The 111,828-nt window shown below is 39.5% G+C and overlaps 2 protein-coding genes and 1 long non-coding RNA gene across 5 annotated transcripts; 1 reads left to right on the forward strand and 2 right to left on the reverse strand.

The window, feature by feature from the left end:
• Positions 1–1,873: 1,873 nt before the first annotated feature.
• Positions 1,874–71,557, forward strand: SLC12A7 (solute carrier family 12 member 7). Of its 2 annotated transcripts, XM_075052355.1 has the most exons (25): positions 1,874–2,087; positions 19,971–20,065; positions 22,319–22,441; positions 24,964–25,110; positions 25,846–25,900; positions 27,962–28,092; positions 31,669–31,910; positions 34,384–34,595; positions 38,051–38,218; positions 39,341–39,439; positions 40,155–40,212; positions 42,689–42,863; positions 46,162–46,280; positions 47,465–47,563; positions 49,800–49,919; positions 52,054–52,158; positions 54,439–54,607; positions 57,494–57,689; positions 58,020–58,189; positions 58,336–58,467; positions 60,192–60,299; positions 63,268–63,384; positions 65,672–65,853; positions 69,967–70,100; positions 70,583–71,557. In XM_075052355.1, exons 1-25 carry the CDS (start codon positions 1,961–1,963, stop codon positions 70,672–70,674), a joined length of 3,375 nt encoding a protein of 1,124 aa, XP_074908456.1. In that variant the 5' UTR covers positions 1,874–1,960; the 3' UTR covers positions 70,675–71,557. The 2 variants fall into 2 exon arrangements, with proteins under 2 accessions (XP_074908456.1, XP_074908455.1); XM_075052354.1 differs by lacking the exon at positions 63,268–63,384.
• A 12,607-nt stretch (positions 71,558–84,164) lies between these two features.
• LRRC14B (leucine rich repeat containing 14B) lies at positions 84,165–88,896 on the reverse strand. The gene is made up of 2 exons (XM_075052356.1): positions 87,961–88,896; positions 84,165–86,458 (listed from the first exon to the last, which is right to left on the reverse strand). The coding sequence occupies exons 1-2, from the start codon at positions 88,863–88,865 to the stop codon at positions 85,813–85,815; spliced, it is 1,551 nt and encodes a 516-aa protein (XP_074908457.1). The 5' UTR covers positions 88,866–88,896; the 3' UTR covers positions 84,165–85,812.
• Positions 88,897–91,115: 2,219 nt separating this feature from the next.
• On the reverse strand, positions 91,116–103,983 carry LOC142042417 (uncharacterized). Of its 2 annotated transcripts, XR_012653761.1 has the most exons (5): positions 95,253–95,268; positions 95,122–95,165; positions 93,535–93,965; positions 92,888–92,963; positions 91,116–91,974 (listed from the first exon to the last, which is right to left on the reverse strand). It is a non-coding gene; the product is annotated as an uncharacterized LOC142042417 (long non-coding RNA). The 2 variants fall into 2 exon arrangements; XR_012653762.1 differs by lacking the exons at positions 95,122–95,165; positions 95,253–95,268 and adding an exon at positions 103,832–103,983.
• Positions 103,984–111,828: the final 7,845 nt, after the last annotated feature.

The raw sequence follows: 111,828 nt of genomic DNA on the forward strand, positions 1-111,828 counted from the left end.
ACAAAAAAATTTGCACCAGGTTGAAGTAAAATTGAAGGCTGCAATCCTAATTTCTCCCCACTCAACCTTTTGCGCATGTAGTATGATACTGTATGATACAGTTTTCGTCTTTATCATACATGAGTCTCTTTCAATAGACTTCTCCAGGCACCAGATGGATGGTACTTAAAGAATGATCAGCTATTTAAAATTTTCTTCTCATGCTCATATGTGATCCCACGCCTTATACATTGCATGCTGTTCAGTCCTTGTTTTGAAGAGGCAACTGTTATTTTTTGCGTGTTTTAAAACTACATTTACTCTTCTAATTTATCATTGTATCTAGTTCCTTAGTGGCACTAATTTTGATAATAGTCTGTACCATGACAAAATGAGCTTTAACATTAAAAGTGCCCCAAAATACCCTTGCCTCTGCAGGTAACATCATTACCATATTGGAAATCTGCTATTGCTAGCCAAGACACCATTCCAGTCGCTTTCTTAAGCTTGGAAAAAGGCAGGGGGAAGATGTTGAGACACATCCCCAACACAGAAACTGCTTTTTCGTGCAGCCACCGTTCTCGTTACTGTAGTTACACCCTGGTTTGAATGGGGGTGGCAGTGGAAGCCGATACCAGATATCAAAATGCTACCACGCTTCTCTCCCTCTCCTTTGCTTGCTGCCCTACCACCTCCACATCTGCCACTCTGCTGCCACCTTTGATGGCCAGAATCACTTCCTCCACCCCCTTCTTTGAAGGCCTCTACACTGCAAGACAGACTGAAGTGTTAGGTAGAGGTCTTCCATCCCACCGAGGTATGGGACCCCCACAAACCCACCAGAGTCCCCTTCCAAAAGGCATTGATACAGACTGACGCGAACAGAGTCTTTCTGCCCTGTTCCAGCACTTTGCTGGGAAGGTACAATAGCAGGAGACAAGAAAAAGGCCCATGGCTTCCAAGTCTGTTTTCTTTACTTTTGGAGTGGAGATGCTGCAGCCTCCTCTGGGAAGGAAGTTTAAGGTAACCACTAGTGCTCCATCATCAATATTCCATCTGATACACTGCCCATCCACTGACTCATGGAATCAGCTTACAGGCTGACTCCAGCCTGAATCACCGGGCCTTCAGCTGTCCCCTGCGACCCCGGGGCTGCTGCGCAGGAGAGCAGATTTCTGGGAACCGTCCTCATCTCCCGGTAGTCCCAAAGCACACAGTGGACCTTCTCCTCCGCTCGTCCAAAAGGTGACCTGGAAAACTCCTGCTTGGCCCTTCTGGATGCTGCCATCCCTTTAGAGACCTGGGGGCTCAGGGCCCTACCCTGTCCGCCTCTGGTTTCCTTCGGAAGCCAGTTTCTGTCAGCCGCGACCTGAGGAGCAGCGGCCTGGTGGTCCTGCTGCTGCAAGGCAAGGCCCCAGAACGAGAGGAAGCGGGTTTATTTGTTTTGGGTTGTTTTTTTTTGTGCCCAACAGCCACAGCTGAAACCCAGCAGGAGAACGCGGGGCAGCTCTCTCTCACACACACACACACGCTCGGACATTCGCACACGGGAGCTCCTTCCCCCGCGGCACCACCTCAACTTCAACGGCGGACGCTTCTCCCCGCCAACGCCCCGCCGCTCCTCATCCCCCCCCGGGCGGGAAGGCAAAAAAAACCTCCCACCGACCTTGCCTCCGTTCCGAGCCGGGGAGTTACGCGTGTGTAGACCAGAGCCAGCCACGCCGTGCCACCCCCTTCCTCTCTTTCTTTCTTTCTCCTTTTCTTTCTTCCTCCTCGCCCCCCGGGCCCCTTCCTCTCAGGGCCGCGGCCGCCTCCAGTCAGGCGGTTGAGGGGGCGGGAACCGGCACCGAGCCGCCGCCGCCGCCCGCCCCGCTGTGTGAGGAAATGGCTCTCACGTGAGGGAGGCGGCAGCGCCCGGCTTTACCCTGCCCGCTGCCCGGGGAGGAGGAGGCGCCAGCGGGTCCCGGGGCTCGTCGGCGCCATGCCGACCAGCTTCACGGTGGTACCGGTGGAAGCGCAGGGCGAGGAGCGGGAGCCGGCGGAGCGCGATGGGCAGCGGCAGGAGGAGGAGGGAGAGGAGGAAGACGACGAGAGGGAACGGGGCTCCGGTGAGAGCTGAGGCGGCGGGAGGAGGAGGAGGAGGAGGAGGAGGAGGAGGAGGAGGGGGGGGGGAGAGCCGGCGCTTTGTGCGCGGAGGAGCGGGGGCCGCCGCGCGGGGCCGGCCCCCCGTGGTGGGCTGCGGCGGGGCCGCCTCGCCTGTGGGCAGCCGGCGGTGCCGGGGGCTACCTGGCCAGGTGGAGCGGCGCGCCTCGGGGAGAGGGCGAAAGTCCGGCGCCTGGGGTGGCCGAGAGCCGGTTTCTCTCTCCTTCCCGAAGCCGCCGTCGCCGCCGGCCGGGAGGAGGAAGCGCTGCCGGCGGAGGCTGCGGCCGGGGGGGCGGGCGCGGCGCCGTGGGTCCGGCTGCCGCTTGTGAGGAGGAGGAGGAGGAGGAGCGGGAGTCGCCGGTGCCGCCGGCAGCCCCGCGGGCGGGCGTGAGAGTCACAGAACCGTAGCTCGGGTTGGGAAAGCCCTTTGGGGTCACCGAGCCCGACCGTTAGGCTGGGTGTCGAAGCCGAGTCCTGCAGGAGCTCCCGAGGGAGAGCGGTGGGAGGGAGCGGAGGGAAGGTCCGTGGCCGCGGAGAGGAGCGGAGCCTGGCTCGCTCCGGCCGTGCGCTTGAGCCTTGGGTCCAGTGGGTGTTTGCTACCGGAGGGCGAGGTGTCGGAGCCTTGCCCCCCTGCTAGGCCTCGTCCCCGGACCCCCCCGACCCCCGGGGGGAGCAGGATGAAGCCCGAGGTGGAGCGCGGGCGGCCGGAGCTCGGGTCTGCCTGGTCCGGGCAGCCCCTCCGCGGCGGGGTGGGCGGCTGTGGGCACGGGGCGGCGGGGAAAGGAGCGGCTTTGTCGGCGGGACGGTGAGGCAGCGCTGGGGAAGCGGTAACTCCTTCGTAACTCCTTAGTAACTCCTTCGTAACTCCTTCTGCCTTCGGCTCAGAACCCCTCAAGGCTTCCTCTTTGCGAAGCGCGTCGCAGCGGCACGCTGCTAGCGCTACCCGAGCTAGTTGGGTCTTGCACGTTGTTTTGGAGGCCGTGCTAACAGTCGGTACTCATTCTTAATGTTGTTTTGGGGTGGGTGGGTTTGGTTTTTTTTTTTTTAGATGTAGATGATCATAGGTGAATAGATGGGTTTTTGTAAAAGGCGATTCCTCGTAATGGCGGCTTCTCCTTTTTGTGGTTTCGGTCACGGGTAAATAAGGGTAATACCGTTGGATGTGTATGTAAAGAGATGACAACAGATATTTGACAAGCTTAATGTAGTTACGTTAATTTCTCTTTGCATAAAGGTTCTTTAGGAAGATGATCCAGTAAAATGCCAAGCTGACAAAGCTGGGTGGTTTCCTCCCAGAGCTTTCTCCCCTCAAGCCCCTACCTACCCGTAAAAAATACGTAAAACACGTAGTTTCATTTTCTTTGGTACAGTCAAGCGATGAGCAAGTGCTCTAATAACTGCCAATTTTTTTTTTCCCAAACTAAATGGAATAGAAAAACCAAAATAGTATAAGCTGTGGCAACAGTTGTTTTCCTGTACTGGGTGGATGACAGCAGTACAGCATTAATCTGTCTGGGCAGTGTTCCTTATGGTAGAAGAGCTAGTCAGAAAGGCAGGGAGTGTGGTGTTTGGTCAGATGGCATCTCAAAATACTGAACATATACATACAGGCATAGTTAGACAGGAATTGTTAGACCACACATATATATGAAGCATCTGGAAGGCTTGGAACACTTGGAAATCTTGGGCGGGTGAGGGGAAGAGTGGAACTGGCACTCTTGTAGTGGCTTATTTCTAACCTTTAGGGTTGTGATGAAGAAAAAAAATAAATAATTCTTCACGCAATTAAGTAGAATTTGTGTGGACTAGCAGTTACATTTGCAAAATATGTTTACTGTATATCTAATATATCTACTGTTTTGGATCTGTGTCACTTGAGTGGATGAATTTATGTATGACTTTTCCTGTTAATGTGCCTGTAAAATAAGGAGTAGAAAGAAAAACACTAAAAAGGGAAGGCACTGACTTGTAAACAAGATATAGTCAGAGAGCTCCGATTTCATTAAGAGATTAAACGCTATACTTGGGTACAGAGGTTTGGGAAATGAACGACATACTTAATGTTGCCTCAGGTATTATATGGATGCTTGTGGTATGTAAAACTGTAATGCTTAAAATTAAGTTAATGCTGTGTAATAATTATCTTTGACTCATTCTTCTGAAAACTTTAAAGAATTCTGAAATACTAGTACAGCTAAAAACTGTTCTAGATAAGCCCATCTAAAAGCCTGCTGCTCAGAGAAGCTTGCCTTTCTCCCTGCTCTAGCCTTGAGAAAAAGACTAGGGAGTAAAACATTTCCTTCCCAGCCCTCTTCCACATCCCTGGGTTCCCTTCCTTTTTCCTGCGCTTGACCTTGGTGCTCATCAGAGGCTTCACTGGGCTGGTTCAACGTGCTAAACTGGCAGAAAACACAACTCCTCCAGAGGGAAAAACATGCTTCCCCTGTTTTGGAGTTGAGGTGAATGAGTGCTGCAAAAAGTCTGAGAATGGCTAGAGTTGTGTCAAGGCGGGAGTGGGGTAAAGCTGAGGGTGGAGATAGAAGAAAAAAAAGAGGGAGAAGGGGAACTTCCCCTTTGGCTCACCCTTAGCCTATATAGCTCAGCATATAATTTTGTTCCAATTTTTAAGGAATCTAGAATTTTGTCAATTTTGATTGAATTGTCCAGCTTAGAAACCAAGTAGTTGTTCTGGAACTTCCTTGACTGCACTAGTACCTTGTTTAAAAAAAACAAAACAAAACCAAACAAACAACAAAACAAACCACCACACCCCAAACAAAAAAAAAAACAACTGACAAACTGAAAGAGCACGAAGCATCCCCCACTGCCACCCTCAAACCCACAACACTGTTTTTTGGAGGAAAGGAGACTGTATGCTGTTAAGCTATTAGATCGCCAGTAAAGTAGTTCTGGTATGTTAGTAGCAAGGCACTTGTCAAAGGGGATAAATGCAAAGAATAGTTGATATTATTCTTATCTGACACTCATCTATGTGATAATGGGGTAAGCTGGGTTGTTCTTACTTCATGCTCTTCACTCCTTCATAAGCATCTGAAATTCTGTAGCCTTGTATTTTCTGGTGATGTGACACCCTCACATGTGTGAAGGAAGGAAAGACCTGGGTGGGTGGCTGTTTGGCTGGATTATAGCACTGGCCAAAGTAGAACTTGGGAAGAGTAGGGAGGCAGAGTGGAAATGAATGCTTGGATTGAACAATATAGTTGAGGGTTGGAGCCTGCTGACTCAAATATGCACAAAGTGGCAGAAAGCATGTGTGCCTGTGTCTTTTTTTAAATGTGTTTATAATACAGTACAAGGGAAGGGTAGTCAGGAAATAGTAACTGGTTGCAGAAGAGAAGGAAACGGGAGTCTGTTGTAGGCAGTAATGGATGAAGTTTTATGAGAAATTCTGGCTTTGATTTGTATTGGCTTTTTTGTTTTCTTCACATGTGTTAGTAGTGACTGTCTATTAGATAGACCTGTCAAAACTTTGTGAAGTTGATCAAATCTCTATTTCATTACAGCTCTCCATGTCAGGTGTTTCAAAGCATAACTAGTATTTTTAGCATCCCATAGTATTATTTACCTAGCCACAGCAGTGTCTTATTTAGAAACCAATATGAGGACTAACTCCTACAAAATCTTTTTAAATTGAAGACCCTCAAATACAAGGAATATCAATGGCAAACCTGGTCATCTACCAAGAAGTCATCACATAACTAATGAAGCACAAATACTGTGAATTTCTGTAAAATGTTAATTCCTGGAAAACCAGGAAACAGTTGAGGCAAGTATCTATATATGCAGTGGAGGGAAGACAGGCTAATCTGAGATGTCTGGTGTATTTTCAGTCAGCTTCTGCTCAAACACAGAACCAGTCTGTAGTTCAGAATTTACTCTACAGATAAATACAGTATTACATGTTCCCCTTCATCCTGTTGCAGTTTGTCCAGTTTTCTGTACCCTGACAGAATGCAAACTGATGTCTTCGCTTTTTTTTTTTTAATCTCTACAGGTTAGTTATCCCTCTCTGCCCTATTCATGTGCTTAGCCAGTAGTGTGCACAGCGTTTCCAGTACAGGCTAAAGGCTCAGGTCTAGAGATATGCATGGGAGCATGGGTTGGCAGATACGATACTGTTTTCCACATGCTCTTCCAGGCTCCAATAACTTCTGGGTCAGAAAAAGATGAGCCTTCTATGAAACTGGATTTATTTCTCAATTTTCGGTGAGTTTAGATTTTTAGATTAAGTTCTAAATTTGTTTGTATTCTAAATACACTCAGCGAATTTCTCTTCCATTATGTTTTTGGCACCTCACAAACTGTGGCAGCAAGATCTGCTGCTCAAAGGCAAATTACCTCTTGTTTGTTTGTTTTCCGATCCAGTCATCAGATTAAAGGCATCAAATCATGCTAATACTTGTCAGGTCCCTTTCCACATTACTCAAGATTTTTATAAACGTTGTCCCATCTTAACCCCATCACCTTTTTTCCAAACTGAAAACTCTTTATTTAGTCATTCTTTACAAGGAAGCTATTTGTTACTTATTGTTCTACTTTCTGTCTTTCTCTGAACTTTTTCCACTTCTGTTCATTTTGAAATGGGGGAAGTTCTACAATTGCACATGATAATCAAGTTGTGAACAAACAGTGATTTCCCCCCCCCACCTTGTCTAACATGGACTTCTTTCCCTTTTTGTTCCTGATGTTCAGGCTGTGGTGTGAAAAGTAATTATTGAGCTGGCGTTTTTATGAAACAATTCATAACCAAAGTATCTCATTCATGAGAGGTAATGAGCAGTTGGAGCCCAACTGATGTAGGATTGTTTTCCTTCATGTATGTACACATCTACTCTTAAATTTCTACATCGAATTTTGCCTGTTGGTTTAACATTCATTTAGTCTTGGAGACCTGCAGCTCTCCACTGTTGGCCTGTGCCTTGACTGTCCTAAATAACTTGAAATAGTTTCAAACTGTCACATCTCTGGTCACTTCATGTTTTTTATTTTTGTTGCTGTTTTTTACTACTGTGCAGAACAGCATGTGTCCCAGGAGAATTTCAATGACCACCTCCATCTCTGAGAATAGACCGTATTTTTTTTCTATTTTCTTACTCAGTTATTTACCTATGGTTTATCTACTATCTTCTCTTTTATTCTATGGCTGCTTTATTTCCTTAAGTATGTTCAGAGGACTTCATCAGAAGTCTTTTGGAGATCTTGGCGGACTGTATGAATTAGGTTTCTGTTATCCATGTGCTTGTTGATCCTTTCAAAGAACTCTTTCAGGCATGTGGGACAGAATATCCCTTTACAGAAGTCACATTTGTTTTCCTCCTGCATCACCCCGATGTCATATTGTATAATACAATGTTCAGCTGGAAAATATTATTCCTGTTGCAGATAAATGCGTATCTGATGTTTGATCACAGGCACTGGAGTTAGACACAGGGATTTTCTTTGCTCTGAGAGGTATTGGCTGTCCTGATGTATGTCCGGCTCTGACAGGGTGCTCTAATTGATCCTTTCACTGTTTAATATAGCTACATGTATCATTGTGAATATAAGTGTTTCTGTTAGCTATTGATAGCTCTAAGGGACATGGGGGCAAATAAAGGAGGCAGAGTTAAGGATAATAAACTAAATAACTGTGGAGTAAGTGATCACTTAGAATTTTGTAACTGTTTAAACATTCCTTTTAGACTGTTGCAGTTTTGACCTTTTTTGGTAAGGAGAGAACCTTCATGCTTGAAATGGGCAGCAAATTATCATTTATACTCTGTTGTGTTAATTTCATGTGAATGAAATGCTAACATTCTCTTACTGTACTTATTGCCTAAGAGCTAAATGTAAATAACACTAGTCATAAAACAACTTTAAAGTAGAATATTCCCAGAGAAAGTAACATCAAATATAGTGATAACAACCCTCATAATTTTAACTTCTCTGATCCTGTAATGAAAATACTGTTACTGAGATTTTTTTGATCTTGATTGCTGATTTTTCTGTTGGTTATAATACTTTTGCAGCCATCAGAATATGGTGAATAAAGGTTTTCTGGTATAACTGGTTTTTACTGTTTTTCATAACAGAACTTTGCTTGTAATGTTTTGTTATCTTACAAACTTAAGATGACTGTTACTGTGTTAAAAGCTCACAGGTAAGCGTTGTAAAGACTACTTTTGGTAAGGGATATAGTTTGTTACTGCATAGCAGATCTTATTAGCTGCTGCTGGGGGAAAAAAAGTATTTCTATTCTCTCCAGTGCTACTGCTTGTGAACTGTTTTAGGGAGCCAAATCGGCAGGAAACTAGCTATGGCAGAAAAACAGTTGTTTTTAAAAAGTTGTTTTAAGAGGCTTTATTTCCTTGAATCAGCTCATTGCAGAACAACGGTGGTGTTCCACCCCCACCCCAACAGGGAAAACCACCCCTTTTGGCAGCACTGACCTGATTAATTTTTCCTGCATCTTTGAACTATGTTGTTGCTTTACATAAAAATAGATACTAAAGCATGGGGAATGAAACGATTGGCACTTTAGATTGCTCTTTAGATTAATGAACTATAAAATGTTATCACAGGGAACTTATTTTCTAAATCTGAGTAGAAATATTGAGGGTTCCCCCCTTAAAAAAATGTGTTGCTTGGTTTAAATGAGTTCTCCTACCAATTTTATTTTTTTCTACACAATCCTTTTGTGGCTTATGTGGTGGTTTTTACATAATCAGTATTTCTTTTCCTACTTGATTCAGTGTACCAGTTGAACAAGGAGCATTTCTGGTATACACTATAATTTGTATAACTGCAATTCTTTGTATGCCCTGGCTTCGTAAAATGTCCAGACAGTAGCTAGCAGAATTTTAATTCTGCTAATAGTGTAGCTTTTCCTGTCAGGTTTCTATTTACCTTCCCCTACCCCAAGGTAATAAGAGTACTTCAGGTTTGGAGTATGTTTTCCTTGGCTCTTTGCACCTTTGGTGCAGTGGTGACAGTGTCATGATTTAACCCCAGCCGGCAGCTCAGCCCCACGCAGCCGCTTGCTCACTCCCCCCACAGTGGGATGGGGGAAAGAATCGGAAGGATAGAAGTGAGAAAACTCGTGGGCTGAGATAAAGACATTTTAATAGGGAAAGCAAAAGCTGCACACACAAGCAAAGCAAAACAAGGAATTCATTCCCCACTTCCCATGGGCAGGCAGGTGTTCAGCCATCTCCAGGACAGCAGGGCTCCATCACGCCTAACGGTGACTTGGGAAGACAAATGCCATCACACCAAACATTCCCCCTTCCTTCTCCTTCCCCCAGCTTTACATGCTGATCATGACGTCCTATGGTCTGGAACATCCCTTGGGTCCATTGGGGTCAGCTGTCCCGGCTGTGTCCCCTCCCAACTCCTTGTGCCCCCCCAGCCTCCTCGCTGGTGGGGTGGGGGGAGAAGCAGAAAAGCCCTTGGCTCTGGGTGAGCACTGCTCAGCAGTAACCAAAACATCCCTGTGTTATCAACACAGTTTTTAGCACAAATTTAAAATGTAGCCCCATACCAGCTACTGTGAAGAAAATTATCTCTATCCCAGCCAAACCCAGCACAGACAGCAAAGACAAATTCAGTGGCAAAGGTGTCATCACTCTCAGCAGTGGTTGTGAATGTTTTTTCCTTACCTGCTGAAAGAAAAATACATGGTGAAGTGCATTGGGTATATGTGGCAAGGTTTTGGCAGCGATGGGGCTGCAGGGGTGGCTTCTGTCAGAAGATGCCAGAAGATGCCTCCATGGCAGACAAAGCCAGTTCTAGCCAGCTCCAAGACAGACCGGCTACTGAACAAAGCTGACCCCATCGGTGATGTTGGTAAGAAGGGGTAAAAAAAAAAAAAAAAAAAAAAAAAAAAAAGGCTGAGCAGCAGCAGCTAAGAGAGAGGAGTGAGAATATGTGAGAGAGACAACCCTGCAGACCCCCAGGTCAGTGCAGAAGGAGGGGCAGGAGGTGCTCCAGGTGCCGGAGCAGAGATTCCCCTGCAGCCCGTGGGGAAGACCATGGGGTGCAAGTTGTCCTCCTGCAGCCCATGGAGCAGATACCCACCCTGCAGCTCATGAAGGACCCCATGCCGGAGGAGGTGGATGTGCCCTGAAGGAGGCTGTGACCTGTGGAGAGCCCACACTGGAGCAGGCTCCTGGCAGGACCTGTTGCCTGTGGAGAGGAGTTGATGCCGGAGCAGGTTTTCTGGCAGGACCTGTGACGCCATGAGGAGATCTGTGCTGGAGCAGTCTGTTCCTAAAGGACTGCACCCCACAGAAAGGACCAGTGCTGCAGCAATAGTTGGAAAAACTGCAGCCCATAGGAAGGACCCTATATTGGAGAAGGACCCCACGCTGGAGCAGGGGAAGAGTGAGGAGTCGTCCTCCCTCTGAGGAGGAAGGAGCGGCAGAGACAAGGGGTGAGGAACTGATGGTAACCCCCATTCCCTGTTCCCCTGTGCTGCTGGGGGGAGGACGGGGAGAAAACTGGGAGTGGAGTTGAACCTGGGAAGAAGGGAGGGGTGGGTGGAAGGTGTTTCTAGATTTGTTCTTATTTCTCATTATCCTACTCTTTTATTAATTGGCAATAAATTAAATTAATTTCCCCAAGTTGCGTCTGTTTTGCCCATGATGGTAGTTGCTGAGTGATCTTCCCATCCTTTTCTTGACCCGCAAGCTTTTTAATCTTATTTTCTCCCCCTGTCCTGTTGAGGAGGGGGAGGGATAGAGCGGCTTGGTGGACACCTGGTGGCTAGCCAAGGTCAACCCACCATATGAAGTCTATGAAAATCACAGTCTCTGATTTCATATGCAAATTTTCAAGTAGTTGCAAAATTGGACGAAGTTTTGATGCACTAGGTTGTGCAACACTAGGTTCTTGCTATGCTGCCCTGACCCCGCTTTACAAGAGGTATAACTGTTTCTTTGGCAGCTTTTCAACCCTCAAAATTGCAGTCCTTGAGTTTTAGGGCGTCAAAAGTGTTACCTACTTATTTTTAAAGGTCTGACGGTAATCTTCAGAAATGGATCCGTGAGCAGTTAGTAGTATACAAACATAAAAGATGGTCCCTGAGTAACTTTGCTCTTGAATCACAGCTATAAGAAAGCATGGCTTAATAAAGTCTGTGTTAATTGGACAGTATTTAGTATCTGCTTCTTGATTTCAATGGCTAGCATTCTTAATTAGGCACCTTAATTAGCTGTATCCTTTAGCTAACTCATAGCAACCAAAAATAAGCAGCATTCAACCTGTTTAGGAAATCATTCTGGGAGCCTTTGGGAGGTGAGATGTTAATTGGTAACTGCTTTGCAAAAATGAATTTTTTTTCTTAAACTCATGTGTATCTTCTGGAAAAAAAAATCCTCTCTCTTTTTGGAAGAAGAAATGAGAAACTTGTTCTGTTTGTTGCCTTCTGACAAGGGGCACACAAGTTTGAAACTCTTTTTAAAGTTAAAAGCATCTTCCTACAAGTTTACTTTTTGAAGAGGATAGATCCTTTTAGCAGATTAATTCCAGTCTTGAAGAATGGGAAGCTTGTGTATTTTTCATCTAGCTTCAGAAAGGAAAGTTTAGAACATCCTTGAAAATATGTTGGAACTTCACTTTGTTACCTGTAGAACTGTCCTGATAGAAAATTAGCAGGGCATAAACAACCTAATAGCTTGCTGCCATTGATTAGTGACCAGTCCTATCTCTATCCCTCTACTGGCCTTTCTTGCTTTGTGGAATATCTGCTGAGGACTTGCACAAACAGCTTTATTTTGCTAATGAGGAACAAGAAGCAGTACCTGGGGAGGAAAAAAAAAAAAAAGAGAAAAAAAAATAAAATGGGGAGGTACAGGAGGCAGGCTTTTTGCAGCATCAGTGGGTTAAAGCAGCTCTTTTAGGCTCTGATAAGCACCAGAGCTGGTTCTAGGAAGGAAGAACTTTGGGAAATGGACTTGGAAGGAGCCTTCAAAGCTTTCAGCCTTTCCACAGTTGACCATGCTTGTGGCATAGGTATTAGGATTACAGAGAAAAGTAGGTTTTGGATGTGATTCAAAGATTTGACGTCAGGAACTGGTCTGTTCTAAGCAGTAACATCAATTTAATAGAATTGGAACAGTTTGTATGAAGTTGTTTAAGGCTGGTATAGAATGTGTGAAATAGATTAATGCATAAACTAGAAAACAGTGACGTATCTAATTTGAAAGAGAAGTAAAAAATTATGCAGCCAGTCTTAAAGAGGACCCCTTTATAATTTCAAAATACTTCTTTTTAAAAAGAGTGCTTGCAATTACTAGAATTATGTTTTAAGGTGTTTTTTATCTGTTACATCTTAAGTACAATGAACGCAAGCTTTTTCTACATAAAAATCAATGTTTAGCAACTATACTTATGGTTAACTTGCTTAAGATCTGCTAATGCATACTTGATGCATAAAATTGGCTTTTTTAATAGTAGATGGATCTTTGGAATAGGTTAATGCTACTTGTTGCTAATGTGTACTGATCTGCTTAGTGGGAGTATTTTAAAGTGAATTTATTTGATGGAAAGAAAATTTTAAATGTACTTATTATTAGGCCAAGACCTGGGATGTTTTAGTGACTTGACCCTGCCCATTTCACTAAGCATGGTGTTTATTGCTGACGGAAATCCTTCGGCTTAATTCTCTTTAGAGAGTTCTGTGACTGTCATGTAGTTTGGCTGTGTCATGTGCATGCTTCACACTGCATGAAGCCTTAATGACTTGTTTCAGGATTAATCCAATAGTAGTAAGAAACAGGATTTGAGGTCTTACACAAAGCTGAGAGGAAGCAACTGTCAGTTTCCTGTTTCAATTCGTGATACGTGAAGAATCAGTAGAGGGGAATGACTTGATTTTTTTCCTTAATCATGAGTGAACAAGACTATGAAGAAAGCGGGCCAAATCCAAGTGAGTCTCTTCAAAAGACAATACCATTGTTCTAATGACTTTTTTATTGGAATAGCAGGTTCTGTGCTTCCAGCTATATTATAAAGAGCTTTTGCAGTGTGTTTTCATTAGAAGTAGACTGTGCTTGATTATAATAGTAGCCTAAGTAAGGGAAAACTAAAATTTAGTGATGTTGATAACGTGATGGATGTAGTACTAGAGTCCTCCATTATGTAAAGGGGTTTACAAGGAGCTTAAGTACACCTTGTTCTGCTTTTCAACATAACTTACTTAAATTGTGCTAGTCATTGATAAAAATAATGCAAGAAATTCGTGATGTAGTACATATATTTAGACATTTCTTTACCAAAAAGACCAATAACCTGCAGCTTTGAAGTAGATTGCACTGAATTCTTAAACCATCTGATGCAAAATTCAGAGGCAAGATGCGTTCAGGCAAGGTTATGGATGCCTTTTCATAATTTGAATTAAAGCAAGGTAGTGTCTTTTGAAAACTTGAGTTTGTTAGAATTTTAAAGAATACTTCTGTATATTTGGGGGTTAGGAGTGGTAAGAAACTAAATTTTTAAGATTGGGTTCTCTTTAGTTGCCTGTCAATCAAAAATTTGGACATACAGGAAGTAAATATGCACGATAGAAGATAGAATTACAGGTTTTGCCACAGGCAGTTTTCTAGGATGTGAAACTTGCGTGTGTCAGTCTTAGTGACTTCTAAACTTTATTTTACCTTAAAAAGTTTATTTACATTAACAGTAAATGCTTGTTTACCCTTGGGCAAAGATAAGGATCTTATCTTCATATTCTCAGTAGGTAATGGTTTGTTCTTAATGTGACTGAATAATAACTTAATGAAAATGTTACCATAGTTTTTTATTAAAAACTGTTATTTTTCACCTGTATCTGGCTAACGGGAACCTACTTCAAGGTACGTGGGCTGTGATTAAGAGTTGCCCTTTGGAAACTATGAAAGGTTAGGACTTTTCTGTGAAGTATTGTTCTTCAACTGCATTTCACTTTAGACAGCAGCATATAAAGTTAGAAATTTCTAGTGGGAAGCAAAACTTTCTAGTTTTACACATATACTTGTTTAGAGAACAGCTATACCTTATCATAGCCAAGCTATCTTATTTGAGGCCGTGTGGTTCAGAAGTTTTAGATCATTCTTATGTCTTTGAATACCACTTGTATTCTTTTGCCATGTATTTTGCCATTTATTTTTCAGGTAGATGTTAAACTCTTACAGCATGACAGGAGACATAGATGCTTGCTTTTTTGGACAGAATGTGTTTGATCAGAAAAGCAAATAGGAACATTTCCTGAATGTGAACAATATTGACAGACGTAGTGTAGGACAGTGAGGAAGCAGTGAATCTGGAGAGGATTTAGGGGTCAGACTGGAATAGAATAGCATGAGCTTGGTTTAATGCTGTGGTAAAGAGGGCTAGCCTGATCCTTGGAGTAGAGAGGTGATGATTATACTTCTGTAAATAGCATGCTTGAGACTGGTGTTAGAAGGCTGTATTTGATTTTTACAGTTTGAAAAAAAAATTTTTGCATAACTTAAACTGGAGAGAATGTTGCCACAAAAATTATTAACGTTAGGAAAATGTTTTATGAACTTAACTGTTTCAGTTTTTCAAAAGGAAGCTTGAGATGATTTGATAAGTATAGTTACCTTCAGAGACAGAAAATACTAAGTGGAAGTGGTTAAATTTGAAAGGTGTACGAGAATGTTATAGGTAGAAGTTTGAAAAGAGCCAAATATAAATAGGAATAAGGAACAATTTGAGATTTTTACAGTAATTAAAAAACATTTAATCTTTATAAAGTAAATTGATAGGCTTTTTTCTTATTTCCCTTCAAAAAACATCAAGAGATACACTGGTCAAATTTCAGTATGCATTTTCAAAGTCATAGAGCCTAATGCAGAAATGAAATTCGGCAGCCAGTGGAAGGACAGGAAATCAGATTAGATGGTCTAATATTTTTGTCCTTAATCTCTTGAACAGGCATCCTAGTGCAAATTTAGGATCACTTAAATGATCATTTCCTTCTAGTCCAAGCCCTGCTCTGCCACTTTCCCAAAGACAAGACACCTGTAACACATTTTTTTCATACTCTACCTCATTTGATTTGGGGTGGCGGGGCAGGAAAGGGCGAAAACCAACCACTGTAGTTCTATGTTGTAGTACTGTTGGCATCAGTGCTATGGAAGTGGCGTTGCTTACGCTGATTGCTCATTCCTACGCCAATGGTGTCTCTGACAGCACAAGCATTTATGTAGTGAACACACAAACTCATCTGGATTAAAGGTAGCAGGAAGAATAAAACCAAAAGCAAAACAACCCCCTCCCTCGGCATTAAGTGCACACCACTGTTGCATTTATAATAGTTCTGTTTGTGTGAGGAACAGTGTGAGGATACAGACACACAAATGGGTGAGTAGTGTGAGAGGAGAATGAGAGGGCCACCTCTTTGGTGGCAAAGGTGGCCTCTGCCTGTTTAAGCTATACTGTTGGGTTCTGTCTGTCTTGGTGTAAAATGGACCAATCTGGATCAGCTTAGAAATTTTTAACTGGTAACATACCTTAAAGTATTATACCTGTCAGAGTTTGTGAGGATCACTGCTCTGAAACTTCTGAGGAATATGAATTTGAACAAAGTGCTGTCTTTTGCCTGTGTGACCAACACTTTGAATTGTGATATGCAGACATATTTCTGATGTAAGTTTTGTTTGGTGTGTGGAAATGTTAATGAGAAATCATCAGATGACATTGGCGCCTCTAAACTTGAGGCTAGCACAACTCTGGGATGGTTTGTGATAACTTGCGTGGGTTACACTGCATTGGCAGTTGCAGGGCTAGGGCGTGTGGGAGTGCACATTGTGATCATCTGCGTGAACACTCTGAATGTTGCCTCCCGAACTTGTCTCCTACCTTCTCTGCTTGCAGCTGTAGATCTCATGTAGAAAAGATGATGTAATTTGTTGCAGCTAATTTCTGTGTAAATATAGCTACACCCATCACGGGTGCTTGAGTATCTGTAGAAATCAAGATTAGGAATTGTTGCATGATCTGTCAACACAGAAAATACCAGACACGCTTCTAGGAAAGGTACGTTAGTGATGGCTTTAGTTTGTCCACTGGTCCATCAGTAAGCACAAAGTTGTGAACATTCCATAGCAGGTTAAAATAGTAATAATAACAATAATTTTAAAAGTATATATTTGAGGGGGGAAAACAGATTTATTTCTAGAGCTTAGGCTTTGATCACCTTATGTTGGCTGGAATGGAGTGTCACATCAACAGGTGGGGGTTTTTTGTGTGTGTTGCAAGACAGAGGAAACATTAGACCATAATCAAGCCCACAAAAGATTTTTGTTGTTGTTGTTTTATTTTGCCTTTCTTATGGATCTTTTAATACCAGTGGTGGTCCAAGATGAAATACTGGCTCAGATGGACTACTAATCTAGTCCAGATTTAAGATTTTTGCCTGTAAACCCTCATAACTTGAATTACTTTCAGAAATCAAGCAACAGGAAGCATAGATTTTCAGAGTGCTTTGGTTGAGGAGTTTTAATTGGATTCCAGAAGACATGTGCAGCTTAGAGGAATGTCTAGAACTACATTGGAAGTTATAATTTTTATTGTATGTTTAACTCGCCTCCACAACTGAGAAGAGTTTGAATTGTTGCAATTTCAAAGAAGCCTGAGGGAAAGGTGATTTGCTTGTCAAGCACTGGAACAGGCTGCCCAGGGAAGTGGTTGAGTCATCGTCCCTGGAGGTATTTAAAAGACATGTAGGTGTGGTGCTTAGGGACATAGTTTAGTGGTGGACTTGGCAGTGTTAGGTTAATGGTTGGATTCTGATCTTAAGGATCTTTTTCAACCTAAAGGGTTCTATGATGTTATTATCTTTAAGCTTTCTCACAGAATTCAAGAGAATAGGGTTAAAACACAAAGCTGTAAATGACTTGAGACTTAGTAGTGGAACGAAGTACCTATTCCATGTTACCTCAGTGGAAGCAACTGAAATATTTTTTTTCTATTTGCACCAGAGGTGATATTTACAACATTTGTGAAAGGTGTAAACCCTGTCTTTTCTTAGTTCTGGTTTTCCAGTGAATCCCTTCTTTCCAAGAAGGGATGAGCTAAGGATTGGGATAGTAGCTTGTTTCATTAACCTCACCGTAGTTGCTGGCTGTGTGTTGAGGTCCTAAAACTAGTTCTTTCTACTGGAAATGGTGTAATACATCTCAAATTGAGTTACATGTTTGTGAGGCTCACAGTATTTCTAAGCATATTAAATAAGCATGCTCCCAAAGGTGTTGTTTTTTAATTTACAGTCAATATGATTTTGTTGACAGCAATGCTGAAAACTCAAAGGAGCTTGTTCAAAGGTGTTCATAATTGTGGGATTAGTCAACAAACTGCAGATGAGAGAGTACTTGTCAGTACATTTTTGTGGTCATTTTTCCAGCATTGATCCTCTTTCAAATAGAGCTAAAATAGATAATGTTGATCATGTCAAATACTATAAAAAAAGCTGTACCAAACATTCACAAAATGAGACAACTGTATTAAAGAAACGGGAGACTTCTGTAGAGTCTGGTAGTGACAGGCTGTTTTGAAGACTAGCATTAGAAAGCTTTAAAATAGGTAGATTATTTGTTGGAAACACTGAAAAGGGATTTGAAGAACAGGAAACTGAAGCTCTATGTTTTTTCCATTTGAAGTCTGTGAGGTGCATTTGACAAGACTCGTTTGTTAGAGATATTGTGCTCTGAGCTTTTTCCTATTGGAACAAAGCCAAATAACTTTGTTTAGAAATACAAGCATATAAAGGAAGACTTTATTATTCTCCTCCTACAATTTAAAATACTCGATGTACAGTGCTGAGGTGCTGATTTTTACCTCCAGAACTGGTAAGACAAAACTATATTCTTTAACCTCAGAATTGTGAATACCGATTCACATTATTTGTTTGGTTACCCTTTTGATGTTTCGGTTAGTCTACTGGTACACACTGAAGCAGTAACACCAGTGATATTATGCACTGTATGAATGCAGAACAATACTTGAAATTCCCCAGCTCACTTTCTGAAGAGTAATCCTTTCTGAAGGGATTTGAAGTACCCTGAAGAGAATACTAACATTTAGCTAATAAGTACAGCTACCAGCTGTCAATAGGTGAGAAAGTCAATAGAACTGTGGTCTTAGCAAGGCAAATATCAAGCAACCTTAGTTGTATTTTAACTTGGGAATGTGCCTTTTAATGAATGCTTTGTAAAAACTTTAGCAAAAATAACATGGTCATTTTAAGGAATGGAGCTAAAAGAAAAACAGTGTTCCAAAAATCCTGGGAAGAAAGTGCAACGTCTTAACTAAGAAGTTCTAGTGCTTGTACGCTTTAGCAAGATGATGAGAGGAATCAGCATGTATTTGCTTGGGGACAGAGATGCTTTTCGTTGTCTGTGGAAAAGCTAACTGAACGTTTCTCTAAGTACGATGGGGCTGATTGAAGGATAAATGGCAATTTCTCAGACAATCTTGTGCCAAACCAGCATGTTCCATGCACTGTGAAACATCTCAGGGTGCTGGTCCACGAGGGAGATTCTTTTGTGTTCACAGTGCTCTTTCTGCTGGCCTTGCGTTGTGTTGTTGGAGGAGGGGAACCTAGCCAGGCTGTAGGACTTGGAGCAGTGGGGGAACAATTATAAACTGTAGAGAAACAGAAGGGTGAAAGCTGGAGGATATGGATAGAAGGAGATACATTGGATAAGAATAGTAGTTGTGGATGAATTCATTAAAAGTTCTTCTCTGGATCATGGAATTAGTTCTAGACCCCTAAGCTATCTTTTGAGTCTCTTAAGATAGTATGTGACTTCTGTGTCATGATACCAGTAAGTATAGAGATACTATGGAAAGTCTATTGGACAAGGGAGCTATGGAGAGCGGTAGGAAATCTGTCAGGGATGTAGTCACTCATCTGCTTGAGGGACTGAGATCTATTTCTGTCTTTATTACAACCAAGATAATACTTTGTGCTGAGACTGGTGTCCGTGTTTGCAAGAGCTTTGTTCCTGGACTTCATATGGGGAGAAGTGTCCTGGAGGGGGCGGAGTAGAGGACACAGGGAAAAGACTACAACTTGTTTTCCAGCTGTTCCATAATTCTGTAGTGAAGAGGCTGCGTAGGTGCTATTGCCCTAACTTGTGAATGTAAGGGCAAAAGCGCAGATGGGCAACTGGCATAGGCAAGAACTTGAGACTCTTTGGGAACGCCAATGTCGTGACAGTAGCAGCACATAATAGCTTTTGTATTGCGTGGACTGGAAGGCAGTGAAAGCGATGCTCTATTTTTTGAGAGGTGTGCCAGAGTAGGTCAGGGAGCTACAGCTTAATGAGATGGATGTTTCAATAACGAATAGAATAAATATAGCATGTCATGGAAGAGTCCCCATAACCTTTACAAAATAATTCAGTTTACATTGTTTTTTCATAAATTCCTACCTCGACTACTGGAGTTTCTTTGAGGGGGTCAGTAAAGTAATGAAAAGGTAGGTTGGGGTCTTTTTTAATTGTTGTTGCCCAGAAGGTTTATGTGGAGTTCTATTTTCAAGTGATTTTAAGTAAACTAGAAAGATGGGGCAAGGAAAAGGGGGGAGATCAGTATATGTATTAAAGAATAATAACTGATAGTTAAGAGGCAGAACACTATACAAACATCAGACTGTTAAACTTAATTTCCTTAAATGAAGACATTGAGTCCACGCGTCTGGGATAAAGACACAGTGTTTGATAGCCACCTCCAGTGTTATCTGAAACCAGTTCTTAAACCAGCATCTTCTGACTATTCCGTTTATGGTATACCTTGTCTTTTTTTTCCTTTTGTTTCTAATTTTTGCACTTTTTTTTTACCAGGGGATGGGGTTGCCAGGGAAAGTAGTCCATTTATTAACAGTGCAGAGATGGACAGAGGAAACATGTATGAAGGAAAGAATATGGCTCTCTTTGAGGTAAGTTAAATACCCCAAAACCGTATTTCATTCACCTTTGATTGAGGCTCTGGTAATAAGATGAAAACAAGCAAACCCCTGTTTTCTTTCTCTTGTGAAACTTAGTGGGGGAAAAATCAATTTTAATAACTTTTCAGTACTTTGTTTCCTGCTAACATTCCATTTCAGTGGTTTTGAATGATGGAATAAAAAAAAGTGCTAAGATTTTTTTCCTTCTATATTTTAGTTTATCTGTACAGGTAAGAACAGTAAATTTTGGTATGCATTGATGTGAAGATATGAAATAAGCCTTCTTGCGTTTAAAATTTTGGGGCTAGGATCTAGAAATTGTTGTTAGAGAAAGCTGCTGAAAGTTAAATCTAGTGGTTTTAACAAAGCAGTATCCAGTTTTAAAGGGATTAGCAAATATGTTATGTTGAACAGGGAAAATACAGGCTTCTTTTAAAGCAGCAAAACTATAAAATGAACTGTGATAGGCCATGATTTAGTTATAGTGTCCAATTACAGTGTAAAGCATACCATAGCTATTTCTACTTTCTAGTATAAACATCTACTTTATAATGCAAGTTTTAATGCCTGTTTAATTCACTGAATGATTGCAATCATTTACAGAAAAAAGTATATTGTTATGGTACATTTAAGTGCTACTTTTACAGTGAAATAGTACTTTTAGTAAAGTTTAACCTAAGTTGTTCTGCTCTAGCAGCATCAACTGGTCTTGCTTTGGTGCTTGCTATTAACAATAACCAAGGTCCTTCCAACATTGTTTGCTTAACTATCCTGCTGTTGCATTCTACCCACTGTTTTCTTGTCATCTTCTTATGCTCCTCACTTCTTCCTTTCAAATATCTTTGCACAGAGGACATGATCTTTCAGTTCCCTCTTTCTGCATGACCCAAATAATGTATTTTTACTATTTGTCACTAAGTCTTAGAGCAGATTGTGCTAAGGATCAAGGTAATGTCAGTCATTAATTTTCTGTCTTTGTCATGTATGGAATCTGTTACTGTTTTTTGACAGAAACCATAGTAGTGGAGTTTTGTTACTGAATTTCTCTCCTTCAACTTCTATTCCATAAAGCAATGTTCAAAACTCCCTGTTGTTCAGATTAGCTGTTGTATTCCTCAGTGTCAATAAACTGGCGATACCTGCTTTTTGTCCCTAATCTCATTTGAATATATGCTTGCATCAGCTCTTTTGAATAGTGGCTGACATAAAATTCTCCACTGATGGTATAATGATGACTATCTTTTACATATCTTGGATTATAGACCATGCTGTTAGAAGGCCTTGAAAGCCTTCTAGTGAATTCATCACCATTGCTGTTGTAGTGGTGAATCTTTTTTGGTAGTATGTATGTTTCATAGTATGTTTCCCACAATCTTATTCTTCTCATGTTTTCAGCTGACTTGTGTTTAAATTTTTGTATAAACTGTTAGAAAGAAGGCTATTATAGCCTTGATTAGCATGACCTGATGCCTTAGTTCTTGTCTTTATGTGCAATCCTGATCTCTTGTCTTCCGTCCAATATTTGAGTTTACGTACTTGATTGATTTCTCTGGTTCTGCTTCTCCTGGAATCTTTTTATTGTATATGCTTCTCCTGGATTTTATTATTTGTTTTAGCATGTTTTTGTTTTGTAGCAGATATTTGGCTAAAGAAAGATGGGTTAACTTCTGTGTCAAGTAATATTAGACATGTGCAATTACATGTGATATGCATATGTATCTATATTTTCAACAAATGAATACTTTGGAAGTAGCATGTGTGGTTTGAGATAAAATATTGTAAGCCTGCAACAGTAGGCTTGAGAGTGATCCTTAAGTATCTTGGTGCTTGAGGGAATCCTTTAAGGCCGCTCTCTAGACACAAGCAAGATGCTGGAAAAACAGCCTAATGGCTCGACCCTGCCAGTACAGTCCCCTAAAAGCTGTATTGTGGTAGGAATAGATTTTTATAATTAACAATGGCCCTTCTCTAGATTTCCCTTATGTTCCAGCTATACAAGCTGTGTATTGTAAGATAGTGTAAAAAAGTGAAAGAAATACTGCAAGGTAGCCATGTAGTGTTAAACTTCCAGAAAGATTTAGACCTCTTGTTGGTTGAAAGCTGACTGGTATTTTGTCTCACTAATTTTTGGATTTGAGTGAATAAGGGCTGACCTGTTGAGAATGTGTTTGATGTAGTATCATAAAATCATGACTTTTAAAAAAAAACTATTTAATAAATGCATTATTCTTAAAATCCCAACAGGAAGAAATGGATAGTAATCCCATGGTGTCATCTCTTCTTAATAAACTAGCAAACTACACTAACCTAACTCAAGGTGTGGTGGAACATGAAGCAGATGAAGACAGCAAGCGAAAGGAGGTCAAGGTATTTAAACTTCTAATGAGTTATTGAGACAATGCTAGCCACAAAGAGGAGCATTTTTCAGCCTAAAAAGAAAATATGTGGATGCCTAAAAACAGGAGTGAGATTTGTAATACTGTATTTAAAACTGAAGTGTTTGCAGTAGGATTTGTGTTAATTCAGTGTTTTTGTTAGCATGTTTTAGCAAGACCTTGCTGTAAAAGCCCTAGATAAAATGTGCAAAGCTGGGACCTGAAACATGCAGCGCACCCAGTTTCCTCTTCCTTTCTTTTTTTCTTCCTTCTGCCCTTGTATGAGCATCAATATCTTTTGTCTACCTCTAGTGCAATTACAGTATGGCTGGTTTATTAATACATTTTAATTGACTGGGTTTTTACCTAAAGTTAAAATTTGAGGCAAAATTGAGATGAAAAAAGTCACTCTTTTAAATCCATAAACATATTTGCTCCTGTTAACACGGTAGCAGTGAGTAGCTCTCTTGTTTCTCTGTGTCAGAGTAAGTATTTTTAAAACTCAGTGGGCACATTCCAAGAAAACATTTTGTTGCATGCCTCAAAAATACGGTAGTTATCAGGGGGAGGTGGGAAGGAAAGGCAAAGGCTCTGTGTGGCACATCACTGAACACACTTGCTAGAAGACAGCAGCCGAATTCTTCGAGGGCTGTCTACTGGATACCCAAAGTGCCTATCTAGGCCTCTGTAGAAATGGAACATATGGAACAGTCGGAGTCTGCAGTGAGAAGTTGGATTGATCCTTCTGTGAGCAGGGAGCTGCTTCAGAGAAAGAAAGCGTGGATCAAAAACATGTGACCTGACAGAGTACAAAAATTCTCAGGCACCGGAGGGCTGATGAGCTGGAACTGGTTGAGCATGGTGACTGAAACTTAAGAAATTTAAGGAAGATACTGGGAAAAGGAGGGTATTGGGAGTCACTTGTCCTTGTGTAGGAGAAGGGGTGCTGCTACTGAGTTTGTATGCTGAGCTATGGAGGAAGGAGGAGAAGCACATGAGAAGGAATAAAAGGAAACGAGCACACAGCAGAAGAGACAGATAGGAAAAGGTGCTTGAAAGTAAGGTTAGAACTGGTGCTCATTTGACTGGAAGAGAGATTTATGGTGTGGTACCTAAATATTTGCAGTAGATGTTTGCATTAGGACTTGGCTACTATAGGAGGTTGGTACCAGGACAGTGGCCAAGGGCGAGGAATGAAGTCCAGCTGTTCTAGCTTTTTCCTTATCCTGCATTTGTTTGTATGTGGGGTTTCTTTTTGTCTCATTGTGATTGTTCTGTATTTGTTTCTACTCATGTGAAGATGCAGCTTGAGATATGAGAGAACCAACACTGAGTGACTCACACTTGCCTTAGTGTGATCCCTGTCCTCTATCCAGCTGCTGTGCAGAGGTTTTTGTTAACACAGTGCAGCGTTGGTCCCTCTGGAACTGCCTAGCCAAATGAACACCGTGTCCTCTCTTGCACTTCTTCTCGTGTGAGCACCATCTGGTGGCCTGGAAACATGATTTCTGTGCATGTGTCTGTCATCAGTTCCACGTCTGAAATTAAGTGATGGTTAAGTAATAGCCTGGCAGGGTGACATTTTTAATGGCATAACTGAGACAGTAGCATTGATGTTGCACGTGGGTATTGCCCAAGATGCTAAGAAAAAGGTTGTAGTCTAAATGGCATTGCATGGTTCTTTTTAAGTACTTGGAAACTCTAGTGTTTTCTTAATAACTTTGTTAACTTACAAAGCACCAATACTTGCTTATTTATTTAAATTGATTGCCTTTTTTCGCAGCCTGAGTTGTGATTTAAGAAGAGCTTCTGTATCTGGAAACCTACTGTGTAGAACTATTGCTTCTAATTTGAGTACTTCAAGGCCTGATTTCTTCATAAGTGTAGAAGGTTGGAACTTTAATGATGAAGCGTGAATGCTTTTTTGACCCATGATGATCACCAGAAAATAAAAAATACAAAGAAATGTACTGCATTGTGGCAGGTTTTACAACTTTTGCAAAAACAAATTGTAGTGAGCTCTGCATTTTTTCTGGCCTTGTCATAATACTTTGTCTGTCTTTTTTTTTTTTTAAATTGAAAACACTTATTGTTGAATATCATTTTGTGGACTGGCTGCAGGGCAATTGGTGATCAACTTTTTTCAGAATATATTTGGTATTTTGATTATGGCAATAACTTCTCTTCAACAGCAGTGTGTTCACTGGTATTTCAGAAAAAAGTTTGTAAAGCTTTGTAATAAACGGATGAAGGGGCTTCCTACCCCTATCGAGGTTTCATCCTAATTCCTATGGAACAAGAGGGTTTGCTATCACAAATAGTTTTCTGTCTTTTCAGGAATCTTTCTGTATAAATAGCCTATGAATATTTGCGAAGCTGGACGCTCTGAAGCTATCATTCAATTTCACTCGGCATTTGTTCATGGAGCATTTGTGATGAGTCTTTGCGGAACACAATGCTTACGGAATTAAATTGTTTAGTGCAAAGGAATTAGTGTTCTGACTTCATTTCCAGGTTCCACGTATGGGCACTTTTATTGGTGTGTACCTGCCCTGCTTGCAAAACATCTTGGGAGTTATCCTTTTCCTACGTTTAACATGGATTGTGGGAACAGCTGGAGTTCTTGAGTCTTTCATCATTGTGTTCATGTGTTGTGCTTGTGTAAGTTAACCCTTTTCTTTACTTTTGGCCAAATCTTCTGTTACAAGAGTACTGCTGCCTTCTAATATATGAGTAGTAGAGAAAGATTTCTCCAGAGTGATTAAATATCAGTGCAATTAAGAAACATGGTGTGTATATGTATACATATATATGCACTGAGTGTCACATGTCATTCTAGCCTGTATGGAGCTTCTCTTGAGTTGATCACAGTAATCTTTTGTTTGAAGTATTATACGAATTTTATTAAATAAACTTTTAGCAAATACTTAATGGTTTACATTGACATCTGAACTGTTCTGCTTTTCACAATTTCAGAACAAACTGAAATATGAACTACAAATCAATCCACAGCATTAGGTCCATAAATTAATATTTTGGAATGTGAGACCACTAGTAGATGATATTGTTATAACAATGACACTTGATCAGTTTGTCACTATTTAATTGGAATAATGAACATCTCCTTTTGAGTATATTCAGTGGTCTGTGTTCTTCCAGTTCTTTTTAAAGACTGTTTCAAACATCTAAATTAACTGAATCTTCTATTGAAAAATTTAGTACTTAATTTACATTGATATCCCTGACCAAGGAATCATTGTTGGTTGCTGTAACATCTTTATTAAAAAAATGAAACTAAAGGATTATTTATTTATTTATTTATTTGATAACTTTTTTTGAAAGATGGGGCAAGACACTTTCAGTATTTTAAACTTCCTCTATTTCATCTTTCCACAGACTATGCTAACTGCAATTTCAATGAGTGCAATAGCAACAAATGGTGTAGTTCCAGGTAATGAAGAATTTTATCTTAAACCATGAATGGTCAAATTATAGAAGTTTAAAGCTGGGATAAGAAATTAACTGTGGTCTGAGATATCAGAAGTAACTCTCTTGTGTCAAGTGCATATTTCCTTTTAACTGATTTATAAATGACTTTTTAAGGTGAGATGCAATCTTTTAACTGGACCTTCTGGGAGTTACAAACTGTAGCACATTTTTGCCATCAATCATTTGATTCTCTCTGAATGAAAGATAAGATGTTATAATTTGAACTAATGTAGACTTGTCTTCATGCAAAGCAGGTTTCTTTACAAACTGAAAAATAAGGCTGCTTTTTTTTTTTTCCTGAATTTGCCTAGACTCCATTTTTAAACACTGGAGCTAGTTATGTTGTTTTCTGCAAGAATAACAGCCAGTCTGCTGGCAGAAATCTTTTTCTGTACAAGCGCTCTAGGTTATGCTCATCTCCTTAAAATTTCAGGATAAATAGATGAACTTGTTCCTCTTCAATTATGAAGCCATTTTTTTTGATGCAAAATCAGTTAGTCTTTGAAGCTCTTATCCTTTTCAGTTTCTCAACTAATTAATTGATAATACTGGTGTTCAGACATTGCTATGAACTCTGAACAGTTTACCTAATGAAGCCAGAAAAATTCCTCACTTGTAGAGCTTCTCCAGCTTAGTACTGGGTTCCAGAACTGATGCATAAGTTGTTGGGCAAAAGTAAATGCTACAACTTCTGCAGGATATAGAATAATCTCATTTCATGGATACAGTATCATGTATGAAATATAAATACAATAGAAAATTTTGTTTCAAATACTTATATTTTATAATGGAATGTAGTTATTCTTCTGTGTCCAGATAACTAAAATGTTCTGCTCTTTTCCTTCTCATATTTTTAAAGTTCATTGTAAAGGATTTACTTAACATCTGAGTGTCACGGAAATCTTTGAAGGTGGCAGTTCTTACACTAGACAGGTCTTCATTTTCACCTTTTTTTTTTTTGTGTGTGTTCGTGTCAGTTTCTTAGAGAAATGCTTCTTCTGCTGGAATATATGGAGGAGGCAGAAAGCACAGATAGGAACCTAGGATTGAAAGAGACCTTCTGAGCAGCAGGATCTTGTCTCTTGCCATTACATGCAACAGCATTATATTTAGTAAAAGGATTGGTGATGCATCATAAATTTTGTTAGTTTCTCATTTGTTCGTATTGAAAAGCAGTTTGACTTGTGTGCAGACTAATTTTATACAAGGCTGGTGTATATTTATTTTAAATAAAGTGCTTCCTTTCTCTGTCTCTTCTTTCTTCCTCACTTGTCATGAGTGGGACAAACATGAATTTAAGAGAAGATGGGAGAGGGAACCAGAGAGGAGTGTGCCTTGAGGGGGTTGGGGGGAAGTTTAGATAAAGAGCCTGAAACTTGGAGACTTACTGAAAGGGAAACTCTATGGTGGAAATGGGGGAGAAGGGGTAGCTTATGACTTAAAGAAAGATGATGCATGTATATGGGAAACATGAGTGAGAAGAAATGAAAAATTCAGGGGCAAAGTGAATAGTACAAGCGAGTAGACAAGAAAAAGCAATCCCTACCTAACACTTTTAAGTGGTACTGAAAAAAATGCCTGTAGTGAAAGTGGTAATGGTTTCACATACAGCAAAGAAAAACAATGCGTATTAGTGAGACAAATTCTACTTTGTCGCTATCTCATAAAGAAATTATTCTGGAAGTTTGTTTGATTGTAAACAGCTTGAGGTTAGAAACTAAAGGTTGATTCACATCTTTTTATACCTCTATACCCTTTTCTTAATTTTAGATTGTTTAGCTTCTGGATTTTTTTCCTCTTTTTCCTTTGTGTTTACTCTCTGTTCCCCAGAAAATGCACATGGGGATATTCGCTTTGAAACATACTTTCTAACTGCCTCATTGGTATAGACATTGAATACAGTTTTGGTATGAACATTTCAATGGAGATGCATGATTATGTTGATTGCATGATTCAGATTTTTGTTCTCTACTGCTGTCCTTAATCTGAAGGGCTGGAGTCTTTTTTTTGGTTAAATTCACAGCTGGAGGCTCTTACTACATGATTTCAAGATCTTTAGGGCCAGAGTTTGGTGGAGCAGTGGGACTTTGTTTCTACTTGGGTACAACCTTTGCAGGAGCAATGTACATTCTTGGTACCATTGAAATTTTATTGGTAAGTACTAGTTTCTCTTAAGATTAAATGTACTTGGGTTGTTTTGGGAAATTGCTGAGGAAGGCACTTGGCCTAAAATGCATTCTAGTTTGATTTTTAATGTTTTGATACTATATTTCCAATGTGTCAATATTTACTCTTATTCTACTTACGACTATTTGAAAAAGTTAAAAAAATTCTGATCATCAATGTAAAAATAAATTAAAGGCTGTTTGATGTAAGTTTGTTGTACTTAAAGTAGGAACCAAACAGAATTTGGTAACTGACACTTACTAATTTGTACCAGATACAATATATCTGTTGTCACCTTTTTATAACATGTTCTGAATACCAAATGTCCCATAAATTACGCCTGTGCTACTGTACACCTACAGAGTTGCGAGGAAAACTATATTAATTTTAGTAAGACATACCTAAAACTCCAAAACTAAAGGTATAGGACCAAACCGGATATATATGTACTGGATATTAAAAATAAATAGGAAATATTTCAGTAGATCTTGCAGAAAAGAACATCAGATCAACAGGTAGACTTTGGAGACGTGTTAAGATTTAATTCAGTGATTTTTGTACCAGCTTAAAACTGCAACTTTTGTATCAAAAATGACAAAAAAATGCCACAAGAAATAGTGCAGTCCTTAGTGAAATGTCACATTAGATTGCAGATTAAATCATAGTTGACAATGCCTATTTTCAGGGCTTCTGAAATGTCATTGGGATTTAGCGATGCTAAGTCAGTTACTTTAGTTTAAAAAAATAGTTTATTTACAAATCTGAAGGAATTGATTTCTTCTTTAAATGTTAGTCTGCATATGTTCATGGTGCACCACAGCAAACTTACAAAAAGGTTTGATTCCTCTATTATGCTGCTTTTGTGTTGTATGTCCTCCTCTCTTTCCAAACAAAAATGCGCAGATGCACGTAGCGCTTTCTTTAGCTCACCTTAGACTAGGAATTGAAAAACTAAAGATTCCATCTTGAGAGTCAGTTTATCTTTTTTTTTTGCTTTGGAGTCTCCCTTTTCTTCAACTCTGACGGAAGTCTTACTCATTTTTTTTCTTTCATCTAACACAAGAAGAAGTTGGTTCCTTTCCTTGTAACTTTGACAAGTTTTAACAAGGATGTGGATTTCATGGTATTACCCATCCTTTGTCTTTTCAACTTTTTTTTTGGTGGTCTTGCTGTAACTTCTCAATATAGATCTTCTTTCATTTTTCCCAGGCTGTATGCCTTTGAACCCTGAATCCTTTAGTGAGCTCTTCAGGGGAGCTTCCACTTACTCTGTATCTACCAGAATTAATTTTCCATTTTACTGTTCTAGTTTTGAGATCATGACTATAGATTTTTAAATCTGGCAACTACTTTATAGTAAGCAATCAACACAACTAGGTGGCTCTACATTTCTGTAGGAAGAGCTGCTTACTCTAGGTAAGTATGGCATAAGTCCTTTTAAGCTATGTTTTCTTAAGCTCTAGGAGGACTCCTCTCCTTCTTCCAAATGAAAGTCTGTGGGCTTGATGTCAGACAAGCATTCCCAGGATAACTCACAGAAACTTTTCAGCTTCTACAACGCTTGGCACTGCCATGTGCACGGGGGAAAGCTGCTGCCCAATGAAAGGTTATGGAGAACGTGAAGGGCCTATCTCCTATGAGGCAGGACTTGAGAATCTGTCCCGCTTCCTCCTTTTCAGCCTACTGGCTTTGAAATTTCATATTCCTGTACAGATGCTGTGGAAGACTGCCTGTATGGCAGTGGCCCAGCTACTGTGGCTTGGCCTCATCCAGGAGCGACCAGACACTTACTGGTCATCATATGGGGACTGTGCAGATATGCACAGGAGGTATTCAGAATTCCTCCTTGTTACTTACTATGACTCATGTCATAAATTCAAAAAAGCCTGGATTTGAAATTGGAGGTAGTCCTCACTCACTACTGCTAGCTTATGAGATCTGATCTATATTAACAACACTAGCACGTGTCACGTTGTGGATTGGATTTGGTACACCGTTCTGCCTACTCAAGAGTCATGCTGGTTTTATGTATTGCTAGTAAACATGTATGGGGTTCAGCTATGGAAATCAAAGTTAAAAAACTCCAAGGATGTCATATCTGGCAGAAGACCTCAGAACAGACCCCTGTCATAGCCACAAGGCACAAGTATTGATTTTTTTTTTTTTTTTTTTCCCTCCACTGGGACATGGATTATTTGGAGGGGCAGAAATCAGACATCTGCCTTTGGCTTTCCCCAGCAAAGGCGATGAACAGCAGGGCAACAAAGTGCACAAGAAAACCTTCTGGAGTACCTCCATACAGAGCCTGATATTTCTGTGACATCACAATGTAGGATTTCCTAACAATATGTAAATACTCTATCTGTAATCAGTTTTTCTTTTTACTTTTTTTGTTTTCTTCCATGGTGATGTGACAATTTTCATCTCCTCTAGCATTCTAGTATATATTAATTTACTAGATTAAAATTTATTTTAAGATTAATTTAATTAATTTAATCTAAATTAATTACATTTTTTTAAAAAAAAATCTAGTAAAGAATTGCCTATGTCTGTTTTGGGATTCTGGTTTGGAACATATCAAGATAGCCTCCTGCTCAGTTTCTTCCTGCCTTTAGAAGTTAAATTATTTAAGTATAGTCAGTTTAGCAGTTGTTCTAAAGGAGTGGAGGTGCCTCAAGCCCCAATACTCCCCTAATAGCTGAGCAGAGATTTTTTTTTTGTAAAAGTGTTAAAAGAAGATAAAGATATCTTTATCGTGTAGTACACAAATGTCTCAGAACTATAGGTCAGAGTTTGTCTTTTCATTTGCATTTATCAGTATAAGTCCTATAAGCTGTGTTTCCAACTTCTTTTCAGGTAGAATCCAGAACAAAATTGCATGAAATTGATATCTGTAAGAGAATTCTATTTGAAATTACAGTAGTTTAACTTGTCTGTTTTAGCACAGGACTAAACTTTGTGACACTACTTTTAAATTGTGCTATTGCAAGTTCAGATTAAAAATTCAGGTAAACTCACCATAAAAAATGTTCAAGGTACAATCCTTAAGGTATCTCTGAATTTTATGAAATATAGTGCAGGGACTATAGTACTGAAAACACTTTCAGTTTTTTATTATGGTTCTGTTTGACTCTTCATATTTTGATTCAATCAATGGAATTATTAATCAGCAAATACTTCAGCTATATCTGGTTTGAGCTAGTTTTGGGGGTTGGGTTTTTACTTTTAATTTTTGTCAGTAACCTTGCCCCTGCCCCTGCTGCCCTGGGTCCTTAGTAGTTTTTCGTGTCTGGCAGAGATGTGAATTTGAGGAGTGGAAACTCTTGAAGGGGAGAGAAGAAGCTGGATCAAAACCAGTAACTCATTCTCAAAACTTGTTTTTCTTCATCCCCACCTCCCCCTTCCTTTTACCTCTACACTTTCTAAATGCCCATGTCATCTGGTTGAACTGGTTTGTGAAAGAATAAAACCGATACTGTAATAGAAGTTTAGATTTTGAAGTAAATGATTTCTTAATAAAATGTTTGTTATTACATGAATGATAGTTTGCCATATCTCTTGCAGACCTACATTTCTCCAAGCGCTGCTATATTTAAAGCAGAAGAGGTTGGTGAAGAAACAGAGGCTATGCTGAACAACATGAGAGTTTATGGAACATGTATCATCATTCTGATGGCCATAGTAGTGTTTGTGGGAGTAAAGTATGTCAACAAGCTTGCACTAGTCTTCCTTGCCTGTGTGATTCTCTCCATTATTGCCATATATGCTGGAGTTATTAAGACTGCTTTTGACCCACCTGACTTTCCGTAAGTACAATATCTTTAAGTAGTGTGGGACATTTAAAAAAAAAAAAAGTGGGGGGAGGGAATACCTACTGTAACCATTTCACTTTTTAAGCTAAACTTCAAAATACAAGCACGTTGGCTTCAGTGGTAGGTTTTATGTGTTTTAGGCAACTATGTGCTCATTTGTTATTCTGAGTTACCTATCTGAATCTTTCTCTCATTGTTTGTAAGACATGATACTCTGGAAAAATGTTCTTTCGTGCTTAAAGTTACTGGCCATTATTTTATCCACACCTAAAGAACAGGAAGGTAGTTTTTACTGACAGTAAATATAGCTGCTTTAGCTAAAGAATTAAACTAAAAACCTATAGAATAAAGTAAAAACTTCAAGGAAATGTTGTAGCTATGAACGATAGTTATGAAAGAAACATACTTTCAAACTTTCTTTGTCATGAGGAAACTTTTGAAACTTCCATTTCTCCCTACTTAAAAGGGAGACATTGCAGTGTTAAATTCATTTATGTTTGTGAAGGCTTTCTACCTTCTTGTTAATAAAATAAAATCTTATTGTTGTCAGACATGGCATATTGCTTCTCAACACCATTAGCTTGTACCTCTCTTAGCTCACTAAGAATTACTTCTTCTGTCCAGTTACTAGATGCATTTTTGTGCGTCTTTTTTTGTTTGGAGAGAAAACAAAATGATACTGCTCAACACATTAGCAGAATAGCCTGGTAACTTTTGTTATGAAGTGCCATCTGTTATGCAGGACTGAAGTTATCCTTTGCTGTATGATCGTTACATATTCCATAGTACTTTGAAATGTTGATGGTTGCGTTACGAACTGAGCATTAAAGCAGTGTTTGTGGACTGTGCTGTAAAATGATACCAAGTCTTCTATTAGAAAAATAGATGTGTTCAAAACTGACATTTTTCTGAAGAAAACTTGAATTTCTAAGAAACTGTAGCTTCTAGTAGGGAAGTATTTAACTGTTTTAGTCACCTATATAGGTAAAAGAGGGTTTATCTGAATATGTAACTTAGGTAAGTCTTATTACCAAGTTCCTGGAAACCTTATCTATGGCTGCTACTGTGTTGTATTATTGTTTTGGGAAAAAAAGATAATAAAGAAAGGTTATCTTCCAATAAATATAATTGTTCACATTTTGGCCAGTCTGCCTCAAAATGAGAAACTCAAGTGTGGTTTTATATTACAGTAAAGCTGATCTGGTGGTGAGCTGGTCACCAAAAAGACCAACTTCCACTCAGCTGGTTAGTTAGGTTGGCATCACTAACCTCCGTTAGGTTTGGCCATTGTATAGATGGTAAAATAGTTTACCTCATGATTTCCCAGTTGAATCAAACTGGAAGAAGTTTCCATGGGTTGAATCAACTCACCCTGCTGCTATAGGGTCATCAAATCAATAGCAATTAAAAGGAAAAATGAACAAGGCAAGTGGCAAGAAGATCTTTTTAGCAGCAGCTTTCTGTTAAATCCGCTCAATTTCCATGTGATGCCATACCCTGAAGCTGTACTGGTGTCCTGTACTCTTCTCGAGGCGTCTACTCTTAACTGCTGTCAGAAACAGGACATTGTACTAGGTCAATATTTTGCTTGGCTTAGTATACTTGTTCTAATGCCGAGTGGTATGTTTTTACTGTTTTGTTATCAGCTGCTTAACTGAGCTCCTTTAGAAGAATTAGATGTGTACTATGTGTTCTTTGACATATCTGCTTAACATGAATGTTTTATTTGATGTTCCTTCTTTTGTCTTCATAGATACTATACATAATTTCATTATTAAGCAAGCCTGGAATAGATATCTCCTAAATATGTTTTGTGTAGCTTAGCAAAGAAATGTTCCTAGACCCTTAATATTCTTTGCTGTTAGGAATTTGCTTTTTGCAAACTGTTCTGAGTTTTCTAATTTTCTTTCATTTCTGAGTGTTTTAATTGCTTCCTGCTATGTGATTCTTTAATTTGTACTCCCATCAATGTTTTTAAATTTTGCTGTTTAACCCTCCTGGTTTATTACCTACATTTTGGATTTTAATATTTTTGAGGGCCATCTACAATATTTATTTGCTAGAAAAGGGCATGACATACTTGCTTAATCTTACTTCTGTATTTTCTTGGTCAGGCTCATCGTTACATTAAGTATTACTTAATTTCACTTCTTTCTTGTAGGACTGAATGAGTCATGATCTTTGTTATTTAGTGGCCAAGCTGCTTAAGTTGATTGTATTTTCCAAAGAATAAATCACAAGGCAAAATAGCTATTAATACATTAAAGTAGAAATGTTTGAACAGTGGTTTAAAGATTACTGATTATAGTTTTATATGCAGAGACTATGTACTGTTTTAGTAGATGTAGTACAGGCTATAAGATAGGTACTATAAATAACAAGTTTCTGAAGAAGTCTAATGGACAAAAAATGGTTTAATGCACAACACTATATTGAAGGATCACTGTTTTTATTTTTTTGTTTATAGTATCTGTCTCCTTGGAAACCGTACTTTGTCAAAACGCAGCTTTGATGTCTGTGCCAAATTTACTGAAAGTAACAATGAAACAAAGACTACAACTTTGTGGCGCCTCTTCTGTGATAGTTCTTTGCTTAATGCTACATGTGATGACTACTTTAGTCTCAATAATGTAACAGAAATTCAAGGGATTCCAGGAATAATGAGTGGAGTTCTAGCTGGTAAGTTGGAAAGTGCAGTGATTTAAAAATTTTTGGACATTAATTTGACCTGTAGCTGTTCAGTAATGTAGTGGTCTAGCCTGTAACTACTTCTGTAGCTTTAGTCTGTTTGTGTGAAAGATTGCTACCTGGAGCATGCTTCCTCCTATAAAGTTTCCATCTGGTTTTAGAAGCTTAGTATCAAATGCTGTAATTTGGGGGTTATTGGAGTTTTATAGGCAGTCTTTCAAAAGCCATTGTTCTATCAAAAAAAAAAAAGTAGGAAAGTGTTTATCACAGCTCACTTTTCTTTTTTAAAGGGTTTAGCTCTTTTGTATGCTAAATCCACTTATTTCAGTAAGCTCTTCATGAATACATTCTCAAGCTCTCCTGAGGGAAAACTTGTTTCCAATTTACAGGTGGTACATTGAGGAATGAAGTTCTGTAGCTTGTCGAGTGCGATATATCAAGTTAGTGATGAGTTTGGAGAAAAGCAGTCTTCCTAGCTCTCAGTCTAGTATTTGGACAGGAGATGTTCCACAAAGTGTATAGATTTTCTTCTGTTTACATTCCTGTATGGTTATGGCAGCTTGGGATTCCAATTGCACTGGCTCATAAGATTAATTTTGGACATGTAATGGATTGTATTGTATACAAGCAAAGAATGTTTTCAGGGATGAAATGCATGTTCTGATACCTCTCCCCTGCTTCCCCTTAAAATAAAGTTTGATTTATATAAATAGGCATCTCTACATAGGGACACTAGGCAATCACTACTGCTATAGTAATTTAGTTTAAAATATCAAATATAAAGTGTACAAATACATAAAAAGATATTAAATGAAGCATAAGCTTCTCTGAATCTAAATTTGTATCTTTAAAAAAAAAAATCACTCCATTTCCTCAATGAAAAATAAAATTCTTTTCGATTGAAATGTTTGCTACAAGAAATGAGACCTAGGGTTTTTACAATGCATTTTATAATTTACCACATGCATATCTACAACTTTTCCTGAATGTTTTTACGTTTCCTGCCCCAGCTCAGAAGACAACTGTGTTCTCATTTTTTTTGCTACAGAGTAAACTGCTGGTTTGCTTTTGGAGGTTTCAGGCTGAATACCAATTTTTCTTTTGGAAAAATGTGCTTTGGTTGTGTTCACTGATTAACATTTCTTTGAACTAGCACTACTATATAGAAGTGCTTTTCACTATCCTAGTGTCATGTAATACTAAGACCAAATTAAGTGGATTGCCTGTCCTGCTTGCTGAGTGTGAGCTCACGTTCTGATACCTGATGTAAACTTGAACTTGACTGGCAAAGATTTCTCAAGGAGAATTTTCTTCTGCTGGTGGCATATGTTCTGCTCTGTGTGAAGACTTTGCAGCTGCAGATTTTGCACATTTAAGTCTCTTGAGCTGTGGCTGGGAATGCTCAGTTATCACACCTGGGTGTTTCAGGAAACGTGTGCCAAGTCCTCACACCATTTACTGGGCACTTGCATACAGTACGTCTTACACACCTTCCATGAATGCTGTCCTAACAATGATAAATCATTCTACAAATAGCTAACCGAACACACCCATGAATGTGGACCTCATAATAGCGAAGTAATTCTGGAAATAGCTTTAATCAACATTGTTCTGATTCATGGTAGCATGTTGTTGGGTTAGATACACTGTACCACACCTTGTTTATGTGTCCCTAAATGTTCCTAGAGGAGCCTCTGCAGCCCATGAATGGTCCTAGAAAGGAAACCTACCTCCCCACAAATGTCCGGATGCTTCTGAAAAGTGACTCTCTTTCCTCACTCTAACTTTCAAGTCCACTTGGATTCTTACTTTTGGGAAAAATGAGCACAGGGAATTAGTGTAACAAAGCTCTGTGTGACATCTTATGAAAGGAGAAAGTGAGTTCTGTTTTACAAAATCTCTAAGCTGATTTTACCCGCTCATGCTGGCATAAACACTTCCACAATAAGAGTTGTATGCATTGGAGTGCTTGGGCCATTGTCACTTCTGTGTCATACTGAATAAAGGACATAAGCTGTTGAGTCCTCATTCAGTATTTAGTGGTTTTGATTGGCAGTGACAAACTGATTTTTGGACTTTCTTTTTATGCTTCATAAGGCGTGGATGCTAATTTGGAGATCTTGTCTATATGTCACTTACCAAATCTTTGTTAAAATTCCTGAAACTTAAAAAAAAAAAACCACGAGAATTTTAAGTCGTCTTTTTTATGGCTTCAGTCTTATCTCTGGATCAGTTTGTTATTCCTCTTCATTTGAATGAACTAAGACACATAGCATTCTGTAGCAATTAATACTTACTTTCCTTTTAATCTTTGTTCTTCTGTCTCTTATGTTTCTCATGCATGCTTCCATACATGCTTACCAATTGTAAGATTTCTGTTACAAATTTGGGTAGGAGTACCCTATCTTTGGCCACTTATGGAGATTCAGAGTCAATCTCCTGTTGTGCTCAAGGTAACCTTTTGCTATTGTGAAGGATTAGAATACTGTACCTAATTTACTGAATTGTACTGGATGGCTGAAAATTGGCTATCAGATCCATCATCGTGGTGGTCCGTGGGAATTGTTTATTTCTGTGGTGTAAAATCCTTTGGCTCTTTGACAGAGAGGGAGAGTATCTACTTTGTTTCCTCATGCAAGATAAGACAACTTTTCTCATTTTAAAATAAGAATCAGTGTTGGATGTTCTCACTATCTTGTCAAGGGGCACAACAGTGTTTCCACAAATGTAAGCTCTCAAAAGCTACTGGTTCTTTGACCAGCCAATCTTCATCAAACAAGCATTCTTACTTTTGGGGGGAATTTGAGCCACATTCTGCTGGTTTTTGCTTGCTTTGGGTTTTTTTGCTTATCACTTCTTTTCTGGAGTCTGGTTACTCTGCTTTTGTCATCATGTGGAATACCTTTGCCATGAACAGCTGAGTCCTGAACTGTTGTCCAGGGTTATCCTGTACACCAGGTCTCAAAGAACTCAAGTTACTGCTAAGTAGCATTTCTTTTTTGATGTGCTCCTCAAAATATAAGAACAAGAAATATGAATATATGCTAAGATTGCTTGAACCTGGAGATAATAGTTTCCTTATTTTTTTTCACAATAAATCCTGATAATACATTGCACAGACATATGGATGTAAGTGGACATTCTTAGAAATACATTAGAATTTAATTCTTTAACTAAATCTTTCTTTAATGGAAAAGAAAATCTTGTATGACACATCTTCTACACTACTGCATTTCCACTGGCATACAGTGGGAATGTCCACAAGTTACAATTGGTATTGATCGTATTGATGCTGCATTCTTGGCTTTGTAAGGAAACGTTGGGAAATGTCATAATTTTTTTGTAAGAAAAGCCATCTGATTCATAAAACTATTGTATTCTCACTAGTTGATATCCTGAAACAGAGAGATGACTCTGGCTCTTGTTTCCTCCCCCCTGCCTTGTAGATAATTTGTGGAGTGCCTATTCAGAAAAAGGATCAATAGTTGAGAAAAAAGATCAGCCATCAGTTGCTGGATCAGAAGACACAAAAATGGGTGGACTCCCTTATGTTTTTACAGATATCATGACCTACTTCACAATGCTTGTAGGGATTTATTTCCCATCTGTGACAGGTAGGTACAACTATTTTTCTTGAGTGAGGATGTGTACTTATAGCTGAAAAAAGATTATTTTGTGTGTGAATGTTTATTGATGACATGTGAGATTGCTAGTCTGTGTGTCCAAGTTTTATGTACCTAAAACTTTCTGGTATTAGAGAGACATAGCTGGCGACTGGTTATTTTAGGGGGTTATAGGACTTAAACAAGGAATCAGTTTAAGTGGTATTTTCTGTGTCTGGAAAGAAAACAAAAGTTCCGTGTGTCACTAAATGCTTATTCTCAAATAAGATGCATACCTTTATAATATTATAATCTTCAAATGCATGAGAGAACAGTTAAGTATTAAAATTGTTTCAAGTATTCAAGCCATGAGCCACCTGTGATTTGTTTATATAGCCAATATTTTTTTGCAACTGTAACTAGTAAAGGCTTTTTTTGTCAAGCTTAAAGGTAGATTAGTTGTATATAATTTCTGTCAGGTCACAGTTGACTGAAATAACCAAAGATACTTTAGAAGAAAAGTCACAGCTCAAGCAATTGTAATATGAAGTAATTTTTTCCTCCTGTCACAGCATGTGCCAGAAAAATTTTTTTTGTTCTCTTGTTAGATTCAAACAAGGATGTGTACATGTGGTTTCCTAGCCATTCTTCTTGTACTTCCTACCCACTCCTTTCTTTTTTGTTTCTATATTTTTATTTAGTTTATTGATTTGCTTGTATATCTTACTATGTATGGTCTGTTTAGTAGAAAGTTAGTGCATTTGGTCACACTGGCTAAAATTGCCAAATCTAATTAGTTTATAACATCCATCCCAACATTTTGCTGCTGCTTATATTTCCCCATTTAAAAAATTATTCTGAAGTGATATTTGAAAAATATTTTTTTCATTTTTATATCTGTCTCTTGAGCGTTCTGAAATTTGTTCAGCCAACAATGCGTGGTAACACAAATTTCTGAATAAAATGATGGTATAAATTGAGGATTTGTGCAGTATTATAATACATTTCTGTAGCCTGCTCCATTGGTAATGATGTGTTAGATCAGGCTTAAAGTTAAATGTTCCTATTCTAGTAGTTATTTACATGGAATTAGTATTAATTGTTTTTGACATATAAATTTGGTCTCTTTTTAAGGTATTATGGCAGGTTCAAACAGATCTGGAGATCTTAAGGATGCTCAGAAATCTATTCCTACTGGAACAATTTTGGCTATTTCAACCACGTCTTTTATTTGTATCCTTTATGCTGTAACTTTTTTTTTCTAGTGTGAGTTCTGTAGGTATAACAGTATAGTATTTTCATTGAAAAGTTGCCTGAGTATAAAATGAACGAAATCTAAACTGAAAATATTTTATAATTGTTTACAATATAATTTATAACTATTATTAAAATACCTCAAACTTTATTTGTATATAAAAATATTTATATATATATATTCCATATTCTACTAGTGCTTCAAATTCCAAGATCTAATTGATGTTTTTAGTTAAGTGATGTAGAGGGTTTTAGCATCATGCTTCAGCTGGCAGATTGCTTTGTTGTTATACTCAGTATAACCAGTGAAAATCTTAAAGCAAACTACGAGTGATAGAAATTGTTAGTCCTTCAATACCTAGAAGACACAGATGCTTATTTGTATGAGAAAATATCTGTTCTGTTGCATGATGTATGACCTGGCTAATTCCGATACTTCACAAATCAACTATGCATCAAAAGCAGTTGTAAAGACCATAAACTAAAAAGTTGTAGCAGGGAAAAATTAAAAATAAACAACTACAAAACAACCAGAACAAACAAAACACCACACACACACACACACACACACACACGTACACACACTTTGTTATCATGGACACTTTGATTTCATACCTGGGTGAAAAATGGTGTGTTTTCTCTTTCTATGTATATGATTATTTATAGTGTAATCTTCCTTCAGTCTTAGTAATAGATCTCTCCTGTATAGTGTTGTTCGGTGCCTGTATAGAAGGTGTGATATTAAGAGATAAGTAAGTTGTATTCAACTTCTAATTTTACAGGAAGTATGTGTGCTCATGCGTTATGTTAGTAGGACTTATTAATGGCTCTTCCAGGAAATATCTATGTCATATATTTTTCTTTTGCTTAGTTTAAAACTGGAGGGAAAGTCTATCTGTTAACCTGAGATAGCTGCAAAAACTGGTCAGGTTTATCGGCTGTATCCCTTCAAGAAGTAGAAGCAGAATCTAAAATAAATGTTTGAAGTAGAACTGTCCCTAGTAAGATGTTCCTGAGAAAGAAAATCATAGGTAGTGTTTGTGGGGGTAAGGGGAGTGGTATTACTTTGGGAGAAGTAATATGCTGCTGAGGAACAAAGACAGAAAGATTTTTTGACAGTTACGTGACAAGGAGAGTTCATGAGAGAGACTGCAATGCACAATCAGGCCTATAATTTCCACTGGATGTATGATTTATTTTTTGATTTAAGAGATCAGTTGTAGATCAGGACTCATGTAAGTTTTCACCCATGTTATTACCTGAGGGTATTTGAGGCACATTATGAAGCAAGAAGGGAATAAATGTAATGGAGATAAGCATGAATGGAATCTCCAGGTTTTGATAAATTTCTCCCTTAGGAGAAGTTGACTAAGATGAATCTGTTGGCAGGTTTCACATTCGTTTCCTTGCTGGTGTCTGGTTCTCTTTTCTAATAAGGTCCAAATTTGCTTTTGGTGATGAAGCAGTAGCATTAGGATATTGTTTGGAAGGGGATGGAGATGGTGTTGAGACAACTTATTTCAAAACACAGGCTTTTAGTCTAGAAGGAAAACCATAAGTTAAAAGATGGATTCTAATCAAAGCTAATACAAGAAGCAGCAGGGCATCGTTTTTACTTTAAAATGGTATTGCCGCATCAGTGAAATTCTCAATTTTCTTTTTCTTCAAAGTAAATATACAAACTAAATGAAGCAGACGTGTAAGAAACAGTAAATGAATTTTGAATTATAAATTAATGCAGAGCCAATATCTATAAACTCACATTTTTGAAAGTAACATATTTGAAATTTACTGGGGCAGGGTGGTAGAATTTTGCAAGCTGTGAGTGCAGGTGACCTGTCACTAGAGTAGGATGCATTTTAGCAAGAGCATTGAATCCATGTTCTTTCATTTACAATGCTGCCAGCATAACAGTAAAATGTATGGATTTTGGTCTGGTTTAAAGACTGTTTTGGGTTGTGGGGTTTTTTTCATTATGGATTGTCATATCTGCCATGAAGAAAAAGTAGGTTATACATCTTTCAGTGTTTGTCTTTCATCTTTTCAAGTTCCTACCCTGTGTTTAAAACCCAGGCATTAGAATTTGAATTGAGAATGAATGTGCAGCTGTGTAAATGTCATCGTAGAAACATAATATGGGTTTCTTCCTCCTATATTTTTAAAGAGTGTGGTTTCCCCTTTTTCCATCAGCCAAAAATAGTGTGTAGCCATGCATCCAAGCTTGGGCATATGCAAGAGTTTGAACACTGTCTTATTACATTAACCTGATTACTATGGTTTTTGACCCTGTTTAAGATCAGGTCTGAAAAAAGATAAAGCATTTAATTTGTCTTAGTCTGTAGCCTTTTCTTTTTTCTGGTGTTTGTTTTGAAAAAACCTGAAAACATTGGGGGGAAAAGAAGAAATTACGTTATCACATTGAAATAGTCTTGAAGTTGATTTTGGCTGCTTACTAACAAAACTAAGATGAACTACAAGAAGTTTACTTGTTTTTAAAACAAAAACATCAGGTTGAGGGTGGGGATGGGGCAGAGAGAGCCTTTTTGTAGTTTACCCAAGATGTCCATAAATGAACATAAAGTTAATTATCTTTTAAAAAAAAAAAAAAAAGTGGCATTGGATAGGACACTTGAGACTGTAATGAAACCTCTTCTTGACTTCTACCTGCTTGTTTGCCTAGTCACTTAAAAAATGCATCAGGCGGCACGATAGTCAGAAGGCATGTGGATAACTTGAGATGGTTGTGTCTAGTAGTTTCTCTTGTTACTTGTCCATGTCAGTGTCACACTATTAAAAGGAAAGGCTAATACTTTGGTTCGTGAATCTCCTGCATATGCCCCAGGGTATACCTGTATTACTTGTAGAACAGACTTCTGTAACCTAGTTCCTAGCAGTCACAAGGATCTAAAGGATGCATATGTAAATACTTTTCCTATTGCTATTAATTCTGTAAAGTTTGCCAAGATACCTGGTAATTGCTGCGTGTCTCCTTAGAGGCAGCACTTACAATGAATCAACTATAATATGTTTTCTTTAAAACAGCAGAATAAAAAGAAATTGGTTGGTTGGGAAATCCTATAGTGCATACTGTGACATGGTGTTTGTTGTTGAAAAGTGCTGTTGTCCAAAAGGATTGAAATGTGGGTACTGAAGCTATAGTAAAAGCTACTTTAATGCTTACTGAATTTTTTTATTTTTTTTTTTTCCTTCTCCCCCCTATTCCCTAAGGTTTGGAGAAGCAGTTGATGGAAATCTAGTGGTCGGTACACTGGCCTGGCCTTCTCCGTGGGTTATTGTGATCGGTTCGTTCTTTTCAACGTGCGGTGCTGGTCTTCAGAGTCTCACTGGTGCACCCCGTCTGTTGCAGGCCATTGCAAGAGATGGCATTGTACCATTTCTTCAAGTGAGATTTTTTTTTTCTTTACAGTACTTCAAATATGGCTTATATTTTGACAAAAAAATCGGGCATTAATTTTGCTATTCCTGTAGAACTGTGAGGAAAAGATTTGGGGCTTAGTTGTAATTGTGCACAATAACAGATCAAGCTATTGTAGGACAAAGTTTGAATGTGGATACTTCTGTGCAATACAATTTAATTATTTTTGTTCTTACACATAAAAGTTAGTGGTTCAAAACTGAGAATATAAGTCTTCTATAAGTGGAAATAAATAAACTAAGAAGCAACTAACAACTGAACTTCTTAATTCCAGGCTGTGCTTACGACTTGTATTTGTGAACAGAGTTGATTTAATCTCAATATGGAACTGCATGATACTTCTTGTATCACAGAGATACAATTCTAATTTTTATTCATTTTTGTAAGCTAAATTAAGTCAACAGAGATGTAACAATAGAATTATATCCCATGACTTGGAACATTAAGCTTGTTCCGACATCCCTGTGCATGTTTTTAAAAATAAATCAATCAGATTTTTCTCAAAGGAAGTGAGTAAGCTGGCAAACAGAAGAAAAGAGAGCTGTTGCTGGAAGATCTTTAATATAATTATTGGGCTGTATCTGCAAAAGCTAGACAACTAGACTTGAGTTAAAAATAAATAAATAAAATTCAAAAAGATGATAATGTCTAGAGAGCAAAGCTGTGATTTCTGTGGTGAAGTCTGGAGTTTGAAAGCCTACCTCCAATTGCCAAGAATAACATTGTGCTGTGCAACTGTTGGCTAACCTACCAAGAACAGGTTCAAGTATAAAAACCAGGATTATGTCTGAGTAACTATGAATATTTTGGGAACAGAGTTATGGCACAGTCATCAAATTTAGCACACAGAAAGAAACTGCAGATAGCTCTGACACTGAAGGTAGCTAGGGCTGAGTTTAGGAGACTAGGCTGTTCTATATGGAGAGAGTCCTGAGGGTGATTTGGAGCACTTGTTTGTGTTTATATATCTCTTTGAGAGGCTTATATAATTATTTTGATATAAGTTATATAACCAAACTTACGTTTGAGTCTTCCTTACTGTACCCACACTTATCTCTGGAGTCTCAATCAGATGTGTGCTCTAGGTCACTGTCTCACATCGGAGGTTCGTGTAGTACGTTATGTTAAAAATGGGCTATTATTACTCTTGGTGAATAACTTAAGAGTCTATTCAGAGATATCTATATCTTCAGTGAGTGCTAGGTATAGGATAGCAGCAGCTTGGTTCGGTGCCTGAGTTTGAGGGAAGCCTACAATGAGTCAAGACATTGATATGTGACTTGAGAAAATTCCTGAGCTAGGCTGTGCCTAGGACTATAATGAATGATGAGTTAGCTGGAGAATTTGTGTGGGGTTGGAGGGGGGAACATCTGAGGAGGAGGGAGATGTGCAGAATATGTGGGAATGGGAAAATGAGAGGAAAGGACTTGTGTGAAGAGGGGGAAGGAGTGCACAGGGAATGGGTTAGAGGTGGTGGTTGCAATAGCTGAGAAGCAAAGCAAAATGGAAGAGGTAACGCTAGTGGCTTTGCGGGGGTGGATTGTCTTTTGTGTGTTGTGGGGGGTTTTGTTAGTTTTTTTTTTAAAGGCAGATCATACTGCTGTTGCCAACACTTTTCTCAGTCTTTAATCGCTTGGTTCCCTTGCGCTGCTGCTGCTTCCATGGTCTGTCTGCGAGCGCCTAGTCTCAGTAGGGCTGTATCCTTGATGTTTTCTCTTAGGTCCTTCCTTCTCTTGGGCTGGAGGGGTGAACGGTCACTGGAAATGGACACTAGTATTGCTGCTAGGAGCAGGAGCCAGAAGGGTTAATGAATCAAGAAGTAAACAAGTTAAAAAGACAGCATTTGCTGCTTCTGCAGCCCCTCTGCTGCCGCAGCACTCGCAGCAGTGCTGCTGCTAGCAGGAAACGCAACTGCTGCGTCTCCCGTTCTGCTGGCGTGGGTGGCTCTGCACCTACGGTGTTGGCAGCTTGTTCCCTGAGAAAGTTGTAGCGCCATTCCCTTGGATTAGGAGCATCTTTTCCACCGGGGCGGAGAAAGATGATGAGGGTGTGCAAGAATACCAGACATGCTGCTGGTTTATTTCACAGCTGAGAGCAGCGGCGTGTTCCCTGACTTTCAAGACCTATACCTGTAACTGGAAATAAATACACTAAGTATCCTGGGTTGGGGGAACAGAATCATGATGGAGTTTGACTTGAGTGGGAAGGGGTTGTAATGCAATAAATTACAAATGCTGGGTTGTATTGAGAGAGACACAAACAAAAAATTTCACTTTTGTCTGAAGTAAAAATTTGGTACTTCCTGAGAGGGTGACAGTATGATTCCATCTTATCAGGGCTAGATTTCAAAGGAGTGAAGAATCAGAAGGAAAAAATTTACATGGTTTGGGAAGTGGGGGAAAGGGAATGCAGGAGAAGCAGGATGTTTGAAGAGCGATTTGAGACTTGAAAAGTGCTTGCAGTTTCAGAGTGATATAGCTGCTGCACGGACAATCAAAGAAATGAATGGAAGTAGATTAATATAGGGGCAAGAATGGGACATTTAAGAAAAAAACAGCATAAGCAGAAAAAAATTGCATTTTAGTATAAGGGAGGGAAGATTGATGGATGACAGAAAGCTAAGGGAAGGAGACAGTATGGAGAATGAGTGAGGTGAAGAACCTAGATATTTGGAAAGGAAGCCATTATGGAAAATGGGAGTGAGGGTTTAGTCTTTGTAAGTGTGTGGAGGAGAATAAATACGGCTGGAACTTCAGGTGAGGCATTTTGCCATCTATCACCAGTATAGCTGGATAGAATTATCCCCAAAGGAAATTACCACATGCAAAATTATTTTTGGCAGGACTCTGTGCAGGATAATAGGCTTGCCTTAGTCCTCTTTAAAGATAAATATTTAATGTTTGTAAGTACTGAGATGATGCCTTTTTTGTACGTTACAAAAAATACTGCCCTCAACTATATTAGCTTTTTATAGACTAAGCATAAATCTCTGATGCATGTGGCTTTGAAGTTACTTAAGACTATTTCAACAGCAACTGCAATAGTACTTTAACATTATGTAGTCATTGCTTATTTTAGTAAACATTTTTCATATTGGAAATGTGTGGGTTTGCAGTTTTGTGGCTTTTTGTAGTATAGATTGCTTCATTTTCTTTTAATGACTGTTTGTGATTCCAGTTAAAGCTAGTTTGTGATCTGCACCATATTTCATAACTGTATAATGAACAGCTTTCCCTAATCTTACTGTTTACTTGAATTGAACTAGGTATTTGGTCATGGAAAAGCAAATGGAGAACCAACTTGGGCTCTGCTCCTCACTGCTGGTATTTGTGAAATTGGAATTTTGATAGCCTCATTGGACAGTGTAGCACCAATTCTTTCAATGTAAGTATGAATGTGGTGGTTTGTGTTCTTAAGTTAAATAGCATTTTATTTTTAAATTAACTAGGTAATGATTTTTCTTTTTGAAACAATACATGCTAGCCTTTGTTTTGTAACAAGTTAGATTCCTTTTGATCCTGGAGATAATAGGAAACAACAAAATATTTTGGCTGGAACTAATTTCTAGGCACAAAACCTTTTTCCATGACAGAGTTGTTGAATACTGGTAAAAATATGTTCAACTTCTAAAAATCTGGATTTTAAAATAAAAATTCCTGCTATTTTAGCTCAAGTGCATCTAATAGAGACAGAGAAAACAATTTAATGTTTTAGGGTATGAACTGAACTTTGTTTTACTGACTTTGTGTTGGAAGTTTATCCCATGTGTTATGGGTTGAACCCAGTAGACAGCTCTGCTTCACCCAGGCGCTCACTCACTCCCCCCGCAGTGCGATGAGGGAGAGAATCGGAAAGATAAAAGTGAGAAAACATGGGTTGAGATAAAGACAGGTTAATAGGTAAAGCAAAAGCTCTGTGCACAAGCAAAGCAGAATAAGGAATTCATTCACTGTTGGTAGGCAGGTGTTTAACCATTTCCAGGAAAGCAGGGCTTCACCATGTGTCACAGTTACTTGGGAAAACAAACACCACGAAGTCCAAATGTCCCCCCTTCTTCCTCCTTTCCCTGAACTCTTACTGTTGAGCATGATGTCATATGTTATTGAAGATCCCTTTGGTCCATTGTGGTCAGCTGTGTTGCCTCCCCAAGACTATTTGCTGGCGGGACAGCAAAAAAAACCAGAGAAGGTCTTGATGCTGTGTGAGCACTGCTCAGCAACAGCTAAAACATCCCTGTGTTATCAACGCTGCATTGATTACAAATCCAGAACATAGCACCGTAGGAGCTACTATGAAGAAAATTAACTCTGTGCCAGCCAAAACCAGTACACCATGATTGTCAGTTGTTTGCTATGTTTTCTCTGAAATCTTTGTTTGAGGCTCTATATTATGCTAATACCATGTTTTGAGGCCTAATATTCTACAAATATTAATTTAATCTACGTCTTGTGTTCTTCTGGCTACTGTGAACACAGTGTAAAAGTTCCTACCCTTTTCTGGATTGTGTTTTAATGCAAATCTGTCTAGTTAATTCCTTATTGAAAAATGCTCTTTTTTTTTCTTAACAGGTTTTTCCTTATGTGCTATATGTTTGTAAATCTGGCTTGTGCAGTTCAGACTCTTTTACGAACTCCCAACTGGAGACCTCGTTTCAAGTATTACCATTGGTAGGGAATATTCCTTCATTCAGAAGCATTAAAACTAATTACACAGCCCTAAACTGTTGATTTTCTTGCAATAATAAAACAAAATCTCCTTTCTGATTTAAATGAGGTAGAGTATTCAGTGCATGAATAATCTTAGAACAGCAACATTTGTTTTCATATGTTTGGAATAAGGCTAGTAATAGCTGTGATCACAAAAACATGTGGCTAATGTAGAGGATTTGCAAAGGGGCTACAGGATGGCATTTTGATATTGCTTATAAGCTAAGATCTTCTGAAGATGTGAGAATGAAGATAAAAAAAACAAGCTGTATTTTATATATAGGTAAGGAGAATTGGTAAAAATGTTCAGGAAGGCTGATACAATTTTCATTTTAGTTATGAAAAAAATACACAAAACTAAAACAGGAAAACTAATTTAATATACATCAGTTGGCTCTTTAACAATATGATCACTGTTTTAAAAATATGTCATGCTTTGGACATTGCATTTGATAACTGAACTAAACAAGTAGATACTTGACAAAGTCAGTAAAGGTTAGGTATACAAAAAGTGTGGGTGTGGGTTTTTTGTTTATTTTTTTTTAAATGGCTTAAGAGTTCAAACATTTCAAACTAAGAGTGGGAAACTTTTTATTAATTTTTTTTTACTGAATGTCAAAAATACATGTTCGTTTAATTAACAGTAATTCTATTGAGACATTTTAGTGCTGAAATGCCTTGAGGACTAGAGCCTTTAGGAGATAAGCTGGCCTGATTCTAGGATGTAAGAGTTGCTTATTATTTTTTCTTTTAAAGAATTGAGTGAAAATGAAATGTCACAGGTTTAGCCCTGAAAAATCTTTTTGAATATGCTCAGTAGGCACTTACTAGTTTGGCACCTAAACCTCCAAAGACAGTGCCTGTCTTCCAGTCTATCACAGCAAACACCTAGTAGTATTTGCAACACCAAGGACGAAAATGGGGGATTGCTGTCTTTTTTTGTTTGCTTGGGTTTGTTTTGTTTTCTTTTCGGTTTTTGTTCCACCTCCCTTGAATAACCTGACTGTGGAAGAAGTATAGTAGAAGGTACAAAGTAGCTTAAAAGCTAAGGCAGGTGGATAAGATGGAGGGTAGCAAGAGGTACAGGATGGACCGTGGTGAGGAATTTAAAAGCAAAGGGTTGTGACATGGCGGCAGCAGCAGAGTTTGTAACCATTTGGCAACAATTCTTTTTTATGTTGTTCTCGGAGAGATCAGTGAGCCAACTGACTGACTGTGTGGCAACATAATAATTTCTAGCCAAAGCAAGTGTCGGAATGCTTGGCTATACTTGGGATGGAACTTTATTTTTTGAGTAAAAGTAGAGTCTTAGATTGGCTAAGTCAAGCATGAAAGAGCAGCCCTTGTTCTATTAGGCAAACTACATCTAGATTGATGTCCTCAGAACAGGTAGAAAGCATTTCTTTGGTTTAAACCTGTATGCATTTGGACTCAGTACTTGCATGGTACTAAAGAGGCAAACTAAAGGGACCAAACAAAGTTGGGTCTGCTGCCGCTCTTTGTCAATACAGTGAAAGCTAGCTCTAATATGGAAATCAGGAGAAAAGAAATCTGGGGTGCTATATGTGACTATTTACAAAACTGTCCAGGTCTGAGCTGACTTACATCTTTCTTGATTAATAGTGTGGGCAAACCAGGCATATAAACTTCAATCTGGAAATGCTTCTGTAACTTTTTCAGCTCACAAACGTTTTCTCTTGATAGCCTTTGAAAGATTGTTTTCTGTAATCTCTTCTACTGTGCTGTGTTCTTGCCGAAGAGACAGGCCACAATGAAAGTGCAGAATATAATTGATGAGTCAATTTTAATTTAAACTGATCAACTGTTTTTGCTGGAAGTAACATAATGTTGTTTAGTATTGTTTGACAATTTTTTTAGCTTAAATTCAAATCAACAATAAGTGATAGCAATGTGTTTTGAAACTGACCTTACTTGGAGGTACTGATAGAGTTTCAGAACTGACAAATGTAGTAAATCTATTGTTATTATCTCATTCAATTGTATTTGTCACACAAAGGTTCAGGATGTAATCTTTTTATAAACTAAAATTGGGACAATGTATTTTTATTTATATAGTAGCTATGAAATGGCTTTTGAAGAAGAAAGGCCTTTCTGGGAGTTAACTTGAATAAGAAATTGACTTTGTAGAACATTTGCATGCCTATTTAAAAAAATGGAAAAAAATGGTTTCTTTTAGGACTCTCTCATTCCTGGGGATGAGTTTATGTCTTGCCTTGATGTTCATTTGCTCTTGGTACTATGCTTTGATTGCCATGCTAATCGCAGGATGTATATACAAATACATAGAATATAGAGGGTAAGACCATATATCTTATTTATTCTATATTTAATATCTTTAATATTCAGCAAAAAGCACTTTTGTATAAAATAGATAGAACTGAAGTAATAGAATTAAGAGTATTCCTTGAAACAAGGTAAGATCCTGTCTCTGTTAAGGGCTGTAAGTTTTCAGGTTCTAATTTCCCTGGAAGCTCTGTTCGAAACATCTCGACAGCCAGGACTAATCAAAATAAGAACCAATAAGGCTGGGAAGTTTTCGTTTAATCAGAGGTTATGGTGTAAAGTTTTGGTACTTCAGGAACATGACCTTTTAATATCAAGCAGCAACTATTACAAAACTGTTACCTTGTTATTAACTTGTGCTAAAGCCCAAAACCTACTCTTTTGTGTGGACTTTAGCACTTTTTAGAATGAATCATACTGAACAACCCAGAGCACTTACTGAAAAGTACCTATTTTTCTGAAGGCTTAGATAATCTTTAAATTGCAACATACTTTGCATTGTATGCATTTGACAAGGAACACATATAGAGCCATACCTGTAAGAAAGGCAGTACAAGTAGGAGACTTAAAGAACATGCTGAGTTCATTTAAAAAAAAATAAAATCAAACCCAATAAACAACCCACCCCATCCCCCCAAAAAACCCCCAACACACAAACCCCAAACTAAACAACCCCGCCTTCCCCCCCCAAATAAGAAAAAACCTCCCCAACCCCCCAAAACCCAACCAAAAAAAACCCAACTAAAAAAATGTACTGAAACACTAGAGGTGATTATGATCAGTAATGTGTGTGCTTTCCCTTTCTAAGGAAAGATACCCAATGCTGAAAGATTCTAGTCAAGAAGAATAGTAAGATCTTGGAGCAGGAAGCTGAAGCGAGGCCAGTTGTTTTGATGAGTGATTAAGCACAGGTCTTAAGTGGATCGGCTGGTATAAACGCCTCCACCTTGCGGGTTCTGCATCTTTTAATATCTCCATTTCCAGGTTAGATGCTTTCCTGGATTGTAACTACTGGGTTAATTATAAGGAAATTAATTTGCCTATTTTAGCCAGGAAGTCAGATCAGATGATAACAGTTCTGCTTGTGTGTGTGTATGCAGGTGTGCACATACATAAAATTATATGTACATCCAAATTCATATACAGATTTTACAAATGTTGGTACATAGCCAGCACATCTACCCTGTAGCAAGAGATTCTTTTTTGCAGAAACAGGGCAGTGGGGAGAAACTCACCCCGAAATGTTCTAAAAACTGCTGTCTGGAGAAAAACTCAGTTTTTATTTTAATTTGTGGATAACTAAGTAAAAGAAACTTACGTGATTGTGCTGTCTGTCAGGGTATGTTTTAAATGCCATGTTGTTCTTTAATAGCTTTTGAATTCAGTTTGGCTTATTTCATCTAAAATTTGAAGGAAGGTTAGAGGTAACAGTTTAGTGAGAATTCATCAATGGAAATAAGAGGGAGGGAGGGTAAGGGAGATGGACCCTTTGCTGTAGTAGAATCCCCACCAAAGAAAATAATGTGTTAGCCTAACAGTTCTTTCTTATTTGGTTGGCCACCTGGTGTATAGCGTAGCTTTGTATTGGGAGAAGGAGGAGTGAAAAATGTAAGGAGATTGAAAGTGGTCAGGAGGGCAGATAAAGCTTTAGGCTCATCTGGGAGAAAAGCTGGGAGGGAAAGGAAGTGGAGAAAGCTGTCGGGGGGCGGGGGGAGGTAATGTGTGTGCTTTCCCTTTCTAAGGAAAGACACCTAATGCTGAAAGATTCTAACACACTAATCCATACGAAGTCAAATTTAACTTATTCATTCTGCTGCTTTAAAATAATTCCTTTTAAGTAGCCCTCACTCATTCTAGTGCTTAAAAGCAACTTAAGTAGCTCTCATGATTACAAAAAAACTTTTGAAGTATGAATAAAATAAACCATAATAAATAATAATAAATACTTAATAAACAGTTCTCTTGAAGGGACCTGAGACTGCTTCATCTTGGTTAGTCTTCATTCTTGAATTAAATCTGCAAGATGAGTTTTTTCATGCAAAAGAGTATTCATTTTTTATGCCCATTATCCCTCATGTGAGAAAAATGTACTTAATTTGTATAAATAAATGGGACCCTGTTAATTGAATCTCTTCTGCACCCTGAAGAGCGGAAAAAGAATGGGGTGATGGAATCCGAGGACTGTCTCTGAATGCAGCTCGCTATGCTTTGCTTCGTGTTGAAGACGGTCCTCCTCACACCAAGAACTGGAGGTAAGTCCTATGCCTTCCAAGGTCACATGACTCTTGAAATATGTAAATCTCTTGGGAATACTGCTGGTAAAGTGAATGGCCAAAGTGAAATTCACCATTTAAAATAACGTTTTAACTTGGGCATGGCAATGATGTCATTGAAATAGTATTATTCTACCGCAAAAGAATGTGATTTACAGTCAGCACGTAATCAACTTTGCTGGGAATATGGACAAACTAACTCAAACTTAAATCCATGTGGTGTTGACATAGTTTTCCAAAGTACAGAAGAATTTTAATGTTTGATTATTTATAGATTTTCAGTTTCAAAGGAACAGTTATCATTGAGTCCCACTGTCTCTATAGAAGAAACGTTGCAATTCTATAAGGTTTTTTTGCTTCTATATGTGTTCCCTCTGAAATACATTGTATAAATATACAGAGGATCCGTTATTTAAATTAATTTTTTGTGGCAATCTTTTTTATATAGCTTCATTTAATAGTAACACTTTCTAAATTGCTTAGATATGATTAAAACAAAATCTCACGTTTGCTGGCCATCTGTATGTAATGGTGTTAGATGTCCACTACTATTTTTGCAATATATTCTTGTTACTTGTTAAACTATCAATTTTCTTAAAGCTGACACAAAAAATTACTTAGCATTTAAAAACAAAAGGTCGTTTGCACATTGTCGCTTCTGATGAACGTAATGTAAATCAGAAGAACTCTGATCAGTGGAACACACAAAAAAGCAATTGTCACTAAATGTGATACTTTAATTATAGCCACTGCTCTGTGATAGTATCCTTGGGTGCATGCACATGCAATGGTCCATTGCCCTTCAGTGTAATGGCATTATTTTACCATTTGTTATGGGACTGATGCACATAGGCAGTTGCTATGAAATACATGAGCCACTGCCTTTATCTGTGTCTGAACTTGGCATCTCAGAGGCACCAATGTAATGTAGTGTTGACTAAGAGCATTCCTGTTAAATGTCTGATGTTGCTTAAGTTCCAGATGAGTTATCCCTCTATTGTGTCAATGTAATTGCTAGAACTGGACCTTCATGTTACAGCTTAAACTGAGCTGGTTTTGAGGCGGGAAGTACACTCCAACTCTTTGTCGTTCTTTTGAATTTGTAGTAATGACAGGAAAATTATAAAACGGTTTGGGAAGAGGAAGCAGATTGGATATTGATTAAAGGAAATGGAATGCATCCTCATCAAGTATGCAGTTGAAGCTGAACTTGGGGTGCTATCAGTATGGTTAAGGGTATGACTGTCCTTTTGGAAGGACCTGTGCAGATAGAGGACTAGGTTGACAATAACATCATGAAAATCCAGAAGGACAAGTGCAAAGTCTAGTACCTGGGACAGGCTTGTGCAGTGCAGTGGCACAAGGCTGGGAACCTGCTCTGGTGAAAAGGACCTGTGGTTCCCAGTAGACAGTAAGCCAGCAGTGTGCCTTGGCAGTGACATGCTGGACTGCATCAATAGGAGCATAGCTAGTATATCGAGAAGTAATTATATTGGGAAATAAAACTCCTCTTTGCTCAGCACTCATTAGAATACATAGAGAGTATTTCATCCAGTTTTAGGCGCCCTAATATAGGAAAGACATTAATAAGCTGGAGTTAGTTCAGCAGAGGGCCACCAAGATGATGGTTGGGGCACAGGAGCATATCTCCTGTGGGAGCTATGCTTATTGGGCTTGGAGGAGGCTTAAGGGGAGCCTAAAAAGCTGATATAACTAACTACTAAATATCCAGTACCTAAAAGAAGGTTACTGGGAAGATGGAGTCAAAATCTTAGAGCAGCATAAGGTAGGAGAATGAGAGAACATGACAAAATGCAGGAAGAAAAAAAAAAAGAAAACTTGAGAAGACCGTAATTAGGTATTGAAGAGGTTACCCAGAGGTCATAATATCTCTGTCTCTGGAGCTTTTAAAAATCCAGCTGAATGGAGCTGTAAATCTGGTGTGCCTTTGATGTTTAACCACTTCAAGCAGCAGGTTGCTCTAGATGACCTTGGAAGGGTGATAATTTTGATTCAGTAACTTTCTTGGTAAAACTATTCTTTAAGGTAGCTTTTCAGAATGATGGTATGCTGGTTCACGTAGGTATTCTGTACCTGAAGTGTTGTTGCTATTGCAAATTATGACTTCCTTGCTTGACAGTTGACTATTTTCCATTGAATTAAGCATTTAATCTGCATTTTATTAATTGTTAATTTTAATTTTCCAATTTTTTCTTGCTTTTCTATACATATGTGTATTTAACTTTTTTTTTTTGGCAGACCTCAACTTTTGGTCTTGTTAAACTTGGATAGTGAGCAGTTGGTGAAACATCCTAGATTGCTTTCTTTCACTTCTCAGTTGAAGGCTGGTAAAGGACTGACTATTGTAGGCTCTGTGCTTCAGGGAATCTACTTGGATAAATGTACAGAAGCTCAGAAAGCTGAAGAGGTATGTAAAAAACAACTTAAAACAAGTGTAACTTCCATTAGTATTTACATGTTGAATCCAGATAACTCGTATCTTGAATTAGAACAGACTGTTGTAAAGTACTGAATAAAACATCCATTTTTTACTATCAGTGCTGTCAATGATTATATATAAAGAATAGGTTGGTGTGTGTAGCAAAATGTTTTTTAAAATTTCCCAATAGGAGGAGACAATGCTGATACTCTTTAGCTTTTTTATTTTCTTTAATATTGAGAGCCCTGGGCTCACAATCAAATTATATTATTGAAAAAGCCAAGTGATAGATTTTTAACAAATTACCTTATAAAAAAAACAGATTTATTTAACAAAAAATTGAACATTTATCTAACAAGTGCGGAAGTGTTTGGCATGATTTCATCCTCTGGATACATGCATGATATTTTCTACATTGTCCTTGAAATACATAGCACAGCTAGGATTAGGAGCAGTCTTCACCGGAATCCTACTCTGTTGCTTAACTGTAAACAGCATCCTTGAGCTCCTTTACTTTTTTTCTTTTTTGTTTTCTTTCCTATTTATTCCGTATCCCCAGAGAAGGTAGGATGAGTTAGGAAAAAACAGTAAGTTGTCATGTAATTTAAGATGACATCTAACTGTGCTTGCAAACACAAGTGACTTTAATTTGAATGTTTCTCTCTTCCTGCTCCCCTTCCCCCCCCCCCACCCCCCGACAACTTGTCAGTATTTGACTGTGCTACCCGATTGGAAATACATAGACATTTTTGTGGGAAGCCCTTGAAAATACCTGAACTTAATTTTAAATTGTCCCCTGAAGGAAAAAGGGAAGTTAATAGACTGAGCTTCTGAAGATCCATTGTTCATAGAGCTTGGACTTTCAATGCAAAGCAAGTTTCCCTTTCTGTTTGGTCTTAAACAGCTTGTGTACTACTTTGTTTGATCCAGTATTGGGGTAACTCGGTATAGATAATTGTATTTGCTTACCTATGCAAACCCTCCTACTCCTAACTTTATAGAGTGGGGAAACAACATTTTTAGAAAATACCATGTTTCATGTATTTTATTGAATGCTATTGAAAAATCTATTGCCTTTAGAACACTACTATAAAGCGTACTCCAAAAGTAGGCTTTGATTGCAATTGTGTCTTCCAAAAATGGTTAATATCTTCAGTGTTGCTGAAAAGAGTATCAGTTGAAATGTCTACTGTTTTGATCCAAGTCATCTTCAAAGCTGTGTAAAAATGCCTGTGACTTATTCAAACCTGGAATCTCTAAAATAGATGAGCATTTGAGATGTTGAAACAGACTTAAAGCTAACTGCCCTTTTTCTCCCAGCTTGCTTTTTTTCTCCCTGTTGGTATTCAGACTTGTCCCTAGTGGTTTTTAAAATAACAAAGTAGAAAGCCAGATGCCCTAGCTGATATCGCATGGAAAGGCTCCAAGAGAGCAATTAGCTTCAAAACACAGTGGAAAGAGTCTAGCAATGGTAAATTGTGAAAGTAATTGTTATTAAGCTGTTATTATCAATGTGTGAGTAGAAAACAAGACTAAGAATACAATCAGGCCTCTGAAATAAAACAAAGCAAACCGTTAAACAGAAACTGTTTACCCATGAGGATTTGAAATGTTACCTATAGTTGCTTAACTTGGAAGTCAGCTACATTTTTGAGATGGAACAGGAATGAATTTAAGGGAGACCTAATCCCCAGGTTCTCTAGAAGGTCAGACCTGGTGTTAAGATCGAGGAAACTATTGCTTTTAAAATGGAAATGAAGATGAATTGTAAAAGTTTGAGCGTCTGGAGGCCTCATTGGTTTTGGAAAACTTCAACTAAAAAATGTTTCTAGAAGATTTGTAGGAAATCAAGATTTCTCCTGTCTTCCTTTTTAAAAGAAAAAAGCATCTATTTAAACTGATATGCCCTCGCAGGTATTTTTTGCATAGACTGACTTGTTAGCTTTGCTACCAAATTCTCTGAAGTGGTTTTTTTTTCCTCGACTAAACAGAATTTCTGATGTGAAGCCACACTGAGTCAGTGCCAGGCATTCTGTGATCAAATCTGTTCCTGATGGGTTTTGATAGGTATTTTGGCACTTCCAAAATTCCAGATTTTTATGTGCTGGTTCTTCCTTCTGAAACCATGCTGATCTACACAAGTCATTGATAATGATGGGATTTTTGAAGTCGTGCCATCAAAACATAGTAAATGCCAAAGCTGATGTTCCCTAGTCAACCTTGATACCACTTTGAATGCTACTTTTAAATTACTTGGTTATGTGTCTGTATGTCAGTATTTAAATGAAGGGGAGCCATGTTGAAATTAAAGGGGTGCGGAAGACTTAATCTCCTCAGTTTACCTTGTCACTATTCAGCCAGTGATTCCAACTGTCTCCTGCGCATCTATTTTTCCATGTTGGGAGCTGATAAATAAAGAATCGGCCTCTTAATGTCAAAGTTGTTTAAGGAGCTTTGGTGGCCTCTTCTAAAGCCCTTGGCATCATGTTTTTCCAAACCCTTCCAATTCCAAAAGAAAGGACTTGTCATTCCAAACATACAGTGCTTTGTCCATCAGCATTTTTTACTTTACCTGAAGCAGTGTTACTTTATTTATCTTTGTCAATGTGGTTTTACTCGTATCTTGTTCATTCTTTGGAAATAAAAGGCTGAGTAATTAAAGTAATGAAAAACCTGTGTGTGGTGTCTTTTGTGGAGGTAGATTTTTTGGAGTTTAGTTGTCACAGAATCATGTTCACTCTTTTGGAATTAGCAGTTTCTTGGTGTTGGTTGTACATTGTAACTAATGTTTTGCTCTTATTTACTGCTGATATTCCTTATAGTCTTTATTATTGTTGATGACTGTATTTCCCCATGTGTAATCTTCTTCTGCAGAACGTTAAGGCCTTAATGGGAGTGGAAAAGACTAAAGGATTTTGCCAGATTGTGGTGTCTCCTCATTTCAGAGATGGAATATCCTATTTGATTCAGTCAGCTGGTCTAGGAGGGATGAAACACAACACAGTCCTGATGGCATGGCCACAGTCATGGAAGCAGACAGAAAATCGTTTCTCATGGAAAAACTTTGTTGGTATGTGTTGACTTTCTCCTATGCATTTGTAATACAACTATGTAACTAATGTATTTGCTGTGTGGAGGAAATGTGATGCTGAACATCCAGTGGACAATGGAATATTTCCCCACATCTGATTTCACATGGAGTGGGTTTTCTTATCCCTCAGTCTCGTCAGCCATGGCTTGTCTTGTTCTTTTCCTAAGCAGGTTAGTCACTAAACCCAGGATCTTCCTCTTTTGCCTCAGCAGAATCTGGGAGATTGTAAGCTTTTGAATTTACAACAAAATAAAAGCCGTGAATGAAAATTAGAAGTTCTTGATCCAAACGTCTTGTTTTCCCTTGCAGATACTGTACGAGAAACAACAGCAGCTCAGCAAGCACTGTTGGTGGCTAAAAACATTGACTTATTTCCAACAAATCAAGAACGTTTTACGGAGGGAAACATAGATGTGTGGTGGATTGTTCATGATGGTGGTATGCTGATGTTACTGCCTTTTCTTCTTCGACAGCACAAGGCAAGGACAACAGAAAATGGCTGGGATTTGATTTTTTAGCAATGAATAATTCTAGGGGTTTCTAGTGAAACACTCACCTTGATAGAGTTATGCATGGTGATTGTAATTACTGTGTTACAAATTGTTACAATGTATTTTTTTGATAGGTTTGGAGAAAATGTAAAATGCGTATCTTCACTGTTGCTCAGATGGATGATAATAGTATTCAAATGAAGAAGGATCTTCAGATGTTCTTATATCATCTTAGACTGAATGCTGAAGTGGAAGTTGTTGAAATGGTATGTTACTGCATGGGTTTTTAATGGCAGTTGAGAATAAACTTGGGGAAAATGGGTTTAGCATTTTTAAAACTAAGAGATGTTAACCCAAATATAAAAAGGGAAAGGTTGCAGTACCACCAAGAACAAGAAGTGTTTTAAAGCAACTTTATCTTAACATGTTGCAATGCTAGTGTATGTGGTACTGGTACTGGGTTTAATGGTTTTGTCAAGTAGCATTAAGCCATTTTGATGTTTTAATGCCTACTTTATTTATGAGGACTAGTCCATAGAGATTGTTCATTCTGGAAGGAAAAGCTTGAATTTTTAGCAGGCAATGAAATGGAAGGCTGTACATGCTTAATCTAATAATCCATGGTATCCAGCATGAGAGAGGATGAACATGTCTGTGTATCCAGCTGCTGTATGAGTATCTCTGGAATAAGGAACCCATAGGCCCCCATGTGAGAGTATGTCAGTTGTTTCTGGCATTGCCAGCCTTTTTGTCACTGGACAGCGAGACGATATAGCTACAGAATCATAAGTCAAATAGTGACAAAAGGAATTTTGTAACTTTTTCCCTTTTTAAATGCTGGTCATAAACTGCTCAAGAGAAAGGACTAAAGCTGTAGTCTGGACCAGCTTTTTTGGCAACTAAGGAAAAACTTCATTTCCAGCACTCAAAGGTGACTAGCATAAGATCCAAAGTAAGACAAGGAGAAAAAACAAAACAAAACCCCAACCCCAAAAAACCTTAAACTTATTCTGAAGTGGGATGAAGAAGATGGGTCAACTGGTTCAAAACTTGTACCACCACCAGTTCCTGGAATGAACAAAACCTATAAAAAAGAGTTATTATGCTAATTAGCCATAAAACAAATTTTAAGTATCATTTAAATTATTTATGAAAAAAATGACTTATGAAAAATTTGGTTAGTATTTTGAACTAGGAACTAAGATAAATCCTTTTACTTATGTATTTATTTATTCTTGTTTTGTTCTGCTTAGAGTACTGAATATAAAAGACTAAAATGCTGTGGCATGTGCAGGTGAAAGAAGACAGAGTGCCATAAAAAAGGCTCAGCCTTGGTTGGATTTTGAGCAGAAGATAGTATAGGAAGCACAATTTATTCTATTCTTATGTGGGTCACATTTTAACCCTGAGAATCTTCCAAAAGATGAGAGATAAGTTACGACTCAGTGACTTAACAGATGACTACTATAGATTTTTTTTACATTGTATTTTAGCTTTGAGTTGATGTGAGAACATATACCAGAGGTTATTCATAAATGCTTCTATTTGTGAACATTTCTCACTGGTGGAAGGCCAATGTATTGTTTTGTGGGTCAAGACAGTTTTTAAGGAAACAATTGTGCACGCGTGCTCAGGAGGCAGGAATGCAGACCCAGTTTAAATAAGCACTTTCAACCCTTTATCATTTCTGCAGCCTCATTGGAACAGAACAATGGAAAAAGTCTGTCCCAAGTACCTCAAATTTAGATAAAAATCTCAACATTGATACTGGTACAGTAGGGTAGCTCACTGTACGAGATTTTTGTTTGAAGATGAAGTTTTAAGAATGAGGACAGAAATGGTTGATCAATTACTTGCTTGGGATTACTCTAATGCCATAAATACATCCAGGACTGAATGAACGCCAGAATGAATGTGGTACACTGTCTAAGCGTTGTTCTTCTGAGTAGTACTTTTCTTCTGATGTTTCTAATGCCCATCTCTTTTGCAGTTTGAAAATGATATTTCTGCATTCACTTATGAGAAGACACTTATGATGGAACAGCGATCTCAGATGCTGAAACAGATGCAGCTATCAAAGAATGAAAGGGAAAGAGAGGTAGGGACTTTGGCTTGGCAAGATGTTCTGTGAGAAATCTGAAAGTAGTATTTCTTGGCTGTGGATTCTAATCAGTTTCTAATTAGTCAAAAGCTTTTATAATTGCATTCTATGTTAATTTCTCTACAGCAGGTTACACTTGCAAGGTTAAAATAATGTGGAAAAAAAATATCCTTTTTTATTTGAACAGATGTTTAGAGTTTTCCTGTTCTTGTTAAGATCAGTGCAAGTATTTACTAGTAAAACATTTAAGCGTCAGTGTGGAATATATCCAGAGCATTTCCAAACTTGACATATATCAATAGCTCAGGTTCATAATTATTCAACTCTGCTGAATAGCTTTGTTTGTGACTTGGTCTTGTTCAATTCACACTGCCTATTTTTTAGTTTCTGCATTGTTTTCAATGTTTTATGTATCAACTAACTGTTGTTTCTGAGTGAAGATTAGGCTGACTAACCTATAATGCTATGATATCCAGATGGGAATGCTACGTTTGCTGCTCCCCTACCCATACTAGTCCCTGGTGGTATTTTGCACGTTGTATTGACAAGCTTCATGCAAGCTGTATTTTCATGAATATTTTTTAACTTTTAAATCTTTTTTTTTTCTTTTGACTTGTGCTTCTACCCCCTCATTTATTCCGTTAACTGTCCCATTATTATCAACACTTTTTGGTGATGTAAAAGGTATTAAGTGATAGCAAAGCCAAAGCATTTATACTGATTGCCCTCCCATGCCAAATAAGAGATCTCTACTGTGTTTTAACTGCTCATTCATAAAATAACTAGGATCTTTTCTTGTGGCTTTTTTTTTTGTCTACTGATAATTGTAACTCATTTTATGCCTAAGCCTTTTTGGTGTTAATCCTACAAGTCTGTGCAGTTCCTTTTTTTTTTTTTAATCTCTCCTTATCTATTCTTTTTTTCCATTTTGCAGGAATTTTTAAGGTTCCTAAAGATGCCTTGTATTGCTACAACAATGAACTACTGTAAATTCTCTTCCTTCTCATCTGCGTCACGGTAGTTTTCTTTTGATCTGAGCCTGCCTAACATCTTTTCAGTAAAAAATACACTCTCCTGTACTCCTTACTCAGTGTTTTAAAATTTTTCTCATTTCTTTATTGAACGCTAGTATTTTTCCAGTGGAGTTTGAGTGATTAATCAATCTACAGTAGGTGTTTAAGGATTTAACTTCCTCGCGGATGCTTTACAAGTAGCCCAAGGACCCAAGACTCTGTAGTCTATAGCATATAAATTGTAGTGGAGACAAAAGAATTTCTTTTCAGCTCTGTGAGCTGGTTGGAATCTGCACTATTTCAGAGTGTTTGTTTGCTTGGAAGTTTTAATTCCTTTCTTTTCTCCCTGCCCCATGTAACTTTTTTTTTTTACTCACTTTTATCTGAATGTAACCATCACCATTATAGCTTCAGTTTGTTACTTCACATCAGACAGGGTAAAATCTGAGATGTTCAAAATACTGTGGAATTTATTTCATGGTCTGAAGTAAAATGCTTGATAATTCCAAGAACTAGTACTTATTTCCTTGTCCAAGAATAAAAGCCATATCTATCTGTTGTTTCTGATTAGGATATCCTAATCTACCTTGTTCTTTGGTATTTTTCATCAGAAAGTGTTTAGTTATGCCTTCACCTCCTCTGGAGCTACAAGTTGAATGCAAGCACTCAGTGTGCCAGGCCCTTTATTAATCTGATCATCTTCTCTTAAATGAGCTGAGCCCTCGCCTCCAGTTTTATGATGACCTCCAAAACATTTCTCTCATTAGTATCACTAGTTCAAATTAGCATTGCTTTTGTTTTCACTATCTGTCTGTAGGCATTCAAAAATAACCCTAATATTCCAGCTTTGAAAGGTGCTTGTAGTTTTGTTTCCTGTTACCACCAAGATGAATATTCTAACCTCACTTCTGTGCTCGTACCTCTTCAAACAAGGCTTAAACTTTCGCAAAGAGGAGAATTTGGTTTTGTACAGCGTCCTTTTGCTGTTTCCCTCATTGGCATGCTTTTATCCCTGAGGAATCACCCTTACCCTCCCCTCTTCTATCACTTTTTAAAATGGAACTTTATTTGATCTTGCCCCTGGGTTTTCTTGTGGAACTGGGGCATGGAGACTCAATGGATTTTTGTTTCCTTTTTTGAGAAACTTGGTTGATTTGCTTCTATTCAAGTGTAAATATAACACATGCCTGCAAAATGTAAGATCTGCAGGCTTAGGTGCAACTGCCAAACTATTTTATTTGACTTTGACAATAGCGCTGCAAAGATGAAAGAAAATGCAGAGGCTCGTTCTCTTCCTTGCTGCCCTTCGTGGTGGCTGTTGGCTTCCTTCTCCGGCTGGTCCTGACTCGTGACTGTTGGGCCAGGCAGAGATGTTGCCGGAGCCGTGAGAAGGCAGTCATCCCTCTCACCACGGCTTTGGGTTGGGTTGTGCAGCGCGAGTGCTGTTGTGCAGATTGCTGTTAGTAGGTAAGATTGGCAGAAATGCACGTGCACATAGGTGTGGAGCACAGTTATAGTTTGTGAATCACTGGGAAATAAATCCGTGTTTAGAGCCGGAAAGCAGCTTTCTCATCTGCTTAATTTTTTTTTGTACTTTTGATTGTAACTGAATAAAATCAATTCATCTGAATCCTCACATATATGAAGGGACGTGACCCTCACAAACAAGTGAATATTTGAGGTTCCCATATAGACTAAAGGATTCAATTCACTTCATGTTTTCATAAATCTCTGTAAAGACACTTCATAACTAACTGCTAAACATTTCAAAAAGAGCCTCGTAGTATACATAAACAAATGGCGTGTTTGTGAAAACAAACCAAGTTTATAACAAGCTACGATACCAAATCTCAGCTATTTAAATGAAGACAACTTTTATTTTGAATATGATCATCTGCTTTCTTCTGCAGACTGGTGGGGTTTTTTTGTCATTGGTAACCTTTTTATCCCAGATTCAGAGCATCACTGATGAGTCTCGAGGCTCAATCAGAAGAAAAAGCTTCTCCAGTCCACAGTCCATTGGCCAAGATGCACAGGCACTGCTGACTAATGATTATCGAGAGGAGGAGGTAGTTGGACATAGTACTGGCTAGATATCCTTTCCCATCGCAACACTTGAAGTGCCACTATTGCAGACTGAACTACAAATGAACAACTTGATCATTTATTGTTATGGAACAGTTCTTCATAAACTTTAATTTCACTATTTTTCTAAATTCATTATCTTACACTATATATTTTTCTCTAGGTGATGCTTCTGTGACATGAACTACATCTGATTTTTCTCACACTTTTTTTTTCTTTCTGAGTGTGCCTGTTTTTCTTAAGAGCCAGAAGCAAAGATATTTCTCTGTCTTCTATCTCTTAAAAAGTCTTAATAGTGGGAGTTTCATTAATAAGCATATTTCATGCTTTCACAAAGCATTGCCTTCCTTTATAGTTCCTATATTGAAGTACTGAGGCTTCTCGGACCGTATAGATATGCTAGGACTTTTTAAGGAGATTTCTATGCTTATTGGTAAGCCATTATTAACCCATAAATGTCATTACTACTTTCTGCAAGGTGAGCTTTAAAGGAAATGGACTGATGTAATCAATGGTTTCAGTGTGCACTTGAAGTGTTGCTCGTATCTAAAGACATGTAGTCTAGTTTGTAGAAATGCTGTATACCTTTGTGTTTCCCTTTCTTCATGAAGCATGAGAAGAACATGTTGTATTCCATGTAATTAATTTAGTATCACAATAGCACTAGCAAAAATGTGCTCTCGTTGTCTTTGCATTTTTATAACTGTGTGCTATAGGTCCAGAATTTCTCTTGGCCTCACTGTCTTTCTAAAAATGGCGAACTTTCTTCCATTGAAGCAGAGTTGTACTGAACTCATCTTCCAGTTGTTTGTTTAAAATTTTAGTTCTTTTGATACTGCAGTAGCACATGTAGTATCTGCATGTATTTGTTAGCTTTTTCCATTCTCATGCTAGAACTGTATTCGCAATAATTTCTGATTCATAGTCTTGACTTGTAATTTAATCTTCTGGGGAGATATGAATACCATCAAACAAATACATATTTATGTGAACCTCAGAACTGAACTCTAGGATTTGGGAATCCTCAAGGATAGGGACTAGGGAAATAATCTAGGAAGAATACAGAAGCTCATAGGCATTTAAAACTAGCTGTGATGACAGTTTGCGAACCACTAGAGTATCGCTGTTCAGAGATAAAAGTTTTCTCGTCTGCTTTGATTTTATTCATGCTTTTGTGACCTGAATGAAATAAACTCTTCTGAATCACCACATATACAGAGGGACATGACCATCACTAACATGTGAATAATTGAGGTTCCCAAGTGGAACAGGAGCTTCAACTTGTGATGTAACAAGTCTCTGAAGAGCCTCTATAACTGCTGAATATCTTAAAACCACAAAAAACACCCCCCCTGCAAAAAAACCAAAACCCCACAAACAAACCAACCCAACCTCCCCCAACCAAACAAAACACACACCTAAAAAAATCCCCAAGCCTCCCCCTGCAAACAGAACACCCCAAAATACAAAACCAATCCTCCCTCCATACCAATTCACTTACCATTATAAGAGTCTAAGGTACTGTATTTGTGTTGCTTTTGATGGAACTACAGAAGCCTATGGACAAAGTAAATGTGTTAAAAATTTCTTTTTTTTGTTTTCCTCAAGAGGAGCAAGGGAAATGGGAAATGGAGAACACAGAAGTGCATATGCATGTGGGAACAACAATATTGTGCGCTTAAAGTTGTGATTTGAGTTTCTGCTATTATAAGGGAAGAGAAGGCCCCTTCATGGTTAGATTGATTGGCTTTTGTTATGTAATATGCACTTGCATGCATAAATAATCTAATGGAACGTAGCTAACCTTCAGTTCAGCCAGTCCAATGGTATGTTACTGGGATCATGAGTTGTGCTGGTAGTTCAGCTAAAGGCACGTGAAATGGACAGTGTTTATGACAATACCTGAGAAATTAACAATGTACCTGATGAAGAATGAGAGCACTGGCTTTCAAGTTTTTCACTGGAAAAAATCCCTGGTGATAATAAAGTACCCTCAGGCTGGATTCAACCTCACTTTAGGTCATTACAAAAATAATGTCCCAGCCCAGATGTAATCCTGCAAACATAAACAAATTTCTATGTTTTTACAAGCAGTTTCACTTCATGCTGAAGTCAAAACAGTCTGGTATTTGTTCACAAAGTAAGGTGCATTTTTCTGTATCTTCTTTTGTTCCATTGCTGTGAAATTCCTTTTCAAAATTTTTAATAACATGTAATCTACCAATGCTCTTTTTGGCTGAATCTTGGGGTGATTGTTTGTTTTGTGGCCAGGCTCAGCTGATCCACGACAGAAACACTGCCTCGCACTCAGCGCCAGCGATCAAAGCAAGTGTGGCTGCTGCTGTGCCGGAAAAAGTGCAAATGACCTGGACTAAAGAGAAGTTTGTAGCTGAAAAGCATAAAAACAAAGATTCAAATGTGTCTGGCTTTAAAGATATTTTCAACATGAAGCCGTAAGTATGCATGTGATGTTTGGAGTTTTGTTTCTGATTGTTTGTGTTTCAGTGTGTGTTTGTTTGGTGGTTGTTGTTGTTCTGGGTTTTGTTTTTTAAGAGTTCCTGGTTTATTTAAAGTCACATACAAACATGATCTTTCCATGCACTTCACTCAAATGCCATCCTTATGAAATTAGCGTGGACTTGGGTGGAACAATGATGACTGTTTAAGCTTAAATATGACAGAATTCAAGCTGTAAAGTCAACTTCTGGGTTGTACCAGAAAGCATATATGTTAAAATGCTTAATGATAACTTTTGGTTTTCTTTCTTCCTGTGGGTAACAAATTACTGTATATCGTTTCCCCTTCTCATTTATTGTGTTTTGTTGGGGTGGAGGGAGTACCAAAGAAGCAGATGAACTTTTTTAAGACATTTAGTTTGTGTTTTGGTTTTTGGGTAGAGTTTTTAGTTGTGGTGTGGGTTGGTTTTTTAATTGGGGGGGGGGGCGGCGGTGATAGGGACATTTGGCCCTCATCCTATAAATTAAAGCAATATAAAATTTGTGCTTATATGTATGTCTTGTTATGTTAAGTATTTCCCATTGAAATACTCCTTAATGTCTTTTTCTTAAATAGAAGTCACTTATCAATAGATAAGAGCTACTGCCTGTGTCAAGCCTGATATAGTAGACACAAAACCAATGATAGAAAGATGTCAGATTGTTTGCTTCCTCGTGTTGTGATTCAAGCACACACATGTACCTTTTCTGAGTTCTGGAAGAATGCAATTATAAGCGTGGCCTAGACTATTTTCTGCACATGCCTAAAGCAAAACTGTGAATGTCAAGGGAAATTTTAATATCTAAAGGAAACAGGTCTTAAATCTAGGACTTGTAGGCGGCAGAGTTAGAAGGTACACTTAGAATCAGTACCTTAAAATCCTAAGTTGTTTTGTGGATTTGCTCTGAGCTCTTTAGAAACAGTTTGCCTTCTGCAAATTCCAAACATCATCTTGCTCATGCTCTAAAGCACTGGGTTTGTTCTGGGCTGCATTATACTCCAGTTCTTGGGGTGGGGTGGGGTGGTAATATCTTAGAAATATTTCCTATTATTTCTTTAGAATTATGCAAGATGCAGACTTCAGATATTATTGTTTTAAAACTACTATATGTGTTTGGGAGTGGAAATTACAGTTCAAACTTGGTATGCCTGTACAATTTATTAATGTTGTTGAATTAAAAATGTACCTGATGGCATAAATATTTTTTTTTCCTGTGCATTTGCTTCCCTTCATGTAGAGAATGGGGAAACTTGTAAGTCTAAATTTCATTTCACTTAAGCAACATAGGCTGTGTTTCCTGGTTCTTGTGGTCTTGTACATTGTATGCGTGTTTCCTAAATGATGATTTGTGGTGCATATATTCTTTTGTACCTTGTTTTATATAATGTGATTTAGCATTTATCACTGAAAAATATTCTTCATCATGACTTGTTAATGTTTTCTTCTAAATATTATCAACCTTCCATTCAAGGTAAGTCACAGAACACGTATTTTAGTTTCTGTAAGAGTGTAAAACTTGACAGTACTCCTCTGCACCAGTGTAATAATTAGTTTTCTAATTAACTTCATTAAAAAGTGAATATATTTTTGTTCTGGAAAAATAGCCTCCATTGTAATAAAAATACTTGGACAATAAGGGTGAATTTGTTCACAAAGGGAACTTTCACATTTCATCAAATGCCAGTTCTTGCTTCCCTTCTACCAACCCATATGCATGTGTAGAAATAACATAAGTTCAGATATATGTTGGGTATGACAGCGTACAAAAATGGGACACTGACTCTCTCTTCGTTCTTGGGTAGAACTGACTTGTGACTGCTCTGCTTTTTTTCAGAGCCCAGTATTGTCTTCATTTTGTCCGTTTAACAAATTGAACTTCTTATAAAAACTTAGAAAGCTTACTTTGTGTATCATGTATGATTTCGGTTCTACCAGTGCTCGAAGGTGAAATGAAGTTAGTCAGCCTCAGTTCACGTTGTGCACAATGTACCTTCAGTCAGTTTGAGCCTTTGTTTCAGTGCTGAAGTCTTGCCCGCTCCATCACAAATTTACACCCTCCATATTTCCCCTGCATTTTTTTCTTTAGTTTAACAGTGTTTCTACTTCAATATTTATACACCTCTTCAGTTATGCACGCTTGCCTCTCTCTTCATAGTTGTTTTTCGGACTTCTCAAGCTGCTGTTCTGCTTCTGAAAAACTGAGCTTCAAGTATTCTTTTGTTCCATATATGGTTTTTGTACAGTTGGTTCTTAGGACAGATGGTTGCTGTGACAGAAAATCCCCCAGGAGGGACCAATAAACTCCGTTTTGGAAATGTTATTGTCTTGGGGGAAAATGCGGGGGGCGAGGGGGGTGGGGGAGGGAAAGGGAATCCATTCAAATCGATGGGGCTGGTCTCTACTGGCTACTAAACTTCAGGCCAAATGCTGCTTTTTTTTTTTCCTTCCCCTAATTGCCCCTGCAAAATCAAGGATGAAAATACAACATGAAACAGGCTACTTCTAATAGTATTCTGTTAACGGCTTTTCCCTTCATAGTAAAAAACAGGACTTAGTAGAACACAAGTACGTATGGTCCCAGCATTCTCCGTCTTTCTTGGTCCCCTGTGTTTGAATGAACCTGTATCTGGCTGCTGTTCTCAACCCCACACTTATTTGTATAATCTGAGGGTGGCCTCATGTTGCTAGAAGATTCTAGGGTTAAGCATTGGTGTCGTCCCCTGAAATGACCTCTGGTAATAGAACAAAGTTGTGCGTTTCCTTTTGTAAATTTTGACCTCCTAAATCTTTTTCTTTTGGGAAAAGAGATCTGATTAATTTCTATTGTTTACTTGAGCTGAAACAGTGCTGGGGTTTGTGCTGTAATTTTAATTGCTGCTAGTGGAATTCAAAAGATGCCAGACTTGATCCGGCACTTCAGAGGATGTCTTGTGTCCTGCTGCTACTAACCTGCCGGTCCTCTCTCTGCCGTAGGACGGAACGTGAGCCCAGCTGAGCAGGGTACAGTTGTGCTCTTCCTGCGAGACCGCTAGTTATAGTGCTAAGAAAATTGCACAGGATAGAGTGATATAAGTGTCAGTGTATCGGTATCTCTGTTCCTGAGATATGCCATCAGGCTGTGTTTCTGAGGTTCCCTTTGAAGTGACTCACTTCACTTGTAAAGAGTCTACTTTTGGGCAGCGGATCTTTTGGATAAACGGGCTTGGGTAGAGTCTGGATATTTCTTTTGTGCTGGAGCGTATGACTCATTTCCAGTCTTGGCTAGTTCTACACAGATGACAGTTTCTCAGGGACTATAAGAAAACTGTTCTTTTGTTTTTTTCTAAAGAGCAACTAAATCATCCAAGGTAGATCCTAAAATAAGGAAAACTCTGAAGTCCTAGCAGTTTCTTCCTCTTGCACACAAATTTACCACGATTATATTTGTGGATGCAACAAGCAAAGCATTAGTTAATATTGATAATGGAAGGGGAGGGGCTCAGTTTCAGTTCATTGCTTACTGCCTTACTCTTATGACATGAGAAACTAGTAATTTTTTTCATAAATTCTATGCTGTTTCTAAATTTCTTTCACTGGGCTTATAGTAATACTGTAATGTTTCCAAAGGAGCATGATGGATATCTTGTACTGTACAACATAAATAATGTAATCTTTCCATTGTGTTCCTGTTATTTGTTTGGAATTTCTTGTACAAATCCAGTTACTTTTTTATATACTTGAATAAACTGGATTCTTAGTGGTTTTGACTACACTTAATTCCTATTGAAATTAAGTTTTTGCTTCATCTCTGTAAAAGATAACTGACAACTGGAAGATTTGTGCATTTTGGCAATCTGCTTAAATTGCTTGAATTTCTGAGTTAAATGTTCTTTTCAAAGGAAGAAAATATCTTTTAAACCTAGGTATTGCATTTTCTCAAATTTATTTTGCATGTGTACGAATACTGGTGTCCATGAAAATAGCTTATTCTGCGTGCATATAGATGAAATTTATAAATTCAAATACATAGCATATAACTCAAATACATAAGTATTGTGACAATACTTAACAATGTTTGTTTGCATGCTAGGAATCAGTCAAATGTGAGAAGAATGCACACTGCTGTGAAGCTCAATGGAGTAGTGCTTAATAAATCACAGCATGCTCAGCTAGTTCTCCTGAATATGCCTGGACCTCCTAAAAACAGAAAAGGGGATGAAAACTGTATCCTTTACTATATTGCTTCCATATTTCTTGAAATTGAGAGTTTGATTTTTGTGATTGTGCCATCATCTACTTGTCGTGATAACCATTAGTAACCATGGTAAGCATAAGTTTGCCTTTAAGAAATCGACTTTTGATTGCACAAACAGAGTTTTAAGAAAAGTTGATGGTGGTGGGTTTGGTTTTTTATTGAATTGATGTAAAGCATTCCTCAATTTTGAACTTATTTTAAAATAATAATCTCTATTTTTTTCTTTTCTGTAGTTCAGTAGGGCAGAACTAGAAATTTCCCCCAAATTAGGACTCGCTTCCACTTGAGCAAGCAGGTGGCTTGCATAATGCGACAGTAAAGGGTGACACAGGAGAACTCCTTGATGAAATTGTTGAACTTGATTTTTTGCATTATATGTCAGACTTTTTGAGAGCTTAGTGGCTAATCTGTTTCTTTTCTGGATAAATTCCTTGACTTAATGATATTTTAGACATGGAGTTTTTGGAAGTTCTGACAGAAGGTCTGGATAGAGTTCTCCTGGTCCGAGGCAGTGGACGTGAAGTGATCACCATTTATTCTTAACCTGTTTGCACATTGTTCAACCTTCCCCACACACACACACCTCCCCTACAATGAGAAAACAAAGTTATTTGCCATAATTTGAGCAGCTTCAATAAGAGTTCTAGTGCGTTGAAAATTACCTGCAAGCTGAATCTTCTGATGATGTGTTCTGGTTTTTCTATTAAAAAGTTATATTTAAATTATATTTTAAGAAGATAGATTTATGTAGAAAATATTTCTGTAGTGAATTAATAAACGGTGGATGGGTTAGGATATTTATGTGTAGCATATTCCGACACTTGTTAAACTGTGGTGAAACAAGAAAAGAAATGGTAATGCAATGGTATGTTTAAGCAACTTTTGATGATTTTAATATTTGTTCTGCATCTAAATAAAAGGGAAAGTTTGCAGGAAAAGTTGGCTTCCTCTCTTACCAAAATGCTGCTATGTTGCTTCTGTTGGGATTAGTCCTGGTTCAGGAAACTTCAGAAATATATACAACCACTCAAATTTGTATATTATGTGCATAAAGTGTTTCCCTGAAGTTCATGATTTGCCACACTTGTTTTAAATAACATTTCTCTATTTAAAATACTTAGTGAGGTAGCTGAAGCCTCCAGCTGACAGCAATAGTAAATTGACAAATTGTGTTTGGGCTTTTTTCATGAGCTACTAGCAGTTATAGTATATTGCACAATTATACCAGTGAAACCTAAGAGCATCCAGCTCATAGGAAGGCTGTGATGCAGTAACTCAACCTAGTTGCAAATATAACTGTAACAACTGATAAACCACAGCAAGTTTGTTAATGAAGTGCAGTCTCTTGTTTTCAAATATGTATATTTTGAAAATGTTGTATGTATGTGCTGCCGTTTAAAATAAAAATCTGCTTTTCTGAACTGAACGATCTCTTAAGTGTTTTTCATTTGAAATTGTTGAACAATTTAGTTTAGGTGCTCAATAGAAACTTTTAGCTTCTGTCAGAATTCTGCCTTTTTTTTTTTTTTTTTCCTCATAGGTGCACCATATTAAGCCTTATGGGATATAAGCTATGAAACCCTACCACTTGAACCGTGAGTAAGTGAATTCATGTGCTAGACTGGCCTGGGCAAAAGGGGATCGTGCCCCTGTTTGTGGTGCTGCCTTGTTGTATTTCTTAATGAGCTTAAATCGCAGAGTACGTTGTCCTGTCAATTTGAGAGATGCGAAGAGACTGTGACAGAGGGTTAAGTGGTAGAGTGAGCACAGAGCTCCTGTGTCAGTGGGGTTGTGAAGGGGGTGCCAAGGAAAACTGAGAGCTAAAACCAGTAACTTTTGAGTCCCGGCTGCTCCTTTGAGGGATTCGTATGTGGTGGTGGTTCTTTTTGGATCTGGGCTTTGTCGAGGGTGAGTGTTTAGTCGCGGGTGAGGCTTAGGTGGTGGAGCAAGCACAGAGCCGCAGTGTTGGTAGGTCCGTCAAAGGGCTTTCCAGGGACATTTAGGGTCACCAACAGCTTCCAGTCTTGGTCACTTCTGTGCTGGAGTCCTTGCTGGAGGTTCTTAGCTTTTGGGCCAGGGCTCTGGCTAGGGTGAGGGAGGAGGTGAGGGATAGCTTTTGGTGGTAGCACAAGTGTAGAGCCTCTGTGTTGGTGGGACTGTGAAGAAGCTGCTAAGGGAAAGTGGGGACCACCAACCACTTTCAGTCCCAGCCTTTCTGCGTTGGAGCCCTAGGTTTTGGGTGTGCGTCTTGGAGCTGTGCTCTGGCAGGGTGAGGGTGCAGGTGGGGGTGAGTGTTAGGTGGTAGAGCAAGCGCAGACTCGTCGTGTTCCTGGGGGGCATGAAGAGGCTACCCAAAGTATTTTGATCCTGACGACTTTTTGGTGGGACACGTAGCGGCTGGATTCTCCTTTGTACCTTGGCTCTGGCCAAGTTAGCGGCTGGGTGTGGGTGAGCATTAGGTGGTAGAGTAAGTGCAGAGCCCCAGCGTTGGTGGGGCTGCCAAAAGCTTCTGGGACTTGAGGCCTCTTGTTCATGGCAGTGTTCTGAGAGCCGGTTACCAGTGAGGCACCTGTACTCTTGGAAACCACGTTGTCAGCAATCCTAGGAGACCCTCAAAGCTCATAGGCACACGCGCATGCCCCAGCCCTTTCCATGTCCTGTGTAACCAGGTCCCCTGCCTCGATCAGCACTTTTCCCCAGTCTCCTGTTTGGCACCTGTGAACTTAGAGCATGCCTGGCCAGGTTCAATTCCATTTGGGCTGCAGCTTTCCTAGCTTCCTCCCTGGCTGCTCAGACAATGTTTCTGGATTCCTCCCGGCTTACCCATCCTTGCTTGCACCCTCTGTGCACATCTGTTTGGTGTTTTACTTTGGCCAGGAGCGACTCGTTCCTCCATGCAGGCCTCGGCATTTTTCTGTGTAGGATTAGGGATAAGAACGAAGAGGTGCCTGAGGCCCACCAAAGGCTTTCAGAGGGCCCTTGCTTGCAAGTCCAGACAGATGGAAGGTCTCATGAGCATACCAAAATGCACTTGTTTGAGCCTGCGGTGCACAAAAAGTCACTCAAAAAACCCTGGTGTGCATCAGAAAGCACTCTGAGAGCACCTGTGACCACAGAAAGCTCCTGCTCCACATATGGTGTGCTTCAGAGAGCTCCCAGATAACCCCCAAGGGACACCAAGAGTTTGAGTTAAGGTTAGATTGGGAGTAGGGTTATTGTTAGGATTTATGGTTTGGGTTGGTGTTACTTGGTTAGGGTTGGGCTGAGGTATAGGGTTAGGGTTTGTGCTGTTGTTAGGGTTAGACTACACCGCCCCATTGCAAACACCACCAGAGTAAGCCGTCATCTCTCGGGGAAGAATTTGCAAAGGATACAAAAGCAGCAGTAGCTGGGAATTGGAAGATATAGTCCAGTAAGTTATTGGGAGCATAAAAAGATAAAGCAAAAAGACCCATTAAGGCAAATGTCCCCAAATTCAATATTTGCCACAATCTGAAGTCTGCCCAGGAAAAGGAAGGAAAAATAAGATGCAGCTAAGGCTCCTGTACAGATCCTTAGGAAGTAATAGCAATACCTGAGATTCTCCATCATTATTTGGTTTTGGTGTTCATGCTTTGTCCACTAGAATAGCAAAGCTGCAAGTCATCGCATCTAGAGCGGGTCTTTATTTTGAAAGCATTGCCATCATTGTCTATTTCTCGTCCTATTAACTGTTCCCACATTATATCTCTGAATTAGTATATCTACCTCTTTCTTAAACACCTTCCCAAATACGTGTTTAAGTAGGATTTGTACTCAGCTCTATAGCACAAAAAAAATCTTAAACTAAGATTATTAAACCTAGCAGTTAATCTTGAAAAAATTAATATTTAGGTAGTGTCACGGCATCATTAATGGAATTCTTGTGCAATAAATAGCTCAAGTAACTTGCTACAGAAAGAACCATTTGAGAGTAGTACAGAGTTTTTTCAGGATGATGCAGAGCATGGTAGAATACCTGGGACAGAGGGACAAGAATGCAATGGGAAGGATAACAGTTATATCATGTCATTACTACACACAGTGTGTTGAAGGACAGGTGCAGCAGCTTCAGTCAAGCTATTATGAAATGATTTTTGATGTCTGTTACAAGACTATTTATATCTTCAAAACACCATTGGGACATTTTCAATTGCCCCTTTCAAGTAAAGGGAATAAAGAGGGGGGAAAAAAAGTTTCTGAACTGCCTCTGTTTTGAGTAAACTTGTACTTGAAAGCCTAAACCCAAAATAACAGTAACATTAATCTTGTGGAATTCCAACACCCAGCCCCCCACCCCCCGCAACAGCTATGTTTAGCTGCTATGTGATGGTACCAAACTTTGTTCAACCCTGTGCCTTTTTAACACTTCTGCTTAATTCCTGACAGTAGTCAGCATTCTTTATTCAGCAACATAGTGACTCCTCTCTTCTGAAGCTAGGAGAAAGTTCAAAAAACTGGAGAACTACAATGATTCTAACACTGCAGTGTTAATACAAATTGATATTTAGTTTTACTTCAGTAATCTTCAGTGAAGAATTTGTTCTTATAGCATTTTATGTTTAACAATACTCTCCTTATTCATGAAATACATACAAAGCACTACTCAAAGACTTGTACTGATGGAGCATAAATAACAAAAGGACTGCCAGGACACAGAGTTCAGATATTTTTATCAAATGATCAGGATGTAAAGTCTACAAAGTATACCCCATAAGACAAATATGTTGAGTTGGCAGCTTAAAAAAATACTTAACAGTGTAGTTCAGAATTTAAAACGAAGCTTTGAAATGCTATTTCAGCAGTTACAGGTACAACTGCTTTTTACATCCTTGGAGATGTCATGGTGAAGAAGGGTTCAACTAGAATCCATTATTGTCTCAAAAGTGCTGCTTTAAGGATAATACCTTATAATGTAGTGGCACATGTTAGTGTTTTACTTCCACATGCTTGAAATCATTTAGGCAAAAGACTAAATTAACTATATTATAGATTTTCTAGTTTACACACTTGACCTAACAACCAGCTCTTTGCCTTCTCATTTCCTGCACAGTTTTGTGAGTTCTCTTTACCTTAAAAAGCCAATGCCAAGTTAATGAACTAATGAAATTGTAGCAACTGATCACAACTGTTATTAGGGCTCAAAGGGTTGTAGTGAATGGGGGGGGCTACACCTGGCTGGTGGCTGGTCACCAGTGGTGTTCCTCAGGGCTCAATTCTAGGGCCAGTTCTGTTCAATATATTTATCAACGATCTGGATGCAGGAGTTGAATGCACCATTAGCCAGGTTGCTGATGGTACCAAACTGGGAGGTGCTGTTGACTTTCTCGAGGTACAAGGGGCCTTGCAGAGGGATCTGAATAGAGTGGAGCACTGGGCAATCATCAATGGCATGAAATTTGACAAGTCCTAATTCTGGATTCTGCACCTGGGATGGAGTAATACTGGACACAAGCCTAAATTGGGAGAGGAGGGACTGGAGAGCTGCCCTGCAGAAAGGGATCTGGGGGTGCTGGTCGACAGCAGCTCAACAGGAGTCAGCAGTGTGACCTGGCAGCCAAGGGGGCAAACCCCATCCTGGGGGGCATCAAACACAGCGTAACGTGCTGGTGAAAAGGGGTGGTTATCCTGCTGTATTCAGCATTGGTGTGGCCTCTCCTTGAGTATTGTGTGCGGTTCTGGGCCCCACATTTTAGGAAGGATGTGAAGGTCCTTGAATGTGTCCAGAGGAGGGCACCAAAGCTGGGGAAGGGTCTGGAAGGCATGTCCTGTGAGGACGGCTGAGGACACGGGGTTTGTCTAGTTTGGAGAGAAGGAGGCTGAGGGGCAACCTCATTGCTCCCTACAGCATCCTGAGGACGGAGGAAGGGGAGAGGGAGGTGCTGAGCCCTTCTCCCTGGTCCCCAGTGCCAGGATGTGTGGGAATGGCTCAAAGCTGCACCATGGGACATTCAGACTTGACATGAAGAACCATTTCTTTACCGAGTGGGTGCTCAAACCCTGCAACAGCCTTCCTAGAGAGGTGGTCAATGCCCCAAGCCTGTCAGTGTTTAAGAGGCATTTGGACTTCTGGTCCCTGAAGCAGTCAGACAGTTGGACTAGATAATCATTGTAGGACCTTTCCAGCTGAATTATTCTGTTTTATTGTATGGCTGAGACAAAAAAGTATGCATTTGCACTACAAATATCTTACCTGTGCAGTGCATCTGTACACTAATTTAGCTTTACAATAAGGCTCTTAACAGAACCACATAAATAACATAGGGACTTGTTATCTTGTGCAGCATAGGCAGAAAATATGTTCTACCTTTGTTGTATTCCTTAGAGAAGAGAAAGCAAGTGAAAAACATACTATGTACCTCTGAATCCTTAAAGTTTACAATGATTGCATGACAATCCCCAGTTCATATATTAAGCTCCTATGCCAGTTTGCAAAAGAGAAAGAGGGAAGCTTTCAAACCTGAGAAGAACAAAAGTCATAGCCTAAATACTTTTTTTTCCTCACTGAGGTTGCTATTGCATTCAAGCAAGCACGTGTCAGATTGCAAAATTCACAATGTCAATACTTGATTCTCTTCTACAGAAAAATCTGCAAGTCAGTGAAATGTGGGGAAGACAATTTCGGGGGAATTGGTTTGCTTTTTTTTTTTTTTTTTGTTATAGAAGGTACAGCAGGTTCTTTAGTTTTGAAAGTGAAACAATAGCCTTCAACATCAACAAAACTTGGAAAAAAAAAATCACTCAGGGTTTAGGGAAGTATCATTCTTAAAATAGATAAAAGTAGTTGGTACCCACATGCTGAATGTGCAAGTTGAGAAGAGGGTGTTTCTTGGGGCAAGGATTAGACACGAGAAGTAATTTACAGCTTGTGCAAAAAGGAAGCGTTAATGAGGAAACGGAGCATGCTGTGTCATGCCACCAATATTTCTACTGATGTCTATAATTTCTGATACCCAGTACAGCTACAATTTTTAGCTCCCACCTTTATCTTTGGAAGAGGTTTTCTAGGACTTCCTGGACAATTAGGAGACAGAAGAGATAGCGCAGTTGTTTTCAGACATCTTTAATAGGCGGGTGTTTTTATCCATTGATTATACCAATAAATTCTGTTGAATGGTGGTTGTGTTTCAGCTACAAATGTGATGCACTGATGTAAGTACGTAAAGTAAAATCCCAGGTGCAGGACCCAAGGATATCCATATTGATGGATAAGTTACTGCTAAGGGGGAGGAGGAGGTGGATTTGAGGATGGCTTTTGGCAAGGTTCACATTTCCTTATAGTCTAGATTCATCCTCAGCGTCTTAGAGTCATGGAATGGTTGAGATTGGAAGGGACCTCTAACCTCAGCCAAAAAGTGGTATTTTGACTCACTAGGCGGAATCTGTTTCTTATTGTTAGATAATGTTTGGAGTTTGAGGACTGCAAATAATTCAGCACAGGCTACAATTTCCTAGCAACTTCCTACAAAAATGGTCACATGAGGTTCTGTTCTGTACAAATAGGGTTCCAGTATGTGCAGTGAGGGGGTTTTGTTTCATCTTCATCCTGAAGTAATTGTATTTTGGTGGATGTTTTAAAAATGCAGTTCAGTTGGTTGAAAACATCTGGTGCACAATAACTTTCCTTAGCTTACTGAGATGGATGTTAGAAATCTTTTCACAAAGCAAGTTTCTTGATGTCTAATGGCCTGTCTGTAGAGTATAGCATTTTAGGTATGAACTGGATAGTTGTTTTTAGAGAAATGGGTGTATTGTCCATGAATTTTCCATTAAATGTAGGGTTTTGGTGGTATTTGGGTTTTGTTTGTTTGATACTGACCCTAGACTCTGGGAAAATATTGCTTTAGGAATAGAAGCTGAAGCACCTTGACAGACGGGTGATGTTTCTTGAATTAATGGTGAAAATCCAGAAGGGAAGGGATGTCTTGAATTTCGTATCTTATCTCTTCTTCCAACTCACAAAAACATGGTTTTCAATAACAAATACTTACTCCAGACTATGGGCAGAGATATGCCAAGCTTTCAGAATATAGTTTCAAAGTTCCTTGAAGAGGAAGTTAAATATGTATTTTTCAAAATCCCACAAGGCCATGCTATACCTATGATACACAAATGATATCTTTATTATAAAAATGGCCTTATTTAGTGACTTCATCCTGAGATGCAATAAGCTAAAGCAGACTCCCCATCCAAAAGTCAGGTGGTTGAGGAACACTGAGGGAATCTATCCTCTTCTTGCAGCAGGGGTTCATGGGTTAGTTTGTAATATTTTTACCAAGCAGTCCTGTACTTTGCATCTTTATAAGAACATTAACTTACCAGAAAACTTTCAAACTCTTTTTTAGGTTATTCATTATCATGCCAAATTGAAGTTTCATATCACTGTTATCTTTGGTGGAATCCAATTTTCATAAAGTTAAATTTCATTATGACCTTCAGCTTTACAGTTTAAAATATAACAAAAAGTACGACTACCTCACAATATAATGTACCATATATAGTATGATCTAAAGAATTTTTTGAAGCATTATCTCATGCAGCTTAACGGGATTTTTGCTACTTCCCTGCTGTCTCCATTAGAAGATACAGGCTGGAGAAGGTCAAAACTATTGACAATTTATTTGGCGAGGACAATACCCCTCAAGTAGGTGAATGTGAGAGAACCAAAGTAGGTTGATTAACTTTTACATAAATTGACAGGGAACTGCCAAAAATAAACCCCCGTAGCCCTCAGAAAAAACCCAAAATGCTTCATAGTCCAATTTAGCCCTAAGAACAAAGCAGTTCTCCAAACACACTGGTCTTGTGATCTTCTTTAAACAGTATATTTGTCAATGGTCATGTGCTGCTTTAGCATCATGTAGCACAGATATTTTTAGCACCTTATTGTCTGAGATTAGTTCTTGCAGAATTATTTCTTTTTCAAGCACTTTGAGTGCCCAGTTTTGCTGGCACTAAATTGTTCAAGACAGGGCTAAATCTTGCTTTTTCTCAAAAGTTTCTGTTCATTCTTTATGAAATCTTTCTAATTTTTACTAATCCCAAGCTTTTCGATTGCACTTCTCCATTCTACGCTTGCACTGCTTAAAGCTAACCAAAAGTGAATGTTTACATCCAGAATAGGTTATAACTTCATGAAAAATTTTCCTTTTCCTGTTTGAGTAGTGGTTGACAACACCAGCATTTAAAGTTAATACTTAATTCCTGTGCTGATGTGAGAACTGAGCATTCTGTACTGCAGAAGCACCATTCCCAGGTAAACACAAAACTACATTACCAAAGTAGTTACACAGGTCTGTGACACTTCTCTGTTTTGTTTTGTTTTGGGGAGGGGGAAGGAATTTTGCAAGACTAATGTTTTCAGGTCCACATCTAAATCTGCAATTGTAGAGACACCTAACCAGCCTATTTAGCTCCTCTCCTCTATCTTTTCAACACACAGTACAAACAGTTGGTACCCGATGTAATGCTGTTCCTGTGCATGGTCATGGAAATCAAAGGAACAGCAGCACGCTGCTATTCACTTACGTATCTGTTGATTTGGACTTCCTTCATCAACCTTTTAACACGCTCTTCCATTCACCATCAAATGTCTCACAGAGGAAGCGGCTAAGTGATATGAGCAGCCACAAAAGAGACCTCATTAGAAAGGGAAATTTTTTCCACATTTATCCATACAAGTAATTTATCGTAAGTATACCTGCTGTTGTATTGTTGATAAGTTTGCTTCATTAATGATAAGTTTGTAGTAACTTGTAATAGTATATACCTACTTGGTTGTTGCTATAATATTGATTTTTGCTGTACTATTGTTTGGTGCCATATTATTGATTGCTGATACTAATTTGTAACAGCTTGACATAATATATATTCACTTTATTAATCATAGGCATACTTGCAAGTGGTAGTCTTTGTGGTAGTACATTTGCTAGTGGTGCTTTCTCTGTTACTTGTGGTAATCTGTGATAAAGAAATTTAGAGGATGAAGCCTCCATGTCCTTGTGTATTAAGGAAACCTGTGAACGTATGGTTGCAACCTCTATGCCCCTGCAGGCCAGGTAATCCTCATGACACCAAGTCTGACAAATTACAAAGCAGTTTTTCCTGCTTCTCTACATGCCATATCATAAATATTTGTCATAGACACATGCCATACACATAATTTGAATACTTTTTCTTTGGCAGATAGTTCAATATGGCTGTATGTTGGTAACCTAAATGTTACAAATTGTGCTTCCAAGCAAACAAAAAAGTAGGTTGAGCAGCCTTGTCTATTTAAGTCTCCAACTTGCAGGGAAAGGACCTCTTCCAGGGAAGCCAAGGTAGCCAAATTAGTCTCATTTCTAGGGAGGCATAAAGAAAGAATCAACACAAAACCTGATCAAACACCACAACTTCAGTCTTCTCAATTGCTTCACAAGCACAGAAGACAAAAGCATTATACAAATACAAAACCAGTAGTTTTCAGGCCCTCTCTTTCCTGCCTGGCTCATCAACCCATCTAATGACATCTGTTAGAAACAGGGGTCTAGGCTTGGCCCTCACGTCTGACCTTCCCATGTTCGTTATTCCCCAACCCAAGCCTCCGTTCTGCGGGGTCTTTGCAGAAAGCCTGCACCTTGCAAGTCCCCAGCCACTCCTTGCAGCCAGTGCATTCAGTCTCAGCATCCTTCCTCCGCCTTGTTGGACCATTTACAGCATCATTGCTCCCTGATAGCACCCTTTCAGGGCTGAGTAGATAAGCACTTGCACAAACCAAAGAGAGCACAGCAGCACTACTGACTAGGACTGCAAACACTTCCCTGCCCCTTTAGAGAGAATGAGCTAGAAGCTTCAGAGCCATAGAATCCTAAGTGAGCAAGCAAAAAGGAGAATAAAGCAGGTGCAACCAAGCTCTGGGATGCAGATCTTTTTACTGAACAAGAAGGAATGGGGGGATAGGGGAGCGTGATGTCCTGATTCCCCTCCAGACATTCGGAGCGGCAGAAGCAGCAGCCTGGCTGACACACAGGAGGTTGCATTCCCCGTAGTCTTTTATAAGTGGGTTCCTGGCTGGGGAAGGGGAGGACGAGGAGGCAAAGGAGGCAGCACAGAGACTTCAGAAAAAAACCCCAGCACAGACACCCAGAAAAAAAGAGAAAAGCAAAAGGCCTACCATTGCACTTCCATTAAAAAATGAGGGGTGTGAAAGGTGCTGGGAGGAACTCCAGATGCAGAGGAACCAGGAGAAAGAATATGAATGCCACACAGCCTGAAGGAAGGAGAACTGACCATGTTGGCTAGAGCTGAAAGTAGAAATTGTGCGTAGAAGTTGTCTGCTCTTGGCAGTCCTGGTGACAATAATTATTTACTTGTTGGAGGAAACTCTAACTGGACAGGATTTTCAAATGAGCTAGTGCCCAGTGGGAAGTATGAGAGGATGATGGTAGAGGGGTATAGAACTCGAATGTTGTTTAAAGGGACAAATCTCTGACTGCTAAGACCTTTTTTGTCATCTCAAATTTGATGTCTGTTTTGCAGAAATGCTAAAAGCAGGGGGAGCAGTAAGATTAACTATGCCAGGGCCAGAGAAGAAGCTGCAGGACACAGAGGCTTCTAGGACACAGAGACAGCAAGATCAACGGTCTGAAGAGCCAGCACATGGCAGAAGCAAGCCTTAGAGGACACCATGCTGCAAAGTGTCCTCAATCTGACTACAATACGCTCCCTTGCAGACCACGTGAGACTGAGGAAGACTGTTTCTCTGAAAGGCAGCCGACTGTCACCCTTCCAACTGTCCCAGCCCAGCAAGGTCCTCTGTCTACTAGAAGACCATGCTGACCTTAGAAGCCCTTCATAGTTTCCATCACACTGTGGAAGCTGGTCAAAGGGCAGATGTCTATTTTTTTTTCCTCTCCTTTCTTAGTGTTTATTGGTATTTGTTTACAAGCTTTTGAAACTGCTGCGTAGCTGCCATTTGAGAAATCTTAGAAAAGGGATCATTGAGCATAAATACTAGTGGAATTGTTAGTGAGGCTGTATTGTCAGCTGGTCCGCTTTTTGTTTTGCATTGTATTATTTTGTTGCCTAAGATAGCTCAGCTTTTGAAAATATGTGAGAATTTTAGCTTCCACATAAGTAACAAAAGGATCCTCTTTCCTTACTGAACTTTGTGTTTAATGATAATCCTCAAAAATTAGGATTTCTTACAACATAAAACTGCAAGTAACAGAATGTAAATAAAAGATAAAATGAAGTTAAATTTACTTCAAAATCTTAGAGCATTTTGATTCTGGTCCATGGTTTTAAATAGCCATAGCTGGCACTATTAACTGCATAGCTCCAGCCTGATACAAATTAGAAAGATAGGGAACACAAGGCAGGGTTAAATCAGTATCTGGCTGCACTTGCAAAGTAGAAGGTAACTTTATATGCTTATGTAGTTGTAGCATTAGTCCTTCTTCTCTAACAGCAGAATGGCACGTCCCACACACATGGAAAAAGGAAGACAGAGCAGGCCCAACCCATAATCAGCACTGCTGGGGCAGAAGAGATGCAGGATTCCTTCTGAGAGATGCCACACACCCTTGTTGCAGTAAGCCAGGGCAACACCAAAATGCTACAGTTTGGCCTGTATTTAAAACCAACAATAACAACCAAAATTAAGACAGAAACTCAAGAGACAAAGGTAGGATATCTGAGAGCTAAGGACAGGATTTCCACAAAGGAGCACCTCACACCACAGCAAAGGTAATTGCATGCAGCTGGTCTGAAGTTCTGTAGAACTTGGAACAAGTTGGCTCTAAAGTTGGAAATTGGGTGACTTAAAAGAGAAAAAATACCTGATTCCATTCCAAAAGGGTACAAATCTCTCCACGCCCAAAATATGACATTTTCTTCTAAGAATTTCTGAGGTAAATATAGTTTTGTGTCAGTAAAAAACTGTTGTCATATACTGGCAGTGTTTTATCGCAGTTCAGCCTTTTAGATTCAATACTATTCAAAGTACTGATATACCTGTCATGCATTTTAGTTAATACTATATTTCATGCAATAAAATTTTAACATGCAGCTGTAAACAATAAAACTTTTGCTTCAATCCTATCAAAATGCATTTTAGAAGATCACAAAACTTTGAAAATGTCTGCGTGCTTTTGCAGAACAGTTGGCTTCTCAGGAACAGGATCCAAATCCTTTCTACACATGGATCCATGTGCTCCAATTGTTTGTCAGCTACTCCACATGAAGGGAGGTGTGCACACCACTTCTATAATGCAATGCACGCCATACTCCAGGCTCAAAGGGAATATTTGACATAGACATAGTGCTGATCCTCACTGGGCACTAAAACTAAAATAGACGTCATATGGATGTAAGACTGAAAATGGAAGACAGGCAGGAGTTTGTGGGAAGCAAAAGAAGGAGGAAATAAAATAAAAGGGTGGACCAGGACTGGCTTTAGGCAAGGAGAAAGCAGAGAGATTAGCCGCATAGGCAGCAGTCTTCATAAGGCATTTAAATATTCTGAAAAAAAAGCAGATCTATGAACAAGCTGCCTATTCTGTGTGTACTGAAACAGGCAGGGGCTGGCTGTTGTAGCACAACATGCTTCCAAAACGGCCAACCTTCACCTCCAGGTACAACCTGTTAGCTGGCCCTGCTGCCAGGGTGGAGGAATCACTACACAAAGGTTTGCAGCTACTGTACACGGAATGTCCTCTCCCAGCAATAGGAACTGCCACTGCTCATCCCAAAGGAGTAGATCCTTGCCCTAGCCAAATTCAAACCACTTACATCTGGCTGAGAAGTCATGGGTCAAGTCTAGGATGGAAAGAATGGCAAGGTCAGAGGGAGGGAAAGGTAAAGAGTAGAGGCAAGAGCAAGGGAGCATTTGAAAGGCTGTCCAAATATAAGCACGACCATATAGAACCCAATTCTGGCATTTTCTAAATCACAGCTGCTTGGCTTGGCAACTTAGATTACTTCTTTTTTTTTTTTCAGTGCTCTGTAAACATAAACAGGTCACGTCCATTCACTTTCAATTTTACCATCATATGTTTAATCAGTAAAATGTTTCAGAAGGAAGAACATGTGCTAAGAAGACATCAAAAAATCATTTAAATGCATGCTGTGGAACCTGTAAGCTCTGCTTAGTACTCAGTCCATTAATTATTTTTTTTTTTTGTAAACTAGAGTAGTAGCTGCTTACATATTCTTATTGTGGATAAACAGAAAGCTTCACAAACCAGCACTGCCTAAATGAAGAAAGTTTCTTCCTTACTCTCAGATGATGGCATCCAGTATTTTTTCAAGTAAGCTGCCTTTGTTAATGATCTTTAAAACTACACTGATACCTCAACTCCTCCTACAACATTCACTTTCAGTGCTGTTTAATCAAGTTTTCATGAACTGTTGAAGTATATTTAATGGCAGAGTGGTGAGAAGCTGAGTAGACTATGACACTTGCCTACTACCCAGGGATTCCTCCCCCATTATAGTACTCTCCCCAGACTTGTTTTGTGACCCTGCTGCTGCAGCCGGACACCTTGTTGGCCCCTTTACCCATGTTCCAAAACAGTGTGTGTGGGGGTCTGTGATTCTGGTTACTTCATCACTCAAATACATTTCTTGCACTGGACCTTGCCAAATAAATGGGATTCTTCCAGGCACTGGCTGTAGCTCTGTAGCTACAATGCACAGTCCTGGCAGAAGTGAGCAGTATTTTCTGCAGGTGAACTTCTAGGTACTCAGCAACAATTCATTTTTCAACACTAGTCTTTTTTGCATTATTACCACTGTCCTAGGCTTTCTTTAAAACAGCTGAAAGCAGCAGGGTACATTCTACCAGCCAAGAAGCTGATTTACCAAAGGGAGCAGCCTGAGGCACTCACCTGCTGCCGTCACAAGCGTGGCCGTGCAGCACTGTCCTGGTACGCCGTTGTAAAATACACTTTGCAAGAGCTTCAGCAGAGTCCTCACGGGCTGCTTTGTATTGTTGGGGCAAGTGGGGAGAAATCCCCTGCTGTCAGCCAACCATTTGGTTTGCTGCCTCCTCAGTATGGAACTTTACTCCTCACCAGCACAACATATTAGCCAAACTCTGTAATTCCCCACGCAACAGGAGGTTTATCGTGCTTGCCTCTGCAGAAAAGAGGGACGCAAGGGGACATGGAGGCTGTTATACAACCCCCACTATTGGGAATGTACTGGATAAAACAGACTGGTGAATTTGGAAGGCCAAGGGCAAAAACAGAAATTGGTTTAGGGACCCATAGGTGAGGATAGGTGCACAATCTTTGGGACACCCTGCTGGACTTGGGAAAGGACTTTCCTGTCTTTTCTGTAGGGCTACAAGCCTCACTGCCAAATCCAGAGGAAACTATGTAGGAAATCAGCCAAGCTTAGACACCTATTGTTTTAATAAGAAAGAAAGTGCTTTTGTGTAAAATAATAAGCTATTAAGGGTCCTCCCCTCTTTTGAGAGCAAGTAGTGCTTATGAAAGGTGTATGCAATAGATAGAGCATAGTTAAAATACCTCAGCTGAGCAGAGGCTATTCAAACAGAAGTAAATTCAGCCAAGAAATTAAAGAAAACTCAAGACTGATCAATGAAGGCGCAGTTCTAGAAAAGACTAAATTAATTTCTGATTTGACAGAGCATCTCATCACCACTAAGTTACACCTTTAACTCATTTTGTTAAGAGAAGTAGTGAACTTTTCTAAAGTCTCTTTGAAGGACTTGATCAAGTAAGCTCCCAGTTCATTGTTTGTCTCCTGAACAGCTGCGTCGTAACTGCCAAAGAGCGGAGTTGAAGCCTTCACATCCTCCCTATTTGCTTGGAGTAAAATGAGGTTAAGCTCCTCTGCTACACTTTCATATTTTTGGTGATCAAACCTGCAAAGACTGGCATCATCAATTGGGTAGGTGATGCCAATAGGGTAGCAGTCCCTTGGAACTGGGAACTCCACATTTTTCAGCATTGGCAACTCACAGAGAAATGTGAAAAGGTGTTTAAGTGCCTGGGATGACAGTGGGTTTCCAAGAAACTTAAACTCCTGTAGTTTCTGACAAGGGCTTAAAGCTAAAATCAACATGTTGACATGAGTGTCTTGGATGTTACAGTCCTCCAGGGTAAGACTCCTGAGCACTGAAGAGGAATGGCTGAGAAGCTTAAAGAATACTGATGGGTAAAGGTCAGGTATATTGTGACCACTCAGGTCCAGGGCTTCTAAGTGATTAGCATGGAAGCTATTGGCTAAATAGGCCATATCAGCATGGTTCAGTGAGCAGTTAGAAACATCCAGCATCTTCAGTGGAGTTTTTAGTGGGCTGCAGAATTAAAGAGAAAAAAAGTTTTATGGCATAAAATATTGAAAAGCTACATTTACAAAATTTCATACAACTATCCACATTATGAAAGCAGCCATCTGCCACTTTCATTATTTTACTAACCTCTTTCGAGAAACAGAAGCATGTGCCAACATCGACAAGTATATTTTCCTCCTGGAATCAGTTGCATGAATGAGCTCCTACTTTACATGACCCACTGTGTTGTTTTAATGGAGATTAATTTGGTAACATTCTGTGTCTATTTTGTAAGCAGTTATATGTTGTCAGGTGTCTATTACTTGCTGAATTAATAGCAGATCATTACTACCATAAAAATATTGGTGGCTGCTTCTTGTAGAAAGCTGTTATAATTCTAGAGATTTAGATCATTTCCATTAAGGAAGGATTAATTCCAAGATGAAAGCCAACCAGTATTCTAACAAGACATCTGCTTTTCTTTCTAGGTTTTTTTCTACTATGTTTTTAAATGCACAAGAAGTTTACACATTGTATTGTTTTGGGTTGCAAAGAGACTTTCTGATGAAGAAGAAGGTTGGAAGAAGCATACCTGAGCTTATGTGCAAATATTCTAGTTGAATATAAAACAGATGAAAATCAAGAGATCCCTTTCATACATACTAAATCTCAGTGAGACTTCTGCCACAGACCTCAGCTGGATCAAGGTTAGAAACTTGTAATTTGTTTCTCTCAATATAAGCAGTGTGCCATTCACAACTTTTAAATGAAATAACTTCTTTGTACAGGAGGAATTTTAGACCAAAGTGATTTGTCTCGATGAAACTTTTGTCTGCCTTTTTTTTTAGATGCTCTGAAAAGCATACAGTTACCTTATTTTCTGTTCAAATATGAACACTGTTCACTGGAAGCTTGTTATCTTTTTGAGAATTCCCAATTTTTCTCAGGTATTCATCATGAATATTCATATATTAGCTTAATTTGGAGTACAGAAAAGCATCAGATCTCTCTTGCCTTGAGATGGACAGACACAACAAACAACTCAAATCAAAGTCACTATCCCCCTGCCTACCTAAAAATACAATATCTGTAGAGTCCTAGTATATTTACTGCCTGTTTTTTTAGAGGACAATAATTCATTAGAGACCCTGAAAAATACTTGGAATACGACTCAGGTCTTGCACCAAAGGCCAGCCCAGGCTGATTGAGATATAAGCTCAGGACTGTGTCAAATCAAAAATGTCTGGGTGTACCCTTCTCTTATGTGGTAGCCAAAAGTATATTCTGATCATGCTCGTCAGATGGGCTGTGGAAGACTAGTAAGAACAGTCAGTTCTTCTAAGTGTATTAGGTATACATTGGCTTCCAATTCTCCCTGACAAATACTCTTTCCTAGCTTCCTGCAGCCCCTTCTCACACACACCCTGAGATATACTCACTCTCCTTATTCTCAGAGATTCTCAGCTTGCTGATGGCACAACGGGCTGTTCTTTACAGTTTGACTGAAAGCAGGATGACCAGATTACCTGAGCAGTTTCTGTATTCTTCCTGTGAGTATAGAAAATGAAATACTCAGCTCGGTGAGCTGCGTCATTTCACCCATCTTTTCTCCAATGTTAGTAAGCATCCGTTCATCTGTGGCTGTGAACCTCCGCACATTAAATGTTCGTGCTGGCAAGGTCAAGGACATCAGTAGAGGGAAGTGCATACTGTTGAAGAGTATTTCCAAGTGCTCCATTTCCAAGCGAACATTGTGAACTATTTCCAATTTGCGCAGCAGCAAGGGATCAGTGAGCTTTATGATATAGAAGAATTTCTGCAAAGCCAGGTTGTCAGATCTGAATGCCACGCAGCAGATCTTCAGTGGACAATAGCATTTCTTCAACAGAGCCTGCGCTACCAGCTCATAGTTCCGCTCCGTAACAAACAAATCAATTAGCACATCAATACTGATTTCAAAGGTACCTGGATTGCACTGTGTTTGTTGCAGGTAAACCAGCAGTTCTAAACAAAGCTTAGAGAGCAGCTGGGTCCTGGCCCACCTGCCCATTGTCTTCTTACACTCACAAAACTGAACTTCAACATCTTTTATACCGGTCAGGTCGACCACTTTCAATCTTTTCCCATAGGGAGAAGGATGATTCAGCACATAGTCTCTCAGCCCTGTCAGACAGCTTTCCAAGCACACTGAGCATGTTCTATGGCTCAGGTCTTCCTGGCAGTCCACAGTAGTTCCCAAGAGTTTTCCCATGTTAAAGTCAACAAGTGGCCAGTTCTCTACCAAGTCATGAATCACTTCCCCTTGCTCCAGTAAATAGCTGGCTTTAAAAAGAAGAGGAAAAAGATTATGTGCAACACCGCGGAGACTCTTCCTGGCAAATTCTGCATTTGACACGAATGCTTCGGCACTAATGAATCGGAGAGACTTCATTGTTGCTCTGGTCTCCTTGCTGTCATGGAGAGTGACTTCTGCGTTTAATTAAAGATCCGAGTTACTTACCACCTTCTATTTTTATCTGCAGCTGCTGTTTGCTGCTAATGGAAGCCGTGCTGGGAAGGCAGAATGAAGAGTCACATGCTGATCCTCTGCTTTCTATTTTGGAGCTGTACTGTGACTCTGCAGTAATTAACTGTGAGATCTTTAGTCAGAGAGCATTTATGCATTTAAACCCTCATATTTATAACAGAGCTGACTCAGCTAAGTATAGATCACCGCCCAGCAGGAAGAATAAGATCAGGGCAGCACACATACATGAGAATATTTCTGTATCTTTCCGATGCCATACAAAAAGGCACTCTGGGTTCCAACTTAAACACATAACATGATCTGTATTCCACTTTCTTCCATGAGAGATGATATGCTGGGGATTCACATGCTGATTTCAATGGGGAAGATTTCTCAGAGTTAGCACAGAGCTTCTCCTAAAAACTATAGCCACAAGGACACAATGTCCCTTCATTTTACCCTTCCTATCAGCAAGGAATAGTTAAATACAGTGGCTCCAGTGGAAAAGACAAAAGAGTCTAGAAGAGCTCAGAGCACTGGTGACCAGGACACTTGCCTGTGATAGGAGACTGAGGCTTAAGTACAAGATAAGCTGACCAAGACAGAGCATGTATATCCACTGTGAGGTGGTGGAGACCTACAGAAAAACAGTACTAGTTCAACAAAGCTGTAAGGTAATACCCCATACTACCAGAACTTAGAAGGATATACCTGATTTGTCCTGTAGCTAAAAATTTTCACAGGACAGAAGGAAGAAAAGAAAGAGGCACCAGCATTAGCAACATATCTACACAATCTCTTTGAATATATTTACTTCTTTCACTGCAGTTTCAAGTTTATTGTTGTTTTCTCACTGGAATTTTTTCTCTTTTTGTGAACAAAGAATTTTAAAGTCAGCTGCCAGCAGAACAGCAAAGCAAAATGGAAAAACAAAACAGAAACTGCTATGATTTCATTATTTTTACATGTTGCTGCACTGGCTTTAGTGAATTTTCTTGCACCTATCTTCACCCTTTCTTCTGCTCCTTCAATTTACATTTTGTGTTATGCCCTTCAGAAGCAAACAAGGTACAGAAAATTCTCATCTAAGAAAGATGGTATATCTGCAAGATTCTATTCTTGAACCTGCAGCATTTAGCAAATATTTTTCAGTGGGGTCTGGTTTAGAAATAGTTAAATTTAAAAATAAATCTTAACTTATCTTCAAAATAAACTGGAGGAATCTAAAAAATATTTTTCAGCATTAAATTTATGGTCACCTTCACTGTACATGGATGCTGTAACACAGGACACCAAAAGGTATACAGTTACTGCTTTGGTTTCAGTCAGCATGCACAAAAATGTCTTTGCATCTGCTTTATTGACAGATCAGAAAAGAAGTTGCAAATTAGTCAGATAAAGCAGTGACAACCTGTAGTGGTGAAAACAGATGGGATCATTTTAAAAATGTGGAATAGGCAAGTTAGTTACAATAAGTAGTGACTTTCAGTTTTAAACAACAGGACACAGGCTAACAAAAATTAGTTGGCTAAAGTATGATGCAAAACTTTTACATTCACTTAGAAAACTTTGTAGCATTCTACAATTTCCCTTTCTACACTCACCTTTCCAGGGAACTTAAAGGAGTCGTCTGTAAAGGCTTCTAAAAAGGAAGAATCTTAGGATTCTACAGAGATTTCTAAGTGATCATCCTTAATATAACAATTAATTAAAAACCCCTAGAGAATAATGTGCCTAGAGAACAAGGATCATGAAACCCTGCTTGATGTGTAACATTTATGAAGAGATGCTATGCTGATAAGATGAGATGACTAATATAAACTAAATATTGCCCTTGGCTATTTTCAGAGAGGTATTTGTCCAGCAAGTTTCAGCACCTTCAGATCACTTCTTAAATATTCTTCTTTTCCTAAATGAAACATTTAACTGCTAATTAACAGTTTATTTCCAGAAATGTTATACACTTTCTTATTCCTTATAGAGAAGGCTTAAAACTCAAGAAACATTTTGTGTCCCATTTCCCTGTTTAAGGCCTTTGTGTTTAAGGGAGGAGAAGAGAATAGGCTGAATTTTTAAAGTTTGATTTTTGCTTTATTTTTTTCTAATAGACAGTATGCATGACTGCAGAACAGACAGGATCACCAATACTATATAGTGAGAATTAAAATAAGAGGGTCTTTATTTCTAAAATCATGGTGACATCTCACAACGTGGCTAAAGCAACAGAAAATTAGTCTGTGAATCAAAGAAGTACTGATTTACTGAGGGGTCAGATAAGCAGCAATACTAACGTGTGGAGGGTGGCAGGACAGTGAAGGAGAAGCTATAGTAGACCACTGAGGCTCCCTTTTCCTTTCCAGGGAAGGAAGTGCTAAACCAGCATGGTTATCTTGTCTAATCTCACTCTCAAAACTGATATTTAAAATCTCTGTCTTTTAGCTAACAGGGGGAAGTCTCTCCCTTTCATATCTGAGATCACCAACACCAGGAAAGAACAAGCCCTCACATACGTCTGAAGTTCAGGTACTTCCCTGACTTTTGCCAGCCCATACATTTTCTCTCCAAAATAAATCTTCATCAGACGACATAGAACCAAATAAAAGATAACAGATCAATTTATGGTCCTGCAGCTTGCATATAATGCACATACAACCAAATTCCTCAACAAGCATCACTCCTTCGTGTGGAAGTACTAAGCTTCTACTTTACACACTTGCTGTTTTCCAGTGTGTTTTGCTTAACCTGAAGATTTCTGTTGGGTTAAGATGCGTAAGATCTATTTCACTCTGGTAGGGGTCAGCCTGCCTGCCCAGAACAAGAAATTACCAGCTGAAACATCTTTACAGACTGCATACCTTGATTCCTTAGAGCCTGTCTCTAAAGAAACTTTCCTATGATACCAGTCCATGTAATTTTAATTTCTGCTGAGTTTGCTGAAGGATGTACATGTCCTGGGATGATCTTCTCCTTTGAAACCAGATTTCAAACCTCAGACCACTATCTCCAACATCTCTGTCATTCCACTCTGTGCTGTCTGAAAGATACAAAACGATTTGCTGTTTACTACAAACAGAGCAAACTAATTTCTACATGTCATACATCTTAACTGAGAGAGCTCGGCATCTTGATTTCTTGGTTATGAACCTGCAAGTGCTTTCAGCTGGAGACTTGTTTTCACAAGAGTCAGTAGTTTGTGTCTGTCTTGTATGATTTCCTTCTAAAGAGTGCAGGGACACAGCAATGTTGCTGCTAGAAGATAGCATGCATCCTGTAACGATCAGAGGATTGAAATGAATTCAGTTAAACTGAGTCTATAACACAGGAGGTAGTAGTTGAATCACTATTCAGCTTCTACCGGTTGAAGACACACCAGCTGTCATCGCATGTGCAAGGTGAACTCTGGTTATGGCTCTAATTCTAGGGCTACAGCAGTTTAAACATGCACTTAAATTAAGCATATGTATCAGTATTTTGGCTATCCACAAACAACAGTGGACATGTCTGTATTCTCAATCCAAGTGACTGCAAATTAGAACTTCATATATTCACCCCTTGTTTTCCAAATGGTAAGACTCTTGAGCATTTTGTGTTTCTTACACACTTACGACATAGCAAAATAGAATATCCATACTTTGCTTATTCAGACCATCTCCAAACTTTGGAAAAAACAGCTTAAAATCTTTTCCCTAGAAAATAATAGTAAAAAATAATTTGTAATGTAATTTACAGCTAGATGCTGGTTCATTCTCCCAATAGTGCTAAAGAGAGCACATTCCTGTTCAGGGCAGGCTACTGAGAAAGGAGCATTGAGCATTATATAATTTTCCTAATAGGACAACAGGATTTAATTTACCTTGAATGACTGTTTGTACATATAGATGTCATATCCCCCATTAATCTTTCTTGTTTTGCTAAGCAAGGTAAGATCTTCAAAGAGGAAGACATACCTCAAATACTTCTTTCTTCCACAGCAAACAATAAAACCATCTTGACATTGCAGTTCCCTTGCTCTTTCAAATTAACCTGTTGAGAGAAAATGACAAAGTTCTGACAGATAAGAGAAGGCTGCATTGATTTCATCATGTCTAAGGAAGGGGGAGGAGAGAGTATGTCTACTCCAGAGCTAAAAGTAAGCTAAGCTACAGGGAAACATGGCATAACATTCTGAGAACATGTTGCTCTGGGTGCACAGCTGCATGTGTACTGCTGATTAAAAACAGAGCAAAGTGAATCTGCTGGAACCACTTTCAGATCTATCAGATAACTGAAAGGTTCAGGTATCTCTTCATCATGCTCACATGCAATTCCAGAGCCAAACAGCATGTCTAGGCCCTCTGCTGCACACAGGTCCTACAAGCAGAAGCATTTTAGGATAGGCATAGCTTCCCCCTACACACTGTTTTCGAAATTATGGTGTACAGCACTGGGCACTCCAGGATTTTGTTCCATAACTAAGTCTTACAAGCTCCAGAACAGGACAAATCATAGGTGTTAAAGCACTCCTTTCTGTTTCTCTTGGTGACATGCTATTTTGGAGATAAACCATGGCAGGAAAGTCAAGTGAAAAGCAAAGTAGCAGTGGAGAAATACTTACATCACATCCTTGAATAGCATCCATAGCAAGCAGGTCGTTTCCATGCCGTAGCTGGAATTTCACCATCTCCTCAGCAGTCCTCAGATCACTGAGTTTCTGCTCCTGGGCTTTTGTGCACTCCTTGATCATATCCTTCAGTAAAAGTGCATACTTGCTCATTTTTTGAATGGGCTTCAACAAATAGGAGGCCAAATCCATCTTAGCACCCAGCTTCTGTTTCTTATTTGGCAGAACTAGCAGAAATGGGTAAGTGCTGCTAAGCTGTGTTCCCTAAACAACTGTAAAATCAACAAGTAATGATCACACAATTTACATGAAGTAAGGAACTAGACTGTAATTACTTTAAAGAAGGCATTTCCATGGCTGGGTAGCAAGGCATCTGATTGTGGCTTGTTAGTGCTGTACAATGCATACATGCCAATCTGTTCTTCCTAAAAAAACAGAGAAGATGCTGTTAGTCCTTGCTACTTCTCTCCTAATCAATTCCTTTCTACCATTTGATTTATTTCAGTTAGAAGAAGCAAAAAAAAAAAAAAAAAAAATTGTCTGCATATAGATTTAGGGACGTTGTTTCTAAACTGTAGCTGTACTGATGTTTTATCCAGCCAGACATTAGCAGGGCAACCAAGGACTACATATGTAGGGAACTTAATTTTCTATAGGCATCAACCTTTCCAGATCCAACACTCTGTAAAACCAGGCAGTTGCAGTCATAGGTATTTCATTTTTTCAGATCAAAAGCTAATACAATATCAAAATTCTTAACCAGCATGGTTACTCTTAAAAGAGTACTAACATCCTATCTACCTGATCTAATTTCTTTAATATATGAGTACAGAAAAATCCTATGAGAATGGGCTAATGTCTCATAGCATTAACAACCTGCAGGAGTTATAAGTTCAGCTACTGAATGCAGCACAGACAGAAACACGGACACTTCCCTGTACAGTAGCCCCCTGGAGAGAAGATGGGATCATGCCCAAATTAAGGGCTACTAAACTTTAACAGAAGGCTCTTTTAAGCTCCCTAGAAAGGAGAAAGAATGAGAGAGAAAAAGAGACAGCTTGCCCAACATGCAGCAGGATCATGGGAAACTCTCTTGTCGTCTGCTTAGAACATTGAATGAAAAAAACGCTTGAAATGTTTGTCCCCCCATCTTGGGAAACACATGAATATCTTCCTACCTTTAAACTAAAAATGTTCAAACATATCATCCAAAGGTAAATAAACAGATCTTCCTTTCGTAAAACAACCTGAGCAATGAAATACAGCAAGAAGGGTTTGCTTTCAAGAGACAAACACAAACCATTTATTAACTTCCATCATCCATTTTTTATCTATTGTGAATCCAGCTGACACCGTTGTGCCCTAAAGGTATTTGCAAGACTGAAGCATAGCTACTTGATTAGAGAATACAATCATGAAAAATCAAAGCAAAGGATTATAGTCCTTTTCAAATAAAAAGCACAACATTTTTTGGCATTTTTCAGATCTCTAACTTCCTATGTATACTTCATTTCTCCTTCCTCCCATTAAGAAACAACTAAAGGAGAAAAACATCATGAAAAGGTAAAGCAAAAATCTTACCTCCCCACTCAGAAATCATTTTTTTGTTTTTAAATCCAGATTTTCTAAGAATAATTAAAGAGAAATTTATTTTAAAAACTGGTTCTGACCTGTGATGATTAGCTCCTGCATCAGCATTTTTACTCACTCACATCATCAGAGAAAACCTCTCCATTGCTCCCAGATACACTGAAGGATTGTATTCTTGTCTCCCTGACCCCTATTTTGTCATCCTAGCAGAAGAACATACCAACTATTAATGCTATAAAAAACTATTAAGCCTTAAGTCCTTAGGCAGGCATTTCTATATGAAAAACTATCCAGCTTCAGCAGTCTGTCTAACCTTGTAAGGGTCTCACAAATTCCAGCTGTGCCCACCCTAACAGACAAATGCTGAAGAATTCATTCTTCCTAATTCTTAGAGCCTGAAAGTATTTGTAAAATAAACTCCAAATTCAAGGAACTCTGTACGTGCTTTGTTACACAGTCAAACGTTTAGGAAATGCTTAGCAAATGACTCAAATGCTTAGCAAATGACTGATGAAGTCACACGCATTAACCTAGATGCTATCTGTATTACTGGCTGATAAAGAAGCGAGTTGTGGCGTTGAAGCAGATGACCCCAAGAGGCCCCTTCCGACCTTTCTGTGGTTAACAGGAGCATTGTACAGCTCACTGACAGAGCTAGGAGGAGACTTGGGAGACATCATTATTGGGAGACACCATTCTTGGGAGACAGTATCATAACTGTCATGTTCTGAATTTAAGTGCTCACTTTCTCAGGATTCTCTAAGCATAATTATTTCATTGATTTGTAAGTATAGCTAACTTTAAGAAAGTGTACTTGTGGTGGGTTAATCTTGGCTCTTGGCTGGCTGCCCTCTCACTCCCTCTCCTCAACAGGACAAGGGGCAGAAAATAAGATGAAAAAGCTTGTGGGCTGAGATAAAGACAGGGACATCACTTACCAAGTACCGTCATGGTCAAAACAGACTTGGCTTGGGGGAAATTAATTTAATTTATTGCCAATTAAAAATAGAGTTGGATGGTGAGAAATAAAGACAAAACTAAAAACACTTTCCCGCACCCACTCCTTCTTCTGAGGCTCCACTTCACTCCTTCATTCCTGACTTCTAGCTCTTCCGACCTTGAGTGACACAGGGGAGGATGGGGAATGGAGGGTTGTGGTCAATTTGTAACAGTTGGTCTCTTCCTCCTCACACTTTTCCCCTGCTCCAGCATGGGGTCCCTCTATGGGATACAGTCCTTCACAAACTCTTCTAGCATAGGCTCTCCAAGGGCTGCACTTCTTCAAGAACTGCACTGGTGTGGGTCTTCTCCACACTGGTAGTCATTCAGGAAAAGACTGATCCAGCGTGGGTGCCCCACAGGCCACAGTTCCTGCCAGGAGATTGCTCCTCTGTGGGCTCTCCATGGGTTGCAGCTTTCTTTAGAGCACATCCCCCTGCTCCGGCGTGGGGTCCTCCCCGGGCTGCAGGTGGAGATCTGCTCCACTGTGGACCTCCCTGGGCTGCAGGGGGACAGCCTGCCTCACCAGGGTCTTCCCCGCAGGCTGCAGGGGAATCTCTGCTCCGGCGCCTGGAGCATCTCCTCCCCCTCCTTATTCACTGACCTGGGGGTCTGCAGGGTTGTTTCTCCCACTTTTTCTCACTCCTCTCTCTCACAGCTGCTGCACAGTGGTTTTTACCCTTTCTTAAATATTTTAACAGAGAGGCACCACCAATGCTGCTGATGGGCTCAGCTTTGGCAAGCAGCGGGTCCATCTTGGACCTGGCTGGAACAGGCTCTGTCCAACATGGGGGCAGCTCCTGATCTCTTCTCACAGAGGTCATCCCTGCAGCACCCCCCCTCAATACCGAAATGTTGCCATGTAAGCCCAATACAGTACTATTAACATGTAAATGCAAATTTAGGGAGAGAGGAGGAATAAATCCACCTATCAGAATAATGTAACCAGCCTATCTTTCTTCCTGCACACAATTGCAACACTGGTTATTAAAGTCTTCTTTCATGCAGAAAATTGAATATATAGCTACCACTGGACAGAAAAATGTGAGGCTATGGAACAGAATTTAATCTAATCCATGTTCCTATTTATGCCATTTATACCTGGCTCTGATTCAAGTATGCAGGCAATTCCTATTCAAATTTGCATACCTGTTTAAAATAGCGTTGTAACTCTCGTGATCCCCTTTTTTGCTCCATAGCAAGACAAAGTCAGGAAGAAGAAAAAAAAGAGTGACACGCTATTTAAAACAGCAAAATATTTAGTATCTGGTTTTACTTTCTCCAAGTGTCTTTGAATTAGCTTTCATTTTCTGAAAAACATTCTTGTGCTTAAGTATGAGTTAAGCTGAGAGGAAGATGGAGAAAGAACCATTTACCAAATACACCCGAATCATACTAGGCTGTAAGACCAGCTTCAGTCTTAAAACTGTATATATAAAAACCATATCTATATCATACCTCCCACTCTTTTCCAACTAAAAATCTGTGGCATTTAGCGCACATCCAGAGCAGATGGATAAAAAAGTCCCCAGCTATGTGATGCTTTGTCCGTCAGCAACAAGTAACCGTGGTCAGAAGTTACATTTAGTAAGTTCACAGAGTGACAGAACGTCTTTTATTGGAAGGGACCCGTAAGGATCATCGAGTCCAACACCCTGCTCTTTGCAGCCCTGCCTAAACAGCCTGTTAGGCTCGTAGTTCTCAGCGAGGCTCCAAACACCAGCACGTGACAGAAAACATTGCACCATTATATACTCCGTTTCACAAAAAGGACAAGAACTCGGTGTCAGGGCCCTGAGTGCGCTGGCAGGCCCCGATTGGCCTCGCCTGGAAGCTCTACCACACTGTCCACCCATGGGCCCGGCGGCTCCCTCCAGGCTCCATTTTGGGCCCTGGCTCCCTCCCTGCCACACAGGCCTGCCTCCACACGCCTTTGTGCCTCCACCCCTGTCGATCGGGACGCCGACCTCCTGGCCAGGTCTGGACCTGGCTCCCACTAGGGAGAGCCTGACGGTCTGGGCCCTTGACTGACACCGTCCGCCATCCCTGGGCCTGCCCTCCTCCCTTGCCTGGATGCTGCGGGCCGGGCCCTGGCTGGTGACACGCTTGTCCTGCCGGCCCTAGTAACGTCACGCTTGCTCCCCTGTTCCTTCAGCTGGCCCCTGAAATTTCCTGAAATCGGAAATACGGAAGGCAGATTACTTCGTCGCTAACGCATTATGGGATTTAAACACGTTGGCCAGGTAGCTTTAAAATAATTAGCAGGGACAGGACCCTAGAGGGAACACAGACTGATGGACAACAGCATAATTTTGTCACAGGTTGAGACTTGCACTTCAGATGACACAGCAGGCGACAGAAGCTGTCGTTAACTCAAAATGTCAGACGAGAAGAACACATCCTCTTTTGATATGAGACCTAGGTGTTTGAGAAAGCAGTGGCTGACAGAGAGTGGGAAATCTCTGCAGTGCTCCGGCTCTTTCAGAAAGCATCGGCTGTGGAAATCGGTGAGTTTCTTGAGGTTCCCAAAGATAGTGCTCTTCTTCCCTCACAAACCTTGAGGTAAATCATTTTTTTCTATTTCTGGAAAATAGTTGTTGATGATATATCCTAAGGATCTAACATACCCCCTTTCTGTTGTGATCATCTCATCCATTATAAGCTGTACTTTATTGCTGAAAGACAATTGTTTTAAAGCACTGACAGGTTATTACAAGGTGTAAACAGTGAACTCTTCCTGCTTGCACGCTTTATTCACCTCTACACATATCTGATGAAAAATCACCTGCTCAGCCACCTAAGAGTTCTTTTCTCTTGTCAGTTACAACTTTATGGTCTACCTAAATGCAGGTGTTTTTCACAGACAAAACAGAGAACTGAAGTTGGTCTTATGAAAACTAATTATCAAAAAAAAGGAAGAAAGCAAAATGCTTGAATGTGGCTAAGGATACCATTCCATGTCAAAGACCCCATTACTGCATACACAAAAGTGAATTTATTTCATTCTTGCATTTAAAATGGGAAACAGAACTAAATTTCTGGGATGATAAACTATCATGCAGTCAAGTTTTCATGATTTTTCCTAACCAACATATCATCTGACACTGAGAAAGATGTTGTTAAGACTAAAGTATGTGATCTTTCTCAAAGACACACTTTCAGAAAAACAACTTTTAGCTGAAGACTGTGCAGAAAAAAAGCTAAGAACCAGGCAAAATAAAGGATGGTGGTGGAAAGGATGGTGTGATTTTTAGTGTACCAGATACTTAACAAGACTGAAACAAACCACATTTCATGGAGAAGACAAAATTTTCCTTGGAAAATGAAGTTGAGAAATATAAAGAAATTAAAATAAACTTTCTTTAACACTGAGGTTTTCATTTTCTGGGAATCAAAACTATTCTAAGTCCTGGTTATACAAAGCAGAGAAAAATTATTTCAGTATTCTTGTATTGTTTCTGCTTTCCTCATAATAACAAGTCTTCAATAATTTAAACATATAACACCTAAAAAAAACCCCCAAACCCCAAAAGGTTTTGGACCAATAATACAGTAACATACTTTAATCTTAACAATAACAAATAGATTTAAAAATAAACTTACAAGAATATTCATTATAACAGAAATTGCTGTTTGGTAAACCTCCAATTACAAGTGCAGAGTATTTACTATTGTTCTAAGATGTAGTTGAGATAAATATCAGCAAGCAAAGGCACACATATTTACATGGCTAATTTATTTTATTCTTTAATATAAGTCTTAGAGAGATCAACTATCTGTCTAATCAGTATTTCTTGTTCAATGGAAGAAATACTCTGTAACTTAATCTGATAATTTACTCAGTACTTCTAATTTTGAATCTGACTTCTATTTTTACGGTCAGGAAAATACCAAAACCCATTCCATGCCCAGTGTTTGAAGGTCCCACCCCCCATTGCTCTCAGTCTAGTTTTCAGCAGTCCATTGTACAGTTCAATTTTCCTGGAGGCTGGTGAATGATAGGGAATGTGATATACCCACACAATGCCATGCTCTTTGGCCCAAGTATCTATGAGGTTTTTTCGGACATTAGTCCCATTGTCTGACTCAGTTCTTTGTGGAGTGCCATATTGCCACAAGAGTTGCTTCTCAAGGCCCAGGATAGCGTTCCAGGCAGTGGTATGGGACATGCGATATGTTTCCAGCCACCTGGTTGTTGCTTCCACCATTGTAAGCCCATGGCGCTTGCCTCAGTGAGTTTGAGGGAGTGTGATACAGTCAATCTACCGGGCCTCCCCATATTTATATTTCAGCTATCATCCTCCATACCACAGAGGCTTTAACCACTTGGCTTGCTTGATTGCAGCACATTTCACATTCATGAATAGCCTGTGTGATAGTGTCTATGGACAAGTCCACCCCTCGATCACAAGATGTATGTTGCATCTCTTTCTTGATGGCCTGAAGTATCATGGGCCCACCGAGCCATAAATAGCTCACCCTTATGTTGCCAGTCCAAATCCACCTGAGCCACTTCAATCTTAGCAGCCTGATCCACCTTTTAGTTGTTTTGATGATCTTCAGTGGCCCAACCCTTGGGTACATGAGCATATACATGACGTACTTTTACAACCAGCTTCTTTAGCTGGGCAGCAATATCTTGCCACAATGGGGCAGCTCAGATGGGTTTACTTCTGCGCTGCCACTTGCTCTGCTTCCATTGCTGTAACCACCCCCACAGGGTATTTGCCACCATCCACGAGTCAGTACAAAGATAGAGCACTGGCCACTTTTCTCAATCAGCAATATCTAAAGCCAGCTGGATGGCTTTCACTTCTGCAAAGTAGCTCGATTCACCTTCTCTTTCAACAGCTTCTGTGACTTATATAGGACTCCATACAGCAGCCTTCCACCTCTGATGTTGTCCCACAATGCGACAAGACCCATCAGTGAACAGGGCATATTGCTTCTCATTTTCTGGCAGTTTATTACATGGTGGGGGTTCTTCAGCATGTGTCACCTCCTCCTCTGGCGACATTCCAAAATCTTTGCCTTCTGGCCAGTCCATGATCAATTCCAAAATTCCTGGGTGACTGGGGTTTCCTATGCGAGCTTGTTGTGTGATCAGTGCCACCTGCTTACTCCATGTGGCATCAGTTGCATGATGTGAGAGGAGACCCTCCCTTTGAACATCCAGCCCGGCACTGGCAGTCGGGGTGCTAAGAGGAGCTGTGTTTCAGCACCAACCACTTCTGAGGCAGCTTGAACTCCTTCATATGCTGCCAATATCTCTTTTTCAGTTGGAGTATAGCGAGCCTCGGATCCTCGATATCCCTGACTCCAAAACCCCAGGGGTCAGCCTCAGGTCTACCCCGGTGCTTTTTGCCAGAGACTCCAGGTAGGGCCATTCTCCCCTGCTGCGATATGGAGCACATTTTTAACATCTTGTCCTGCCCGGACTGGCCCAAGGGCTACTGCATGAACAATCTCCCGTTTAATTTGTTCAAAGGCTTGTCATTGTTCAGGGCCCCATTTGAAATTGTTTTTCTTCTGAGTGACTTGACAGAGAAGGCTTATAATCAGACTGTAATTTGGAATATGCATTCTCCAAAACCCCACAATGCCTAAGAAAGCTTCTGTCTCCTTTTTGCTAGTTGGTGGAGACATGCTATTTTGTTGATCACATCCATCCATTGGCATCTGATGACGCCTGTCTTGCCATTTTATTCCTAAAAACTGGATCTCCTGTGCAGGTCCCTTGACCTTACTTTGGTTTATGGCAAAACTGGCTTCCAGAAGGATTTGGACAATTTTCTTCCCTTTCTCAAAAGCTTCTTTTGCTGTGTAGCTCCATATGATGACATCATCAATGTATTGTAAGTGTTCTGGAGCTTCACCCTTTTCCAGTGCAGTCTGGATCAGTCTGTGGCAAATGGTGGGGCTGTGTTTTCACCCCCAGGGCAGTCGATTCCAGGTGTACTGGACACCCCTCCAAGTGAAAGCAAAGTGTGGCTGGCACTCTGCTGCTGGAGGGATTGAGAAAAACACATTAGCCATGTCAGTTGTGGTGTACCACTTGGCTGTTTTTGACTCCAGTTCATATTGAAGTTCTAATGTGTCCGGCATGGCAGCACTCAGCGGTGGCGTGACTTCATTCAGGCCACAATAGTCAACTGTTAGTCTCCACTCTCCATTAGACTTTCATATTGGCTATATGGGGCTGTTAAAGGGTGAGCGAGTTTTCCTGATCACCCCTTGGCTCTCCAGTCGACGACTCAGCTTATGGATGGGAATCAGAGAGTCTTGGTGCGATACTGCTGCCGGTGCACCGTCGTGGTAGCAATTGGCAGCTGTTGTTCTTCAACCCTCAGCAACCCCACAACAGAAGGGTCCTCCAAGAGACAGGGGAAGGTGGAAAGCTGTTCAGTTTCCTCCATCTCCAAGGCAGCTATACCAAAGGCCCACTGGTACCCTTTGGGGTCCTTGAAATACCCTCTCCTGAGGTAGTCTATGCCAAGGGTGCACAGGACCTCTGGGCCAGTCACAATGGGGTGTTCGTGGCACTCGTTCCCCGTTAGACTCACTTCAGCTTCCAATACAGTTAGCCGGTGGGATCCCCCTGTCACACCAGGAATACAGATGGGTTCTGCCCCTTTATACCTTGATGGCCCTAGGGTACATTGTGCACCGGTGTCCACTAGAGCCTTCTACTCCTGTAGGTCAAACGTGCCAGGCCATTGAATCTACACAGTCCAATAAACTCGATTGTCCCTTTCCTCCACCTGGCTGGAGGCAGGGCCCCTCTAATCCAGGTCATAGTATTCATTACTCACTTTTTGTAGATGTGAATCAAAAGTCCCTTCAAGAGAATCAGAAATGAGATCAACCCTCTACTCTGTCTGGGGAATTGCCTGCTGGAAATTGGAGCAGCATTTTTCCAGGAGGAACCCCCTTTTGTGGTTGTTTTTTCCTCACAACTCATGTGCCTGTGCATCTAGGGTCGAGGTAGGTTTTCCATCCTACTTCCTCATGTCCTCGCCATGGTCACGCAGGTAAAACCACAGGGTACCCCATGGTGTGTATCTTCTATCATCGCCTCTTCTTGAGCAGAGGAACACTCGCTCACTCCTAATAGCTGAGACAGGGGCCTGTACTGCTGGGGAGTAAGATGTATCCTCTCTGAAGTGCTGGAACTCCCACGACAGCTTCTCCACAGCCGAGATGCAGGCCCGTAGGGAGGAAGAGAGATTTCCTTCATATTGCCAGATTTGGCCAGCCACTTCATCCACTGTTTGTCCCCTGCCTTCTTTCCAGGACATCACTGCCAATGAGTTGGCATACAACGCTGGTGCACTTAGTAGAAACTTCTGCCACATGGGTTGTGTGCATCGGATTTCATCTGGATCTGTGGGTAACTGCTCGTTATCTGGATCATTATAAATCACCTCCAGCATGGCTAATTCCCTCAGGTACTGGCTACCTCTCTCCATGGTGGTCCACTTGCCTGGGTGACACTTAACATCTTCCTTGAAGGGGTACCTTTCCTTCACACCTGACAAAAGTCACCTCCAGAGGCTGAGGACTTGTGTCTTTTTTCCAATTGCTTTGTCAATGCCCCCTTACCTAGACAAGGATCCCAGCTGCTTGGCTTCCCTACCCTCTAATTCCAAACTACTGGCCCTGTTACCCCAGCATTGGAGCAGTGAAGTAACAATGTGCTCACCTGGATGGTGGCTGAAATCCTTCTGCATATCCCACAGCTCACTCAGGGATAGGGATCGGGTGATTATCTCTGGCTCTGTCTCTTCCTCCTGTCCTTGTGATGACCCTGGTTCACCTTCATCCCTCACTAAGGGAACTGATTTTTTGGTGTGTGTTTCTTCCTCTGTTTAGGAGCGACTGACACCGGCACAGGTTGGTTCTCTGGTTCAGCTGCAGTGCTTGTCATGAGGGTTGGAGTTGACTGACGAGCCGCAGTGTCTGTCGGTCTGTTTTCCCTCCCTTCCCCTGAGGGTGCTGCACAGTATCAAGCAGTGTTTTCTAGATACTGGCCAGAGCCCAGCACAGTGTGATAAGTTGTGCCTCTTTCTTTGGAATAACCACAGAATTTTCCTTTCAAATATTCTATCACTTTATCAAGGTCCTGTAGCTGTTTGGGAGCCAAGTTCCAAACTATTGGAGGTGAGTTCTCTAGATACCTGCCCATATTCTCTTACATGCCATGCCACCCATGACTATCCAGTTTGGGGCAGATCTCTGTGTAATATTCTTTAAAAAAAATTTTGTAGCCCTAAACCAGACGTCAAACACATTCAGGAGACATAGCAATAACAGCATGCTGGCTTGAGCAACCCAAGGATATTCAAAATTCTCAAAAGCCGCTGTAATTAGCCCGAAGGAGAAAGGGGAGGTGGAAAAGGGGGAGAAAGTATCCCCGGCCTGTCTTCCCCACAGATTGGGTGCGATTATTAATAAATTCCGATAGAAGGCGCCCGAGGTACGGGAATGAGATCAATGCCGCATACTAACACCAGCTTAACTTCATGGCCAGTGATGTAATCATGTTCTAAGTCGACCTTGCCCGGTACAGCAAAATGATCCCTCGCCCAGAGGTGATAAACATCACCTCAGGGAATACATAGTGCATGTAAGAACTTACATACCACCACCATGTGAACAAATGAACCAACACTCTGACCAGTGACTAGCTAACATATGAAATGCATATAACAAATTTGTTTTAACACACTCTCTTCAGATCTGTTGTTATCTCAACACTTTGTGCCCCACGCTGGGTGCCAAAAGGGACTGTCGTGGTTTAACCCCAGCCAGCAACTAAGCATTGCTCAGCCACTCGCTCACTCCTCCCCAGTGGGATGGGGAGAGAATGGGAACTAAAATAAGGTAGAACCTCGTGGGTTGAGATAAGGACAGTTTACTGGGGCAACACAAGTACAGAAGAAACAATAACAATAGTACTCATAAAAGAATATACTGAGTGATGCACAATGCAATTGCTCACCACCTGGAACCCAATGCTCAGCCCCTTCCCAAGCTGCGATTCCACCCACCCCACAGACTGTCCCCCAGTTATATACCGAGCATGACATCGTATGGTATCAAATATCCCCTTGGCTAGTTCAGGTCAGCTATCCTGGCTGTGCCCCCTCTCAGCTTCTTCTGTAAATTAACTCTATCCCAGCCAAACCCAGGACACTAGCACTCAGCATTTCAGTGTATAGAACTGGTAGTTTATGATATGTAAAGTACATAGCTATTATACAAAGTTTTTGTAGTCTCCACTAGCTCATCAGGTCCTAAATTCACAAGTGCTTGATTCACTGGAGAAAAACTTATCCACTTATATATGACTTTTTAAAGAGGTCTTTCTTGCTCTAGAAGAAACCTTTCTGTAGGACCACTCATTTTTAAAGCTTCATTTTGCAGGCTTTGGAAAGATATCTGAGGTATAGAAAGGCAAGCAAAGTAGTTAGAGAAAGATGTGGTTAAATTTTATGGATTTCACTGCAGAAAGGGAAAGAAGCCATAGTTACTTATCTGATATATTTCAGGACTCACTCCAATGATGAATCTATCACAAACCTTCTTCCACTGATACTTTTGGCTGTTCTATTTGTCCTGTGCAATGTGTTTTTACAGCTGACCTACCTGTGTTCTGGTATGAGACTTTACAATCATCCCACACTTGATGCTCCCTAACACATCCCTGTCTTGTACATTTTGTAGCTCAGCATAGTGGCCTCATTCCTCTGTGATAGGATGAGAGGAAATGGCCTCAAGTTGTGCCAGGGAAGGTTTAGATTGGATATTAGAAAAAATTTCTTCACCAAAAAGGTTGTCAGGCATTAGAACAGGCTGCCCAGGGAAGTGGTTGAGTCACCATCCCTGGAGGTATTTAAAAGACTTGTAGATGTGGTGCTTAGGGACATGGTTTAGTGGTGGACTTGGTAGTGTTAGGTTTACAGTTGGACTCTATGATCTTAAGGGTCTTTTCCAAACTAAATTATTCTATGATTCTAAGATTCTATGATCACAGAATGCCTGAATAGCCTCATTAAGCCAAGAAATGTAGGCAGTGTTCAGTGGATTAAATTTAGGGTTGTACTTTACCTGTCAGTTTGATCTGGCTTTTAAACTTTTCAAAGAAAGTGGGAGTTTGCTGGAGTCATGTTATAGTATTACTGAAACACTCATCTGAAATGGCTAATGAACTAAGTCATAATTGCTATTTTGTAAAGATGCCATTGTTCTTTATGCATGTCAGGCAATGGACAAGAATAAGCTAATTAAAAGCAGAAACCAGTTACTGGAAGTGCTGTGACCATGATGTGTTGGTGCAGGTAACTCTACTTATCTTGATAATCCCAGCAACTCAAAAATACTGCTTGTCACAGACAAAACCTGATCAATTCACAGATTTTAAATCATATGATGTTTGAAGAGGTTTCGTGATGTATTAAGGACATGTAGTTAACCAGCAGCCAGTGAACTATTCATGCAGGTTCGATATCAGTAAGTGTCTAATAGTAGACACTAACAAAATGCACATCTAATTTCTAAACACCTCCTATAGCTAATTCTAAAAAATTCCAGCCCAGACACATACTTTTGAAATTACATGCTTCCCTTCCTCCACAGAACGGGGGTTACCAGGTGTGGGTGATCTAGCTTTATGTGTACCCACGTGTTCCCCACAAGCTGCTAATCTTTACGGTGGTAAAAGAACATCCCACAATGTCACACGAGGTGTGATTCTCTACTTGGTGCATCCTACAGTGTCAGTCCAGATGCAGGTTAATCCTGGCATCAGAGAGGGACAGATCTTAGCAGAGGTCCTGCTGTTGGTGGAACAGTTTCTGGCACTGTTAAAACTGGGTTTTAACTGACTGGTCCTTTCCACTCCAAGGTCTATCCCCATTATTACAAACTTTCATGCTTCTTTTATACTTCTTTATGATATTATCCCTTCTTTGGTCCAAAAGTCTCTTGGTAATTGTCTGGCTACTCTTCAATCTGGTTGATAGTTATCTTCCTCTTTAGCCTTATCATTTTGAGGCAAACAGCCTTTCAGACTGAGTGTCCCATTCACCTGCACTATTTCCACCCACATTCCTATCGATCAGCTGTTATTTTGCCAGCGGTGGGCTGTATGACTGCTCAAGCATGTGCAGCATATGAAGTCTGTAATATCAGAATAAATATATAATTTTATTATTATTATATTTACTTAGCCCTTAATAAGAAAAAAGTAGAAAACCTTTTTGATTTTAGAACTTTTTTTTCCCAGTCTATAATTAAACTGTTAGATGATGAAATAATAAGAAGTTCATCTTCACACACACAAAGGAGCACAGAGGGACAACGATAGTCAGGAAACCCCTATAACCTAAGTAGAGAAACTGGAGCACTCTGGCTCCTTCCAGGGCTGTCCCAGGAGGAGAGTCAGCTCCGTTGTGTGTGGTGAAAGCCAGCAAGATGAGTCAACTGGATAGTCTCTCCAATCACCTTACAGACCAACAAAGGTTGCTGCCTATGAAATGCTGGGCAAGAGCATCTTGGGATTCTGCAAGATATTTTACAAGATGTTTTGAAGCGTAACTAAAGACAAAGAAAGGGGGAGATCAAGGTGTTTGGGGGTTGAACAAGTGTAAGAAGATAGAGGGATAAGGGTATTCAAGGGACTGGTTGTGTGCAAGCAGATTGCTGGTCAGTATGCTCTTCTGGCCATGCCCTGTACCTGATCACTGCAGTCTCCTGTCTTCTTATTAAAATCCATTTCTATTTTCCTGGGTGAAGGTCTCTCTCTTCTCTATAGAAGTGTGTATACGGAGGTCAAAGTGCCAGCAGCTGGAGTCAGACCACAGCTCACAGACGCCTGTGTGTCAGTGGTGCCAGCAACAGGAGATCAGAAATACACGTGCAGCCTCACTACTGGTTCAGCCTGAGCACAAGGACCTACTGCAGCCTTGTCTCTACCGGGCTCCTGGATTTGGCAACTCCAAACTGAAACGTCAATTCATCAATATAGCACAAATCCTACTGTGAACTGGTTAAAATCCACAAGCTATTTTTGGCAAAGTAGGACTCTAAAGCCAGCCTTTTCTTATTTAAGAATTGGAATCAGTGATTTTAAGAGCATGTAGGAATGTAGATTCATCAGAATAGTGTTAACACTTTGAAGAGATCAGATGTTGTTGGTTGCAACCACAGAGCAAATTGATTTATCTGTTTTGGCTTAAGCTTTCATTGCCTTTGCAGTAGAACTACATTTAGTCCTGGCCATCATTTTCACCAGGGATGGACTAATTTAAGCTTGAAAATTCAGAACAGTAGAGGAATCCCTATGTCAGATTTGTTATTCTACTAAAATTTGAACTTGTTAAAGAAATATGCAAAAATACCTGGTCTAGCAACTTCATATCATGGAAAAGAAAGCTAAGACTTAAAAAATTACATATTTTCCTTGTTTAATTAATTTTACATAGTACTATCTTCTCTTTATAATGAAGCTATCAGATCTATAGTAATGTTCTGAGGCAGTGAGTATAGAACAATAGCAAGTTTTGTAATCATCACATTGTTTCTTGATACAATCCATGTACCTTACTGTGGACACTTGAGAGCATCACTTCCAGTTCTTTCTTTGTTACAGCTTCTGTGAAATTTCTTCTCACAGCCTGAGTTGTCAATCCAGGATTACTTGTAACTACACTAATTGGTATCTCTACTGCTTTTACACTGAAGGAAATGTCAGTATTAACACATCAGCTAAAATTGTGCATTATAGGGTTAACCTTTGGAAATGTGTGTGTGTGGGTAGGAATTAAGCTTTGGTTATTAGACAGGTGATATAGGTGTCTTTTGCACATATCTACATTATCTTCCTTTGAGGTCAGCTTTACCCATTTCAGTCTTCATTGTTTCTACCATCTTGAACATTCATATGCACATACTTAGCCCACATATTTTTTTTTTTTCCCATTCTTAGCTTCTTACATCTTAGCAGTACTAAGGTGATCCTTCTGTTTCAGCTTTTCTTAATTTCTGTTTTCAGTCACAACTACAGCTATACTGCCTTTCGGGATTCCTTTTATGCATATACATGCATGCTTCCTGAAAGCACATTGCTGAATTCAGCAATAGGTCTGAAAAGCTTCTTCCCTCATTGATAACACTCAGAGGATGACCCTGTAAAATTAACTATAAATACCTCCTACAGCCAGTAGGGTTTTCTGTTTATCACTTTGCTTTTCTAAAACTTCACTGAAACTGATGAAACCATTTCTAAGACTGGTCTGATCTTTGCTTCTGTGATGTTATTTGGTGTACTGTAGGACTGACTGAATTCTTCCTTTCTTTACAGGACACTTCACAGTTTAATGTAAGAAGCGACTTGCAGATGCAGGGACCTAGAATTACTGTGAAACAAAACAGATAACAGCATGACAGAAAAAAAAAACAACAAAAAAAAACCCAATAAGAAACACCATATGTTTTCATTTGACTAAAACTGGAATTCAGTTTTCTTACGAAGTAGAATAACTTCTTGACATCAGCAGAAGTATGTAAGGACTAACATTGCAGTGAAATAGTACTAATAATTACCTTTCTAAATAATTGAATCAGACAGAAGTTAAATGGCTTACGATTATTGATGACATTCTGCACTTCTAGGATGTAATGTTTTTCATTAAAGGTGGGGTACAACTCACCTTTATAATGTCATAGTCAAAAGGATTTGAGCTAATGAAAGGAGTTCTTAAAATAAAGCATTTTTTTTGTTTTTAAACTTGAAATGTGAGATAAAATCCCACTTTAAATCAAGGATACGTACTATGTTTGCAGTTATGAGTTTATGGCTCAATAGAACTATTACCTAAATTCTAAAACCAATTAAAACTTAAGTCAGGCTTTTCATAGCAACACAGTAACTTAAGAAAAAGTACAAACCCCTGATACAGAATTAGAATGCTAATCCAGGAAAGTTTTAGAAACTTGTACTGTGCTAGTTTATCAATTCCCATGAATTAAGGAAGATTTTATCACCGTTTTCAAGGAAAACACCTTTCCTTTTGCTGACATTAGTGATCTGCTTTCAAGCTAATTAGTATTCACATCTGAGATTGCTAGTGAGAAAATCTGAAGAGGAATGCACTGAAACAGCACATAAGTGAAATTAATAAGTAATAATGAAAATAAACACTTCTTTTATTGCAACTGTGATATTTCTCTTTTAAAGCAAGAACAAAAGTTACTATAGGTGAAGAACATGAATTTGCTGTCTGCATAATTTCAGAAAATGCTTTCAACTTCAATTTATATGCATGTTCAGCTTACACTTTGCAGTTGTGGTACTTGCTTTTGTCATCTATGAGCATGTTGCTCTTTGGGTTTCCATTCTTCTCAGGCTTTCTTTGGACTTTCATTCTTCTGCATCAGCAATGTTTTTAATTCCCTCTGGACACATTGATGGTAGGTCTTCTGTTGATACTGACATGATTCCTCAGTCCTTCAGAGTGGTAGGTGCTCTTACAATAACTGTATAACCATTCCTCCTAGGGTTTTGAAGACTTACTTGCCCTGCAGAGCGGTGCTGTAGTTCAAGGTTCCTGTTCTGAGGAGTTCGCTGTCAGGCTCACTGGAGTTGTCAGGCCTGTTCCACTTCTCTGTTCAGCACTTTCAGCCCACAGGCATAAAGGCAGCATACAGGAGCATACCTCTGGGGCTTTTTGATAGGTGTGGATCTGGGGGGGTGGCACTGTACTACCTGTCTCCATCCCAGTCTCCAGAGTCAGTGCCTCCCAGTCTAGGTCCTGCGCAGAGGGACACAAGTGTCCCATATGCCTTCCTCTTCAAAGACTGTGATTCCAGGCATAGCTTTGTACCGCACAGCTGTTTTACCCAACAGGTATTTGCCAGTTACTCTTACTTTGTGTATATCCAGCCCAAAGAATCCCTGTACACAAGGTAAAACTTGTCCAAACCAAGGTGACTGAGTAAACGGCTGTTACAGTGGGGAAAATAAGGGCTGATTATTTTGCTTGTCACTGCAGAGGGGAGAAAGGTGGAGAACAAGCTGCCAATTAACACGGTAGAGCAAGCATTAATGTGCTACTGGGTGACCACTAGTGCTAGCAGCCCAGAGCTGGCATTAATGTGCTCATTATCACCTGTGAGGCAGGGTGATCTACCAGGATCCATGGGGCAAAGAAAGCTCCCGGAATGGGATTAGGATAGTAAATGTTTTATCCTTCAGTGGTTTAATTCTAATCAAAGTCTATGCTTTTATTGACTTTGGATCTACAGGAAACCCTGAAGGTAGTAATAAATCTTAGGTTAAATATTTGGGATGCAGACCAACAGCACCTGCATTACAATCTTCTCTGAAGCTTTACCTTTCCTGAGGAATTCTTGGTTTTCTGTTGTAAACTCAGAAATGTTGAAAATCTCTTTGACTGGTTTGGCTCAGCATGCACTAAGTCTAGGTTGACCAAACTCTGAAGTAAGAATTGCTGGGGGGGAAATTATCCAGTAAAGAAAATTTCTCACTGAAATGAAGGCTAATATCCGACTCCTAGAACTGAACCATTGTAGCCATTCCCTTCAGTGGTTCATCCCAAAACCTGCACTTGACTCAGTGAAGCTCACAGGTGCAAGGATGGCTTATATTCCAGGATTGGGATCTAAAGCTGTAATTTG

This window comes from Buteo buteo, chromosome 20 (genome assembly GCF_964188355.1).
Source record: "Buteo buteo chromosome 20, bButBut1.hap1.1, whole genome shotgun sequence".
Lineage (NCBI taxonomy): Eukaryota > Metazoa > Chordata > Aves > Accipitriformes > Accipitridae > Buteo > Buteo buteo.

Excerpts from the sequence above, each read along its gene's own strand:
- LRRC14B (XM_075052356.1), bottom strand. The coding sequence starts at position 88,865 with ATGAAGTCTCTCCGATTCATTAGTGCCGAAGCATTCGTGTCAAATGCA. Across the intron at positions 86,459-87,960 it reads AGAATACAGAAACTGCTCAG|CCCACTAAAAACTCCACTGA; the intron begins GTAATCTGGTCA and ends TTAATTCTGCAG.
- SLC12A7 (XM_075052355.1), top strand. The coding sequence starts at position 1,961 with ATGCCGACCAGCTTCACGGTGGTACCGGTGGAAGCGCAGGGCGAGGAG. Across the intron at positions 22,442-24,963 it reads GCAAGCGAAAGGAGGTCAAG|GTTCCACGTATGGGCACTTT; the intron begins GTATTTAAACTT and ends CTTCATTTCCAG. Across the intron at positions 47,564-49,799 it reads CGTTTCAAGTATTACCATTG|GACTCTCTCATTCCTGGGGA; the intron begins GTAGGGAATATT and ends GGTTTCTTTTAG.